The following is a 143,679-nucleotide window of genomic DNA, read 5'->3' on the forward strand; positions in this document are numbered from 1 at the left end:
GCCAGGAAACCACAGCGTCGCACACAGCAGCCATGCTTTTCACAGGTCAGTGTATGTGACGCTACAATGGACTATATTTGGTTAGTCAAACACACCGAAATATTTACTTTCTGTCTCGTTTTATAGTTTCACCCCATTACATTATGTAACGTTGCCTATGGGGCTTTTTGCACAGCGATTTTCTGCACTTTCCCCCATGCTCTAAAGTGACATTTTTGGAAAACACAATTAGCTTTAATTGCTCACAACAAATGTTGCAGAATGTACACAACAGTCAAAGCAAACAGTACGTGTCAATGCACACCAAGCACCGCAGAATTCATACCGCCAGGGAAAACACCTCGTCATGTTTCTGAATGAAGGGCAAGCACACACACAATTTGGAGCAGCACTGAAAGCTCCAGACCCAGAGAAGAGTCCAGGAGAGAATCCTACTGTGCTTTTCTAAAGCTTCTTCAACCACACTGCTCCACATCGGGGTCTTGTAATAGCCCTTCTGTTAGTCTGGTCAATGCTTCATCTTTGACCTCCACCCTGGGAGCAGCTTCCCCCCCCCCCCCACCCCCAGCCTCAGAGATATTATGCAGAACACAGCAGGCAGCTATAACTGTTGGGATATTTTTCTCACTGAGATCCAATCTCGTGAGTAGATATGACCAGCTTCATTTCAATCTACTGAAAGCACAATCAGCTGTCGGCACCTGCTGAGCCGGTAGCTGATTCGTTCCTCAGTGCGGTCAAGCTTGCATGAGCCTCAGTGCCCCAAGCAAGCGGGGCAGGTAAAATAGTCTGGAGCCCCTGGTCTTGCAGGCAGGCGGGGCTGGTAAAGCTCGGTATCCTCTGGTAATGTTCAGAGGAAGCCAAGCACTCCCGGGGTGGTTAGGGAAGGGGGGAGAGGGACACCCACCCAACTCCACTGCGTCCCAGCCCAGGGCCTTATCAGCCACTGAGTCAGCAAAGATCCAGCCGCAACACACTGACTGATTTAGCCCCCGACTCAGCCACTCTCTAGTCGGCTGTCCCTGGGCTACTTCCTCCCACCTATCCCTGGGTACCTGTGGCCAGGGGTCTCCTTCCAGGTTGCTGGGGTAGACAGGGAGATGGAGTTCCCCGAGTCCTTCACTGTTGACTGGCGGCAGATCCGGAAACTCCTCGGGGCTGTCAGCAGAGGGCAGCTCCTCCAGGTCCCAGGGGGGTCCTCCGGTACACCGGGCTCAGACAGCTCCAGTGGGTCCCCGATGTCGGGCAGCTCCTCTAGGTCAGGGCTGGCCCCCTGGGGTTTTTCCCACTCAGTGGCCTCAGGTGGCTCTTTCCAGCTACTAGGGCCTGGCAGACCTATCCATTCACTAGGGCTTGGCAGCCCTCTGCAGTTACTCAGGCCTGGCAGCCCAGGCAGGCCTTGGAGACTCCGGTCAGTGAGGCGGTGGCTCCAAACGGCCGCAGGGCCTGGGTCAGGCCCAGATCACAGTCTTTGGGAAGACACATCTGCCTCCAGCAGCAGCTTCCCCCTGACTGAGCTGCTAGGCCGGCCTTTTATACTGGCCTTTCCTGTCCTGGCTCCGCCCCTTTATGTCCGGAGTATTTGGCCTGCAGGCCCTTGTTCCATCCAGCAGGGGCGTCGCAACACTTCCTTGGGCCCAGGCTCTGAGGAAGGCCACAACGCCTTGCTACACTGCCTCTGGGAGGAAAAGTATAATTCTGCAAACAAATACCAAGTGCAGACAGGAAATGGATGTGTGCATCTCTCCTCACACGAGCCTCTGACCTCTGCTAATCCAGAGACTGAATATATCAATAGTAAAGGAAATAAAGGATGATACGTTTTTGACACCATCTCAAAGCAAGCTACCAGTCAGCCAGAGCTTGACCCAGCCTGTGGTGAGGTGGGGAATATGCACATCGTGGGGCAGTGCAGGCCCTGATTTCCATTGCCAGGAGCAAAGCTGTGTCCTGTCAACTGGGAGGGGGGGTCTTCATCTAAACATCTCAACCCCCCAAACCTAACTGAAGACACCTTTGTCTTTGTGAGGGTATCCTCTACCTCACAGTGGTCCAGGACAGTCAGGAGTGAGGTCATAGGGCTCCAAACTGGGGAGGCAAGGGTTAATGGAGTGACTCTGGCACCTTCCAGATACCCAGTTCAGTCTGGCCTCACATGTCATCCCAGGGGTGAGTTAATGATAGAAAGGTCAGAGAGGTGCCATTTGATTTGCAAAAATCTACAGAAGCATCATTTCAATGGTGTCACCCTCTGTAACGTCATCAGAAACGGGGCGAGATGGGTACCCACTGAAAGCGCTGTCTCCCATGAACACAGTGTTACAAAACAGGACATGGTGGCCCTCCACTGCCAGGGCTGTGTTACAAGTTAATGCTCACAACATGATGCTGGATTCATTTTTGTAACGTTACAGATTACTATGAATCCAAATGTGATGTCGGCCTCCAGGGGAGCTGTGCTGAGATAGTTTAAACAGGGCAAACTGCAAAGAATGGGACAGGCAAAGCACAAAATACTGGTGGTTTTTCTTCCACAAGATATACCAAGCCAGCAACAAACAGCTTCTGATCAAATAAGTAAATCAGTACATGGATCACCTGTCCAGCCCTTTGGCTAGCGCCCAGACAACCAAGTCAAATATGATGGGGCTCACTAAAAATCTTTACCCATACCCGTAAAAAAGTTCTACCATCCCCAAAAGATTGGACACATTATCAAACAGGTCAATGAATAGTTCAGATCTTACCCAAATACACACTTAAAACCAATGCTTATTAACTGAACTAACATTTATTTCAAAAAGGAAAGCGAGTGATGGTTAAAAGCTCAGTATACATACACAGAGGAAAATAAAATTCTTAGGTCTATTTCAAAGTAGAGAAGACAAATGAATTGCAAAGTTCTTAAATTACAAAGGATGGAGATTCCACCACCTCCCTAGGTAACCCATTCCAGTACTTCACCACCCTCCTAGTGAAAATTTTTTTCCTAATGTCCAACCTAGACCTCCCCCACTGCAACTTGAGACCATTGCTCCTTGTTCTGTCATCTGCCACCCCTGAGAACAGCCTAGCTCCATCCTCCCTGGAACCCCCTTTCAGGTAGTTGAAGGCCGCTATCAAATTCTCCTGCCCCCCAATTCTTCTCTTCTGTAGACTAAACAAGCCCAGATCCCTCAGCCTTTCCTCATAAGTCATGTACTCCTGCCCCTAAGCATTTTCATTCCCCTTCCCTGGACTCTCTCCAATTTGTCCACATCCTTCTTGTAGTGGGGGGCCCAAAACTGGACACAATACTCCAAATATGGCCTCACCAATGCCGAATAGAGGGGAATAATCACTTCCCTCAATCTGCTGGCAATGCTCCTACTATAGCAGCCCAATATGCCATTAGCTTTCTTGGCAATAAGACACACTGCTGACTCATATCCAGGTTCTTGGCCACTGTAACCCGCAATTTAGTGTCATCTGCAGACTTGTTGAGGGAGCAATCCACTCCATCCTCCAGATCATTAATGAAGATGTTGAACAAAATAGGCCCAACCCCTGGGGCACTCCCCTTGTTACCAGCTGCCAACTAGATATCGAGCCGTTGATCACTACCCATTGAGCGCGATGATCTAACCAGCTTTCTATCCTCCTTTCAGTCTATTCATCCAACCTATGCTTCCTTAACTTGCTGGCTGGGAGACCGTATCAAAAGCTTTGCTACAATCAAGATATATCATGTCCACCACTTTCCCCACATGCACAGAGCCACTCATCTCACCACAGAAGGAATCAGGTTGGTCAGGCATGACTTGCCCCTGGGGAATCCATGTTGACTGTTTCTGATCACCTTCCTCTCCTCCAAGTGCCTTAAAATGGATTCCTGGAGGACCTGCGCCATGATTTTTCCAGGGACTGAGGTGAGGCTGACCGGTCTGTAGTTCCCCGGATACTCCTTCTTCACTTTTTTGAAGATGGGCACTGCACTATATTTGCCTTTTTCAAAAATAATGGTCAATGGCTCTGCAATCAATCAGTCAACTCCCTCAGCACCCTCGGATGCATTGCATCTGGCCCCATGGACTTGTGCATGTCCAGCTTTTCTAAATAGTCCTCAACCTTTCTTTCAGCCCTGAGGGATGTTCACCTCCTCCCTGTTCTGTACTGTCCAGTGCAGTAGTCTGGGAGCTGACCTTGTCTGTGATGAGAGAGGCAAAAAAAGCATTGAATACCTCAGCTTTCTCCACATCCTCTGTCACTTGGTTGCCTTCCCCATTCTGTAGGGGCCCACACTTTCCCTGACCTCCTTCTTGGTGATAACATACCTGTAAGAAACCCGTCTTGTACCCTTCACATCCCTTGTTAGCTGCAACTCCATTTGTGCTTTGGCCTTCCTGATTTTACTCCTGCATGCTCGAGCAGTATTTTAGCCCTCAGGGATGTTTTCCTGTCACCTGGACTATTAAAAGCTGCTGCACTGCCAGGCTTCCGCACCCTTGCACGATGTGATGCTGCTAGAAAGACCAAATTATAAGACCATAAGTATGGCCATACTGAGCCAGAAGAGTGGTCTTACTAGCCCAGCATCCTGACAGTGACTGGTGCCAGATGCCTCCGAAGGAATGAACTGAACAAGGTAACTATCAAGTAATGAAGTCAGAGGTTATAGGGCACCTGGAACATGGGGCTGTGTCCCTGACCATCTTAGCTACTAGCCATTCATGGACCTTTGCTCCATGAACTTATCTAACTCTTTTTTTGAACCCAGGTAATTCTTTCAGCTTTCAAAACATCCCCTGGTGAAAGTTCCACAGTTCCACACTTCCCTATTCACTTTCAATGCACAATTCATGATTTTATAGACCTCTATCACATCCCCCCTTTAATCATCTCTTCGCTAAGATAAACAGTCACAGTCTTTCTAATCTCTCTCCCGATGGAAGCTTTTCCATACCCCTAATATTTTTTGTTCCCTTTCTCTGTACTTTTTCCAATTCTAATATATCCTTTTTGAAAAGGGGTGACCAGAACTGCATGCAATATTCAAGGAGTGGGCATTCCATGGACTTATACAGTGGCATTGTGCTATTTTCTGTCCTACTATCTTTCCTTTTTCTAATAGTTCCTAACATTTTGTTAGCTTTTTTGACTGCTGCTGCACACTGAGTGAATGCTTTCAGAAAACTAGCTACGATGACTCCAAGATGTCTTTGTTGTATGTTAACAGCTAATTTAGACCCCATCATTTTTTATGTATCGTTGGGATTATTTTTCCCAATGTGCATTACTTTGCATTTATAAACATAGAATTTCATCTGCCGTTTTGTTGCCCAGTCACCCAGTTTTGTGAGATCCCTTTGTAACTCTTCGCAGTCTGCTCTGGACTTTATCATGAGTAATTTTGTATCACCTGCAAACTTTGCCACCACACTTTTCCAGATCATTTATGAATATATTAAACAGCACAGATCCCAGTACAGATCTTACTGAGATGCTGTGTTTACCATTTGAAGACCAAAATTATGACACCTGCAGAGCTACATCGATGGATGTTTTCCAAGAAACAGACAAACGGAGAAAAAATTGCCACTGACATGGGATGCCAGCTATCAAGAGGACAAATTATCAGGCAATGGAATGGCTCTGGCATGATCACGCACATTCAAAACTACTCCCTCTTACCGGGCATGGATGGGTCTTGGAGGATGGATTGAACACAGCAGTTCTGTGTGAATACCCTGTGCCCCTGAATCAATCCTTCAGATAATCGAACGCTTGTGTGCAAAGCCCTAATGTTCACCACCCTGCAAATGTTTGGGGTGCCTTGTACACAGATATGCAAATGTGGCACGGCCAAGAATCAGTGTGATAACATGCCCCTCTAGATCCAGACGACACTGATGATGACTTTCATGAATAAATGTTTTCAGTCCTGCATGTCATGGCTAGCTTCCCTACGATTACCAAGGAGCAATGGCTTTTTTTATGTAAGCATCATTTTATTTTTAAACACGGCCTCGAGTACATTTGTACATAACTGTGCTAGGCTTGTCCTGTTTCGTGCCACTGTGCACAGGCGGGACAGGGCTTCCCAATGATATCCCAGCAGATCCATTTCCCATGACAGTGTGTTATCAATATTTCCACCAAATGGAGGCCCTGGAGCAGGGTGCTGGGGGCGGGGCGGAGTGAGCTCTCCCTGCCCTGCCGTAGGGGACATGCCAGTGAAATGATGATTCTGTAGATTTTTACAGGTCAAGTGACACCTCCCTTTGCGTTCGATCGCTACTGTGCAACGGAAGGAGAGTCTACTGCAACCTGCTGCCCGGCTAGCACGAAGGAGAGGAAATCAGCTGCTAGTTGTGAGTCCGTGGCTGGGCTGCTGTGGGGAAGAGGCAGAGCTCTGCACAGTTTTGTTCTGTTTCCCACGGCTCTTTGGGTCCCCTCTGGAGCAGGGAGGATTTTCTTTTCTTTTTCAGACTGCAAGGTGTTCGTTGAGTGGGCCTGGAACCTCTCCTGAGATCAGATGGGATTGTCTAATTTTGCCTGCCAGGGTTTTGATATTCCTCCACCCCCTCCCCACTCCAGGTGGGAGAAGACCCAGATTGCTTGATTATTTTTCAGCCTCTGAAGGCTTTCATCTCCTCGAAAGGAAGAGGAGCCAGAAACTCGATTGCTGCACACTTGGCTGCATTCCAGGCCTGGCAGGCAAAAGGAAGCAGTCCTGGGAGGGCAGATAGTTTGGAAGAACTACCTATAGGGCTGTGTTCCAGGGCCAGAGGCAAGACCTCCACGGAGCAGGCTAGGCAGGCGTTCCCTCATTCTCCAGCCCAAAGAACCCTGGGAAGACGACATTGTCACAGCATCCTCTCTTGGACACTCCCTGGCCTTCCTCACCGACTCCCAGCTGTGTGATGCAAACCTTCCCACTCCCTGTGATAGGGATCAGAACATTTGGCTCAGTTCACAGCACTCTGCAACCCGGAGCCGTATTGCTACACGCATCCTTGGACTGGAGCCACATCCCAGGGGGCTGAGCACAGAGATCTAAGGAAGCTCAGACAGGCTCTCGCCAGGTACCAAATCAGCAACCAGGAACTTCCCCAAACACCCAAGTGTGACCAGATTGTGGGGAGGCCAGGGGCAGCCTTGCTGGCTGTGGTGGGGGCAGTTTGGCGGAGGGGTGTTGGAGGCTGGCAGCCCAACTGAGGCAGGATTCAGCTTGTGGCGTGTTGGCTGATGGGTCTAGGAGGGGGTGTCTCTGGGGGAGATGCATTCACTTTTCTTTTCCTTGCTTTGGTGTTAGGTTTGATCTGTACAGAGCCATCGTAGCTCCCACACACTCTAGTGTTCTTGCAAACGGAGCCGGCGCAGGGCGATTCTCCAGTCGTCAGGCACCCGCTGGACGTGGCCTTGCTGAAGGACGTACTGTGTCGGGAGCTCGGACACCAGGGGCATGAGCTGCAGCCAGGCGCTAATGTCAGTGTCACCGAGCCACAGGCGCGGTGCTACGCCCCCAGCTTTAGAACAGTCTCTTGGGGGAACCACTTTGACGTATCAGATCCCAAGGGTCTCACTCTTCCCATGGGCTTGGACATGTGGCCTCACCGCCACCAGAGACTGAACCGCTGGGCTCCAGCCCTCCTACTGCCCCCCCCCCGAGCGCTGCTCAGCGAGTCCAAGTGAGACCGACCCCTGTCCTCTCGTCAGGGCCAGCGCACCTCAGCAAGTGACACTGACGCAGCCTTTTCAAACCAGCCGAGCTCATTGTGGGGCGGCCGTAGGCCAGCACGGAGAAATGGAGGTTAAAGCATCACCCACAGCCTAGTCACCGCGCAGCCCCACCCAACCTGGAGTGACCTCCGGTTTCAGGCTCTGTCTCTCTCTGACTTCCTCCCCTGGTCCGTTTTCAGGTCTGAGAGCTCCCAAGCGTCTTCTGGAGCTTGCACTTATCCCCCCATCTCACAGCCCTCTGTTCTTGACCTGGGGTATTTGCTCAGCTTCCCTCCTAGAGGCAGGGAAATCCGGGAGTCATAGCAGCTTGCGTTGTCTCTCTGGACCCCCTGGGTTGGTTTCAGCCAGTTCCTTTATGACTCTGTTCATTCTGCCTCGATAGGGAGGTGAGGCACAGGTCGCTGTTGCTTAGCCTGCCCCGAGAGCAAAGCTCATCCTTTCCCCCACTGGGTAGCTATGCAAAATATCGGGGGATTCATCAAAACATTACAAAATATTCTCACTTTGTCACAAAGGGGCAGCTCCCCGCCTTAGCCCGACCCAAAGGAGGTCTCCCGTCCCCTCTGCTCCCAGGCTGTGCTGAGCAGAGCTCCCCCCGTTGGCCCTGCCTCCCTGGGGGGCGCAGTGAGAGTCCCCCCTCCTGTTTCCATCTGCTGCCCCAGGCTGCGGCCGTGTGAGGACTGCTGCCCCTCCCTCTTGGCTTTGTTGGGCTCAGCACTGGCTGTGGGAGACCTTCGGGCAGCACAACTACACAGCGGGCTCCTGCTGAAGCCAGGTGTAAGGACACCTCGAAAGGAGAGCGGAATCGCTAGATGGGAAATTCCTCCTCCGCCACCAGGCCCCCACCTCGGCCAGCAGAACCGTACGTGCCCCACACGCCGCAGACCACTTCCTGGCATCGGCCACGTCAGCCACAGGCCAGGCCTGGAGCAGGCGCTTGGCCACCTGGGAGCTCTCTGGGGCTGTTTCCCCACCTTTGCATGGGCCGCAGCTGGGCAGTGCTGACTGGCTCCTCCACTCCCTCCGCGGAGCGGTGGCTGCTTTCTGGGCGCTCTGCCCTGTCCCATCCTGGCAGCTGCCTGCTGGACCTGCTACCTCCTCCCACCACAGCATTTTGTGATTTGTTCCCCAGGAGGTTTGGCCCCTCCCTGCTTCTGAGGGGGCACCCAGTGTGGTTCAGGGGGGAGGTCTCTTTCCGGGCCCGCCTGGCTGGCTGAATCAAACAGACCCACCTCAGGGAGCTCCACCCATCATCCTTTATAAAATGAAGTTTATAACCACATGCAAATTATTCACAAATGCAAACTAGCTCTGTGAGTGATTTGCTTGACAAAATGACAAGAGTACACAGTTTTTAGAGTCTTGTGATTTTTAGGAGTTGACTCATGGTTTTGGAACGTGTGCGGTTGGCCAGCGTGAGGCTTTGCAATTATTTTGTTGGACTATTTGGCGTAACCATCTCTGCTCTGGCTGCCGTCAAGTAGAGATCACATCTGATGAAACTTTCAGTATTACTCAGGCAGGCAGTGCAGGTCCTCTGGCCAGGATGGCGGTGCAGAAACAGCAAGTCGGGAGTGAGCAAAAATCCTTAGATAACTGCCAGCCAGGAGCCTTACCCGGGCTTCACTATATGTGTCAGCCTCTTCCAGGAATGGGGAGGATTTTAAGGGCTTGTCTTTGCTAGAGTTCTTGCTTCCAGTTAACTCACGGGAGCACACAGGTTTATGGAGACTAGTGTGGGCAGGGCAAGCATTTGTTCAGGATACAAACATCTGGAGTTTACCCTCAGCTGAGGCCCAGGGCTGTTTCCTTATTCTGCTAAAGTTCCTTGTTCAGTGTTGGAGGAAGCGTCTCTTTCTGTAGTTCCGTACCATTGGCACACAACACACTCCGATATGCAATCATCTTTAAAAATGCAACTTCAAACACAACTGACAGTGTTAACGTCCCTTCTCGCTGCTATAGGAATCTCTCCCCTATGGTTGCACTAAGTTCTGCCTGGGGCTGGGGGATAGCGGAGCTGGTATAATGCTGCCTTTCTCCTTCTCCTGCCGGGTGCAGCACCTGGTGCTGCCTGGTTGAACCTGACAACTGAGACTAAAGCTCAGAGATCTCTGTGTGTGCATGCGCACAGCCTCCCCAGAAAGGAAATGTGGCTGCAGGCTGCTGTGATACTCCCACAGTTACCTAGTTATCATGAGTTGCCAAGGCCACGCTCTAAAAATGGGTTTCTGATTCTACGGGGAGATTGGTGCTCAGGGAGGTTGTGGGATCCTGCCCTGATACCCTTAAACACCCCCCTGACTAAGAGACAGACAGCAGCTCACGCGTCTGCCGAGTCTGCGTTGTTATGGATTATTGCTGAGCCCAGGTGAGACACACATTGCTATGCCACGTACCCAGTGGAGGCAACCCCTGCTTCCAATCTACGAGACCCCACGAGAAGCCAGGATGCACTGTGGCCCCCTGTGTATTAAGGAGATTTGCTCCGGTGCAGTTCTGTTTGGGCCCATGCGTTTCACTGAGGTGATTCACTAAGTGAGCCATGGCAGGGCAGTGGGGCTACGTAAGAGTTTTGCACTGCAGTGTATAACTATATTGATGATTTGCCTTAGTGTAACTTGCCTCAGTGTAACACAGAGGCCCCTGGGTGTCAGCTGGCAAAGGGCTCACTGCTCTGGAACAGCAACTCCGGACTGGCCTGATAAACGTACTGTGCCTAGCACACGCTTTCACAGCACTGAGTCATACAAAATATCATGTGAGATCTTCAATGAAAGCCAGCCTCACTCTGCTCATTAATATTGTTGTGAAATATACATCCAGGTTTTATGGAAGGAGTTACGTGTGCATCATGAAAATATGTTTCTAAAGCCTAAATTCAGGCAGGGCTGACAAACAGGTTTCTGCCAGGCAAAGGGTGGGAAGGAGCCTTAGACAACTGAACCTTGCAAACGTTATTTATAGAGAACTTCTACATTTAGCAATACAAAGTGACCCTTCCCTGCCAAAGACAATCATGTGTCACTTGCAGACACAAAGGAAGATTTCACACTGGAGTTAGCAGAGACACAAGTGTTTACAGGACATTTAATTTGAACTTTAAATTAGGTCCCAACATTCAGGGACAATTATCTCCAGTAACACAGATGAATTGAAACCCTGTTACCAGCCTCTAAGCTTCACTGGTTCCCAGCAATGCGATGCTGTCCCTGAAATGTCCCCATGGTAGACAGAGTTTTTTCTGGAACCACCCAGTAACTTTTTATTCAGAAGAAAACAAACAAACCCTGAAGAGATGGACTCGGCGATCACAGCCACCTCTCCTGCCAACCATTCCGCTGAACTTTCTGAAAACCATCCCACGCCCGATATGTTCGTTTAGAGATCCCCTCCAGAAAGCACGTAAGCACGTGTTTAATTTTAAGCATGTGCTTCAGGCTCATCAATTCAGGACCTTACTCTACCCATTTCATTTTTCAACTCAGCACATCCAGGAGAACATCTGAATGGTTCCCTTAGTCGTGAAGCTGGGGCAGCTGTCTCATGTCACCATTAGAAAGAGCTCCATGCTTTCCTGGCTTTATATTTCAAATGTACATTGACATGATGGAGATTCAATTCATACAAATTTAGCTCTTTTTTAATTCCTAGAGTTTCCAGTTTCTAGGGTTATTCAGCACATGGCATGCAAAGAGGCTCACATGAAGTATAAAACAAACAGAAATCAGAGTTGCATCATGACTTCATGGACTAATGCTCCAATCTTTTACGTTACTGAGTCCTGGCAGAGTCCTGAACTACATGTCTCGATTAAAGCATCATGCCATGAGGTTCAGCAGTTTCTCTCTGGATCCCCTTTCCCTTGAGGGAGAAAGCAGCACAGCAATTCCCTTCTTACCAAAAACCAACTCTGCAGATAGCTCTTACTGCACTATTCACGGCAAGGTGAAATCACCAGCACCTCTGGTGCAGCACTGCCACCCAGACGGTCCATGTCTCTGGCCCCCTTTCCCTTTTAACACCGTGTTCCCTAGACAAACTGGTTTAAAGGATAAATATTGACAGCTGGTGAACAGCTGCATGAACTGGCCAACTCTAGGCAGGAGCTACCCAGGACCCAAACCAAGCACTGAACTCCCCTCTCCTTCCCCAATCTTCTAACGACCTTCTCTGAATGGCGTGTGCACCGCAGAGAACCTCACCCTCATGGGAAGGACTGAGGTCTGTCCCATCAGCAACAAACGTTCACGTTTCTCCACACACACATTTCTCCAGCAGTCAATCACTATCACTTTGCCTGTGGATGAAATCTCCCTGACTTCCACTGATGCCCAGTATCAGCTTGGTGCGGGTACACACCTGCCCAAACAGGCATCACTGTCATATCATCTAAAGAGACTGAAACTGATCTGCTAGCCTTAATCCTTCATAGCCACATGCCCATATCGTCTCTACAGTGCTGGGCAGGGCTAACAGACTCCTGGCAAATGCTGCTAGTCAGGTGAGACTTAAATTAAACTTGCTAAACATTTATCAGCTGTTCAGAGGATTGTTCAAGATAGTTAACAATATCTCTAGTATTGTTAGAGCCCTTTCTTTTTATTCCCTTCCAGGCTATAACCTGTGCAAAGCTTTTAGCAGAGAAAAGAGCAGAAGCATCCTTCACCTAGGAAGTGCTAACACACAATTCTGTTATCCGAAGCAGGAATTCAGCTATGAAATGAAAATTGCTTCCCTCTAGGTCTACACAATGAGCAAGACAGTCCCTGGGACGCTGGGCTGTGTTCGGTTTGGGTTGGCCAGTCAGCAGGCCTGGCCCAGGCTATCTGTCTTTGGCGTGGCCGTTGGTGAGACGGGCTCCGCTGCTTAGCTGCCGGGCTCCGCTATTCGGGATGCAGTTGTTGTTTGTGATGTTGCTGAAATGCATGGTCCCATTTTTCTCTTTCTCCCTCATTTGTTCTCTCTCTTCTTCAGCCTGGTCACTTTCTTCTGTATCACTTCTCAAGTCTCTTTCCATCTGCAGGAGAGAGACATTTTCAATCAGAGGCAACACATGCGATGAAGGCTGCAGACGAAGCAGTGGTGTCTGAGCCACTGGATGGGTTCCTGTAGGGGAAGGGGAGTGGAGGGATGGGGAGGTACTAGACTCGGAGGCTTTAGGGAGGCAGCCAGCCCCAGCCTGGAAGGAGGTTCTGGGGGTTCCTCCTTGCTCCTCGGACAGATCCAAGGCTCTGAGGCAGCTGCTCCAGTCCCTCTGGGTCCCAACCTCACCTCCACCCTTCCCTTGGGTGTGTGATTTACACGGGGGTGCAGTCCACCCAATACTTCCACTATGGGAGGTGCTAGCACCCTCCTGCCCCCCCGTTCTGCTGCCCCTGCATCCCAGCTGCCATTTCTGTCACTCAGCTTTAGCAAACACTTTCCCTTGTCGTCCCGGGCTGCCTGGTGGAGAGTCTCTCCCTGAAATGGGCTGACTGTCCCTCTGCACTCACCCCAGCGACAATCCCAGCTGATGCCAGGAATTGCTGCACTGGCCATGAAGCAGCCTTAGGTCGCAGAGGCGCATCAAGCTCCTGGGCTGGGGAGGTTTTACTTCCCAAACACTCCCAGCCAGGCTGGACTGGCTGAGGAGATTGAAACCATCCTGGCCTGTGCTTTTGCTTGGTCTGACCGGCTGTAAGCGGTCGTGGGGACTGTCCTAGCTAGAATCCCTGCTCTGTACAGTCTGAGAGCAGGGAGTCCCAGTGCCCAATTTTCAGAGGCACTGAGCACCCTCAACTGCCAGAGGCGCCAACGGGAGCGCCAGGCGCTCAGCCCTTCTGAAATCAGGCCACCTGCCCCCAGTTCTAGCAGGGGTGAAAATGTTGGCTGTTCAACCCATGCTGCACCAGGAGTGGTTGGATGGAAGGGGTGTGAAATGGACTGTGGGTGTGAGAGCAGTTAGTCCGAGCTGATTTAAATCACCGTCATTATTCACCAGTGTCTTTACATTGAACGTAGATTAGCTAAAAGCTTCTCAGCCATTTCACAAACCCTAGAGAAATGCCTTGGCCCCAATCCCTTGCCCAGCAGCCTGAGACAGATGAATAAGAGGCACGTGATAAAAGTCCATTAAACAATGACTGGTCTGGAGAAGGTAGACCAGGAACTTCTGTTCTCCCTGTCTCACAGCACAAGGCAGCAAGGCAGTCAACGGTGGGAACTTCAACACCCATCCAAGGGTAACTTCTCCATGCAGCTGTGGAACTCCTGGCTCAGCAGATCACTGAGGGCAGGAACTGAGCAGGATTCAGAAAAGGGGTAGATGTTTATATGGATAATTATAACAATAACAACACCCCGCTCTTAGCTAGCACTTTCCAGCTGTTAATCTCAGAGCACTTTGCAATGCAGGTCAGTATCACTATCCCCATTATACTGATGGGGAAACTGAGTCACAGAGTGGGGAAGTGACTTGCCCAAGGTCACACTGCAAGCCAATGGCAAAGCCAGAAATAGTCCCAATCTAGTGCTCTATCCAGTAGGTGTCACAGCCTTGGAAACAAGTCTCAAGTTACCAGAGTCAATGGCGATAACATTTAGGAAGAGATACTAAACCTCATGCTTCAGAACTCAAGACAACCTGTGTTGTGCTGAGGCCCGGACTGCAAGTTATCAAATTCCAGCTCAGCCTGCGATATCAGACGGGTTAGGGAGACTGAACTGGTCCAAACAAAAAGGCCCGCGGATACCATCCAAGGACTGAGTTAAGACTGTGACTGGTAAACAAGGAGACTGATACCAGAAATTGATGGACCAAAATTGGTGTGTCAGTGATTAGGCCTAATTGGAGGACAAAATAATGAGGGGACGGGCTATTCTGGCCATCACCCCTTCTGTGGGTCCTTAAAAAGAGACGTTAGCGATGGATCAAAATGTCTGCGAGACAAGTGGATGGAAAGGAGTGAGCGTCATGGCTGCCCCCCATCATCTCCTGGGATCCACTGGGACACTGTTGTACCATCAGTGTCCTGATCGTGAGAGACGTCCTCCCCTCTCGCCACCGTCTCCGGCTTGTGCTGAACCCTGAACATCTGGGAGGTGAGACTTGGGTTCCTGCTCTCATCACCTCCCGGCTGTGTTGTTTCCTGCCCCACCTTTTCTCTTCTCTCTCTCTCTCTTTCTCTCTCTCCTTTTGGTTTCTGCTTAGCGGTTTAGCCAGCCAAGACGTTCTCTTTTGCAACACAGCTGTCAGACCACGGCCAGCGAGGCAGCCTAAAGCACTGCTGTGCACAGCCCAACGCTGGAACAAACGTGCCGGGTCTCACCATGGGCCGGGCCTGTGTTCCTCCAGCAGGGAGTTTGCAAGTAAGAGTCAGTTACACTGTCTATTTTAGCTGATCTCTTCTCTGCCCTCAGGGGAAGGGGCTGTTTGTCTCAAAGAAAGCAGGGTCGGACTTTAGTAACAGCAGCAGCAGCTCCAGCCCATCTCAAATGGCCTTTTCTCTTCTCCCAAAAGGAGCTATTCCCATCTTTAATCCCCAGTCAGACGGGGTCTTCCTCATCAAAACTCTCCAGCTAAAGGGAAAGGGAGCGAGGGCTGCTGTTAAAACAGAAGCCTTCAGATTTTACATTTCAAAGGCTTTGTTGTTCTTCCCTCTTTTCTGCATCTTTAATAAAAGGTTTAAAAGATTGTTAGTGGCTGCTGATGCCACGGGACTGCCTGTTAGAGACGGGATGCTGGATGAGATGGACCACAGGCATGATCCATTCTGGCAATCCCTATGTTTCTGCCCATCCACCAGCCCCCAGGACTAGCATCTAAGTGGGGCCCCTGTCGGCATGTCTGCTTGGGACCATGTTTATAGTCTGCGACCCAGCCAATATAACCCAGCTTCTGACTCACATTTCTGTCACAGACGGACACAAGCTCACACCTGAGAGGTCTTATCATGTGCCATCCGAGGCATTTAAAACCAAATGTGGTGGTGAATTTCAGAGCAAGGAAAGTGAGGGACTGATGGGCTGTCTACTGCCAAAACCTGATTTGGGCAGGCCCTGTGCCAGCTCTGGCAGACTCTGCCCTTACAGCTTAGTCCTGAACTGCCACATCCACTGTGCATTGCACTGGTTGCTATTGACAAGTCAGCACTTGTCAACAGGCAGCACAAAGTTCCCAGAGCAGAGGAATCCAAGGCGAGAGCCTCCGATGCAGAGAGGACGGAGAACAGGTCATGGAATACATGTCTGCACCCACACCTCGAAGAACAACAGGTACATTACAGGTAAAGAACCATATTTTCTTCTTTGAGGGGTTGCAGATGTGTGTACCACTCTCACACAGTTCTGGTACGTGTTCTCAGAGTTTGCATCTGACCTAGATGCTGCGGTAACAGCGTACAATCTAGAAAAAGTATGCCTGGAAGAACCACGCAGCAGCCCTGAAAATGTCCACTACTGAAACATCGCTGAGAAATGCTATTGTCATCGCGTGGGCTCTTGTTGAATGAGCCCGTAATGTCTGTGGGGGTGTAGTGTGAGCTACTCCGTAAGCTGTGGCAATACAGAAAGTTTTCCACCTGGAGACTATCTGTGCGGAAACTGGATGACCTGGAGACAAGAAGTGGAATGCCAAGCACTGCCTCCATCTAGTGTCTGGAGATGCTGCTCATCCGCATTTGAGTGAGGCTTAGGTAAGAATACGGGCAAGTAAATAACCTGGTTAAAAGTGAAACTGCAAAACTACCTTGGACAAACCCTTTGGATGTGGCCTCAAGGACACTTTGTCTCCAAAGAATGGGGTATGTAGAGGCTCTGCCGTTAAGGCTGTAATTCACTGACTCGACTTGCAGATGTTGTAGCCACAAGAAAGGCTGTCTTCTGTGAGAGAAGAGACAACGAGCAGGATGCTATCGGCTCAGACAGAGATCCCGGAAGGTGGCCCGCACAGTACTAAGGTCCCCAAGTGGGACCATTTCCTTTACGGGAGGAAAGAGGTGGACAATACTCTTCAGATAGCTCATTGCCATGAGTTTGAGAAAACAGACTTTTCTTGCATGGGAGGATGGAACACTGAGATTGCTGCCAAGTGAACACTCCACGAGCTAAGGGGTAGACGCAAAGACTTCAAATGTAGCAGGTAGTCCAAAATGTCCTGCACATGAGCTGATATGGGCCGGATTTCCTTTGAGATTGACCAAATTGGAAGAGACTTCTGCTTTGCTAAGTAGATCTAGTAGATGGTTTTCTACTATTAAGCAAGATCCTGTGAACTGCTTCTCAGCACTGCCCTTCATCCTCATCTAACTATGTCCCAGCCACGCTGCTAAATGCCGGAAAGCTGCATCTGGTTTGCATGGTGGCGACTGCAAAGATGTCTTGGCAACCAGCTGACCTTCTGCAATGAACACCCTAGAGGATTCAGGTAACTTGTATGTGAATTTTGCTACCAACCCCAACTCCCAAAATCATATTAGAACAGTGGTTCCTAGGACAAAGTCGAGTAGATTTTTCTTCCCATGAGATCCAGTCTCTTAACCTCTTTTGTCCTGGGGCACAGATTTGTATCTGCCTTGTTGTGACCTCGCATTAGCTGCTGTTACAAGTGAGCTGGGGTAGGATGTGAATAAAAGCTCTCGAACCCCTGCACAGGAATGTAGTAACGCTTCTCTGCACGTTTTGCTGGAGACGTCAAGGAAGCTGGGGTATTCCATGAAGTCTTGGCAGGTTCTAACAGTGCTTCATTTATAGATAGCGTGACCCTCCCCAGGGCCAAGGACTGAAGAATGTCAACCAGATTGTGCATATTTTCTTGCACAAACCCAGCCTGAATACACAAGGCTGAAACCATTCGTCTGAGAAGCGCCTGATGTGCCCTAAAATCTTCATGCATGGGGACGAACACTACAGGACCATGGCGTCACCTGGGGAGGAGGACGAAGATGGAAGTGGAGCCACTGGAATCTCCTGCGGCAGTACAGGTTCCCGTATAAGTGGCTCAGTCTGAACCTGCTCTGGGGAAGCAGCCTCCCTGGGAGTCTGTACTGAGGGGGCTGAGCAGGTGGTATCACGGATTGGTTGGGTGACTGTGCCCTGGTGTGGTTCGAGGGTCGGAACTTTACTGAACACGGCACATCCCATGGAGGATAGGTATATGGCACTTCTGGCCAGTAGGAACTAGCTCAAGAACCCCGGTCTCGACTGTGGGGCCTGTGCCGATCCCGGTACCGATTGCGTTGCACAGGAATCTCAACCATCTCCTAGAACAGAATCTGGATGGTGAGGGAGAGGGGAAGGATGTCTCCAAGCTTGATCCCAGTGAACCTTCAGAGTCTTCAGAAGGTAACAGGGGAGCTACCTCAGGGGGATGAACAAACATCCAGCCTCATCCAGAACCCGAAATGCTGACCCCATGGGCACCAAGGCAGTGAAGAAGTCACCCCGAGGACTGGCAGGGGTATCACGCTCCCACTCGGCTGGACGCTGAGGATGGCACTGGGGTCGGTATCGATCCTGAAGATGTGGTCTGTATCACAGTCATGGTTGGTACCGAAGACAACAGCTGTGCAATGGAGTCCTTGGTAGCGATCCGAAGGTGACTTCGACTGTCCACTCTGAGTGCGGGCGGTGCTGAAGATAGCCCAGCTCTATCTCATGTACCTAAAGAATCCTAGTGCCAGTCTGCACTCCTCCTGGTGAAGGAGGGGGACTCTCCCCGAGCTCCGGAGTGGCTGCGGACCCTTTTGTGAATAACCAAGGGAGGAAAGTGATCTCTCTTCCTCCTGGGGAAGGCAGCAGAGTCTGGCCGAGGGACACCTGCTGATTGTGGATCCGAAGTTGTCTGAGAGGCAGGATGTTCTGTGGAGGTTCCCAGCACCTGTGCAGGCCTCATGGCCTGGTCCATACGGGGCTGCTCACATCTCACATCTCTTGCCACCTGCGTTCTTTTCTGAAGAAACTTGCAGATGGAGCCCCTTTCTTTAGTGTGCCCTTCTCCTGGACCCAATAAACACCACGTGTGGGAGTCACTACCAGGAACAGCCATGATGGACAGTGCTTGAACTGCGGTGAGGAGATCCCGCCAAGAGGACTACTTACCCTAACTAACTATGCCCAGCTAATAGTAAGGGTATTGCTACTAACTGTCAACTATTTACTGTAACATCTCAGAAGACTGAGACAGGAAAATGTGTGAGGAAAACACCACACCAAATGCTTCAACTCTAGCTGTGGGCAGTGAGAAGGGACTGAGAGAGTTGGGCTGGTGCTGCCCTTTATACAGCCATGGCAGAGGCTATGAGGACCAGAAATGCAAGCACTGCCCCTGTGGGTACCGCTAAGCAAAATTCTCCAGCATCTTGCGCGCACCTGACTGGAACACACCTCAGCAGTCACTCGAAGAACTGTGGCGGCTGTACAGTGGGGAGCATTGCATGTCAAGGTGATTGTAACAGTACCGGGTTATTGCTGTAAATGCACTTTATGGCGATTCATAGCAAAATCCATTACAGTCCGTTTCAATCCTCCAGTCTAATCCTGCATAACACAGGCCACAGAATGTCACAAAGTGATTCCTGTATCAGATCTGTAGCTTCTGCTTGAACTAGAGCAAACCTTTTAGAAAGAGACAACCAAGACTTCAAGTGACAGAGAACCCACCACAGCCATAGGTAAGTTGTTCCAATGGTTAATTACCCTCACTGATCAAAATGTGTACCTCATGCCTAGTCTCTGTTTGTCGATTGTCAGTTTCCAGTTTATTTGTGCCTTTGCACAGACCTTTCTAGTGTCAGAAATTTTCACCCCACGTAGGTGCCGACAGACTGTGATCAAATCACGTCTAGAGCTGGGGAAAAAATTGTGTGAATACTTTTTTTTGGCCGACAAATGCCAATTTGGGTCAACCATAACAAACTGTGAATTTGGGTTGATTTTGCCGGTGAATAATTTCAGTCAAAAAAATGAGAACTGCCGAAATGATTTGTTTTGGCTTTTCCAAAATGAAACTTTTAGACTTTTTGTTTTGGAAAGACATTTTGTCTCAGGATTTCCCTCAATTCTACTTTAAAAACATATAAAGACATTTTTAAAAACCTCAAAATTGAAACAAAACATTTAATTTGGGGTTAACCAAAATGTTTCAGTCGGCCCAAAATTAAACATTTTTGATGTTTTGTTTTCTGGAAAACGTGAAAGATTTTCATTTTGAGTCAACTCCAAATAATTTATTTTTTATACTTTTGGACTTACACCTGAAATGAATATTCAGTTATTAGAACAACCCTAACCACCTCTTAACCTCCTCCTGGGTAAACTAAATAGATAGAACTTCTTTAGTTTTTTACTCTAAGACAGGTTTTCCAGACCTCCAATCATTTCCATGGTTTGTTTAGTAACTCTTTCCAATTTGTTAATTTTTTTTTGAAGCGTGGACACCTGAAAGGGATACATTATCCAGTCAATGGTCTCCTAACGCCATCTGTACACAGGGCTAATATTACCTCCCTACTCTGTGCAATAGTCTCCTTCTTACACATCCAAAGGATTATTCTCCAGAGCATTTGCTGTCTTGTTTAAGCTGTATTATTGTAAACTCCTTGATTTAACTAATTCCATTGATATTGTATTATCAATATTAATTAGCGTCGTTTAAAACTTTAGGGAAGTATAAAGCTTTGTAGTTATTAGTGCTCTTGAATAACTACTTAATGTTTATTTAATAATTATTAAAAGCATTGTGAATGGCAGAATACCGGATCTTTTACTCTCAACAGTGCCACCCTGTGACGCTGCCGGTTTCCATACAGCTGAGCCTTTCTCATTTTTGCTGGGACGAAGCCACAGCTTCTCCCACACTTTTTGCCATGACAGATAGCCATTGTTAATAACGTCACTGATGCGAGTGGGGCTGCGGAAGACATGAGGAATCACACGATAAGATCTGGGGAGAGGCTGGGCCGGTTATGTCTCCTGGTTCTCTCTCTGGTCCCAGGCACAGCTTTGAGCAGCCGTTGGGCTGCCCTACACTCCAGCAGATGGGTGACAGGCCCCCCAAGGACTATACACCAGCTGGGGATTGCTGGAGTGCATTATACTTAGCCCCTCCCCACCCTGTGCGCTGGAAGGAGGCACAACAGCAGGCTCTCCCAGTTCTATACCGGTTGGGGACCTCGGATGGCAGGACTTTTGGAAAATTTCTACTTCTTTTGTGCTGCCTGAGCAGTCCAAAGGGACTGGAGCAGGGGCGTTAATCTGGCCAGGTATCTGCAGTACTGTGCCTGGTCCTGGGCATCGTAATATTATAATGATGCCAACACTCAGAGTGGGGAATCAAAATGACTAGAGAGTTGGAGAGAACAGGGAGAGAGGCTCTGAGCTGAATATGCCCATCTGGGCTAGGAGGGGTATAAACACTGAGGGGGAGGAACTGTTTGTGCTGGTTAGTGGGACTAGAACTGGGAGCAATGAGATGGAATTAGGCAAAGGAAAAATCAAGCTTCGTTTCAGGAAGAATTTGCGGAGAGTCAGAACTGCCGGGCTGCGGGGCCGTCTCCCACGGGAGGAGGTGGAAGTCCGATTGCTCCAGTCATTTAAAACTAGACAGGACCAGCGGCACAGGAGCTCTCTCAGCTGCGTGGCTGTTGGCAGGACTGCAGCAGCAGCTTCACCCCAGGGACGCCAGCTTCAGACAGCTCTGCTGAGCTCTGCCTGAGTCCTGGGGACTGCTGGGAAGCTCAGAGGGTCTGACGTTTTAGGGTGGGATTTTCCGAACCACCTATGGGAGCTGGGCGCCCAACTGCCTTTGACAGTCACTTGAAAGGACTTGTGCTCCTACATCTCATAGGTGACTTTGCAAATCCCCCCTTAGTTGCTGGGGCTGTCCCTGATACCCTGCAGAAGGCAACTGGCAGCTCCTGGGAAGCTGCTCCCCAATCCTGGGGGTTTGTTTCTGGGGCTGGTTAGAATGGTTGAGCCCCGTGAGCTGGACTGCAGGACTGGGACCGGCTCCTTGACTTGCCCTGCACTCCAAAGAATCATAGCAGATGAGGCTTAGAAGGGACCTCAGGAGGTATCTAGTCCCACCCCTGCTTGACTGGCGAAATTTTTTTCTTTGCACTCTTACGGGAGAATAAAATGGAGGAGGAAACTCAACCCACTAAAGGAGCTGGAGTCTCTGACTGACTGTGTGAATTCTCTGGCTGATTTTCTCTAAGCAGAGGAGATTATTCCACATCTTTCCTGACACTGCTTGAGCCACTCAAATTCTTTATCGTTAAAAGCAGAGTTTACCCGCCTGGGTGCAGATGCTGCACTGTTATTTCCTGCTGAGCTCTGCTGAATTTGAAAGTCTCTGAAATATATTATCGCAGGTACCACAAGGTGAAGCATTTGTAGATAGACCATGAATTTATTCTGATATAACTGAGTGTGTTTTTCCTTATGACTCATTCCTCTTTTAATAAGCCTTTTTTTCTATTCTGTTCATCTTCTTACACTGTGCCCATCACCATGATATCTGAGCACCTTCCAGAACTAGGAAACTAAATCAGCAAACTAATGTCTGTCAAATTCTGATCTTCTCCACTCTCCACCCCAGGGAAAACGATGTGTAATGTGCATGAGTTATTTTTCACTTAGTAAGTTAGGGTTGCTCTGTGTTGCTCTTCAGAAAGGCAGCTCAAAGAGCCTTGTATCTGGACTGGAACAGGACATGGTTACCGCTCAGTCTTGGGTCCTGCAGGACACAGTGTCACAATGATTTAGTCGGGGTTGGTCCTGCTATGAGCAGGGGTTGGACTAGATACCTCCTGAGGTCCCTTCCAACCCTCACCTTCTATGAGTCTATGAATCTGAGGCCAATGAAAGACAGTTTAGCTGTGAAATCAGCTCCCATCGGACCCTACGCTGGCCCTCCCTGTCATTGCTAAAGTGCATGACCCATTGCCCCTTCTTACAGCACAGCTTCTGGCAAGCTACCAATGCTAAGACTGTGCCTTCGGGAGAGCATTTCGTTCTCTGCAGCGGTTCAGTGGGACAGAATGTGCTCTAGGTGAGACTCACCGGCCCTATCAGTAACACTTAAACTGGAGAAGGCAGGACTGGAAGAGCCCTGGAAAAGATGCCCCAGGGGAGGTGACATGACAGAGTTCCCCTTCTCCAGTGGCTAGGATTCTGTGACAAATGCAGATCACGTTGGCCCCAAATTGACGGTCCTGACTCCTTCTTTATGCCAGTTTTACTCAGGCAAAGCTCCCTGTGACTCCAGCCTGGATCCCCCTGAACAGAGATGTCAGGTTGGGGCCCATTATTAACTTCCATGGAAGTTTCACCTCTGAGGCCAGCTCTGCCTGTGTCTGGCCCCAGCACTGCAAGGCGAGGAACATGAGCCCTGGGATTCTACGAGGATGGAGACAGTCCAGGGTGGACGGACAACTGAGCGCCCCAGTCCTCTAGAGGGAGGGTGCAGGGGATGACTACGTACCGTGCCGCAGAGGATGAATCTGTAGACCATGTGAATAATTAGACAGGACCAGAAGATGTGCAGCAGCTGCAGAACCATCAGGAGAGCGTTCATGAAGTAGTAGCCGAAGAACGGCTGGTACAGCTGCATGGAGTAGTAGTAGGTGTTGTGCAGCACCCTGCAGAAGAGAGAACGGCCCCGTGAGCAACTAAGCAGGAATCAAAAGCCAACCTCGCAAGGCTCAGCTACAGCCCCGGGCGAAGTCCAGGTCAGCACCTCTGTCCCTGCACAGGACACTTGGGAGACCTCAGCACCCCCAGGGATGAGCTTTCCTTTGCTGAGCGCAGGCGGCAGAAGTTCTCCCTGTCTAGGGCACACCGCAGGCCTTAGCACTGGTTCCACATCTCGTTCAGACAGACGCTGTCCTTACTGGGTTCTCTGCCAAAGCCCGGGCCTGTGATCAGCAGGGGCAGCTGCCTCTGGGGCATGGTGGCCCCACTGCTTTGCACCCCTCTGGTGGCACAGAGCAGCCACAAGCACCCTGGAGCCTGGTTGGGTGGGGGCAGTGCTTGATTTGTGCTGGGGCTGAGCCCCCGCCCCGGCTCCTCTTTCAGGATGAATTAAGCCCTGTCTCCAGGCGGTGGAAAGCCGGCTTAGCTGGCTCCTCTGCCACTTCTCCCTAGCCGTTCCCAGTGCAGGGGTCCCACTGGGTGTGGCTGGGGGCAGGGGTGATCAGCGTGCAGCGGTGCTCTCGCCATCCCTGGGGCCATTCCAGCGAATGGAGCGTAGGTGCCTTGGTGCTTTGGCTGCGGGTGGAACTGGGTGTTCAGCCTTTGGAGCACCTCAAGTCGGGCACCCAAAACAAGAGCCACATCTGCAAACGCTGGTGTCACTGTCCATGAGCAGATCTAATGGCCGGTATGTTCAGGAGGAATACAAGTAAAGAGCTGATCACACCAGGCACAGCCACAGCCTGCAGGACTCCTAGCTGCAGGAGACTCAGACTATGGCTAGAGCTTTAAAGGGCTTTGCCCATCCGGTGACATCTGCAGGCAGGGAGATGATATGTGGGAGCAGGCCTCGGGGCAGAGGGTGATCACAGAAGGGCTGTGGTCCTTGAAATCTGCCCCGTGCTCCCCTCCAGACCCACACAGCCTGTGCAATCAGCCAGGTGCACTGGGGTGCTCTGTGCTTGTCTCTCAAGCCTCTCTGGGCCATTGCTGGACACAGGGTCAGATGCTCCCTCCCTCACACGTTCCCCAGAGCCCTCTACAATCCGGTTCAGACACCCTTTCCATTCACACCTGCTTTTGTCATGGCCCCATCCTCCCCTTATTTTTCCCAAGACCCAAATTGTGGGGCTGGCTGGCTGGCACACACCCTTTGACCTCTGCCCAGCCCTCGCTCCCTGCCCAGAACTGCTTCTCCTCTTTCCAACTCTCCTGTCGTGGAGCTGAGCGAGCAGCTGCCCTGGCTCTGGGTGCTTGCTGCTGAGTGCATGAAGGGATCAGGCCTGGCCTGTCCACATGGGAAAGCAACTGGCTTCTGTGAAGCTGCTCTCTGCCCCTGCTGCATCGTTTGCACCTTCACTCTGATCTTCAGCCCCTTGGCTGGGTGCTGAGATCCTCCCAGTGCAGGCTGTACAGAGTCCTGGCTCCCCAGTTACTTCTAGGGCTCCTGCAGCGCTGCCTGCTGCCAGCTCAGAGCTAAGTGGTGTCCAAGCACATTTCTGGCTCTGAGTGAGCTACTCAATGTGTGCCTCAGTTTCTGTGTGTCCTTCGGGGACCCGCCCCCAGCTGATGGGCAGGTTGGAAGTTTAGCTGTTTGTCCAGTGCCTGTTTCTCTGGACTCATCTCCCCGTATCTGCATGAAAAGCAAAGTACAGTCTTGCCCCAGCCCAGGGTGTCACTGCACTGGAGGGAGTGGCTGGATTCCACGTTTAACTATGGCCAGGAGGCCAGGGATAAATTCAGAACTACAGACCCCGCGCGATGCAAACAATGATCCCCCTGGAGCTCCCAGGGGCTGCACAGAGACCAAGGGAAGAATCTGGCCCTTCTGCAGTAATGCCATGTTTAGTTATTATTTATTATTGGCCTGCTGTCTCACCGTCACATTCCTCCCTCCATGGGGAAATGCCCTCACATCGCCTCCATGGGGCAATCTGCTCCCCTTCAGCCACCGCGGTTCCTGCCCCTTCCTGCCTTCCTCATCCTCGCTCCCGGCCTCTGGGAGCCACCTCTGCTCCCGCTGCGTTTCTTTCGCCGCAGCTCCTCTCAGCCCTGCGGCTTCATTCACACCTGCCTCCCTCCACGGAACCCATCGATGCCGAGCAGTGACTGACGACATGATGTGTCACTGAGGGTTGATTCTCCAGTCCCAATAACGGGAGCAGGACAGTTCACCGCTCTGCGCCGTGTTTCAGTGTGTCTGGGAGACATCTGGAGAGGTGGCAGCACTCTTTGTCTCAGATGGGCGTGCTCACACTAAGGGGTAGGGAGGGACCACAGGGGTGCAGCAGTGACCAGCCATGGGGAGGCCTGCATCAGGTGAGCAGCCCAGGCGAGGTGTGGGGGGTGGAGAATGACCTCCAGAGGCCTTGTGAGATGGTAACTCGCTGACACACCCTGTGCCGGGGAATCGTTCTGGTCTGTCAGCCTCCCAGGCAGGGTTTCATTGGCCACATGGTCCCTGGAGCACGGCTGGTCCCAGACGCCCGTGCTGCAGGCTTGCTAAGGAGGAGCAGGTGCTTGGGGTGGAGGGAGCAGAGGTTGTAGCTGGCGGTTTGGGGCCAGGCCGACTGCTTCCCGTTTGAACAGCCACACTTCAGCGCAAACTCACTTGTAGGGGAAAATGAGCAGCCGGGTGGTGAGGAAAACCGCTGAGAAGATGAGGAAGAGCCCATCACAAATTCGTCTCCACTTCATGTAATTGAATATCTTGGTTGGCTGAAAAGAAAAAGAAAAGTAAAACCGAGCAGGCCCAGAGAGCGCCCCAGCTGCGAGCGCACGGCAGGGCCCGTGGGAAGAGGGGCAGGGGTAGCGCACCAGCCCATGGCTGCCCCCTCAGTAGGGCGTCTAGGGCTGTGAAGGCTGACCTCCCAGCCCACATGGGGGAAGGCATGTGTTTAGGTGTGTGATGAGCCCCCAGTTCTCTGCCCACGGGCCATCCTCTGGAGCTGCAGTGCTCTGCTTTTCCAGTCTTGGCCCCCAAACATCTCAGCCAGCACCTGTCAACTCCACTGCATTGCCGGGTGCTGTGCCAGACCAGAGCCCCACCCAGCTCCTCCCATTCAGGGCCGACTTGCAATTACCCGGCTACTGCTGCCCAGTGCGGCCCTCAGGCAGACCCTGCGCACAGTGCAGAGCTGGGATAGGGAGAAATGTCCTCTACAGACCAGTCTGAGACCACCTAGCTCTTTTCACATGTGGATTAAGCCAGACTCCAGCACAAGTCTCCACAGCTGGAGGCTTCTGCACTGACTCACTGGGCTTCCCCTGTACTCATTGGAAAAGCAAGCTCAGTTTCTCTTGGGCTGAACAGGGATTTACCCCTCCCATAGCCTGTGGTGCTCACTTCTAGGAAACAGTCCGCAGCATCATGGATCACCATCACCAAAGTCCCAATGCGGATGTAATTGGCACAGTAGGAGAAACTGATCAGGAAGATGGTAGCCGCATGGTGGACGATCTGCACATTCAAGTCCTGGTGAGAAAAGGGATCAAAGTGGACAGAAACAATAAAAACACGAGCCACCCTTTCTCCTGGGCAGAGCATGTTCTCCTCCCGACCAGGAATAAAATCTCTTCCCGCTATGAGGCAACAAGCAGCCCCTAGCCGAGCCCTCCTTCCCTCCCTCTGCAGCTCTTAGCTGGCCACATTCAAGAGCTGTGATCAGCCGAGAGACCAAGGAGACCTTAGTGAGTCACTTTGTGCACACCCCGGTGGCTGTGAAAGGGATCAGGCATGCAGAGCTCTTGGAGGACCCACAATCAGAAAAATGGGAAGAAAGAGTCAATGGTGGCAAACACAGTCTGATCCGGACAAGCCCCCTGCAAACCCACATCTCTGCAGTGAAGGAGGCAAAGAGGAACTTCCCCTCTGCCACAGAGAAGCACCGACACCCACCTCTGCTCTGTTCCCATATGCATGCCTATGTCCTCACCTCACCAACTCACTTAATGCCCGTGATGCACACACCCTCCCATCTACACATGCTTCCTGAGGCCTATGCAACCACACAGACGCCTGTGTCTCCCAGAGCCCTGGCCACTGTGGGGCAGTCAGCTGTTTCTAGTCCCGTCTCCAGCCCCAGTGTGGCATGGCAGATCCAGGGTAGAATTCACAAAAGTGTTCCCATCTTTGGGGGTTCCCAGCTCATGGCACCCAAGGCTGGACACCCTGAACAAGCTGGCACCTGTGAAAGTTTGGGCCTGTGTTCTCCACCTTCCCAGAGGGAAGGGATGCCCAGCTGTTGTGATGGGGAGCCCAGTCTAACCAGCGAGGAGAGAGCACTGCAGAACTAGACCATGGCCCAGACCAGCACGCACAGTCTGCGGGAGAACATTCGCTTCACTGTGAAGTGTAAGTGGTAGGACAACAGATATACTTTGAATGAGTAATAACTTAATTCCTCCTGGTCCTCAAAAGTGAGAAAATATCCACCTCTGTTATCCCAAAATAGGATCCACCCAGCAAGCACAGGCAGTAAGAAAATGGTTACCATCACGTGAGACACTTTTTCTAAGAATGCACAGATCAACTCCAGTTAGGAGTTCCGCCACCCAGGAAATGGTGAAATGGGATGATTGCTAACCACCGAGGCAAAACTCTCTCATCATTTGCATACGTATAAAGCCTCTTTCTCCTTCCAACCTAGCTAAAAAGAACTCCCAAAAGTTACCAGCCAAGGATAACGCCCAGCTTTCCTATGCAAAGTGGCTCAATGCACACTGAGAGTTGAACTGGGAAGCTGTGAGTTAATCAAACTAGAAATAACTTGGGGCAAACGGGGCAAACTACTTCTTACCTCAAGAAACCCAAATCACAGGTTTTCACCCCAAACGAAAACGATACATTTTTTCACCTTGTAAATCAAATATCCCACAGATAACCTGTTTTGCCTCATCAATATGTCTTTCACCCCAAATTAAAGTTGCATATTCGCTTGCCTCATGAGTCAGATCTACATCTCTCTATATGTGGACAATGTCTCTCGTTCCGTTGCAGCTCCTAAATAACACAAAATGCATATGTACTATCAAAGAATGTGTTGAAGTATGTCCATCGAGTTTGGAAGGTTATAAGAGATTTTGTTGGTTTTCATTATAAATAATTGTGGCACTCTAGAAGTAATAGGAATTGTACGGCACAAGGAAGAGATGTTACTTTGGATTACTATAAGAAACAGCTTAAAAAGGGGAAATTCCAATTAATAATGTGTGCCAATAATGAAATGCAATCCCTGAAAGCTGAGGTCACCATGTGGATGTGGACCCCAGAGTTGGCTGAACCCACAAGGAAGGTGCAGAATCCCCAGAGTGATGGATGCCCAGAGCAGTCGTGAAGAACGGATTCTCCCCCATCCCAGGGTTAACAGGATAAGAAGTGGTGAGATTTCATTTCCAAGACTCTGTTCCTTCTTCTGTTCTTTAATATGAGTGACTGTAGGTTACCTCACTAAGTCTGCACTCTCTAGTGAGGCCTCAAGTAACCATACTTTAGATTTTAACTAATGCTATACACATGCTCTCTTTATAAGTCCAAGCAACTTGGCCTCAGAGAGATTTGAACCATAACTTCAAGCAACTGCTTTTGATATTCTAACATTGTCCCTTTCAAACCAAACTGTTGAAATAGCAGGGAGCACAGTCCCGAAAGTGCCTTAAGACCAGTATATCCTTGCTCCTTGGAGCAATACTGGGATGGTGATGAATGTTTTAAGCACTAAAGAACTGATGATCATAAGTAAATGTAGCAAGAAAACGTGATCTGCACAGTTCCTTGGTGTAAGCCGCAATGCTATGCTTTGACAGTTGCTTGCTGACTGTATTCAGTACCTACCTAGAACACTGGTTCTCTCAACGCATGATAGGTGAACTGCTGACTGTACACTGATGTGGTTTTGGGTGATTGTTGACTGGTTACGGATAACCAAGTGTCCTGATTTCAGAAATACCGTTCAAATTAGAAGCTGACATGAAAAAAGCTAGCATTAAATGAGTAAGCTAATGATTCGGTAGGAAGGGGCTAGTAGATTCAATTCTAATATTGGCTGTAAGACTTACACAATTGGCAATTCTCATTTGTAAGATTTCAGCTTTAAAACCTAACTGATGTGTTGGTACAGTCACAAAAGCAACCACCTTTCATGCTTACAGATGCCCCAACCCTTGTCCCCATCGCCACGGCACCGCCACTCACCTTCCTTTTCACATCGAAGGGCAGCGTGCAGATCAGTGAGGTGTAGAAGGAGAGCTCCAGCATGTAGTACCAGAACACCGAGGACAGTAAGGGCTGCAACACCAAAAGGGAAAGCCTGGGTTATACCCCACAGACAAGCGCCAGGGGATGGGGATTGGGGTCTGCCCCATGGCAGCTTTTAGCTGGTGAGGAAGGGGCCTGGACAGCGTAAAGCGATATGAGAGCACTCAGTAGGTTTGAGGCCTGCTGACTCCAGTCCTACTGAGAAAATACATTGCCTGGAGGTGATTCTTCAGCACGGCCAGACAGATGACAGCAACTGAACGTACCCTCGGTGGTAGACACGCACCAAGACTTTTTCCACCCAGGTCTCCAATATCTTCTTCCTGACCACGGGCCTCTCTCCACCCTCCACCCGTGATACCGTGGAGCACTCCCTCATCCTCTCTGGTTCTCTACTAGGCCGTGCTTGCCATGACCAAGGACTCGCCTCATTTGCCTTCTACGTCTCTGATTGCCCACTCCTCTCTGTTGGCTCCTCCCCCCTCGCTAAAATAATCATAATTCACAGCACTGCAGAAGGGAAGGGGTTAACAAGCCTGCCAAAGCGTGACTGAAGTCTCTGGAATCAAACATAGGTCATCAGTACGTACCACCTTCACCCTGTGTCCAGCCATACAAGAAGATGGTCTGGTGTAGCCTGGGGATAGGTTTAGGATCTGGCTTCGGATTTGGGGTAAATATGGGTATGGGATTTTCATTCAGGCCCATTTCTAATGTCAGTGGCACAAGTTAAGGAGCATAACCAGGTTTTGCATATGATCCGGGGGTGATCAGTGACTTGTGATATGGATCTTCACATCTGGGTGACTCACCTGCTGTGGATACCCCACCCAGCATTCTCTATGGTCCCAAAACCAGGGCTTCTGAAAAGAAACAAAGTGTAATGTAACGATGAGAACACCAGAAATATTCCTCTCCCCGTCACCTGCCTAATGAATCGGTGTGACACTAAGCACCCTTGTATTCAGACCCTACGCTCCGTTGCAATAATCTTTGTACAGAACTTGCCTTGTCAGGTATAATTTGAAAACTAATAACTTGCTGGTCAATAAGATCATGGTGAAATATATGGAGCAACATTATATGTAAAGTTACAAAAAAAACCCTGCATGATGTTATGGCACATGTTCAAAACTACACAGCCCAAAAATTGTTAAATAGGTCTGTCCTAAACAAAGGTCTGTGTGTTCTTATATATAAGAAGTAAACAGGGTCCACAAGACAGCAGAGGCAGGAGACAAAGTGAATTTGCATTTCAACAAGCACAGGTAGGAAGAAGGGGCCTGAGCCTCTTCTCCACAAGATTTCATGTTGCCGTCTTTACTGTTTGAATAAACTTTACTTTGAGGGGTAACTTCAGAAGGATCCACCACAACGGTTCACTGGACTATAAAAGAAAGGGGCAGAGACCCCCAAGTTCTCGCTCTCTCTTTCACCTAAGACAACAAAGGAACCAGCACCTTTGGGCCTCAGGGCGAGATCCTGACCCAGGAACTGGCCAGGCACCATTTTGCTGGAAGCCTGGGTGAGAAAGGCCCATCTTAAACACAGCCTGGAACCAAAACTTGTTCAGTTAAGGTTTAGACAATTAGATGTCTGTTTTCCTTTTGTGTTTGCTGGTAGCCCTTTCTAACAGTTACTCCTGAGGAAATTCTGCAAAATTATAAAAATTCTGCAGACAATATTTTAAAATGCTGCAAAATTCTGCATATTGTAATTGTCAATAAATAAATGTGGAGGCTCCAGCATGGCAGTGGGGAGCACAGGTCACGGACTGCAGGGAGGTGGGAGATGACCCTGCAGCCTCCCCCCCGGACATGGGCTGCTCCTCCACTCCAAGACAGTGAGCAAGAGGGACAGAGTCTCACGCGCACACCCAGCCCTGGCCCCCGATCTTGGTGGAGGGTAAGCAAGCTCAGCCAGGCAGGATCCAAGTGTGGAGGGACTTAGTGTGGGGGAATCCAGGTGCAGGGTGAGAAGGTTCTATGTGGGGCAATCTGGGTGGGGGCAGCTCAGTGAGGGGTCTGAGTGTAGGGGGGGATCTGGATGCATGGGGGCTTTTTGTGGGTTCTGGGTGCAGGGGACATGGGACTCTGCAGGGGGTTCAGGTGAAGGTGGTTGGGACTCTGCGTGGGGGTGTCCAGGTGCAGCTGGATGTGGCTCAGTGAGGGGTGGTCTGGGTGCAGGAGAGGCAGTCCAGATGCAGGACCGAGGGGCTCAGCAGGGTCCAGATGCAGGGGGTGTGGGTCTCAGCAGGGTGGGGGATTCAGGTTGGGGGGCTTGGTGGGGAGTTTCTGTGTGCGGGCAGGGGGTAAGACTTGACCAGAGGATATGGGGAGGTCTGGATGCATGGGAGTTGGGTGGATGGGAGAGCAGATCCCAGTACACTGACCCCTCTCTCCATGGCTGAGGAGTGATAGGAGAAGGAGACAGGGGCAATGCAGAATTTCCTGCAGCTGGGGGAAGTTTCTGGGGATGGGTCTGGCCTGGCCTCTATAGCTCCTTACAGGGGAAGCGGAAGGCCCGTCCTCCCCCACCTCCAGCCCGGCCAGGACTAGCAGCTGAGCCCAGCGCAGGGTATGAGCCACCAGCTGGGGCACCCCCAACCCCATCCCCTGGGTTATTTACCTCTCCGCCAGCTGTTCCAGGTGCCCAAAACAACATGCCTGTGCTACTGGGGAAAGAGTGCATGACCGCTCTTGTGGTTTCCCCTTGCTTCCCCATCATTTTTTGCAGGGATGCAAAGAAATCTGCGGGGGACATGAATCCTGTTTGCGTGCAGTGGTGCAGAATTCCTCCAGGAGTAAACTGTATCTCTTATACGTGAACTCACTCAAAACCCTATCATTTGTTAATTAACTCATTTTAGTTTTTAATCTAAACCTATCCCATGTTGTGAGAGCAAGGATCCAGGAGAGAGCTGAATAGTGAAGAAAACACATTTTGGGGAAAATCTGGGACTGCGAGTGTGTTGGGGTCACCCTGCAAATAGTAACCAAGGCTGCTGGAAGCCAGAGTGTGCCTGGTGTGTTGCTGACAGGCTGGTGGGGTCAGAGCTGCTGAACCAGGGCTGCAGATACGCACAGACACGCAGGGTGTGATGTGCATGCTTGGTGGCTGTTAGTGAGAGGTCCAGGAAAGGAAATACCAGAGCAAAGCATAGAGAGGCAGCCAAGATTGCAGGGCAGGCGGTGAAACAACCCCTCACTGATCTGGATGAATGTGACAATCGGGCCTGTTCCCACTATACATTTTGTTATGTTTTATTATAGGTTGCACCATCTATAGTTAAGGTTGCCTGGCACTTCCTATTTTAAGACCTTTTTTTTCCAGTTGCTTGTAACACTGACAACTGCTAACTGTTCCAGCTGAAACGTCCCGTGCCGAGTGTCTGCCTCAGGCTGAATTTTTTGGGAAAGTTTCTGCTAAAAGAGTCCAGCCATTTCCAAGAATGAGGTGAGGGGAAAATATGTTTTTCACATGTTAAAAATGTTGTAATAACCATTTTGTTGAGAAGCTCTAGCACTTCTGTGCTTTAGAGCAGGGTCTTAAAGTTAGGCAGAGAGGGGTCGTCCTGGTGTCATGGAGGTGCCCTCTGCCGTCTCCATGAAAAAAATCACACCCGATTTGGCCAAGTAATGAGCCTCTGAAAAATCTCAGTTTGCACATCCTCCGCTGAGACGAGTTACTTTGGCAGCTAAATTCTCTGAAGAGTCTGTCTGGACCGAGCATGCTCCATCCCACAGAGTGACCGCATGCTGCATCCCAAGCGGGAGAGCTAAGCAGGACTTTCTCTGCAGTTGTTCTTCATGGCACTGGCCATGTCTCTCTTGTCATCTCGGTGACTCCCTGCGAGTGTTAATGCGGAGGAGAGGGAGAAAGCAGCTTGAGAAGGGCAAGGAGTGGGAACCAAAATAAGCTGCTGAGGGCTAGGGACTGCAGGGGTAGAGACAGCCTGGATGAAGGATAGCGGGGTGCGGGAATAAGAGCATGCGCATGTACAGGAGCAGAAAGCGACACGGACTAGAGCTATGGGGGTGAGTGGTGGGGCAGAGAGTAGGATCAGCCCCAGGCTGGGGGGAAGCAGAAGACTCTGTAAGCACTAGAGGACACTCCTCTCTAGAACCTGAAAATGAACCCAGGATTTCTGAGTCTCACCATTCCTCTGCTATCAGCAAATAACTCTGACTCCCACTGGCCAAGTGTGTGTGTATCCTCCCCTCATGTTAGTCCAAATAGAGGATGACAACCTACTACTGCTATCCTTAGCTACTCCATTAGCTTGAGTGGCAGAGGTCTGTGCTATGCATCTAAAAGTCCCAACCCTGATGATGACCCATGTGGGGATCAATATGGTTCCACATGATGGAATTTATATTTTTGCTATTTGCTGTTTTTAGAAACAGGACATTTCATCTACAAAAACTACATGAAAAGAACATTAAGGTTGCAAAGTCAAGCACTCAAAAGTTAGAAAATGCTAGTGTTAAAGTTCTCTGTGCACACCCTTCCATATCCCTAGATGATCACAGAGGGGGGTGGTTTGGGGGTTGACAATTTGTGAGGGATCCTTTCACATCCAAGGAAGTGAAGACGCTGGAGGTTCAGACCCAACCTAAGTTAATCAAGACCAAACATGTTTACTGTCTAATGGCTGATGTGCTTTGCGAAGGGGGCTAAACTCAGGTCCAAGTGGACATATGTCTGTATTACAAAATCTACCACTTCATCTGACACTAGGAGGCACTGCTTACATACTCACATCATGCAGGACAGCAAGTCCAGTGAAGAAAGAAATGAAGTAAAAGGTAAACCTCCAGCTGCAAAGAAACAAAACAAAGCACATTAGCACTCCGTCAGAGGTCAGGCTGCAGCTCTGTGCCCCACGTTAGACAGACATTCATTCAACCAGTGACATTATCAAAGCCACATGGGCTGTGTTCATACCAAATGCTCTTTCAGGTGATGATAAATTATAGTCACACTTTGCATGTCTCTAGCACTTTCAATTCAGGGATCTGAAAACACTTTACAAACAGTAATTGCCCAGCCTCATAGGAGATAGGAAAGTATCATCTCCACTGTACAGATAGGGAAACTGAGGCACAGTGAGGCTAAGCGATTTGCCCGTGATCACTCAGAAAATAAGAGATGAGAATACAACCATCTCTCCTGCATCCCAGCCCCAGGGAGAGATCCTGGCCCCAGTGAAGTCCATGGCACAACTCCAAGTGATGTCATAAGCACTAGGATTTCTACCCACCTTTTGCAGTGACACAGGTACGTTTAATTCCCTCATTCAAAATATTCAGGTGCTAAATGTTTGTCAAGCTGCCTCCATCCCAATCCCTGATCACTTCCCACAGCCCTGTCTCAGTGCTTCCTGCTTCCCTGTATGCTATCCAGTCTAACTTCTCTGGGACTGGTGGAGGGAATAAGTATGGGGGAACTGGGATATTTTTATGCCAGTTGCATCTGGCTTCTCTCAGCAGCAGTGTTCTTTGGCCAAAGCAGCCATTCGGCAGCGTGTGACCCTTGGAAGGTCAACTGGGCTCAGTGGAATGGGGCTAGCAGAGACTCTGGGGATTTCACTGGATCTGTTCCTCTATTTTCGATCCCTTATTTTTCTATTCCTCTTGCGTATGGAAATTGCAGCTTGGGATCAGCCCCTGGGTGGTGGCAAAAGTTCACCGTGTTATGTACAAGAGCATCAGCTCCCAGATCCTGCCTGCAAGAGAGGGGGCACCCTTGGGTGTAGAGTGCGTCAACCCCTGAGCAAGTACACTGAACATGTTCCAGTTGGTCACAGCGTCAGAGACGCTAGACATGGGAACAGCCCAGTAGGTCCTCTGGCCCCCCTTCCTGGGCACCAGGGCAGCGTTGTTCCCTAGCCAACGTTGCACGGAGTCGGCGATTTCCAGCGACCATTCTGATCATCTGGTCTGACCCCCCGAGCCTGTCAGCGAGTGATGCAGGCAAGGGGAGAGAAGCATCACCTGCAGGACTGCGGCTGTGACACTCCCTCTCTAGTCTCCTCCCAGTTGAAGTCAGTGGAAGTGGTGACTTTGGGAACTTGTATGTTTGCGTGCCTGGCTTTGTTGTATGAGCCTGGGCACCCGAACCTGAGCAACCCAAGGGCAGAGTCAGATTTTGCCTTGAACTTCTCGTGCCGCAGCTTTGCCATCTGTGGGGCACGGGAGATCAGAGAGGAGGGAAGCAGCCTCCTCGCTTAACTCCTTCTATCTGGCTGCCGTGGGGTGATGGGGGAGGGCTGCTGATGGAGACTGGTGGCCTCTGACTGGGTTGTAACAATATCTGTGGCCCTCGAGCCAAAAAAGTTGGGAACCCTTGGTCTAGAGTGATCACTGGGGAAGGAAATGAGCAGCACCACAGGAAAGGATTCAGCAGCAGGAGTCCGCTTAAAGGGGGCAGAGAAGATTCGGAGAAGGGGAAGCTGAGGGGCGGCAGCAGACCTGAGGGTTCTCAGGAGTGGAGGGAGGACAGCGGGCAGCGCTTGGAAGGGGAGGGTTGAGATTTGTCAGGAGAGGCCAAGGTCGAAGGCAGAGATGACGGAGCCTGTTTGAAGGTAAGGAAGGAAAGGGGAGGTAGGGATCAGAAGTCAGCTTCACCTCAGTCCCTGGAAAAATCAGGGAGCAGGGCCTCAAGGAATCCATTTTGCGGCACTTGTAGGAGAGGAAGGTGATCAGGAACAGTCAGCATGGATTCCCCAAGGGCAAGTCACGCCTGAGTAACCTGATTGCGTTCTACGAAGAGGTGACTGGCTCTGTGGATGTGGGGAAAGTGGCGGATGTGATACACCTTGACTTTAGCAAAGCTTTTCATACGGTCTCACAGAGTATCAGCAAGTTAAAGAAGTCTGGGTTGGATGAATGGACTCTAAAATGGATAGAAAGCTGGCTAGATCATCGGGCTCAACGGGTAGTGATCAACGGCTCGATGTCTAGCTGGCAACCGGTCACAAGCGGAGTGCCCCAGTGGTTGGTGCTAGCGTGGGTTTTGATCAACATCTTCATTAATGATCGGGAGGATGTGGTGGCTTGCACCCTCAGCAAGTTTGCAGATGATACCAAGCTAGGGGGAGTGGTAGATACCCTGGAAGTAGGGATAGGATACAGAGTGAGCTAGACAAATTGGAGGATTGGGCCAAAAGAAACCTGATGAGGTTCAACAAGGACAAGTGCAGAGTCCTGCACTTAGGACGGAAGAATCCCATGCACAGCTACAGACTGGGGATGGACAAACTAGGCAGCAGTTCTGCAGAAAAGGACCTGGGAGTTACAGTGGATAAGAAGCTGGAGATGAGTCAGCAGTGTGCCCTGGTTGTCAGGAAGGCTAATAGCATATTGGGCTGCATTAGTAGGAGCATTGACAGCAGATTGAGAGGGAAGTGATTATTCCCCTCTATTCAGCACTGGTGAGGCCACATCTGGAGTACTGTGTCCAGTTTTGGGCCCCCACTACAGGAAGGATGTGGACAAATTGGAAAAAGTCCAGTGGAGGGCAACAAAAATGATTAGGGGGCTGGAGCACAAGACTTATGAGGAGAGGCTGAGGGAACTAGGCTTGTTTCGTCTGCAAAAAGATTTGATAGCAGCCTTTAACTACCTGAAAGGGGGTTCCAGGGAGGATGGAGCTAGGCTGTTCTCGGTGGTAGTAGATGACAGAACAAGGAGCAATGGTCTCAAGTTGCAGTGGGGGAGGTCTAGGTTGGATATTAGGAAAAAGTTTTTCACTAGGAGGGTGGTGAAGCACTGGAATGGGTTACCTAGAGAGGTGATGGAATCTCCATCCTTAGATATTTTTAAGGTGTGGCTTGACAAAGCCCTGGCTGGGATGATTTAGTTGATTTAGTAGAGCAGGGGGCTGGACTAGATGACCTCCTGAGGTCCCTTCCAACCCTCATCTTCTATGATTCTATGAGATGGAGTGAAGAGGGCAGGGGATAGGAGGAGACATGGCCAAGGACAGAGTCTTGGGGCTGGAAGTGGAGGGGAAAAGCAAGGCCTGTGATTTAGTGACAGGGAGGCAGCAGGAGAGGGTGGGAGGGGAAGCAGAAGTGTTGCAGGATGGGCACATTCTAGCTGGGACCATAGAGGTATCTGGGAGGCTGTGCACTGACTGCAGAGCTCCAACCCTGCTGGAAGGTTTACGTGGCCCATCGCACTCACCTGGCCTCACAGAATTTTTTAGACAAGCTGGGTCTGTCCTGGTTCCGCCGGTATCGGAACCACCTCTCCACCTTTCTGGTAGCCAGGTCACACTGCTTGGATAAACTGATCAGCTGCCCCTGGAAAACAGAGAAAGCACCTGGATTCAGATTCCTAGATTCACAGATTTTAAGGTTAGAGGGTCTGCTGTGACCATCTAGTCCCATGGTTGTCAACCTGGTGTCCTCAGACTTTTTGAAGATTTCCAAAGGTGTCTGCACTGCTGTTCAAAATTGTATAGGGGTCCGCAAATGAAAGAAAGGCTGAAAACCCTGCACTCTGGCTATAGTCGAAGGACAGATGTCACCTAGCCTGAAGGGCAGAAAACCGTGGGGTGGAGGGACTCTCACCTGAGAGGAGGAGATATCTTCTGCTCAATGGTCCAAGTCGTGCGCCTGAAGGCGGCATCCTAGTCTAACCCCTGCACTAATGAAATCCACAGAACCTCTCCCTGTAACCTCGGCATCAAGCCCATACCTCTGCTCTGTCTGTGCTAAAGTGCATAGTTTAGAAATACATCCCGTCTTGGTTTAAAAGCTTCAAGTAATAAAGAATCCACCACATCCTCGGTCAGTTGTTCCAATGGTTAATTAAAAATGTATGCCTTATTTCTAGTGTGTATTTATCTACCTTCAAGTTCCAGCCTCCGGGCCATGTCATACCTTTCTTTTGTTGCGTTCTAATTCACTAATTTGTGCCAGCACCTCTTTCTAGGAGCCCTCAATCCCTGCCAGCCCTTCATCTTATACCACGACAAGCCTATCTCCAAAATCAGCTGTGGTGAGAAGTGCGGAGGAGGTAGGCTAGATTTCTCTAGTGCCCCCACAGGGAGAGGGTGGGTGCTCCTGTCTATTCGGGCAGAGCTCTTGGGCGGGGCTATTCAGAGTGTCTGCCCCCTTGCAGAGGCATAAAGTTAGGCTGACCAGACAGCAAGTGTGAACACTTTGTTTGGGGGGGGGGAGGGGAGGAGGAAGGGGATATACCTACTGATGGCAAAGGGAGTTTTGTGGCTGACCTTTGTTTCCCTTTCCTGGGTCAGAGTCTCCATGCCTCTGAGGCTCCCCTACGGCAATTTATTTTGGAACCAATTTGCCAGCATGTTCCAAAGGGCCTTTGTTATTCTGCATCTGAAATGAAACCTCAGCACTTCCCGTTGCCAGCAGGGGAAAGCTGACCTTGTGGTTAGGGGTCAGGAGTTCTGCATTCTGTTCTGGATTTTGTCGCTGACTTGCTGCATGACTTCGCCCCGGTCACTCAGCCCTCTGACTACCAGCGGCATGCTGAGGATGATGCTGGGGGCAGGGAAGCTCCTCCAGATGTGTGATGTGCTTTTTCATAGCAATAGCCAGCTTGAATCAGACCCCAGTTCTCTGTAGGTCAGTATCCTGCATCCGAGAATGGTCAGATGCTGGAGGAAGGAGGAAGAAACCCGACCCCAGGCGGATGTGGGGTAATTGCACTCTACACAGGCCTTGTGCAAATCCCTCAGAGATTGATTCAAACCCCAAAGCATGAGGTTTCATCTCCCATCCAATGCTCCACTTGAGAGCAGCGACAGGTGCCCCTGTCAGGACCTTCAGGTGCTGGGGAATCCCACACAGCAGTAGAATCCATTCCACGAGCACCAGAACTTGCCCTGCCAGGGACCGTCTCCTCATTTCCTGCAGGGAAAGCCCACAGCTCCTTATTAGGTGGGTGGTGATGCCCAGGACACTAGCATGTGGCCCCGATTCCAACTCACAGGCTTCATAGCAACACACGAAACTACTGAGCATCCTAGCTGTGGAACTGAGTCTGCAGGCTGCACCAGCTGGGCTGTAATAATGGGCAGTGTCTAAGAGAGCCTGGGATGTTTGACAGATAATGTATAAATACATACAAAGAGACCATGTTTTAAGGCAGATGACCGAGAAGACAGGAGTGGACCTCTGAACAAGACAGTTTGATTTCAGGGTGGCAGCTGCCTCGCCCTGGGGGTTTTGGCGAGAGATTGGTAAGTCTTAACTTCCTGAAGGTCCAGCGGTGGAATGCACCAGAGCAGCTGCCCCTGTGTGTGGAACTGGGAGCTGCTTCTGAAGGCACTTTGAGCGGTGCTGGGCACCCCCAGCTCTTACTGAAGTCAGAGAGACGCTCAGCACTCTGGGGACCTGGCTGAGGCTCTAAATACAGATGCAGATGCTGAACTTTATGCTCCCAAATTGGAGAACTTTGGCCAGAAAGTTTAGTTCGGTGAAATTCCAGCCTGACCGTGGTAAGGAGGAGCCCAGCACAGGGGCCTGCCCCTGGGCGCTGGCAAAGGGAAAGGAACTCACCTCCTCTGGCTCCTTGCTGTGAGTCGCGTAGAACGTTTCCAGCACAGGGTTGGGTGGCGCTTTCAATCTCACCTTGTCCCTCAAACCCAGCTTTCTGCCCAGGGGCAGGGCTATGAATCTGCAAGAGACCACAGCAGGGGTCAAGTCCAATGCTGAACAGTTATTATTGCCTTGCAGCTCCCCAGAATGGCTTCTAGCTGTCCTCTAGTCTTTAAAGCATCTACCCAAAGGCCCTGCCCCCCAAAAGTTTCCAATCCAACCAAAGCTAGTGCATGGCATGCAGATGGGGAGGAAGAACACAGGCCAGGGGCACAGGAGAAGCACTGCTCCTCATCCTCCCCAGCCCTGTTCTTTGTGCTGTCATTCACACCAGTGCAACAGTGCGTGCACACTGGGTGCAAAAGGCTGCCGCTCTGCTTCGACAGCATCCAAGCGGATACACAGAGAGACGAGGTGCCGGGCTGGGCAGGCAGCTCCCTGCGCCGTCACCGGGATGAGGTCTTGCTGCAATTTGTCTCTTTGTCATCTCACAGGACTTGGATGATTTCCACATCAGCTTTTGGGGGGCTGGACGCTTGCTGGGGTTGAAATGGTGAGAGCAGGGGAGAGGAGTGGGAAGTAACGGCAGAGGAACACTACAGCGCTGCGAGGTAGCAAGGAGACAGGAGAGAAGGAAAGGGAAGGACAGGGAGACTGCAGCTGGAAGCTGAGGGGCTGCAGCGGGCGGAGGGCGTTGGGATGGCCAAAGGTCCTATTTCTCCATGTGTTTGTTTCATTCATGGAAGAACAGGGGCCCTTTCTGGTGGCCAAAGCAATAACTGCACGTGCCGTGTATTTTAAACGGGCACTAGTCACTCACACTCCACCCCAGATCTAACAAGCTCTAAGGCTAATGGGGGGTTTCCACAATCTCCTCACAATCCCAATGGAAACAACGGTTTTTAAACAAATGCATGTTCCTCTGCCGGGTTTGAAGCACCAAGGCCTGCCAGGGAAGCTAGCTTCATTGGTTTTCATTGGCCAGTTGAGAACTGCAAAAAGCAAGTGAAAAGGAAACCAACGACCTACTGCAGAGACTGGGATGAGAGTGAACAGGCTGCTGCACCACACCACCGGCTCTCTGCACAGCCCTGATCATACTCTGTGGAAACACACCTGGAGGGACAGAGAATGGGGCTGGAGCTGGGGCCCAGAATCAGTGTGGAGGCTGTATAGGGTGAAGGAAACCCCCTGAAGGAATGACAGGCGAGGGTCACAGGGTGAGTGGGGCACACAGCAGTTGCTTGTGCTAAGGCTCACGTATTAAACGGGCACTATCAATCTGACAGCTAGGACCAAGGAGTTTTATACCCAGTCCTGGATCCCTGTGAGCATCTTTCACACCCAAACATGGGAGAGAAAAACATTTTTGTAAACAGGGAAATGTGTTTGTGACGCCACAGGCAGGGTATTGCTGTGTTTGACAATTCAATGCCCCCGTTTTTTAAAAAGCTTTTCTCTCTTTTTGCAGTTGGAAAGTCCCTCATAAACCTGGGCAAGGGATGGACTAAATGAGGGGTGCAAGACATTGACCAGACATAGACAAACTTTTTTTTAACAAGGCATTAAAAAAAAAACCCAGAGCACTCACGGAAGGGCCCCTCCCTGCCTCCCAAAGGCTGATGTTCTCCCAGATAATTAGCACAATCATACATTGGCACAGGTGCGCAAACGCCTCCTTGGGAAAAAAAAGACAGAGTCCCTGCCTGAGGGGCTTATTGTAAGTGCTGCAATATCAGGCGCTCAGGAGAACTGTATCTGCATATTTCGCGGCAGCAGGAAGTTTCTGCCCAGAGTGATAATAGCTCCTCCAGATAATAGCTCCTCCTGTCAGGTTACAGATCTGTAATCGTATTAAGCAACCAGTTACAAACCCCCGAGCAGCTGGCAGAATGGGGGGTGGTTAGAGCAGAGAGTGGCCAGGCCTGGGTTACAGAGCAAACTGTCCGGGGCTCTCATCTGGCTAACCAGGGTCTGCTTGTCCTGGATCCTCTACAGGGGGATCTTTGCACCACTTTCCTGACATGACTCAGACACTCGCTGGTGTCCTTGCTTCTTACCAAACCAGAGAAAGGACCCGAAGCACGGCTGCCCTGCAGCAGCCGGGTCTCTGAAGTATACCCGATCTTGCTGTGTTCTGCATGTCACCCTGTTCTGCCAAACCAGGTGACATTCCATGGTGGAGAAGGAAAAAGAAGCCTAACCAAATACCCGTAGTCTAGGGGACAATGCACAGAGCTTGGAAGCAGGAGCCTTGAATTCAAATCTTACCTCTGCTGGCTGTTTCTATGTCTGTGCATTTCAGAGCCTCAGACCTCTATCTTAGGAGGCAGGGAGGTATCCTACCTTCCACATCACACGTACGTTAACAGAGAGGCTGTACAAAGTCACTTCAGGAAGGCCTGGAAGTAGACTCCAGGCCTCTTACATGGCATACATAAAGCTAATCTATCCAGCCACGTTGCCTTTTGGAACGTGACCAATCTGCGCTTGCCTCTGGTCTGCAGCCACTGAACCATGCAGGATTCCTGACCTCCATAGCTCCACTGCTGGCTAGCCAATGGTTGTGTAACCCACTGGCACTTCTCCCTCTAGTGGCTGTCCCACACAGAGGTTAATCATTACTCCGTTAGCCCAGGTGGTAGAGGACTGTGCGGTGAATCTGAAACTCCAGGTACGACCCCTGCCGACTATCCACGCGAGGGGCTGGTTTTCTAGTTTCCTTTTCAACAGCCTGGGCTTCTTTAATCCATGCAGCGCGCAAGTGTCCGACCCGACAGGTTACCAACGTAGAGACAGGCAGATCCACCACCAAACCCAGGTGTTCTCCGTCCTGATCACGTGTCACACAATTATATTGCTCACGTTACACACCGGCGGGTTTGGAGGTGATGGCGAAGTCTCCACCTCCTTCGTGCAAAGCCAGCCCAAAGGGGCACAAAGCAGTCCAGGGTGGGTACTCCACGTGGGGAGCAAGGGGAGCGACTAGGACTGGGTGGACGCGGGGCAGCTGGCTGCAGGCTGAGAAGGGGGTTCTGGGCACTGCCGGGGGTGGCTGCTCCTGGCCTCAGATGAGCTACCTGGTTCCTACCTGGTCATCGGCCCAATCCCAGGCACTGCGTGGCCACTCCAGCCCCCCTGGGTCCTGCTCTTACCTCCACCCCCTCGCAGTTTACAGGGAACGTTGGTTCCCAGAACATGTAGGGGAGCGATACACGGGGTGGGGGGACAAAAGATCAGTCCCCCAATATTTCCACTCAGGGGGCACCACTTGCCCCCGCCTCATCTCTGCTGCCACTGCTGAGTGATCTTTTAATGCTTGTTTGATGTTCTGTTTCCCTCGATCTCTGGCTTGTGGGGACCATACGGTGGAATCTCGCTACCCCAGGTATCGGCTGGGACTGAAGAAAATAGATGGTAATTAAGCAAAGTTACAATGACTTTTGTTGCGGATACTTTTGAGCCCAGTCCCGCTCCCACTAACACCAGTGGGAATTCAGGCCCTGGGTTTTCTTTCTTCCTCAGGAAGGCTGTCCAGGTTGGATGTACCCTCTGAGTCACTGTTCAACTGACCATTATTCCTGTCCCCACTTTACTCCTCCTAGCGTCATTTTCTGGGCTGCCTACAACACCACCCATCCGCAGTCATGGATCCAAACCCACCAGCTCTGCGGAGGAGGAGGAAAGGAGAGGGGCTGAGGAATGAACTGGGTAGGTTCCTAAAGCAAGAGGAGACAAAGGCAATATCATCCCATCTGGCAGCAAGACAGATGCTGAGACAACTTCTCACAATTCAAACTCAAACCTGCCACCGAGCAGGAAAAAGGCAGCTGTGGCTCAGTGCTTGGCACAGACTCTGCAGGACATTGTGCACCGAGCCGGCTGGGGCTGAGCCCAAAGTCTTTCCGAAGAAGAGCTCTGACCCTTCCGCACTGAGCCTGCTGGGCTTTACAGCCATTCAGAACTGCCCGTTTGAACCCTGGGGTTTTGTCCAATGTTCCTTTGTCTCCCTTTAGCTCAATAACGGCCTGTCATGACCCCTTCACGTTTCCACAGGGTGCCATCTCCATGGAAACTCAGGCATTAGTGACATTTGAGGAAAGCTGTTTGCAATTAAGCAAAGTTGTTAGTGATTTTCGTTGTGAATAATAATCACGATGGTGTACAGTTCTGTTCCAGTGGATCTCAGTGTGAATGGACGTTTTCTCTCCCTCACTGCAGCGGAAGCCAGATTGCACATGACGGGCCAGCTTCTCCATCCCACTGAGGTGCAAACCAGTCTTAAAGCTGCCTGAGCAGATTTCTTAGCGATCCCCTGTCACAGTTCCATGTCCCTTTCCCACACAGCTCCCCGGGAACCTCAATCACTGGCTGACCCGCAACTGGCTGAGCTTCCCAGGGAGGTGGCAGACAGCATCCACCTGGCTGCACGATCTTTTCCAAAGACTGTCCCTGCACCTGACAACACTATAATGCCCTATTACATCATTTACCAAATCCGAGAACTCAGAAGAAAATGAACTGTTAAAATAATCATAAAGCGATGCAGCCGGAGAGTAGGAACACATTCATTTCAATTCAAAGAAGTCCATGTTTCATCACGACAGCCTCAACTCTGACCCAAAATAAATACCATCCTCTCACAAGTGATCTCAAAATACAAACACGTCTTTCTGAAAAAGAAACAAAAATTACACACACACACTCATTAATGATGTACTGATCTCCCTTAAATACACCTCCACATATATTCACCATTTTACAGGAAGTTGATAAACTATAGACTTTCCTATTCACGACACAGAAAACGACTGTTCCCAAGCAATACCAGCTCCAAGTATTTGCCACACAAAATTTACTGTCCGATGAATAAAATTAAATGAAAATAATTTTAAAATAAAAAATTTAAAATAAATAGTATAAAAATAATACAAAACAGCCCATCGATCAGAGTTCAGGTTGCTGTGTTGTGATGAAATATGCATTTTTTCTACTTGATAAGGAGATGCTTATTATGCAAGCAGGGTAAGATTTATGATGTCTTGAGTATGCGTTTAATGCCATTTAAGGGCCTGGGTTTTGAAAAACGTGTTAATCAATTACAATGCTGTCACTTCGTAATCATATTTTTCTTTTTTTAATGGTTTTTGTTTTTGGAATATCCGGGTAGGCTGAGCACTTTGTTTGACAGAAATCAACTCACTGGCGTATGCCCATAAGTGAGGGACAGGGATGTGCTAAGTATAGTTTTATGTAAGTTATTTTCAATATCAACCTTTGAAATGGAATTAAAAAGAAAGTAAAACAAGTGACCACTTACATCTTTGGATGCAATCTTTGTGTTCACACAATAACTTCCTTGTGCGTGATGCGTGGTAGGGAAAGCCATTCACATTCAGAAGCTATTTTAATGATTGCTATGAATAAATTGTGCTGTTGGCCTTGAACAATCAGCTCCAAAGTTCGCCTTCTTAACTTGTTCAGACTTCTCTCTTCAGGCACGGGGTGGCTGAACATAAGACTGTGCTGAGGTTATGTGGCTGGACGTGGGTACTTTAAGAGGACAACGCCCATGTCCATTGGGAGTCAGGATGAAGCACGAGTCAGATGAAAACGGCTGCTGTAGATGCTGTATTCGGTAACTTATCTCCTTAACTTTTGGTTATAACAAAGAAATGTGCTTCTTAGAAAGGAGGAAAGGCTTTGGCTAATGGAGATGGGGCCAGCCGTTGTTAAGCCGGGAGGGACGCGCACGGCTCCAAGCTACAAGAGAAAAGGAACTTTTCTTTTACACATGGTTTTCAGGCTATTTTGCAGCGAAGCTTCCCCCTAGAGCATTTGGCTTTCCACGAGTTCGGGCTCACTTTTTATTTCATAGGGTTCTCTCTCCCTCTCACTCTATAATATGCCGGGACACCCTGTTTTCATTCAGACAATGGGACTGAGTAACAAATACAGCCAGGGGAGGAAAATCAGTGCAGCCTTGAGCAGAAACTGAACTCTGAGGGATGAGAATTTGTGGGAGACAGTCACAGCACAGGGGAATGGACGCAGGAGACCGTGATCACCCTTCCCAAACAGTGCCATGAGGTGGGCTAATGTGGTCATGAGGAGAGCTGAACAAGGACAGGACATTGTCTGATCTACCCCAGAGTGCTCTGGAGGGCAGCATGTGCCCCGGGTAGCCCGGTCACACTGCTCAAGTGCAATGCAAAACTCAAGTGCTTGACTTGGCCGTTCTGAGGGGCAAACTGTTTTCAAGCAATGCAATCCTCCAGAGATGCAAGGCCACAGCGAGGTTCGGTGCTTTTCCACTGGCCCCTGCACACCGGCAGCTCTGCACAGGCCTTCCTGGTGCACAGGGGGTCTGAGAGTGAATTCAGCCACTGGCGGGGCTCCACAGGGCCAACGGGAAGACAATGCAGAGGCACCCAGCCTGTGTGATTGCTCGTGACAACACATCTCCCTGACACATGGGAGGGCCAGGATTCACCCATGGAGGGTCCCCTCTCCACACTGATCTTGGAGCTTTACTGAAGGGCAGACATCACATTCTAGTCCAGGTGGACAAAGGGGAACTGTCCTTCTGTCCTTGTGACATGCTGGATGCAGAAAACTGTTAGGACATAAGGATATAATTTAGGTTTGTGTAAGTATCTAGGCAGGCTTGTGTATCTGCCTGAGATGGTATTCTGCGCCTGCTTGGGCCTGCCTGTAAGTTAAGGTCTTTAAGATATACATGTTAGCAAAAAACAAAGACATCGTGTGTTCCTCTTGTCTACCCACAGCCAGGTGGGTTTTCTTTATTAGGGTAAGAAAGATAAGGGATGTAGTTAAAAGGTTTCAAGGTCTGGTGGGGGGTTGATATATAAATGCACAAATGAAGGAAAGCACTGACTCCTCTTCAAGAGAGACACCAGAGCAAGGCCAAGCAATCGGCTGGGAGATGCAAAGGGAGTGAAGGGAGGCGTGACAAAGAAATACTATCGGGCCATAAAGTGACCGTAGCCAAGATGTAATCTCACTCCCAGCCCCTCCCACGAGGTACAAAAGATCCAGGCCAAGACTCCCCAGACCGGAACATGACCATACACAGGAAGGTGTGGTACCAGGAGGGGGGCCTACAGGTATAATTAAGGCTACCAAGAAGGCGGGGGGAGTGGGGGTTTCGTTGGCAGCCCTAACAGAAACCCCAAGGCAGGATCCATTGAGTGGTAACGTCGGGCGGGAGCTGGGGACACAAAGCCCAACAGCTGTCCAGTGTGCTCATAACATGGCTCAGCTGCTCTGCGAGGCTGCCCCTCGGTACGGGCACGACCAGGGAGCGTGGGAAGTACGCCGAGCACTGGCTGGAGGTCAGACGTAGCAATAATGGTCCTGTCTTGCCTTAAAGCCAGGCCACAGACTCTCCACCAGCAACTGCTGCATCAACCAGAAGAACTTCAGACTGAGCTGGCGCAGATCCTTTAGAAAGATGTTCAGTCCTGACTTGGAGGCTCCAAGTGACCGAGGACCCTCAATAAGTCGTTCTAATGGTTAGTTACCCTCCCTGTTAAAACAGGCACCTTATTGTAGCTGCATCCTCCAGCCGCCGGATCGAGTCAGTCCTTGCTGGCGTCAGCTGCACCATGACAGGGAACTTCTCTGGCAACCTGGTGAAACTTCAGCTCACGTCCTGCCAATGGAGACTGCTGCTGGCAAAACCCCGTAGCATTTGGTCTGCATCACGGCTCTCTAGCTGGTGCCCAACTGTGGAAATCCCAGGTGTGGAAACCCCAGACCAAGCCCAGAGTAAGAGGGAATAAACTTGTCACTGAAAGAAAAGCCAGTCTCCCATGATTTGATCTAACAGCTCTTCCAGCCAGAGAGCTAGGCACTTGGCTTTTAGCTCCACCAAATGCTGCCCTCGTAACGTGATCGGTGTTTGTGGGCATTGTTTGTATGTAGGACACAGTCCGGTTATTTATCTCCGCATATAAAAATATCCCAGCATGTCCCTGCAGGAATCGCAGGCACCACGTGCAGAGCATAGGCACCTCAGTCTGCTGCCAAGACACCCTCTGTTCAAACATGCACAGAAGGGGAGCGCGGGGCGGGATCTGAGCCGAGAGGGATTTTATCTGCCATCTCCAGCATGCTTATCATCAGAAGCGTCCCAAGGCTCTTTATTCATTTAAAGTGATACCCGAATGGCTGTTCGCACATACAGCCTAGGGGCCAGGCCACCCCCACAGTGTTACAATTCACAGTCACGACACAACATGCCAGAGCAAGAAGTGGAGAAAGCAAACCCAGCTAAACTGCAGGGGCGTTCACACAGGGATAGTGGCCTCACCCTGGCTGGACACCCAGCAAAGACCCTGCCTCCAGGAGTGCAGGGAGGCTTAATGAACACAAGAAGCCAGGACCTCAGCTCTAAGGCCTTCCAAAGGACTGTAAAAAGTCTATCAAGCCCCTTTGCGCTAGAGCCCAGCCATGCTGGACACCGCCTCTCCCTCCTACAGCCCACTGCAACGGCACCAGGCCCTGAGGGCTGCAGCTGCCGGAACTCAGGGGCTGTGAATGCCGAGTGTGCACGAGTGCTGCTGAACGCTCGGGGTGCCAGGCCTAGCAGCACTCCTCATGGACACCACAGGGAGAACAGACACTGGAGGAAACTGCCAGCCATTGCACGGGCTGGACAGGCAGGGATCAGCGCTCCCTGCAGACCACCTGCTGCTCTCGCCGCTTAGTGCAATACATCGAGAGCAACGGAAATACACCTACAGCAGCCGCGCCCCATCAGCATGCTGGCACCCTGGTGCAGTACCACCAGGCCATTCCCGGGAGGCAGAGCGGACCCCACCTTCCCTCCAACCCCCCTGCAGCTGCTACCTGCGTGCGCCAGGAGCACTGTGAACAGCAGCTGTGTCTCTGCCCTGCCGGGGGTGCTCAGTAGCATCCCCCCTGGCTGGCTGCCATCTCTTAGGGAAGGACAGGAGGGGAGGAACAAGAGCCATGCCAGCTGCTCCCCAGCTGGGTCAGGCGAGGCAGGAGTGGGATGAGGTTGTCAGTGGGTGACTCTTTGAACGGACCAGGATCTGCTGCTGGCGGCTCAGATGAGAACTAACCCCCGTCCTCCGGGCACAGCAGGTGAGAACCAGCACCCCCCTCCCCGCCCCGCAGAACCCCTCCACACACCCCCATTTCAGAGGCGGTGGCTTTCAGGCTTTTGTGCTGCTTTTGTCTAAAATCTCCTACAATGCAAGGAGCTGCGCTGGGCATCCCTAACCCTCGGCTCCAGGGCCATCATCGCGACCCTTCCCAGCACCCCTCCGAGCCCTTTTGTTTTCCTAGCTAAGGGCCTGGCTGAGCCTGAGTGCTCAGACCAACTCCGCGGTCTCTAGTGTCCGCAGAGGGCACCCCTCCCAGCAGCGGCCCAGCCGCACGCTGTCTGCCTTGAGAGACCGCACAGGTTCGGTCACAGGGCTACAGGAAACGCACGTTCCACCTCAGGGAACTTTCTCTTGTGCCTGTTTCAGTGAGAACCCAAGTACAGGGCCTGGGTCCCCGGAGCAAAAGGAGCATTAGAGAAAGAGAACGAGTGTCTGGAACCAGAGGGCAAGCGAACGGACCCCTGCAGCCCCCTGTCTGGATGTGCCCGTTGTCAGCCTCACATTTCATTCTGCCTGCTGCACCACAGCTGGATGAGTTATTAGCCTCTGAGTGCCCTGGCATCATCGTAACTTGCTCCGCAGGGGCTGAGCGGCTCAGTGCCCCAGGGCCAGTGAGTGGGTGGACAAAAGCGGCCAGTTTATGGGTGGCCTTTTCTCTGTCAGTCCCACTTGTGCTGCCAAGTGCTGTCGACAGGACCAGTGACAGATCCCTCCCCCCTTCCTCCGCAAGGGCCGGAAAGTCCTGCCGGACAAGTGACAACCAGCTGGCTTCTCCGGCAGACAGAGGACAAGGGCAGGCAGGCTGAAGGTGAAAAGCACAAGTGAGAATACAAGCGTCCCAGCTACAAGGCCTCCACTGGCTCTGCGGAGAGGACAGCTGGAGGACGGCGGGTCAGAGGGATGTGAGTGTAACATGGAGCATTACAGCTGGGCCCCGCCCCATCTCCGAGTGCCCGTGGGCTGTGCCTGGGTGCAAGAGGCAGAGCAGGTCTCTTGGCTGAGCTCTAGTCTAATCTACGGGTTCTCATCACCCTAGTAGCTAGGCATCTTCCAGAAGTGCATTAAACAACATGGTCAACTTAGAGCATGTCTTCTTTGTTCTCCCACCTCTCCCCAGTGGGTGAAGTATGTGCAGGGGAGTGTCTTATTTTGGTAGGGTTGCTTTGTTTTGTTGTTTTTAAATATATGGTGCTGTGTATTGGTTAGGGAAGGCATGGTCAAAGAAATGTGTCTGGCCCTTACCGGGGAAGGTCCCTCGTTCCTGGGGCAGTTCATTCCGGTCTCAGACCCACCCCCCTCTGCAAACTACATAAGGAACAACGGGCTCCTTGTCGTGGGAGCATAGAGAAGTGTTGTTAGCTCTCTCAGTATCTGGTGTCTGCTTAAAGCCGCAGCTGCTGGGATCACGGTATGGACCGAGAATTTAATCTTTCCTTGGAAAATAAGGTTCTAGCCCTCGTGGCTGTAGAGAAAAGCTTAAAATGTGGCCTAAGTGTGATCTAAAGGCTCAGAAACCAGAAGACAAAGATAAAGACAAAGACCTCAATGTATTATATTTTTTAAATCTCATCATTTTGGGGTCCTGACTCATGATTTTTGAATGTGTGGGGTTGGCGAGGCTGCTATGCTGTGGTGACTAGTTTTTTCCCTTCCAATTATGCCAACTTTCCACGGTGCCTCTGCCTAGCATTAGGGGGATACAACGAATATAGGTTTGAAGACACACTATGCTGTGCTGATGGCAAACACCTCCCCTCTCCTGGCCCAGACTGTGAAGAGCGATAGTGGGTGAAATCTACCTGAGTTCCATGTGCTTCCACGGCAGGATCTGGCCATCACTCCTGAGATCAGCAACCTGAAATCTGCTTCTTTTGTGAGGCGCAGGCAGCCCCTGGTCTATGCAGGTGGTGGCTGTTCTTACATGTGCTGGCCTGCAGCAGCTGACGGGCATGCCACAGGGGGAAAGACGTAGTCTCCGTTCCCCTGAGATGAGCCAGGAATAACCAGCCCTCTTGATCTTTTCATTCTCAGCACTTTGGATTTAATTTTGCATTTCTATACTACGCACCCAAGACCTGTAGTTCTTCCAGCACCATGGGAGCTAGAGCAGCCTGAACAGGCCTCGGAGTGGGAATGAAAAGTGTAGTATAGACCTGGCTGGCAAAACGAAGAGAAAACCAGTTAGGGAATATCAGCTAGCTCCAGGACTGGGAGACTGTCTGCAAAGATGGACCGGCCCCAATTCTCCCCTGCGATCCCAGGGAAGTGAGCGGAGTTGCATGAGGTGTGAGTCCAGCAGAACATGGTCCACTTTGCTGAAGGATCTAAAGTTCCAAGGCCACTGTTTAAGCGGGGGAAGTCCAGCAATCAGCAGGGTACATCACATGGCAACAGAATGGCTTTCTGTTAAATCACTGGGCTGGGGCTCAGAGCCATTCTCTGCTATAGATTTCATTTATGATCCTGACCATCTCAGTTACCCTGACGTCACAGGTCAGTTACCCTACGTCACAGGTCTGTAGTGAGGATAAGAGCTGTAAATCACTGTCAGATCTCCCAATGGGAGGAACTATAAATATGCAAATAACTGAGACGTTGAGAGGAAAATAATGCAAGGGGCCAAACTGGAGTTCCAGATCCAAAGAGCCCCTCCCCACTCCACTTGGGGAACTTCTGATCCAGACATGGACTATAGGCTCAGGACTATAGCACACATCTAATTAGCACACATCTTGGACAATGATGACAATCCCCAGCCAAAGACCCATATGAAATGAAAATAACTCTGGGAATTACTTGGGGGAGCTAAGCATCACAGAGAAAATATTCTAGTAATTTGTAACATATTCTAGTAGTTAGTCGTCATGGCAAAACTTTCCAAACTTGGGTGCCCCAAAGTAGGCAATGGGGGGGGGGCTCCTCGAAAGTGTGGGGGGTCTAATTGTCACTAGGCTCCTTTGAACACCCATGTTGAGTCATCCCAGGAGAGGCCTGATTTCAGAACTGCCGCGCAACCATCCAAAAGCTCAGCACTTTTGAAAAATGGGACCCTGGTGGTGCCTATCTCTAGTCCTCCAAAGACCGGACCCAAGAAAATGTTCATTTTTGTGTGTTCCTCTAATGTAAAAGGGAAGGATGTTGCTCAGTCAATAGATAAAATGCGCTCAAGGATCTAGTGCACACGTTCACCAAGTCACCCTGTGGTCAAAGGGCAATGCAGGAAGCAAACATCAGATTGTGCTGGTGTGTTAACAAGCCTTACTCTGCCCCTGAGGGTTAGTACCAGTTTACAGCATAGCCCCAAGCCTTGAACACGGAGCACCTTTTGTTTCCGGTTTGTCTACAGTAACTTCCAGTAAAACCACTCTGGTTTTAGCTAAGCTGAATTAGCTCTAACGGTTACACAAGGGGTTGTAGACAGTAGCAATGCTGCCTCTTAGGGGAGGGGGTGAAAGGGGAAGTTACAGTCTGAGTTACTTCCTGCATTCGTTGTCCTACTATGAGCCACGGAGGAATCAGTCAGTATTGTCTGGGCAGAAAGAAGAGCAAAATGAGCACAGGGAGCCAGGCAATCTCACGCAAGACTTTGGCAATAATTGACAGCTCAAGTCCCAAAACAAAGTCAAAGAGGCTGGTGCCAGATCTTGGGTGTGAAGGATTAACCTTCGGCTATAGCAAGAAACATTTTTTCAGGGTTGGTCCTTCTTCACAGCTGTTAGAGCAGCAGCTTCACAGCAAATTCCCTTCCCCTCTATCACCTTCTTCCAGAAATGAAGGTAAATAATAATAAAAAAAAAAAAGAAACCCGCTTTTCCTAAATGAGGGCACTGCTCCCTGGACCAGGGGAAGCAATAGGTGCATTTATTTGAAGCTCCACTTTACAAAGAAAAGGAGGTGATTTCGTTTGAAGCTGCTGCAAGCTGGTGGGATCCTTCAAGACATCTTGGGCACAAAGGTAGCGAGAAAGGTTACCAGCTGGGCTCGTGCTAGCCTGTCCTTTCAGGCCTGCACAGGGCAGGGGCCTGCTTCCTCCCCTCCAGGAATGGCATCCCCACCCCCTCCCCACGCCTGGCTCTGCCATAGTCCAGTCCAGTCCAGTCCCTGCCCCAATATCCTTATTTCCTTCAAATGCCACCTGCCTAATACCCATCCCTTTCCCCAGACTACTGAGCATGTTCCCCCCTCGTCCTTCAATGCTCTATGTATCTATTAACTAACCACCCAGGGGCAGACTTTTGAGTGATCAGTGCCCGCAGCTGGGAGCAGCTCTTCGAAAAAGTTCAGCACCCCACATGCTCCTGGGATCAATGGCAAAACTGCCCTGGGATTCCCTGGGACCAGGGTCAGCCCCTCCCTCTATTTTAAACTCTTTGCTTATTGGATCCGCAACAGATGTTACGAGAGGCCTCTGTGAAAGAAACCTGTCCAGGTGTGGGGTCACTGCAGTAAGGATCAAACCCTGGGGGCTCACTCACAGCGTAGGGCAAATGAACAACTCCAATAACACCAGGCCAGAACTGAAACCCTAACTTTAGATGAGCAAGGAAAGCTTTGTCATATGCCACATCTTGAACCTCAAGTCTGATGTGCTGTTGATGGTAAAAAATAACTGTTACCCCGAAAGTGTCTATACTGGTTAATTCCCCTTCCTACTGTTGGGCTTCACACATATTAGCGAGGACTCTCCCCTGGATACCAAGCATCCCCTGCCCCAACCCCTCCAGCTCATGTTGCAAGCAGGCTCCCTTCTCCAACAGGTTTCCCACCATTTCACATTTAGTAACTTTGGCAAATGTGATCTTTTTAGAACACGCACTGGGCCCAGGTCTCATTTATACTAATGCCCCTTTACATCTGCAGCCTTCCAATTGCCCCTTTTCACTGCCAGAGCTGTGGAAGGGTCCTTAGAGCAAACAAGGACAAGGCACATGGGATTCAATTCTGACATTTAAAGACAGCGATCAATGGAACAGGGAGGTGGCAGACTGCACCTGGGCACTGGGTGAAATGCCTTTGGGAACCTTCTGTCTCTAATCCCATTCAAAGATGGATCCAGATACTATAATCTCAGAGTATCTCCCCATCTCAAGGAGAAAACTCCAAGTCAACTCTCAGTGCCTTTTCATTACAATTGTAAAATGCCCTTTGACCATCCCACCTGCCTGGCTCCTGCAGAATACACCCTCCCCATGTCCCTGAAGACAGCCTTCACCAAGTTCCTTTCTCAAAGGGACCATTTCTGTGCTAATCTTCATACACTGCATCATCCACTCTGCAGTCAGTGACAACTGCTTACCCGCTCTGTGGTAGAGGGAAGGAGCCTGAGGAGTGCAGGTACTGTGAGGGTATTTCTAATTAATACAGCATACTCTATATTCTCAGTGTTGGGTAAACTAAAGGCCACAAACCAGATATGGTTCGTGACCCACACTTGGGTGGCCACTCATGCAACCCCAGAATTCCTGATGTTCTGGTACTTCCAGAAGTGGCATGGGACTGCCCCCGCCTGTGTGACCCCAGTCACGCCACACAGGGGAAGTCACTTTGAAGCGTACCCACCCGTTGACGGTGTGACCTCCTGCGCACTGTGTATACGAGGTCATACCGGAAGGGGCGGGGTGGTGCGCTCTTCAGAATGGCATCTCCCATCCAATGCTGGACAAAACCATGTCTGATTTTGTGTGGCTCGGTACCAGAAGAGGGATAGATTTTAGAAAAGCAGGAATATCCAGCTTAAAACTGGACAAACGCCTGACTAGCCTACACTCTTGCCTGAAGGGAAAGTGGATCTCCTACCACTGCTTGCTCAAGCGCTATAATACAAATAATATAATTAACACACAGACTCTGATTTTAAAACCAGAAGGGACCACTATATCATGTATTCTGATCTTCTGTATATCACAGGTCATTACATTTCACCCAGTTACCCCTGTAACAACATGAGTTTGTTTAAAACATATATCTTTCAGAAAGGCGGCCAGTATGGATTTGAAGACATCAAGAGATGGAGAATCTACAATTTCCTTTGGCAGTTTTTTCCAGCGGTTGATCATCTTCCATAATACCTAGCTCTTAGAGCACTTTTCACCAAAACTAAAGGCTTCTGTCCAGCCAAAGCACATGGGGAAGGGAAAATACAGCTGTTCCAACCATTGCAGGGCCTGATATGGGGACTAGGAATTGTAGTGTGAGGACATAAACCCAAAGAGACATGCTTTAAGAAGTGAGAGAACTCCCTGACCAGGAATTTCCATGTTTATTAAGCTCCCCGCTACAACGCATTCTAGTTCTCTCGGTAACTGTGGAGGATGAGGAACTCTATAACCTTTTCACATCTCCCTTTCTTTGTAATAAAAGATTAAAACTTAAATTCTGAACCAATAAATGCCCGCAGAAATTTGTTAGTCTTTAAGGTGCTACAGGACTCTTGTTTTTTGTTTGTTTTTTAATAAATATACATATAATTCAAAATAAAGTTCAAATTCCTTAAAGCTATTGGCACTACTATGTCTCCTTATCAATTGCATTTAAGTAGTCCTCAGCAGTATTCTAAAGACCAAGCCCTTGAGAGGGCCAGATCAATCTTTCAGACCATCTTCTCACTTCTGTTGGGTTTCCATGCGGAGTTCCCTGTGGAAGTGGCTCAGCACCTGACAGAGTACCTGCAGGTCCCAGATCTTCTTTTTATTGTGTTGAGAAATATCGAAGATGAACCTGATACCTCCAGAAAAGTCCTTTTGGAGTCTCCACTAGATGGAATCTGGGTGTCTTTGCTGAGTTCTCTTGATCCACACTTAGTTCTCTGCTCTCAGTTCAGGTAGCGCTTTTGTTTTATGCCAAAAATTGAAGTTTTGTTGCTGCTGAACATTTATTTCAGCATCCTGTTCTCAAAATTCCTTTATGTTGTGCCACTTAGGTTTAAGCTGTATCGGTGCCACAGGCGAAAGCATCCTTAGTCTTCTTTCCATCAGAAGTTTTGTTGGAGATAGTCGCAATGCAAGCATTGTTGACCAATATGCCAAGAGTGCTTTAGATGGGTCCACAGATTTTTGCAGAAGTCTTTTTAAAGTCTGCACTGCTGTCTCCATCTCCTGTTGCTCTGGGAGCAATGTGAACTATAAAATTGAAGTCCCGTGCAAATGCTAGGAATGTTTCAGAGCTAAATTAAGGCCTATCATCAGATTTGAGGACTTCAGGAACTTCTTGCAAATACTGACTTCAGTTTCTGGATGACCTGTGCCAATGAAGTCTGTGTAAATATAGCCAACTCAGTATATCCGGAGAAGTAATCGACTACAATAAGGTATGCGTGTCCTTTCCAGAAAAACAAATCTGTGGTTACCCACTGCCCAGTTCTATCAGGTAGCTTTGTAGAGAGTAATGGTTCCAGTGATTGGCTTTTTCATTGTTGCATACCTCGCAGCCCTCTGCTAAGGTCTGAATTTGTCTACTCAGTCTGGGCCACCAGATGGATTGCTGTGCTCATGCCCTGCACTTGCTTATATCTGGGTGCCCCTTACTTATTTAGAGAGCATTTAGAGAGGATAAAAATGCACTGCCCTTTCAGAAGTAGGCCATCAATCATGTGAAGGTCATTCCGATCCTGCCAATGTGGTAGTAGTCTGTTAGAAGTTACTCCTTTGACCCTGCCCTTTTTGGCAGAGTTGAGTCAGTTTCTGGAACGTCTCACCCTTCATCTCTAATTTGCTGAAAGTCAGCTGACAGATGCTGGAATTGCTGCCAGAACAAGGTCAATGTAAACTTTGACATCTCTCTCTACAACCTTTTCTTCTCCTATTGGTGTCTGCTTAACTGGGGCTCTAGATAGAGTGTCTGCTGCCATGACTGCTTTCCCTGGTATGTGTTCAATGTTGGGGGAGAAAAATTGCATCAGTCAGAGTTGAAATCTCGGTATCTTAGGAGGAAGGTCATCCAGATGTCTTGTACCCAGTAATCACAATAGGGGCTTGTGGTCTGTTTTTATGTTAAATCCAAGACAACAAACAGATATTCACTGAGCGGTTCACAAGCCAAAGTGACTGCTAGAACTTCTGTTTCAACCGCAGCATACTTGGTTGCTCTGTTTCTGTAAAACTTCTTGATATGAATGCAACAGGTCTCTGGTTCCCTTCTGACTGCTTTTGTGTGAACACTGCTCCTAAACCATAGGAAGATGTGTCCATTGCTACTGTAGTTGGATGATTTATCGAGTACCAAGTCAAAACAAGTGAAGATGTCTTTTTTTTTCTCCACTGAATGTGTTTTGTTGTGGGCTACCCTAGATCCACATAGCGTGACCTTTAAGGAGATCTCTTAAGGGGTTTTGTTAGGTGAACTAAATTTGGTAAGAATTTCCCAAAATGATTTGTCATATCCAGAAATCTTGTTACAGCAGAAACATCTTGAGATTTGGGTATGGTGAGTAATGCCTTCAGTTTGTCTGATTTTTGGTGAATTCCCTGTTTGCTAATTAGGTGTCTTACAAATTTTATCTGCTGCTTTCCAAATTCACGTTTCTCATTCAGAGTGAGTCCAGCCTGTTGGAAACACCTCAAAACTGCATATAGTCACTCATTCATTTTTATTTCTGCCATATACCAACACATCATCTGCGTGTCAAGGATGCCAAGCAAACCTACTCTCTTTTGGAAGTACTATGGTGCTGAGATATGCTGACCAGAAGACGATTGAAATAGTACCTTCCAAACAGGGTGATGAATGTAGTTAATTGTATAGTCTTTAGCAATGGGGACTTGCCAAATGCGTGGTGTAGCATGTAACTTTCAGAAGACTTTGGTCTCTGATAACTGAGCTCATGTCTGGTCAATGGTGGGAAGCACACGTCTTTCTCTGCACACACTTCTATTAAGTTGTGTAAGATCAACTCAAATCTGGATTTCGCCATTGGGCTTTGGTACTACAACCATCCCCACACACTAGTCAGTGGGTTCTTCTATCTGGGAAATAACCCCCTTATCTTCCATTCTTTTTCATTCTTCTTTTACTTTTCCTAGAAGTGGCATGGGATGTGAGGGCAAAGGTAACCACTTATGGCTCCAATTTTATTTGTCTTTCCCTGACAGCTTTCCTGGCCATCTGAAGACATGTGGTTACATCTTCTGTACTTTTTGCCAATAATGCATTCCAGTTTCTCTGCTAGGTGTAGTCCTTGTATTGCTGGCAGAGGAACTGTCAGTCCATGTATTACATATATTATTTGTTGAAGAACTCCCAAGGAACTGGCCACAAACATGTCAAGAATTGGTACTAGCCTCACATATAATCTCATTTCATCTTCGAAGCGCTCCATCCTGGGATTGATTATAATCTTTTTTTGGAATTGCAGTGACTGCTGCCCCAGTATCAATTTAAATTTAAGACTGTGTATCAAGATGTTGACTTTTAATTGAGGATAGAGGCCCTAGAAGTATGGACGCATTGTCATCTGATAACAACAGTCCCTCTTGAATTGCTTCCACCACTCTTGGCAACTTGCATGCTGTTGCAAAATGTCCCATTTTGTGGCATCTCCTACATTCTGCCTCTTTTGCTGACATTGTTGCCTGCTGTGGCTTGGTGTCCTGGCATAACTGCTTCTCCAAGCTTCCTTCCTACTAATGTTCTTTGATCTCCAACTGGCTAGTTGAGTACTGTTTGTATGTTGTAAATTTGGTCTGATTGCACCTTGTGTCTTTCTCCTTTACTATGTCAATACTGTCTGATGCAGCATCCCTTATGTTGTTACCGTGTATGTCATGTTTCTTTACGGTTTCTTGCATCCTCACTTTTGCCATAGCTTTTGCTTGCGTGAAATCTGGGTCTCACTGAAGCTGTGCTGATAAACTGGTGTTTCCTGTCTCTTTTTAGTTGTTCCTTTAATGTTTCCTATTTGCAATGTTCAGCAACACTGTGATCTGCAGTAAGAAAAGTCTCAGCTGTTTCTGGCATCTCCTATTAAATTTGTCCCTTTCATAGATAATATTCTGTCTGCCTATGAAATGGGCATGAAAAGCTTCTACCACTTTGGTGTATTCCTTCTTTTTCTCATCAGTGAGAGGTAGGGTACACAGGATGTTATCAGCAGCATCGTCCATGGCAAATATCAGGGCATTTACTTGGTATTTTTGTTCTTTCTCTGTTAAAGCAGAAGCCCCATGGAATTGCTCAAGTCTCTGGATCCAGCACGGCCAGCTGTGTGACTTGCCAAAAATCAAACTTCTCTAACAGAGCCTTTTGCTATGGGGGCTCCATTACTGCACTGGGGCAGGGCTGTGCCATCTTCCTATAGTTGGTTTCACAGATTTCCTCCCTGACTGTGCTCTTTCCTCATTCACTCACTGCTCCGGCTGTCTGGGGGTCTCTCTTCTTCCCTTTTTGCCTTCTTGAGAGAGACGGATTCACACACTGCTGACACCATGTAGTGCCAGGACATAGACACACACAGCCAGGCTCAAAGCAGCCACTAGAGAACTCCCTAGCCAGGAAGTTCCCAACGCTCCCCGCTGCAGCACATCCTGGTCCCCTCTGGTGGAAGACCATAAATCGAATAACCACTCCACAGGAATGAGACAGGAGAAGGAGGCACAAGTGAGAATGAGAGGCAGTAGGAAGCTGCAGAGAGAAAGCACTGGGTTTTATTTCTGTATTTGAGATGGAGGAGAATTACCCAAGTACACATTTCACATATCCCTCAGCATCACAGGCAGGAACACATCAGCCCCATGTGGCGGGGGCTGCCCCCCCACCGACAGCACAGGTGTGGCAGAGACAGAGGGAGTCCAGCATCTTGAGAAAGCAACCCACAAATTCTGAGCTGCTGGCTGGAAACAGCCCAGCTGGGCTCTGCTCTGCAGAGGGCACCCCTAGCTCCAAGTAAAGCCCACGGCAGCTGCAGATACTCAGCGTGTCTGGCAGACAGAGGCAGGTGCTGCACGTTGGATACCCAGACTGAGGGCCCAAAGCTGCACGGTGAGTCAGCAGCTCTGGCTCCCAGCACACTCCTTTTGTGCACCACCATGGAGCAGGCAGTGGAGGGGGGGGGAGAGTGGGGAGGGGACAGCCCCTCCCACATAGGAGTGATGGATTGGCCTAACCGTTGTCTGTCTCCTCCCATCTTCCCCCTCCAGATGCTGTTTCGGTTTTGGTCTCATTCTGTTTCAGTCTCTCCTTCCTCCCCTGGAGATAGGAGTGTGGTCCCTCGGTACATGCCCAGCAGCCTCGCTCGCTAGCCCTGCTCTGTGCCACTGCTCAAGAGGATCAGAGGCAGTGTTATGGCTTTTACCAGGCCTTAAACAGATCAGGTTTATCTACTGTCACGAGGTTTTCATCCAAACAGTGCAGAGGGAGGCATCACACTCAGTGAAACAGCAACAGGGATTAGAGATCAGAATCTACTGGAAACTTTCCCACCAAATTATAAATAGTGCTTGAATTTCCTCCACTTGAATATCCTCACCCAGCTGGGGCTCCATTCATTCAAGGACTAGCTGTGGTGTCAGCAGCTGCTGGCTCTCTCACTCTTTCCTGTCCCCCATGCTAAGAAAGCAGCGTGCATTATTATTAAATCCTTATCCCTGGCACAAGAACAAAATACAGCTTTCTCCTTACACTATTGCTTTCAGGGACACTGTTCTGGTGCAGACAGACACCAGCAGGACACACAGAAAACACACAGAGACCTCTTGTTTTCTGCTTTTATGACCTATTAGATTAGAAGACATTCCAGGCCCTAATCGCCCTGCTCCAGGATGCTGCACCATCGCTAAGGCCTGCTACAGTCTCTGTTGCACCGATTTAATTAAAATCATTATTACAATTGATTTAGTGAACCCAGTGCAAAGCCCTGTTTAGTCACAAACAGATTGAACCTGGTTTATTTCCAGTCATCCTAAATCAGTTAGTAAGCGTACTCCAGATAATCCAGGTTGAAATCAATTGAAGAGTGCCCACAAAATGGTTTGCACCCAGTTAGCTAAACTGATTTTCGTTCAACTGGTGTAACTATGAAAACAGACAAGGACTGAGTCTCCCACACAAATCTGGTAACAGCTACAGTTCAAATGCCCCCCACCCCTTGTTAATGTCTCCCTTTCACATCCACTCAAATTCATCATGGAGGGATGCTGAAATTTTCCTTTTAGACTCACAAACTTTAAGGTCAGAAGGGACCATCATGATAATCTAGTCTGACCTCCTGTACAACGCAGGCCACAGAACCCCTTCTGATGTTGGTTTTGATTATGCTGCATTATCACTATTATTTATTTATACAGCCTCCAAAAGTGTGGTTGGTCCTTTTGAAACATGTATGGAAACAGCTCCCGGACTCAAAGAGTTTATAATCCAAGTAGAGAATTAACAGACAAAAGGGTGTGTGGACGGCGAAGAGAGACGGGCTGAGGAATTAGAGTGGGAATGTCACCTACAGTTTAGGTTGCATAACAGCATCCATTCACTAATTATATTCTGAAGAATTTGTCTAATAGGTTGAAACGTTTCAGCATTGATCTGTGCCTGAAGAGGGATTCTTCTGGAAAGTTTGAGCAGAAATGGTTCTGCTTTCTTTGCGTAGGAGAGAAAATAATATGCTTCCTCAAATTTAAAAAAAAAAATATTTTGCAACATTTATTTGAGCAACAATTCCTCCATCCTAGAGGGAGTGGAGGTGGAATTTGGCTTGGAGGCAGACGCCTCCCCAAAGAGGGGCACTAGCACGTTCCTGTGAAAGCTTGCTTTGATTTTACAAGCTGTGCTTTTACACTGCGCTTGTCACAGCCAGAGCTCAGAAATCAGCAGCTGAGACATGCCTGGGTCAGAATGTGCCTGGGCTGAGGCAGTGTCCCCAGCGCACAGTAAACCCTGCTTCCTAGGCGCTGGCCTCTGAGTGCAGCTACAGCAAAGAAGCCAAGAAGGACAGGACCCTGCACTTGTGTGTGTGGGAGGCACACCCAGACCAGTGTCTTTGGGTGGGGGCAGGCACTAGGCACTACAGCTGGGTGAATAACTCTCCTATCCCTTTGGAGTGCTGAGGGCAGTCAGAGTAGGAGAGAAGCACCCACACCCAGATTGGGGGCCTGGACCAGGGATATAATGTCCAAAGCAGAGCTCTCTCTTTGCCAGCTAGCGCACCGTATAAGGGGGAGAGGAAGGGAGCCAGGGTCCCACTGCACTTGGAACGGCTGGGGTAGGAGCTGAACAATACAGCAGAAGTTGCTGAACTCTACGAGGCATGGCCCTGGGCCGGGATTGCTCCTGCTTATTCCACCACCACTTTAATAGCAACTGGCTACTGTGACTGTGTGACACTGGGCTAAGGAAAGGCAGGTAATTACTACCAGCAGAGCAGAGACCTAGAGGCAGCTCACAACCTGGGCACCTCACAATGGCCTACTGCTGTCATTAAGGGATGGGGGGCCCCCATTGTGGAGATTTCTGCAATAGCACTAACCCCAAGCATTCAAAAATCAGGATAATGTGGGTTCTGTTTATTCACCTGCCAGCTCCTCAGCCTTTAGGGGTCGCGTTTCAATTTTTCTCCACACCAACGAGAGCTAGACACACTGCTTAATGAAAGCTGAGCTTCCCCCGTTAACCCAGGACTCCAGGAGCTGGGGCTTTACAAAACCCACGAAACTCATGATGAAATTGCAAGAGCTGCCAGATGTCACAGCCTGAGGGGACGGCGCTGAGATCACAGAGAGGCCGCTCAGAACCAGGCCCGCCAGTACCGTGGAGCCTTGCCCCCTTACGCCGGGGATCTGGCTGCCTCAGCTCTCTGCTCCCCCAGCCACGGAGGCAGGACACTGTTCACGGTCAGGGGCGCAGCCCCGCTGCAGCGCAGGGGATCACAGAGGGGTAGGAGATGCCCCCAACGTCCAGTGCATCTCCTTGGCCAGGGAAGGGCTGTCCGTTCCAGCACGCTGAGGCAGTTGCCGAGGGGCACTGCAAAGGGATGAGAGGCCTTCTGCCCTCCCACAGGGCTGAGCCCACTGCCCGCAGCACTGTGGGCCAGGCCGGCTCACAGAGAGGGAGCAGCAGGGCTGCAGCAGAGCAGCATGACGTGTGAACCACTCCTTTTCCTCCCAAGCCCAACGTGCCTCCTTCCTGGCCCCCAGCCAGCTGCAGCGCGCATTCCTTCCCACGGCCACCGCCAAGCATTACCAGCAGGGAGACACAACCTTCTGTGCAACTTGGCCCTCCCGAGTGGGCTTTATGGGCTCCCCCCAGCATGTGACTGGACTGCTAGCCAGGACCGGTGATGCTGACATACCGCAGCACTCCCGGATTCCCGCAGCACGCGTCACCTCAGGGCACAGCGCACGTGGCGAAGAACGAGCGCCTTGCACTGGGAAGTTGGATGTGGCAGGCTCAGACAGGAGGTGCAGAATCACAGCCAGTGAATGCGAGCAGCCCACAGTCATTATGGAGGGACGGAGGGGTACAGCTTTTGGAAAGTGCCAGTACTTTAGACAGCCCGGTGTAGTGAAATGCATGGAAGGGACAGTCCCTCACAGCAGGCACAAGGCAGACACCGGCTGGCAGGGGAAGCACGGACATGGAGAGGGAGTGACTGCGGGTCACACAGCAGGTCAGTGCCAGAGGTGGGAACAAGACCAGGTCTCCTGACTCCCAGCCCAGTGCCCTGTCCAGCAGGCCGTGCTGCCGCCAGTCCTAACTGCAGTTCCCAGCCTGTTGGGAGCAGTTGTTTTGTGGACATACTGGATGGCTTCACAAGCATCTCTGTTAACTCACTCTTCCTTTCCCTCAGCTGAGTAACCCTGCTCCAGTTAGTTAAGGGGGTGGTTGTAATAATAATAAGGCTTAGCTTTTACACAGCACTTTACATCTTCAAGAGCTTTACAAGCATCATGCCCACCTATGCCCCCACCAGTCAATCTCGGCATAAAGTCATATTTCGATCACTGTGGCAACAGGCTTTACAGCCTCCTTACTCTCTGGTTACGTGCTCAGTACTCCTGATCCGGATCCGGGGGCCTGTCAATCTCTCACGCCATTCTGGGAGTGTTTGTAACTTGGGCTTTGAAGCTAGACAGATTCTACTGCATTAAGTGTGGTAAGGCCCACCCACCCAAAAACCTGGCTAGACAACTTCCAAACTCACAGACAAGATGAACTGAGAGACCAGTGGAGGGAAGAACTTGGAGGGCTCCCCAGTACTCAGTCATTCTGTGCAGAGGGCTGGCAGCCACAGAGGCGGTCACAACTCCTCGCTTCCATTTCCTGCTCTGCCATTGACTCACTGTGTGGCCTTGGGCGAGTAACAATCTCCTGTGCCTCAGTTTCCTCACCTGTAGGATGAGGATAAGAACATACCCACCTTTGTGGAGCACAGATGGAAAGTGCTATGTATAATTATTATTCTCTGTAGTGTGTTCTCTTCCAAGCATGATCCCCCTAAATGGACCTGGAAGCACATCAGAAAAGGCAACTATACAACCCTTGACAGTTAGCCCTCTGCACATTGCTGCAGTCTCTATGTAGCCTCTAGGCTACCTCCTTTCTGTACTTCCTGTATCCAAGTTAATTGGTGCCAACACAGACTACAACCATGGGTAACTCAGCAGGACACACCACCATCTCTGTGAGAGGTAACATCCTCACTGGAGCAATGACCTGCCTGCAAGGCTCACAGATGTGCGGGTTTAACAGGAGACCAGCACAGTGACTAGATGCATGGCTATCACATCACAGGATGGGGATATGGCTGTTCTGTACACAAAGCTGTCCTGTGCATTAGAAGTCAATGGGATCTTTCCAATGACTTTACTGGGAGCTGGGCTGGGCCCTGAGTAAAACAAATGACAGGGTGTGACAGTTTATACTATTATGGTCACCCCTTTTATAAGACTATGTTAAATTTTCTACAAAGTCTGCCTTGTGAGATATCATTTGAAAACTCATAATCTGCTGAACATTATTGTCCTGGTAAAATGTGTGTATCAACATTGTATGTAAAGTTATAAGTTTCCACTGTATAACATTGCTGTAACATGCTCCAGAGGTAGAAAAGCAGGCCCTAACCAGTTCTTCAGAGACAAAGACACACAATGGCACCCCAGCCAGGTATCAACAAAGTCAAGTGGGCTACCACTTTCTCCAACAATGGGAAGGTGTGAACAAGAAATTTACATTTCATCACAGGGATGGTTCAACCCACACGTCCACAAGAGGCTACCTGTCACCAGCTCGCCAGTGTGGGATAATCCTCAAAGAGAAGAGGATGATATAAAAATGAGGGATGGGTGGCCTCTTTACCTCTCCTCCTCCCATCTCTCTGTTCATGACATCAAAACTCTCAAAGAACTGAGCTAAAAGGAAGTGGTCCCAGGCTGGAAGGAGACACTGCCTGTAAAATTTATTGCAGCGTACGGTGAAACAAAACCTTTGCTTTTAAATTCACTTAGCTTGTTCAATTAGGGATTAGCTTGTGTATTACTCTTTTATTTTCCTTTGGAACCAATCCTGACTTTTATCATCATCACTTGTAATCTGTTAAATTCTATCTTTCTGTAATTAATAAAATTATCTTGTTGTTTTATCTTAATCAGCGTGCTGGGATTAAAGTGTGTGGAGAAACTCCATTTGGGATGATAAGGCTGGAGAAGATATAATTTTCTTTGATGGAAATGATGGACTTGATGGACCATGATGGAAATGATGGACTTTCTATGAGCTTGCATTGTTCAGTAGTGTGCTGGACAGCACAAGATGCACATTTCTGGGGAAACAAGGCTGGGACTGAGAATTTGCGGATGTCGCTCTGTATGTAATTCATGAGTAACTGGACAACGTGCTTATGTATTTAGCTGGGAGTGAATCTCTGTGCTAAAGGCTGCGTGAGTGGGCCAGGTATAGCTGTTCTGACAGCAAAGCAGTGTAAAAGGCACCTGAAGCTAGAGAGGTAAGGGGACACAGCTGTTCAACAGTCCAGATTGTACCCTGGGTGATGTCACACGTAAGGTTGAAAGTGGGTACAAAGACTGAGCGTCCTGGGGATTAGCTCTGGCCAGACATTGTGCCCTCCTCTGGCAGTGTCTCTCCTGCCGTCCTCTCGTCCTGCAGACCCGTGTCTCTCCAGGAACAGCAGCCTCCTCTTCACGACTCAGCCCTCCAGCCAGGCCACTCCATGGTTTGCAGAGGGCATGTAACAAAGGCTTTCCAGAACAAATCAAGCAGTCCACTGTCCTCTGCCTGGTCGGTGCCTCATCCCCTGTGGCTGGTAGGGGAACCCAGGCATGCCTTCTACTCCAGGCTCCAGCTCAGGGGTCCTCCAGTCAGCAGCCAAGGCCTGCACTGTCCTACCTTGCTGCTTTCCCCCTGAGCCTTTCCTACTTCCCTGGCTTCCCCCTATTCTGGGTTCACCAGCCTCCCAGCTCCCTCCTCTCAGAAAGTAACCATGGCTACCCTCCATAGTCCTGAACACAGCTCCCTCCTCCAGGAGTGACTGCAGCCAGCTTCCTGGCTTGTACAGGCCCCTCCAGCTGAGCCTGCTTCCACTCAATTCCTGCTCCCTGGCTCCTCTGCCAGCTGCAGCCTGGGGAGTTAACTGGCCTGCTTGGCCATCTTAACCCCTTCCAATCCTGCGTGGGGTGCTCTGTGCTGGGATCAGTACTGACTTTTCTTCGTTTATTAACAATCCCAAGCGTGAGACTAGACAAATGGATCTGCTGGATGCTGTTTGCTACTTGTTGCCGGGAGAACCAGCCAGTGAACCAGCCAGTCATCCAAACATGTGAACACCTGGACTCTCATTCTTGCGAGGTAGGTGGAGGGAGAGCTGTGAGTGTGCAAGGAAGCCAAGAGGAGAAATCCACTACAATGTGTGAGATGCTCCTACAGTGCGGTGACAAGCACAGTGGAAAAATCCATGAGAAAATGAATCATTCCACACTGAGTGCAGGGTTTGGCTGGTGGTAATAAGTAAGACAGGGGCCACAGACTGACTGATAAGGAATACTGAACAGCTACATCATTCTCAGAGCATCATCCATCCTGTGCACTGAATACTGTGGGGGTCATGTGGAAAACACAATACGTGATCATGCAATTAAAGACTATCCCAGCAAGTAGGTAGAGTTAAGGTTGCAGAGGCATCCTTAATTCTGGCATTTCTTAACTTCTGAGTGTTTGTTTTTGCTTTAGTGTAATTTTTTCCTTCCCTACTTATATACCCAGTGCCTCTTCTGCCTTACTGTAGGCTCTATAGAAGGCAGCAGACCTAGACCAGAACCTTCCCTGTTCAATGCTGTTCTCCGCTTCTCCAAACTGCAGGATGCATCTGATAAATGATCAGTACTACTGCAGGGCTTTTCTGAGGACTGTACAAACATGAGCCATTATTCCTCACAGCCTCCACGAGGAACTAATCTCTCCATTAATCATTATCATCATTACTTGCATAACCACAGCCCCAAGGAACACTGGTCTGTGAGCAGGATCCCAGGGTGCTAGCGACTGCACACACAGAAAATAAAGATGGTGCCCGCTATTTCATCGCTGGGGCAAATGTAGAAGATAACTGATTTGCCCTAGGTTACATAGCCAGCACTAGAACCGAAGAGTTACGGCCTGATTCCCAGCTTAGGTCAAGGGTTCTCACATTAGTTCCCAGCATGGAGTATGTTTTTTGGGCCATCTTCTTTCCTTCTCATGCTCACTCACCAGCTGCTCAACTCCTGTGACTCAATCACAAACATCCTTGAGCCAATTACAGCAATATTTACATGGCAAAGTAACACTGGGAAACCAGTTTCTTTTTTTTCAATAGGATTTAGCAGCTGAAACCAGGAAAGGAAGCCAGCACCACATGAGCAGCTGATTCTCCACAAAGCTCTGCCAAGTGCTTCAGAGAGAACAGTTTAGCAACCAGGGCACACAGTCTGCTAGGCAAGAACCTCATGCTCCATGTGGTTCAGTTTTCCCACCTGGTAAAATGGGGAGAATCATAATAGTACTTTACACTTACACCACGTTGGGTGACGTGTTGGAGACTGAACTGGGGACCTTCCAAGTTCACAGCACAAGCTTTTACAGCCTGAGCTAAAGAGACAGGGCTGCTGAACTGGGGACTGTAAAACAACTCATATCCGCTGCAGACTGAGTGAGAAAGACATAATGCATTCACTGTGCAGTTACAGTAGTTTTCCATCTGCAAGTCTGAAAGTTCTTTGCAAATGTGGCTAAACGTTATTAAACCCATTCAGAGGATCAGATGTGGGTTTGCCGCGCACGTGGGGCAGGTAACCAAGAATCAGGCCTAGAGTGCTGATTTGCAGTTACACAGGGGCACCCCAGTGATGCAAAGACATCGGTTCAGCTGACTGCAGACACAGATTCTAGTCCCAGCTCTGCTGCAGGCTTCCAACATGAGCTTGGGCTTGAGCACTCTGCCTGTCAGCTCATCTGTCCAGCGGAGCTATTGACATCATCTTCTCTCAAGAGGGCGGTAAAAAAACCTCACGCAGGAAGCAAGGAGTTTGTTGAGTTCAAAGTAGTCTTAAGGCCAGCAAGCGGGAATGGTTGGCACAGAATAAGCAGCTTCCAGCCCTGAGTCACTCCCTAGGCCAAGTAGGCATTTGGATGAGAAGGAAAAGTGCCTTTTTGCCATGCGTGTCCTAGGCAGGTTGGGAGCAATTGAGGGCACTAGACATTCACCCATATAGCTAAATAGCTGCACACCGAGACACAGACATGGGGTGCACATCCTCACTTCACACTGAGCAGCATTGCTATGGCACAGTTCAGAATGCTCTACCTTTCATAATATTTGCTGAAACACAGCCAAACTTCCCTTAGACTCCGGGACTATGAACAGGAAGCCACATCTCAAGCCTAGAGAGGCATCTGGTTTTCAGATCTCTTTCCCAGATTACCCAAGGTATCTCAACAATTCTAAAAAATACCAAACGGTCTTTTTTCTCCTCTAACCTCTTTAAGCTTAAACAACAGCTACATAGTTTTTGATCAAGCTGGCTAAAAAGAATTAATTCACCTCAGGATAGAGAAAGTTTCAGCTCAAAGACAGTTTCAAAAAGTTCTGAGCATCTCAAAAGGAGACCAATTTTGCAGCCTTCATTATAGCAGACTGGATAATCTAACATTATTTCTATAGTGCTCTGGGCCCAGAAGCAAGTGATACTGTGCAAGAGAACACACACAAACACACAATATTATATCTGCATCTAATGCACAACCATAAAAACTAATCAAGGACCAACAGTGCTCATCCTACAAACACTACAAGGAAAATACCTTGAAGGTGCTTTGGAAGAGTGGGGGGGAAAGTCTGTCCACTGTTAGACCTTTGGGGCAGAGTTTGCGTTCTCTGGTTGGCGCTCCATAGATTGTGATGTGCCGGGGGCAAATAGTGATACAACTGTCTAAATATATGCCCAAAGCTAAAGTCTCTGTGGGCCACTTCTTAGCCAAGCAGAATGACTGTGGGCCACAATGGGAACTTCCATTGGCCATATGTTGACTCCCGCGGGCTATTCCAGTGGCAGGGCCCAAATTGCTAACTGTCTTCATAAAAAGGAACAGGGGAAACAGACTCACCTTTCAAAGAAGTATCGGACAATAACCAAGAGCAGGGCACAGGGGATGCTGAGCAGGAGGTCTTGAGGCTGAGGGTAATGAATGTCCTCAGTTTCCTTCATGTCTTCCCAGGTGATTCCCGGGGGAAGCCAGTACTCGTGCCACCATAACCATTCGTTCAAAGAGTGCATCATCCTGAAAGAGAAGGAGACCAGAGTCATCTTGCACATATTCTAGCAGACAGCAAACCAGTCAGCACAAGCCAGTGAAGCAGGGCAAGGATTACGTCTGAGCTGAGCACGCACCTGCCTATGAAAGGAGGAGAGGGGTGGGGACATAGCGACGCAAGAAATTTGTAATCCACTAGCACGTTTTCAGTCAGACATTTTGCAGCCACGGGTTACTGGCAAAAGGCCTAAAACTGAACAGAACAAGAGCTGTCACTATTCTCAGCGGGAAGCCCCAGCCACTTTATAGTTGAACACTGTGGCGCTTCTTCTGCATCAGTGATTCCAAACACATTTGAAGGGGATTCCCCGGCCATGGGCTGAGCGAGGTGCATCCTGCTGCAGGGCCTGCCGATATAGCTCCTTTTATCTGCACACTTCCTCCCTCCTGGGCCTTTTGATCTCTTCTTTCTTTTACACTCACACTCACACACACACAGAGGAGATGCCAGTGCCAAGACTAATTAAAGCTGCTCTGAGATTTGCACTTACAAAAAGGGGGAACAAATCTGTTTTCTATGTCATTCAATCCCCACATTTGGCACAAAGTAATTCTTCCAGGGAAGACTGAATTTTCAATACAATTGTAAAGAAAATGATTTAGGCTGCCTAACTCCAGTGCAGGCAGACCTGAGAACGGTGTCACCCTGTCGAACATCCATTTCACCACAGGTGGTACCACTAACCTGACGAGACACAATATACACCTGGTCTAAGTCTAGTCAAGTATAATACCACACAGGAGAATAGGGAAATGGGAGTGGGTTGGGAAGCAAGGTACACTCAGATGACTGGAATTACCCTGCCCAGCCATATAGCAAACACTGTTTTACAGAGACTGAGGGGATGGTGGAAGGAATCCAAGCATGAGAAATAACATTACAGGACTCGCATCCAGTAAGGCCCTGAATTCCGGCCAACTTCCTGCCAGCAGCAGTGCCGAGTAAATCAAGCAGGGAGGAGAGATTTGCTTGTGTCGGCAACTTTCACCAGGAGATGTTTCCTTCTTCGTGCGACTTTGGAAGTGTTCAGGGTCCAGCTCAGACTGCAGCTGAACACAGCCTGCTCCTCTTGGTCTCGAGATTACCACTCAGCCCACGCATGGGCCTGACCATGACTGTCAGACCAGGATCTTGTTTCTTCCCGTCACGACTGCCACGGCACAGCCCGGTGTGGACTATGAGACGGGTGGGTTATAAACAGATTAGGCTCCATCAATAAGGGCTTTCCTCGATGAGCGGGAGGATGGGACTTTTGGGAGCCACGGGTCAAAGACAAGAACCAGAGTTAAACTGCCTGATAGGCTGTGATTGTATTGGCTCTTCGCATTTGGGTACAGGAGGATCCCTTTACCCAGGTCAGGTGGCTAATGGGATAATGATGCTGACCACGGAGGAGACCCTTTCCCCTCATGCTCGTCTTCACCTCATTGCTGATAACATTATCTGAAACGCCTATTCATGCCAGGAGCCCATGTGCTCTGAGGCCACCTCAGCCATCTCTGCGCTCAGTCAGCACATTCACTGGTTTCTGGTCCTTCTTTTACTGCGCCTAGGGCTGTTCCCACAGGCCCGCCCATTGTGCGCCCCTCCCACACATTGCCTACAGATCTGCTAGAAAGATCTTGTGGCTGCTGCGGCCTGGCAGAGCCGCCATCTGATGGCTGACCCCAGAGGGGCTGGTCGGCTGTATACACACAGCGTGCTGGAAGGCAGAACTCCTGTACAAATGCTGTGTTTTACTGCCTGGCCAAGACACTCTGCCCACAGACTAACCCTGAATCTGAGGGATGTTACCCCGCTTGAGAGGGACATTTCTCTTTTTCCCTCACGGATCTGTAGTTATCTTGCTAGCACGCACAGCTCATTAACATTAGCACAGAGCTTTGGAAGTGTGACTCAAGAGGCTTAGAAGTGTGTTTCTTCCAGTAAATACCTAGGAGCTCTCTTCCTATGGCAGCAAAGCAAAAGTAGGACAATGCCCTCTGCTACCAAGATACACCCACGTAAAGTCCATGCCACACAGCGACTCAGGCCGGGCCTCAAGGGACCTGTGGCTTTTGGAGGTCTATGAATTAACAGGAGGCTACTGTTGGACTTGTCTCTATTCACAGAGGTTGGATGCCCGGGCTGGAACAAGGCAGCTATTTCCCTTCACCTTCTCGCCTAGTCTAGGGCTGTGGTGTAGTGAGTAGCCTGAGGGAGGACTGGAGCCAGCATTGAGCCTGCAGCACCAGCCAGCCAGCATTCGGTGAGGAGGCTGTGGATGATAAAAGGGCTTCCTGCACCGCTCTGACTGTGATCAGCAAGGGGGTGGGATGTGGAGGGGCTAGCACAGGACTGAACCAGGCTGGGTCTTGTGACCTGTGCTCCGGGTGGCTGCTTGGGTTGGGGATGAGGAGGACTGGCCTGGGTGCGGTGAGTTGGGGTTGATGAAGGGGACAATCCAGGTCCGCCACAGATGCCCAAGGTGACACGGCCCCAGCACTGTGCCAACAAGCAGTAAAGCTGGTGATATCTCCCTCCAGCATGGCGAGCCGAGCCAGGGCAGTGTCAGGCTGTTTGGGGACACAGGAGAGGCATAGCCTCTGGGCTGAGATTGTGATGGCTCCCAAGGCAGGGGTTAGCCCCCAAGCTGCTGTCTGGGTCGGGGCGTTAGTTTGCTGGTCCAGGGAGCACAGGCAGGGTGTCAGGCAGCAGGGGATCCCCCTGTTCAAATTCCTGCTGTGGGGAGCAGAGGGCAGCAACCTGTCACTGCTCGGCTCCACAGCCAGGTGCTCCCAGTGCCTGCAGAGACATCACAGATACCAGGACCCGACTGTCCCATTTCAATAAGTGCAATAGTGACACCACAACAGACCAACTCTGAGCTGCAGCTGCCACAGGGTTCAACTGAGAGGGCAGGGAAATGAAGCCAGGCTGCGGATGGCCCACAGGCAGCAGTGCATGGCCTTGGCCAGTTCTGCCTGATGGATAAAGGGGGCCTGAAAGGGTTGGCAAAGACAAAAACGCCAGGTTTCTCTGGCCGACTGTCTGGACACTTGGAGCATTAGGGGGAGGTTTGTGGCATCACAAGTGCCAAGGAAGTGAAAGCTGATGAACTGAGAGGAGCTGGGAATGTTATTCAGCCTGTTAAGACACTGCTAGACAGCTGGCTTTCAGCTGCAATCAAACAGCTGAACCGCAGGAGGGGAAAAGCTTTGTGTGTGAAAGATTCAACACCCAGCCCTGCAAGTAAGAGGCAAGAGAGCTCCCAGGCCACGTGTCTGGGTCCCCAGCATAACCAGGGAGGAGCAGACTTCGCCCACCCCGACAGTCCTAAGTTTAAAAAACAAGCAGAAAATAAAAGATGTTCAGGCCATCTTCATCCACCATAAACAACAACGTAGGAAATTAATCCTCTCCCACCCCCCTTTCCTTGCAGGTGATGTTTAAACTGTGTGTTTCCATGCAGGAACGTAGCAGTCTTGGTTCCCCTATATACTCTAGGTTTGCCCCCGTGATCAGCATTCTACTGTGTGTTATGCTGTACAGGCATGTCTGGCATCAGTGATGTTTGGGTGCTTTTGGGTTAAGTTATTCTGCAGGTATCAACAATAGCATTTTAAAAAACGACTCAAGAACAGGAGTAACCAAGCAGCTCTATTTTTTTGCTTGTATATCTGTTTTAAAGCCCGTGTCATTCCCGTTCCTGACAAGGAGTGAGTGAAAAAGCTGAGTGTGAATGAGGCAGCAACCGGAGGGGAGGGCAGAGAGAATGCAGTCATGATGTGTCTGTCTGTCAGAGGGCTGATACTGCTAATGCAAAACATAGATCATTCTTTGAAGATAAAAATTCAAAAAAAAAAAGTCATAGGTTTTAAGATCAGAAGGGCCCATTAGGAATGTCTATTTTGACCACCTGCATCACACTGGCAGAGAATGTCACCCAGTGATTCCAGCATCTTTGAGGCCTTCTTTATAGGACAGAAAAGTTACAAAGAAAAGCAACAGCTCTGCCGTTGGCAATTCAGCCACAACAAACCCTGGAGTTAGGGCAGTGTGGAGAGCTAAGGGTGATGGCTGTGTCTCTAACATTACCTTCCACCACCTAAAGGACATAAACTGGTCACCTTGTTCTTTAGAAAGCCCCTGACGTCTCACGGAAAGTATCCTATGATTATTATTATTTGTATTTTGGTAGCCACTAGAGGCTCCAATCAGGGATCAGGGCCTGATGGTGCTAGGTACTGTACACACATGATAAAAAAAAGACAGTCCCCAAAGAACTGATAGTCTAACAAAAATAAAATAAAGAGTTAACATTAAGGTTTCACGGTTAGGATTTAAAAGTCAGCCAGGAAATGCAAAAACTAAGGTTGCAATAGCAACATTAGCCTGGTTATCTGATGATATAAAATTATGGAGAGAGAAACTGGACTAGAAAGCATTAAAGATGCGCCACATAGCCAGGGGAGGGTGAAACCTTGCCAGCACTACCAGCTGTCTGCTGTGAGAGGCCACTCTGGGACAGCGCCTCCGCTGGTGTAAACTGGCACAGCTCCACTGCAGTCAATACAACTGGGGAGATGTACCACGGCTAAGGAGCTGGCCCCTAGAGTTCAGTGGCCCTGCCCCCTGCAACGGGCCCCGCACTGGGTAGCGAGCACTTGCAGGCTCTAGTCTCGTCTGTCTAGGTTTTGAAACCACACTCATCATCTGAGCACCTGCCGGTCATGCAGCAAGCGGTGTCCCCACACGCCTGTCACGGGGTTGTTTGTTCTCTCCTGCAGGGAGAAGCACGTCCTGTTTTGGTAGGTTGTTTGTTTTGCTTGTTCTAAAATAAATTTACCTGTTGTCTTTATGTGGCTTTCTAATTTACTTGCTCATCTTTGTGGATTAAATGCAAAAACTCCCCTAACTTCCTTCTGCAGAAAACGAAAGTGCGTGCTAACAGCCCTGCTGACTGCTCCAAGGAAAGGGAGCTGTTCCGCTGCCCAGGATGCAAGGATTTGACACACCGTGCCCTGCGGCAGAGAACAGCTCAGCTGGGCTCCCTGCATCCGGCAGCCTTGGGGTGGGACCAGTGAGCCACAATGCCATCACAGCCATGCTTATTTGCATGCGGAGTGTCAGAGGTTTCAAAGCACTGCTGTTTCTGAGGTCTCCGTGAGACAGGAAGGGTGGCAGCTAGCTAGAAAGGTTATTCTCTCTCCCAGCTCAAATGGCCAAAAGGGTTTGTCCAGACATTCCCCCCAAAATGTTACTTGTGGATGCATCCACAAGGGAACATTGCAGGAAGTTATGAGCATGATCATCTGGACATGTCCTGCTACCTTTGAGCTAACACAAGAGTGGGAATATGTGTGTGTGTGTGTATACATGTCTGCATTTAGGCACATGTGTGAGAGACAAAACAGGGAGAGGAGGATTCAGGTAGCATACCGAAGAGCTGGGCTATTGCACCGCTCACGTTGAAGGGAACTCGGCCTGGGTATTCGCAGAAACCCCGACCTCTATAGCTCCCCTCGGGCCTGTACTATCATTTCCGCTGTGTCTAGGCTAAACTTCCTCTTGAGTTCTCCCCTTGGTACCGCACTCCCCCCGCGCTCTCAATGGCACAGACCAGCTGCCAGCACGTCAACCACACTCAGTGAGCAGGGTACAACAGATGGCCGAGATTACAGCGTTCCCAGCAGTGGCAGAGCAACCACGGGAAAATTTCAGTCTTGCCAATGCCAAAAGTCCTCCCCTCCCTCCAACGAAGTGTTATTTAAAAAGGATCAGGCTGTTTTGGCTGTCTAGTGACCTCCCCGGCCAGCCCCAGCATGCGTGAGACCATCAGGGGTCCCGACTCTTCCAAGGATCTACAGCAGGGGTCCCCAAACTTTCACCTGCCAGGGCCACATCCCTCAGGCTCTCTCTTATGGTGGGCCCACGTCACGTGGGGAGGGGGAGAGGGGAAGGGGCAGGGCCGGGAGAGGGGAGCGGGCCGGTCAAAATGTGTCAGCGGGCTGGATGCGGCCCGCGGGCCGTCGTTGAGAGACCCCTGATCTACAGCGAGTGACTCTGGCCCTTAGTGCAGCACTTCCAACTTCTCCCCACACCCCAGCAGCCTAATTTATTTTAGTCGGAGTTGGTCCTGCTTTGAGCAGGGGTTGGACTAGGTGACCTCCTGAGCTCCCTTCCAACCCTCATCTTCTATGATTTTATGCCCCCCCTTCCCCCGACCTACATATGCTTGTCCCCAGCCGGCAATTAATTATGCCCTGCAGGCCCCACATCAATCCCCCGGCCGGGCACTGCAGGGAGGGAAGGGGGCAGCTACCCTGAGCCGCTGAGCAATTCCTGCTCCCTCCTCCTCCCAGCCCTCTGGTGAGGTGGAGTCAGCTGCTCCCCTCCTCCTACCCAAAAACCGCTCCGGCCGCCTCTGGCAGCACCCCTGACTGGCTGCTCTTCTTCGAGAGGCGGGGCAGTGAGGCAGGCGGCCAATCAGAGGGCATTTTCTCTCAAGAAGAGAGAAGTGATAGGGCTGCAGGCCGAAGCATTTCTTATGGCAAAATCCCGGTACCGGCCACGAGATTAGGAGAGCTGGCAGCACTGGAACAAGTGTCGTCAAGGCCTTAGTAGTCCAGATCAGACTCCCAGTGCAGCCCCTTCCCTCTGGGTGTAGTCCTGGCTGCTTCTGCTATCTTCTGCCATCAGAGACCCATGTGAAGTTCGTTTGCCGATACTGAGGGGGGTCCCCTCTCCTGACTTGTCGTCATGAACACGAACAGCATCAGCTAATTGGACAGCGATGTTACTAAAAGGAGCTGTGCATTACCTTCGCAGGACGAAAAGCAACAAAGCCCAGGGCTGATGTCTCAGCCTGACTGCAGCTCACGGCCTCATTGTTCTATGCACCAAGCTTCGTTCACTCTTTGCACACCAGGGAGAAGTAGCCAAGTCTTGTGCTCACAGCATTTTGGGAGTCAGTATTTTTCTCCCTCCGCACGTCTTGTCAAACAATGCTGGACACGGGGCTTTGTTGCTATAATAGCAGCATGCGTTTTCCATGCTCTATAAACAAATGATGCGGAAAATCACAGGTGATGCCATCAAGTCAGTAACGATGTCAAAAGCCGGGACTGAGAAATGGGCATGGCCAAGCCAGCCGGGTGCCCTCGTCTCACCAGCTTGAGGCACACAGGAGCTGGTACATGGCCTCAGGCAATATATGAGGAGGCAGATCCCCTAGGTTGCACAGTTTTGTCCACAGAAACACACCCGGCAGGAACCAGGCACCTGTCAAATCCAATCAAGTTGCCTGGCATGGCTAGATCCCTCCTTCTTGTTTCTGTTGTCCTCTCAGTCAGTGGTTCCCAACCAGGAGTACGCATACTCCTGGGGGCATGCAGAGGTCTTCCAGGGGGTACATCAACTCATCTAGATATTTGCCTAGTTTTACAACAGGCTACATAAAAAGCATTTGCAAAGTCAGTGCAAACTAAAATTTCATAGAGACAATGTCTTGTTTATACTGCTCTATATACTGTACACTGAAATGCAAGTACAATATTTATATTCCAGTTGGTTTATATTATAATTATATGTTAAATATGAGAAAGAAAGCAATTGTTCAGTAAGAGGGTGCTGTGACACTTGTATTTTTATGTCTGATTTTGTAAGCAAGTCGTTTTTAAGTGAGGTGAAACTTGGGGTACACAAGATAAATCTGATTCCTGAAAGGGGGACAGTCATCTGGAGCAGTTGAGAGCCACTCCTCTATGTTCATGATCCCGAGTGAAACCTCCGCCTGCTCCCACCTGCCACTGGACAGAGAATTAAAGAATGAAAACCACAGGTTACTGGGCTCAATAAAGGGGCAACTGAGGGAAATGTGATGGCCAGTGATATACAGGAGGTCAGACTAGATCAGTGGTTCCCAATCCTTTTGGCTCGAGGGCCACAGATATCATTTTTACAATCCTGAAGGGCCACCAGTCTCCATCAGCAGCTCCCCCACCCCCATTGCAGCCAGACAGAAGGAGTTAAGTGGGGAGGCTGCCTCCTCGCTGATTTCCCTTCCCCCCGGCTACAGCAGGGAAACAGCATGCATCCTGTAGCCCCGTGTGCTCCACCTGGGTCCCTGAGCAGTGGCTCCCTTCTGCAGCCAGGGGACAGGAGATCAGTGCTCCCCTCCCTCTGGCTCCAGCAGGGACCCCAGTGTCTATGGACCCAGGCAGAGCGCTTTGCTGTGCTCCCTGCTACAGCCGGGGGGGGGGGGGGGGCGATGATCTCTCATCCCCTTGGTGGCAGCAAGGAGCCTGCACTGGTCTTGAAGCCCTGCAGCAACACGCTCTGCCTGCTCCCTTCTGTAGCCAACGGGACGGGAGCAGCGGGCTACTTTGAAAGACCCCACGGGCCACTTCTGGCCCACGGGCCACGAACCACTGGACTAATTGATCTCATGGTCCTTTTTGGCCTTAAACTTTATGAATGTATGCAAGCTGTTCCAGCACATCCCTACAGTCCCGAGCTAATGAGGTGGACAGTGCTGGCTAGTGGTTAAAGCAAGGCACTGAGGTTCTAATCCCAGATCTGCCATGTGCTCTCTGTGTAACTCTGCAAATCATTTACACTCTGTGCTATAGTCTGCCCATCTGAAACATGGCCTTTAGAGTAACTTTCTTCCCCCAGAGAAAGGTTGAGGAGCTTAATTCCTTAAGCACCAAGCGTATCTTTGCACTGTACAATGAGACTGACTGTCAAATGTTTTGAGTCCCTCACGTGAAGGGCACCGTGCAAGCATTAAATGGCTGTAGTTAGGGTTGCCTGAGCGCTTCCCTTCTAACCCCATTTTCAGTCACTCTGTTTCTGAAATGTTCACCTGAGGGCTGTCACACTAAAAGCACGCTCTCCTCCTTGGTGTAGCCTTTTAGCAAGTGTGAATGAACACAGTTCAGCCAATTCTGAGTAGAAGGAGAAAAACATACACTTTCCCGTTTAGCTAAAAATGTTTGCAACCTTTACTTGCCTGGCTTTAGTTCTGAACCAGCTCTGCGTTGGAGGCTGAAACAGGATGTTGAGGTGCAGTGTCTTTGAGTGGTCTGGTAAAGAATGGTTTTGATCTGGCTAAGTTATGAGCTTTTGAAAGCCAAATGCAGCAGATGTCCAGCATATTCGGCATGAATATTTTTACAATCTCAAAAAGGAAAACCAGCTTTGCATTACAGACACCAACTCAGAAATGCTCTGAAACTCTGCCCAGTGAATGGAGACTTTGTTTCACTGACAGCACATCTTATAAGCTGCACAGGAATTAAAGCACAGGCTTCAGTGAACTTCATTAAATTAGTCCATAGGTTGCAACGCAAACGAGCGGTAGATTTGATTGTAATACTTGCAACTCACACAATCTGCAGGCTGCTGGAGAAATTTGCCAATAATTAGGGTAATAATATCTGAGAACGTTATGATTGTGGTCATTCAACAATTGTTTGTGGGGCAGCAATGCTGGTCAAAATATTCGCTGTGAATTCTTTGTTCAACTCCCTGATGACTAAAAGGCTAATTATTTTCTTGGTTAATTCCATGGCACTCTGGGGTTTAGGCCTTGTGTTTCACTTTTCTGTATTCAGCTGCTGGTCTCTGTTTCTCACAGCTCCTTGCTACTGAACAAAGCAGCAGCAGCACAGCAGCTTTTAGTGAGACTTTTTTCTTTATGGTCAGTTGAGCGCCAGTGAAATCTGTCAAACTGACAGCTCTGTAAAGTGAAGATCCGTGTATCCCCAGAGCATGCACAGCACGTGCAGCTGCAGAACCAGCTCCCTGCTGGAAACATGGACCAACATCCACCCCCTGTCATGGCAGGGCCTCCCTCTAGGATGGAGAGGACAGAATGGTCCCAAAGAGCCTGATGTCGCTACTGATATTGCCAACAATGGGGCTGTCACAGGGTTCACCCATGGATGGGGCACCTCCTTGTGGCCAAGTCTGGGGATTAACTCCACTCAGGTCTAACACCCCCCTTCCACTGGTTGCTCACACCACGTCCTCTCTGGCTCTCCAGGACTAGCAGTGCTCAGCCTTCTGCCCAGGGCACCGTGTAGTCCTTCCCTTCTGAGGTATCAATGTCCCATCAGATCAGCTGCCGTCATCCGCTCAGTCTTCCCCTCCAGCTCCAGGTCCTGCGCCACTTTCTAGGGGAACCCGAGCCCACCATTCCAGGTTCCAATCTAGGGACCCTATGTCCAGCATCACGGTCTGCTGGCTTCCAGACCTGTTCTTACTTCTTTGGTTTCCTTCCTACTTCTCTGCTCTATCTTCTGTCCTCCAGCTCCAGGTTTACCAGCCCAAACTACCTCCCACCAGGGAGTAACTGCAGACTACTTCCCCTGCAGCCCTCTTCTGTTCTCAGCTGCTGGCTTTCTGAAAGCTCAGCCTGCCCCGTCCAGCTGGGCTTCATCATCCCCCAGGTGCAGCCTTTCAGGTTAATTGGCCTAGATTTAACCTGCTCTGCCTCGTGTGGGCTGGACACCCCATCAGAGGGGCTGAATAGTGTGAAATGGCATGTGGATACTGCCCATGTGGAACTAGACTGAGACCAAGTCAGAAGCTCTCTGCAGCACTGATGGGGAGATTTCTTCATAGGCTGTGGGGAGGGGAGGCAGGTCCACAAAGCACAATAATGAACAAGCATTGGGAGAGCAGGGCTCAGAACTTCAATCGCTGGCACAACTGCCCGAGACACTGACGCCTCTTCCAGAGGCAAGTGCTGTCTTTGGGGCTGCACTGACTGAATGCCCAAGTGACTGGAATCACATGCTGAGGCCTAGGCATCAGACAGCAGGAACAAAGAGACAGAGCCCTCTGCTAAGAGAGCCGCCAGATAGGCATCTTCTCTGCCCATCTAGAGGGGGCGCAACTCAGGATCACCAAACCCCGTATTCAAAAACCATGAGTCAGGCCTCAAAAGTCAGTAGGTTTTTAAATTCTAAATATGGGTGAGGGTCTTTTCCCCTGGTTTCTGAGCCTTTAGATTGCTCCTGGGGCAAATGTTCAAGCTTTTCTCTGCAACCACAAGAGCTAGAAATGGAGCTTTTTGTTAAGGTGAAAGCTGAGATTCTCATGCCACTGTGTGACTGCAGGTGCTGTGCTTTTAAGGGAAGCACAAACATTGTGTCACTCGCAATAAAATTATGAGAGTTGGCAATGCCGAACACAGCTGCTGAAAATGTCCATCAGCTGAAAAACAGGACAATGCCAGTAAGTGAAGCAGCAGGTTCCTGAACTGCTAACCTTAAGTGAGAAAGTACCATGGTGAGTGAGGCAACAGGAACATGAAGGAGCAGGCGTGCATGACTTGCACTCTAAAGACACAGCAAATACATGACACAGAAATGGAAATGGGGCATCTTGACAGTAGGAGACTGATGCCTGTAAAGAGGAGGAGGAATAAGTGGAGGTCCCCTGGCATTCTGGGAAACTGCTTCCCACTGGCCTTGGATTTGCTTGCATTAAGTGAGAAAATTATTACAGACTCTGACCCAGCACATCCAAAAGATGCAGAGGGCAGCCCCTCTCAGCCAAGCATCACTGTCCTCTGTGCCGAGCAGGAAGCACAAAGGCTTTGGTAAGCTTGCACCAGCTGCCTTCTTTGAATTACAACCTCCTCGAGGGCTTTCTGGGTATTCGGCTCCAGGAACTCCCCAGGCATTTCCAAAGTTTAAAGGGACAGATGAAACCTGATGACTCAAAATATAGTGCATTTACCATTACACTTTTATTTCTAAAACTAAAAAAGTTTCCATTTTTTCCCTTTAAATTTCAGGTAATCTCCAAAATAAATATCTTGTATTGTTTGCAACCCCTAAATTTCAGTTTTGTGCTAGTGCATGATAGCCAAAAGTGAAACGGGCTAGAAATTCAGTCTAAACAAAGGAAACTGCCTGTTACATTTTCAATGTCCAAGCTGAGAAAAATGAAAAGAGCATAAATAATGAGATTGGAAAGTGAGGACTTGACTACACTGGAAACAGTACAGTGGTACAGTTTCAGTGCTTCATTGTAGACACTTCCTATGCTGATGGGAGGGGTTCTCCTGCTGGCATAGATAATTCACCTCCCTAAGAGGTGGTAGCTAGGCTGATGGAAGAGTTCTTCCATTGACCTAGCACTGTCTACATGGGGACTTCGGTTGGCTTAGCTACACGGTTCAGCGGGTGTGGGCTTTTCACAACCCCGAGTGACACCAGTAAGCTAGAGTTGTCCAGGACACAGTTAGCTTTTTTTAATTTTTCCTCGTTAATTACTGCTGTAATTTGCCATGTAAGGAAATGTATTTAAAACAACATGATTAGGATTTTGAATGTGATCATAGAACCATACCAATGTAGGACTGAAAGTATTTGAATTAATTCTTAATGAGGTAATTTAAAAATCTCTCAAAAGGATATGGCTGGGCAAAAGATTCAGCCTGCAAGCTCTCTGAGGCTCCTTTTGTTCTCTGTTTGTACAGACTCTAGCACAATGGGCTCGGGGTCCCTAGGCACTACCATAGCAGTAAATATCACCATCATTATGATCCAATATATTATTGGCACTGGGACTGTGCCTGAAAAATTCATCATTAGTCATGGTACTTATTACTGTGAACAGTCCCTGGAGTCCATAGATTCCAAGGCCGGAAGGGACCATCGTGATCACCTAGTCTGATCTCTTGTATAACAGGGCATAGAATTTCCCCAAAAAGATTCCTAGTGCCTACCTGTTAGAAAAACATCCAATACTGCTTTAAAAATAGTCAGTGATGGAGAATCTACCATACCCAGGATAAGTTGTTCCAATAGTTAATTATCCCCATTGTTAAAAGTTTACCCCTTATTTCCAGTCTACATTTTCTAGCTTCAACATCCAGCCACTGGATTGCTTTAGACCTTTCTCTGCTAGACTGCAGAGCCCATTGTTAATACCCCACGTAGATAGTTTAGGCTGTAATGAAGTCACCTCTTAACTTTCTTTTTCTTAAACTAACAGATTGAGTTTCTTGAGTCTGTCACTAGAAGGCAGGTTTTCTAATCCTTTAATCATTCCCATGGCTCTTCTCTGAACCCTCCCCAATTTACCAACACCCTTCTTGAATTGCAGGTGCCAGATCTGGACACACTATTCCCAACACCAGTGCCAAATACAGAGGTAAAATAACCTCTGCTCCTGCGCAAGATTCCCCTGTTTATGCATCCCAGGATGGCATTAGCTCTTTTGGCCACAGCGTCACTCTGGGAGCTCCTGTTCAGCTGACTATGCATCACGATCTTCAAATCTTTGTCAGAGTCCCTGTTTCCCAGGATGGAGTCCCACATCCTGTAAGTATGGCCAACACTCTCTGTTATTAGCTGTATGCATTTACATTTAGACATATTGAAATGCATAGTTTGCTTGCACCCAGCTTACCGAGTGATCCAGAATGCTCTGAATCAGTGACCTGCCCTCTTCATTATTTACCACTCCCCAATCACTGCATCATCTGCAACCTTTATTAGAGATGCTTTTTTTTTTCCTTCCAGGACATTGACAAAAACATTAAATAGCGTAGGTCCAAGAACTGATCCATACAAGTCCAGATATAAATCATCTTGCAGCCTAGCACTGCATTTCAGCTAAGATGTTGGTGAGCAGCTCTGCAGGATGCAGTGTGGGGAGGACGTATCTGCGTGTCAGACCAGCTGAACCAGGTAGTCTTTTCTGTCCCTAAACAACCAACACAGAATTCCACTGTAAGATCAGGCTCCATCTCCTGCTTTGGTCATTAGCAGCGCTGTGTTCCCTCCCTGTGATGGAGGACGCTTTTGCATCGAGTCAGTCTCTTTACCCTAGAAGTGGGGGATTATCTGCACTACGGACACCTGCAGATTGTTGCCTGAGCGCTGACCATTACACCTATAATCATTTATGGCCAGTAGAGGAGCCAACCTTGAATACAAGCCACAATGTCAGCCACAACCGTTTGGGTCTCCATGCACAAAGCTACCATCCCTCATCCACACAGCACATCCCAGATTCACACTGGCTGAGCTCAGGTTTTATTTTTAAAACACAGTTCCTGAGGCAGCTGAGGGACATTTTCTCCTCAGATCAATCTGCCGCAAACCAACGCAATTACCAGGGCAAAATAACGTTCTGAGAACACTGTGATCACATGCACAGTGATTATTTTGGGAACTCTACTTTCATTTTTATACATTGCTGTTTGGAGACAATGCTGAAGTTCCAGCTCTCTTTCCTTAAGAACATTAAACACAGCCTCTGATCCCTTTTGAAAGGGCACAGCTTTCAGATACATGGAGACAGCCAGCTGGAAGAGACAGTCAGACCGTCAAGAGGCAGTCCCAAAAGGAAAGGTTTTGCCAAGGCCCTGGCTGGGGGCGGCAGTGCTACATCGTGAGTGGAGCCAACATCCCCCTCTTTCAGAATTAGTTTTGCCATTTTTTATTCTGATTGGGTGCATTCAGACTACTTAATCTGCAAGGCACGTGCCACTCCAGTGTCTGGTCATTTCTTTACTGAGGAAGTACAATAACTCCACAAGGCAAAAGGGGAGAAGAACGTCCTAATTTTTTAGAACTATGCCTAATAAACCTACTACTCAACATTAAAAAAAAAAACCAAAAAACCCCTCATTGAAGACAAATCACTCCATTTCCTAGAAACTAAAATCACAGAACCCATTTTCTGTTTATTTCAACTAAAATAACTTATGAATAACTCAACAAAATAACTCATAGTAACTGAGCCTAAAGCTTATCAGGAGAAGTATCTTCTGGTGGTTAGGACTGGAGAATCATGACTCCTGCTTAATGAAAGAGAGGGTGGAAGCCCAGTGCACCAACACAGGCACGAATAGGACGTCAATAATCATCAGCACTCCAGGGTTCTACACTCAGCTATGTCACTGTGTGACCTTGGGTGAATTATATCTGGATTGACCCATCTGTAAACATGGCTCCATTACTTACCCATCTCACATATTTAACGACTGTTATCGGGTTCCCCCTCAGTCTACTTCAGACTAAACATGCCCAGTTTTTTAGCCTTTCCTCGCACGTCAGGTTTTCTAAATGCTATCCTCTGGACTCTCTCCATTTTGTCCACAGCTTTCTTAAAATGTAGCCCCCAGAACTGGACCCAGTAACTCAGCTGAGACCATACCACTGCTGAGAAGAGGAGAACAGTTACCTTCCATGTCTTACATATGACACTCCTGTTAATAAACCCCAGAATGGTTTTTCACAACTGCATCACATTCAATTTATGATCCATTATAACCCTCAGATCCTTTTCAGCAGTACTAGTACCACCTAGCTAGTTATTCCCCATTTTGTATTTGTGCATTTGATTTTTTCTTCCTATGTGCAATACTTTGCACTTGCCTTTATTGAATTTCATTATGTTGAGTTCAGACCAATTCTCCAATTTATTAAGGTCACTTTGAATTCTAATTCTGTCTTCCAAAGTGCTTGCAATCCTTCCCAGGTTAGCATCATCCGCAAATTTTATAAGCATACGTTCCCTCCAATTATCCATATCATTAATGAAAATGTTGAATAGTACCGGACTCAGGACTGGCCAATATGAGACCTCACTACATATGTCCTCCCAGTCTGACAGCAAACCATAGATAACTACTCTCTGAGTACAGTTCTCCAACCAGATGTGCATCCACTTTATAGTAATTTCTCTAGTTTGCCTATGAGAATGCCATGTGGCAGTGTGTCAGAAGCCTTATTAAAATCAAGATATATCATGCCTACTGCTTCCCCCATCCACTAGGGTAGTAACTATGGTAAAGAAGGAAATTAGGTTGATTTGGCATGATTTTTCTTGATAAGTCCATGTTGGCTGTTATTTATCACTCTATTAGCTTCTAGGTGCTTGCAAATTAATTGTTTAATAATCTGTTCCAGAATCTTTCCAATTATCAAAGTTAGGCTGCCTGGTCTATAATTCCTCTTGTCCTCATTGTTCTCCTTTTAAAAAATAGGTACTATGTTTGCCCCGCTCCAATCCCCTGGGACCTCACCTGTCCTCCATGTATTCTTGAAGATCATCACTGATGGTTCTGAGATTGCTCAGCTAGTTCTTTAAGTATATTAGGTTGAATTTTGTCAGGTCCTGATGACTAGAATATATCTAACTTAGCTAAATATTTTTTAACACATTATTTCCCTTTTCTGGCTTGTGATCTTTCCCCCTTATTGTTGATATTAACTGTTTTATGCATCCTGTCACAATTAACTTTCTTAGTGAAGACTGAAGCAAAATAGGCACTAAAAAGATCTCAGTCTTTTTGGTATTGTCTGTTATTAGCTCTCCTTCCCGGCTAAGTAGTGGACTTACACCTTCACCTTTCATACTTTCTTCATCTTTCTCTTGCTCCTAACGTATTTATAGAACCTCATCTTATTGCTTTTTTATATCCCTTGCAAAGTGAAACTCATTTTGTACCTTAGCCTTTCTGATTTGTCCTTATGCACTTCTGTTATTCCTTTGTGCTCCTTCTTAGGAATGTGTGCATATTTATCCTTTTTTGTAGGATTCCTTTTTGATTTTGAGGTCGTTAAAAAGCTCCTGATGCAATCATATTGGTCTTGTCCTGTCTTTCCTTCACATCAGGATAGTTCGCTGAGTCTCCCTTTCCCCTAACACAGCTCCATGCTCCATCTAGTTCAGCAGGGGTCAATGGGCCCTCAGGCTGAGGGCTTGTGTAAAGTTTTCAGAGCTTATTCTAGGTCAGACGCTCTACCCAGACAAACAAAACGTATTCACAAGATGGGATCCTTAAGGTGCTTTTAGTGATTGCGGGATTGCAGAGTCTTGCAACACCAAGTCCTTTCATGCTGCTTGTTAAATCTGCCCTGCTCCCTGCTCTGCCAAAAGGTGCAGCAGCATTGGAGCCACTAGGTCCCCTCCCGTCTCCAGCACATTTGGACCTACCTGCACATTTGTCAGTTACACTGTGTCGGGTGGGGAGACCAGTCTCAGACTTTCCTAGACCGAGTTGACGTTACAGACAGTGCGGGGCCCACTCTGTGAGGAGTGAACAGCAAGCAACGGACTCTAAAAACGTCGAAGTGTCCTGATCCGAACTGTGCCTTGATGCCTCTGCTCTGGAGGAGGGCAGTGGGGGCGGAGATGTTCCGGTGGACCTTTGCTCCTGGCGGGGTTTAAGCCAGTGGTTCCCAACTTGTGGCCAAAATGGCCACCACTCCCCTCCCGCAGGCTGCAGAAGGGAGCTGCTGCCTAGGGAGCCGGTGCCTAAGGTCCCAGAGACTACAAGACTGGCGCAGGCTCCTTGATGCAGCCAAAGGGACGGGAGATCAGCGCTCCCCTCCCCCTGGCTGAAGCAGGGAGCATGGCAAAGCGCTGCGCCTGGGTCCATGGGACTGGAGTCCCTGCAGAAAGGGCGGGAGAAGGTTCCCTTCCCCCGGCTCCAGCAGAAAGCAAAGGGCTCTGTCTGGGTCTTTAGGTGCTGAGGTCCCTGCTGGAGCCAGGACTGATCTCCCATCCCCCTGGCTGCAGAAGGGAGCCAGGTGGAGCCCACAGCGCTACAAGTCGCATGCGGGTTTCCTGCCGCAGCCAAGGGGATGGGGGTGAGGGGCTGCTGCTGGGGACTGGCGGCCCTTCAGGGTTATAAAAATGGTATCTGTGGCCCCTGAGCCAAGAAGGTTGGGAACCACTGGTTTAAGCCATTACTAAAATGCACCTACCTTATTCTTTGGGGAGGAACATGAGCAAAGTGCAGATTCTTCCTGTTTCACAGGAGATAGAGATACGAAACCTGAAATAGCTGAGCTCATGCTAAAGCAACACCAGTGGCGAACTGTGGGGCTCTGGCACCTGGGGGCCAAGCCTGCATTTGTGGCCCCCCATCTCATGCGCCCCCCCCTCGCAGGGCAGGAGGGGTCCCAATGCCACCCCACAGCTGCCCCAGACCGGCACCCAGGGGCCTGGCCCCCCTCAGTACACCACTGAGGAACACTGACTGGAGAAGCAGTTCAGAAAGGGACATTCTTGGAAGGCCTTGGCCAGCAGAGGATTTCATCAGCTGCAGAGAGCTGGGGGAAGGCGGTCCGGGTTCACAGTCGAGTGTCACACAATGATGATGCTTCCCTTTATCTTTAACATATTCCCTGGCTGCATGCCTGTGATCTGACTGCGCCTGAGGAGTCTACAGAGAAATCCCCTAAAACGGGCATATGGTAAAGTGAAATCCCTCGCTCTAGAGGAGGAAGCCAAGGACTAAATTAATTGTGAACTGCTTATATCCATGTGGTAGAGAGCTGCGGCAGACTTCAGAAAACTGGGGTGTGGCAAAAATTCTAGATGATCGACAGTTGTGTGTGTGTGTCAATGCCTATAGTGGGAAGGATATCCCAGACGCCTCCCCCAGCTGTGCGCTGAGTGCAGGTGCACCATTGGTGCCCGGCCCCTACTCAGTGCAGCACACGCTGGGGAGGACAGAAGCCCCAGCAGCGAGGTGGGGGAGCAGCTTGCCCACTGAGTCTCTTTCCTGGGGGCTGCCATCTGTGCTCCAGAATCTAAGCTTTCTTTTTAAAAGAACCAAACGAAGGCCGTCAGCACTTGAAAACAGCACTGTTCCAGCACACGCTTCCAGCGATCCCTGTAGCTAGAGCAGTACTGGCCATGGGTTAGCTGTGAGTGTGCAAACCCAGCTCAGAACCAGTGCAGCTACATGGATCGCTAGAACCGACTGCTGAACTGGTGCTGTTCCCAACACCGAGGCTCTAGTCCTTATGGCTAAGAAGGTAACCTTCCAGCTGTGAGCAAAGTCTGCCTGAGTCTGCAGGCAGCCTGGAACCATAGCTCTGAGAAAGTGTGAACTGCCCCAGCGCATCTCAACATTATCTGAAGCACCAGCATTGTTACCTATTTCACTGATGGTCCAAGAAGCAAGACAGACAATCATATTATGGAGATCTGCACCATCTCCAGCAAGAGGCATCTCCAGCGGACAGGGCCTAAAAGGACCACTACGCTTCCTTCCCCCTCCACCCCCCCACTGCAACCCTTGAGTGAAGAATAGCTAAGAGGGGAGGATTCATGGAGAGCAGTGCCTGAAAACAGCCTCGCCCTAGATCCCAGCCGTGTAAACTGATACCATCAACCAAATCCACCTCACTGGCTGCCACTACATGACAAAAACAACAATCCCCTAAAGATGCCACAGGGCTTTGCATGGCTTCCAAATCAAAGGCTGTATCACCTGACGCAACTACAGAGCCCAGACAAGCCTTTGGACAGGAGCCTGATCTGCAGCCCAATTCCCCCATTTCGGATTCAGATTTAAGAATGGGGTCATTCAGGTTAGAGGGGGAGAATGATTATTGCTCAAGGGCAAAAATGACAATCACTGTACATGGAAATCCTAGCATCAGATGAGGACTCTTTGTCCTTTCTGCTCCCCTCTCGTGTAAACGTTTTCTCCTAAGAGAAGCTGATTTGGAAAGAGATCGAAAGGTGTAAAACCTGAAATGCTAGTAAACAGGGTGGAAGGGTCCTACAGAGCAATGAAGCAAGCCTTTAACAGACTCAAAAGTGCACACGTATATGGGGAAGGGAACGGTTTCCCACTGATCTTGCTGAGGAAGCAGTAGATAACAGACACAGTGCAATAAATAGCAGAAATCTGGCAATTCCAGTAAGATCTTGTCTTCACTAGGCTCCTCCCTAGTGTTACCTCAACAGGCGAACATGTGAAAACCCCAATCTGTCTTGCCCGTGCTAGAATTTTACCCTGTGTTAGCTCAGACACTGGAGGTCTGTCTACACAGCAACCAGGCAGGAAGAGTGATTCCCAGTGCAGGCAGGCAGGCAGGCAGACACACACAAACACAAGTTCTCCTAGAGCTAGCTCCTAAAAATAGCAGAGTGGATGCAGTGGCCCAGGCTCAGGCTCGCCACCCAGGTTTGTGCCCGGAGGAGGTCGGCTGGGATTGTTCTCGGATGGCTAACCCAAGCCGCCATCTGTGCCACTGTCCACACCGCTATTTTTAGCACAGTAGCTTTGAGCAGAGTTAGCATGTCTGTGTCTACCCATGCTGGGAATCGTGCTTCCCCACTGCAGTGCAGACCTACCCTGAGTCTTGCTCCTCTGTGACCTGTGAAAACAATGTCTAGCTGAGTTTCATTCTCCCAGGCATGAGAAATGCACACCTGTTAGGATTTTAATTCCTTCGGAAATCTTTGGTTTTAAAGACAGCGAGTTCCAACACCCTGACAAGTCATCACAGTGTAAAGAGACACGCCAATCTAGCAGCTAAAGATCTGATGCTGCAAATGGAGTGATTTAGCAAAGTACAGATGTCAGAAAATGAGTTCCCTGGGGTTGGCTTAGAAGGCAGCTCTGAATTCAGCAAAGCAGATTCCCTGGTTCTGGCTACCCCAGGAGGAACAGATGCAAAACAGAGAGATGTGTTTGGATAGTGCCTACAGAGTAACCATCTGCCACTTTATTTGCTAAATAACCAATTACTAGAGTCAATTCACAAGTGGGATTTTTTTACTTTTTCAATTTGATTTTGCCTGCAAAGCAAAACGCATACAAACAGGAACTCTTGGCTCAGAGAATCACAGCAGAATGAGAAGAGAAAAGATGAACTGAAGCAGCCAGTTCACCTCCCAGACAATGCAGGGTTGTTCTCTATAAGAGTAGAGCACCAGCTCTACTATAGTCAAGGTTGAGAAACTCTTTCTGTTTAAAGGATGACTCTTCTTGGTGCTCTAAAATCTGCATGGTTATCAGATTTCTTTGAAATCTGGTGTGCCTCAGACGGGCATGGGGTCTGGGTACTGACCCAAATTTGGGGTCATACACCCTCCACCCCTGAAATAAACAGCTTTCTAAAGGGATATTCTGGTAAAGTTTTTTTTTGCTCAGACCAAGAGATTAAACCATCCCACCCTTGCACAAGAGTCTCACTCACCTGAGGGTTACCCTAGAGAGTACCTGGCACTTGCCAGCCCTTTCGGGAGCAAAACTCAGAACGTTATTAGTAAAAGAGTCCGGCTCTCCAGTTAGGCTCTTAAGTGAGCATGTGCAGAGAGTGACGCTAAAAAGATCTGAAGGTGGAAAGCGTTCTCCTCTATTACACAGCCCATAGAACTTCTCCCAAATAATTCCTTTTGAACTAGCACAGATCTTTCTAAAAAGTATCCAGTCTTGATTTTAAAATTGCCAGTGATGGAGAATCCACCATGACAGTTGGTAAATTGTTCCAACAGTTAATTACCCTCACTATTAAAAACAATTCACCCTTCTGGGCCTGTCCAGACAGCTAATGCTGTTCTGCAGGCTCCCCTCTCTCTTACCTTGGTTATTGTTACCTCCCCAACATGCACAGTGCCTCCCCTTCCACGAATGCACAGTACTGTTGCCAAGACAATATCCCTTGCTTACTGCTCTGATCAGATTACTCCACTGAACCACTCTAGTGACCTGCCCCCCTTTCTCCACTACATCAGCTGGAAGTTTTCTGTTCTCACTGTCAAGGCTTCCCACAACTCTGACCCCCATATTTAGCTAACCTCTTCTCCTTTCACACTGCCCTCCCACCCTCTCTGCTCTGCCAGCAATGCCACCTTAGATCTCCATTCATCTGCTTCTCCTACATCCACTGTGGCACTTTCTCCCAGCTCACCCACTATACATGGAGCGACCTCTCTGAGTTGATCCATAAGGCCCCAGATCTTCTTCAGTCAAGTTCCTCCCCCTCTGCCACAGGCCTACAAAACACTAGACCAATAAAACATGCCATGCGCTAGCCCTCGCTGAGTAACTGTGAACTGTCACTGCTATATCATCCCCTCCCCTACTTTCCTACCCAACTCCCTCCCTCCCTGCTGTCTGTGACTTCTTTGTCACATCATGCCCAGTTCAGTTTGTAAGGTACTCACGGGAGGGATCATCTCTTCTGTTTGTTCTGGAAGGTGCCTAGCACAGCTGTGGGCACCAAATCATAAGCAATAGCAATTTCTGAAATAATCATTCATTTTCCACTTGAAAGCAGGCGTTCAACAGCTTGTTCATGAAATTCTGCTTTAACACGGATGCCACATCAGCAAACATGTAAGCATCTGCAGATCCTTGGCTTTCTGCTCTCAAACTTCCCCATGGTCCTGGTAAATGGTCAGGAATAGAGTGAAGCCACAGTTCAGATGGTGGCAGGACAGGGTCGGGTATCATCATTCTAGCCTGACCCGCACATCCTTTGCTAGTACTCGAAAGAGGGAAAACAGGCAAAGAAATGATCAACCTGCAACTCCCCTGCTGCAGCTATGCATGGAGCTGTGAGGGAGAATCGGTCTGATGACTGGGAGGACAGGCAAAGAGATCGAGGCCCAGGGCCCTCCAATGAGACAGCTCTTGTGATCTCTCAGAGTCCAAACAAGCGCTCTTCCTTTATGCTTTTCTGATCCTAAGGTTTGTTGTGCTGTCAGAGTTTCCAGCTGTCAAAACATCCAGGTTTCTATGGCCAGTTGGGCCACATGTTCTGCCTTGGTTCTCTCTTTAGTGCTGCCTGACACAACCTGCACTGGGGGCCCATGGGTTCCTAACCTGTTCAGAACTGTGCAGACTGGGAACAGCTGTGCAGTGGGGCCTCTGACAAGCCCCACAGCCACATTACACTCTGGTCAGCAAAGATGTGCGTCTGCCTGGCTTCAATGCATCCACCTGTAATCTCTTCAGCAAGCAGATCAGACAAGACAAGGGTTTCAGAGCCACCATATGTTCCTCACCCATGGCATTAGCTCGAACCACACAACCTGCCGCAGGCACAAACTTGCTCCTCAGTTGTTTGCCTTTTTCCTTACATCCAGTGAGAACTTCCGAGTGTCTCTGTAACGGAGTGTGGCCATAGGAAAGGCAGGCAGCAGAACCAGCCCAGCTCCCAGCGGCCTTACTAAATGCCATGAGGTGACAGACAGGGCAAACAGCTCTTCCTCACACATTTGCTATCAATTCCTTTCTGGGCCCAAGGACTTCTAGGAGCTAAGGCCTGGCGACTAAGAGTCATGGAGATTCTCAGCAACAAGGACGACTCATTTTGATATTTCCAAGAAGCCTCACAGCCCTTAATAGCAGGGCTGTGGCTGTGATATTCGGTCCTGGGACCTCAGACTCGGCTTCACACCAGCTATCTTCTACACAAATTAGCTTTTCACTCAGAGAGACCTTAGGAAATAAACAAGTGTCATAATCATCGTTAAAATGCCTGGGCACACACCATTACTCTGCACTGATAACATGGCCCTTGCCAAAAGAACTGTAGGAATTTCCTGTACTTGGGAATGCAGAAGGAGACTTTGCTAAGATCTGTTTCGGCCAGAAAATCCGCTTCATAAGCCATCATTTAAATCTTTGAAGCTGTCTATGTGAATCAGCTGTGTAGCCATAAAGAGGCTTAAGGGCTTTCCATTCAAGGGACAGTGTTCCCTAGAGGACTTAGGGACTGCAAATAGAGAGCTTATCCAGCCCCCCGAGAGTTCCCATGTGGCTTCTGGGCCAATCCACTAGGCCTCGTCTCATTTCCTCCTCTCTGGCTATAGTCGTTTGTGAAGGAAGACCCCTGTCACATCGTTAGCTGAAGTCCAGCGTTAGCTCCTGACATCCACTGCGCAACTCACAGTGAGGAATTCATCTGGTCAGATCTAACACAGACACTCAGCCTCCTTGGCCTGGCAGTGGGAGGGACTGCAGAAGCCACTCAGCAATTTAACCCTGCTTGGGTGAATTTGTGCTGCCTCTAGCCACAGCAGGGTGCGTTAGGGCCTCAGACCCTCGTAGTAGCTGGATCCTGCATTCACTAGAGCACCTTCCTGCTCAGGAGTGACTATGCCAGCTGGAAACCTAGAAAACACCCCCATCTCCTCAGAATTTTCTGCCCCACGAAGCCAAGATTACCTAGCGCAGTGGTTTTCAACCTGTGGGCCACAGAGCCCCGGCGGTCCGCAGACTACGTCTAAGACCTCCTGAGGGGTCTGTACCTCCATTTGAAATTTTGTAAGGGTCCGCAAATGAAAAAGGTTGAAAACCACTGACTCGGGGCAAGGAAATGCACCCTTTGGGCAGAAGCTCATCACTCGGTAATACCTGCAGTGCCCTGGCACTGCTCATGCAATGCTGGTGCTGATCACTCAGCAGGACAGACATACAGGCACACCAGGCAAAGGAGAGGTATCTCCCTTTCAGCTGAGTTTCAGGCACACCATGCCACTCTCCCAGTTTCTACTCCAGTTCAGGACAATGCAGCACTCCCAGCAAGGGCCACACAGGTTACGTCTACACCGCAAAAAAAGAATCCAAACCCACAGTAGTGAGTTTCAGAGCCTGCATCAACTGACTCGGCTCCAGGACTAACAGCAGCAGTGTAGACCTTCAGGCCTGGGCTGAAGCCTGGGCTCGAAGGCCCTCCCCACTCACCAGGTTCCAGCCTGAGCCCCACTACTGTTCTCAGCCCTGCAGCCTGAGTCAATTGAGCAGGGCTCTGAGGCTCAGCGCCACAGGCTCTTCTTTGCAGTGTAGACACACCCACAGTGTCCACTCTCTTCCACTGAACGGGAGGTCACATGGGGCCCTGTGTCAGCAGCTTTTAAGGGTTTTCCTTCTGTTGCCGTGACTTTCCTGAACATTAAAAATGAGCCAAAGGATTCCTCTTGGTTTGTGTGTGTTCTCTCAGCGTCTGGTGGGGCAGGAGGTCGCCAGCTCCCTTTTGTATTGAACAGGCGTTCAGAGCAAACTACTCCCTTTGGAGAGACGCCTGGCTTATTGCAAGCTACCTGGGAGCTCTGGCTTCTAGGGTTGGAGGTTTTCACTGTCCAGATCCTCAGAAGTGGCTTCATGGGGCTTGGAGATTCAGTGGGGGAGGTGCAGATGTCTAAAAATTGCTTCTAGTCTTTGTGGTTATGAGGAAAACCTGTCAAACATGACCGGTACGGTGCCGCCTTTTCTTCTGTCTCTACAGACTTGGAAATGACAGCTCCAAGAAGAAAGAACTGCCCCCATTTGGCTCAACAAAGTGCTGACCCCAGAGCCTAACGGTTCAAATGTAAACAACACCATTCTAAACTATTAGAGAGAGACCGGGTGGGAGAGGGAATATCTTTTACTGGACCAACTACTCTTGGTGAGAGAGACAAACTTTCCACTTACACAGAGCTAGACCTGAACAAGAGCTCTGTGTATCTCTCACCAACAGACGTTAGTCCAGTAAAAGATATTCCTTCACACACCACATCTCTCTAATAGCCTGGGACCAACCCAGCTACAACAACATTGCATACAACATTCTGAACTGTGTCATTTGATCAGAAATCACCCTACTTGTCTTCCCAGAGCACCTCCCATCAGAGTCTCTCAGACTTTGCAAACATTAACAAATTAAACTCTACAAGAGCTCTGCAAGGCAAGGAATTACTACCCTCATTTTACAAATATGGAAACGGAGCCACCCAGAAATTAAAGGCTGCATTTTCTAATGCAGATGCCTAACATTAGGCATCTAAAGCCATATTTAAGCACATAATGAAAATAAGTAGCCTGATTTTCAGAGGTTCTGAGCATGGCAGACAAAGTTCACAAAGGAGGCCCACGTCAGAACCACGAACAGAAGCCAGATCTCCTGACCCTCAGTCACAAGACTGTCCCTCCTTCCGCAAAGGAAGCACACAGCCTGCCTAGCTATTATACATGTTTGGATATGACAAAGTCAGATAGGGACAAGAGGTCGTTCTAGTCCATCGCACATAGCCAGTGCAGGATTCATTCCTACTGCTATTCTCCAGTGCACTGTCCAGTCCAGCCCAGTCTGAAATCACTACAGAAGAAGAGTTTCCCGTGACTGCATTCCTAAACTCCCAAGTCTTTGGGTTTCTGTTAAGCTTAACCTTAACTCTGAATTTGGTGGGTTCATTATGCTTTATTTACTTTAACCCTGAAATTATCAATACATCCTTCGAGCCTTATTGCCAGCGTCACAAGTCTTTGGGCTGGGAACAGTTCTCATTGGTTGCAAGGTTCATCCTGAATTTCCCAGCCTGTATTATTCCTTTTCTTAACTTCATTTTATTTCTGTGCACAGGCTCAAAGTGAGCACTGAGGCTAGTTGGAGCAGGGGTGGGGTAGCCAGCAGGGAGCGGGCACAGGGACAGATTTTATGGTCAGAAGGTTCCATATAATTAGGGCTGCAGAGTCACCACAGACTTTTTATAAAAAATTACAGAGCAGTCCTGGGAAATATAGTAAAAGTCACAGTTTAGAGACTGCTTGATAAAAAATGCCCTCACAAATGAGGGACACCACCCAGCCCGGCGCCACAACCCTAATCCCAGCCTGAGGGGAGGAGGCTCGAGGCAGGGGGAGGCTGAAGAGGGAACCAACCTGCACTCCCCCTGGGCAGCAGGAGCCCCAGGCTTGAGAGGAAGCCTGCCCCACATGTCCATGGGGCTGGGCCTGGCCCCCCACTCTAGGCACTGCAACCTGGCATGCCAGGGCACAGCATCGCTCATGTTTGGTCCCCCTGCCCCATCATGACTGAGAGGCAGCTGGGCCAAACCTGAGTGGAGTTACAATCCCACACATCAGGTTGCAATGTCTGGAGTGGGGAATCGGGCCCAGCCCTGTGTGCCGGGAGACACAGGAGAAGCCGCTGTGGGGTGAGTCATGGACCCAAAAAGAAAAGTCACGGACAAACGAGAAAATCACACTATCCATGACTTTTTTCCTCACAGTGACAAACCAGAAGCTCTAATTATGATCACCTAGTCCGACATCCTGCATAACATGGGCCATACAACCTCACCCAATGGCTCCTGCACTGAGGCCACAATTTCTGGTTGTACTAGAGCAGCTATTTTAGAAAGAGACATCCAGTCTTGATTTCCATCTGGCTAGCTTCATCTGCCAACACCCGCTCTCACGCTGTGAGATTAAAGAGCCCTCCACAATCAGAAATCTCCTCCCCAGGTAAGTACATACAGGTCATGATCAAGGGAAAGGAGCATGAGATGCTCCATCTTTTTTGCTCACTTTGACCCCTTCCCAGAGTTCCCAGGTTTGTTTCCAGGCTCCATGTTTGCAGGTGGTAGGCTGCCTATGGCAGGCTGACCAGAGTCAACGGGTCAGACAACTCTGTGGGTCACATGGCCAGAAAGAGGGCAAGGTACTTCGGGAGCTGGGGGACCTCTGGAACTTGAGCCTTCAACTCATATGAAGGAGTCCTCCATGTTCGGGAAGCCTAGAAAAGCCACAGAAATGTGCAGTCACCTCTTTAGGGCAGGAGAAAAGCAGCCTCCAGCTTTAGGTGCACCTAGATCTGGATGAAGGTAAAGCAGAACCCTAGCACACCGCACCGCACGGGGCCTGCCGTGACCCTGCCCCCATGGAAATGCAGGTTGACCCTCTCCCATCCCAGAAAGGCAGACGTGGTGTACCGAGAGGCAGCCGGGGGGCCCTCAGGTACTGGCCTGTGCCGCCCGCCCCCTGCGCATCATGAAGGGCCAGCCCGGCACCACCCCCCGCAGACCAGGGGATGAGGCCGCCCCGTCTGAACCGGTGCTGGGCTGCGAGGCTGGAGCAGCGGGTAAGTGCGGGGTGCCAGGCCAGCCCTTCACAACAGGAGCAGGCCGCAGGAGACTGAGGGGCAGCTGCTCCCGCTCGTGAAGGGCCGGCCTGGCACACAAACCCCTCAGGCCAGGAGGTGAGGCCGCCTCCGTCTGAGCCAGCTCCAGGTTGCGGGTCTGGAGCGGGAAAGGCGACTGCCATGTGGTGGATAAGTACAGGATGGGGGGGCAGCGGAAACAAACCTGCATTTGCCCCCCCCCCCCCCCCCCCCCCCCCCCCCCCCCAGTACAGACCCCCTTCCCCAGGGCCATATTATCCATTAGGCACAATAGGCACAGTGCCTAGGGCCTACGAAACTTTCAGGGCCTACGAAAAAAATGTGTATATATAATTTTTTATTTTTATTTAAAAAATCTATTTATTAATAGCTTAAAATCAAATTAGTTATTTCAGTCAGGGGGCCTACGAAGGCAAGTGTGCCTAGGGCCTACGAAGGTCTTAAAACGGCCCTGCCCTCCCCGGGTCAGCTGGGGGGCAGTGCTGGGACCCCTCCTGCCCTGCACGAGAGGGGGAGATATGAAGCGGGGAGGTGCAAATAAAGACTTGGACCCCCGATGCTGGAGACTTTCCGTACACCACTGAGTGGCAGCAAAATAGTGGGAGCAGCAGGACGGCTCCCCTCTCACCCCAGACAGGCAGATGTGGGGCAAGAAGGCAAAGTCAGCCACAGGGAGGCCTCCAGATCTCAAACAAGCAGGTGGGGGCACCCACTGTGCTCTCCCCTTCCTGCCACACACAAAGACCTCTGCCAGGGAGGGGTTGGCAGAGCACCCACGAGCAGCGGGTCAATGAGATGCACTGGGCAACTCTGCCTCTCAGAGGAACTTGCCTCGAGCTCTCTGCAGCCTCGGGCAGGCATCGTTGCATCGGTGACACTTAAGTCACATTTTCACGGTTTTCTGTCCTACCGGAGGGGCGTGATCTGCACAGCGCACTAACGCACTGCACTCTCACCGCCCGCCTAGGCCCTGCTGGCACACTTGAAAGGCACCAACTTGGCTTTAACATTAACTCTTCCCTACAGACAAGCGCTGGGTTGCCGGCAGGAGGGCAGACCCATTCGCAGCAGAGGGAGAGCGGCAGAGAAGGCATTACAGCACAAGTGATTTCGAGGTTGGACATGAAACTAGGAGTTAATGGGATTTCGGCTGACGCGGGGTGAGAACACGGTGGGCTACGGTAACCGCTGCTCAGTCCCACACGCGCTCCAGCTTTCCGCCGAGGCAGGGTGGGGAGCGCTGCGTGGGCAGGGCTGGCCAGTGTCTCCCCTGCCCACAAAACAAAGGCAGAAAAAGGGAGTGAAAAGTAAAATCCAAGGGGCAAACATGACAAGCACCTGAACTGCGCCCGGATGGCAGGAACGCAAGGGTCTGGCAGGGTCAATCCCCCACTGGGAGCACGGCCAGCCCTGAGCCGCCCTGTCCCCAGCCCTGCCAACCATGCTCGCCCCATCCCATCTCCCCCCGAACCTGCCTGCCTCCATCAACTCCTCCCCGGGCACTGCCAGCCCCGAGCCCCCCCTCTTGGCCTCAGAGCTGCCGCGGCTCCCAGGCATCGCCAGCAACGCTGCTCGCCCATCACACCAGGGCGCGGCCAGATCCACCCCCCCCCCCCGGGGGCACTGCCCAGCCCCCCATCTCTCCCCCCCGGGGGGGCACTGCCCAGCCCCCCATCTCTCCCCCCCCCTTCCAGCCCCCCATCTCTTGCCCGCCCCCCATCTCTCTCCCCCCTGGGGGGGGCCCAGCCCCCTTCCACTTCTTCGCCCCCCCCCCGGGGGCACTGCCCAGCCCCCCATCTCGTGCCCTCCGGGGCACTGCTCCCCCACTTCTCTCCCCACGTGGCACGCCCAGCCCCTTCCCCCGGGGGCACTGCCCGCCCCCCAGCACCCTCCTCTCCCCCCCCGGCCCCCACTGTCCCGGCGGGCTGGGGCGGCTCTTCTCACCTGCTCCCCTGCGAGTCCCGCCGCCAGCGGCTCCGGCTGCCGGCTCGGCTCGACTCGGCGCGCCCAGGGCAGGCGGAGGAGGCAGCGGGGGCGGGAGTCGAGTCGAGTCGGGGCGGAGCCGGCCCGGGGGGAGGGCGGCGGCGGCGGCCTGGGCGCTGCTCTCCGGCCCGCGAGGGCGGGGCCGGGCTGGGCCGGGCCGGGCTCTCCGTGTGCTGCCCGGCGCTAGCCAGAGCAGCGCCCCGCGGGGACCGTCTGCCGCCGCCGCGGGAAGGGGCAGCCCCGGAGAGCCCCTCCTCAGCCCGCGACGGGCCCCAGCCGCCCCCGGCGACCGGAATCTGCGCCCTGGGGCGGGGGCTGGGCCCGGAGCTATGCGGGGGTGGGGAGATGAAATCGCTGCCGCACGATGCAGGCCTCGGGCTAGTAACTCAGCCCAGCCCAGCCCAGGGTGTCTGTGCCCCGCCGCCGGGCCGGGCCGGGCCGGGCCAGAAGAGAGCCTGGAGCCGCGCCCCGCTTTCCAGGTCGATGTACCGAGCGTTCCGCGGCCTTTGCTGCTGCGCCGTGACTGGGCCGGGCACGCCGGAGCCCCGCGGCACCAGAGTGCCGGGCCCGGCTGTCCTTTGGCTGCTCATGTCTTCATTTGCCAGTGCAGAGTGTAACTCGCCGCCTCATCAGCACCATGGCACTGACACTGGCTGGGCTTGTGTCGATGACACTAGGTGAAGGGTAGCAGAGAATCAGACCCCAGTGACTTGTCTTCCCGCCCTCCTTTGCTTCTGACTTGCTTCCAGCCTGAACTCAGCCTGTTTTGTCTCATCCTGCCTCTTGTCATTTACTTATCTCTAGTTCCACCCCCCACCACCACATCACCCCATTTTTCTTCCCTTCAAATCCTTGTAGCTTTCTACACCCATCATTCACACTCTCACCTGCTCTCCTAATTTCCTTCCCAAACACCCACTTTAGTACATTTTAAAAAAATCTTTTAATGGAAATAAATGTATATAGTCCTCTTCTAACACGCAAACAATGGGCAGCATCCTATGAGCACATGGCAGCCCAAAGCAGTCACAGGAGCAGATGCTCCTGTAGCGAAACCCCTGTCTGCCAGTCACACACTTCCCCCTCCATTCATCAGTCCCTGGGCTAGGTCTAACTCTGGGTTATAACTTGGCAGAATTCCTATTTTCATTTTTATCAGTTCACTGGATAATATCAGCGTTTTAAAGCATTTTTTCCATTTAAATTTTCACAAGTGTGGGAAATTATGAGGGGGGCAGACAGGAGGGGGCAGACAATCATTTTTTAATGACAGTAGACGTTGAGATCCAAAAAGTTAAAGATTGTTAAAACATAAATTGTCAACGTCACACACCAAAATATGCTGTAGTTCTCAAGCACCGTTCTTATTTGGCCTATCTGTACATTTCAATTTTTGATGGAAATATTTTTTCATCGGTTTGTGTATGCACAGTGACATCAATATTTAATGACATTTACTGATGAAAATCTAATCCAAGCCTCATTATAACAGAGGCTGTCAAGAATTTTTTATAGTGTGGACTGTATCTCCATAGAGGAATTTTCTGTTAACCTCTTCTGTCCCATTCCCATACACACAGACTACCTCCCCTGCCACTGGTAACAGGAAAACACCTCTGTGGCAATTACAGCAATTGTTTATGTGGAAAAGAAATGGTAAGTCGTATTCAGTGTCCTCTTAGCTGCTTTTAGGTGAGGCAGCAACTGAAAATGAGAAGGAACCAGCACCACGTATCTTGCCAGTTCTCCATGGACCATAGTTTGGAAACTGCTGCACTAAAAGATGCACAGATTAATGGATTTTAAGGCCAAATGGGACCATTATGATTATCTAGTCTGACTTCCTGCATTGCACAGGCCAGAAAATGCCATCCAGTGAGTCCTGCAGCCAGATCTTTAGGGTAGAGCCTATCGCTATTGTCTGTAAAAACAACGAGAGTCCTGTAGCAGTTTAAAGACTAACAAATTTAATTTCTGCAGGCATAAGCTTTTGTGGGCTGTAACCCACTTCATCGGATGTAAGGAACAGAAATCAGATAGGAGGTATATCTGCTGGAGGGACTCACCAAACTGGGGCCAGAGATCGACTCAGATGCCTTCCTGATAACCTTTTGAGCGCATCACTTCGGCCGCGGGCTGGGCCCCTGCACCGTGGGCCACCCTGTTGGCCCCCTACTTGACGGCAGTCCCGCAGGCAGCCTATCGGGCCCTCTTTGAGGAGGAGGCCACAACTACAAGGCTGTGAAAGCCGCGATTTTGGATGTCCTGGACATTAGTCCTGACACCTTTAGGCGTTGGTTTCACCCCCCTCCCCTGGGCGCCTGGCCCCACACCATGGCCCAGGAACTAAGGGACGCATGTTGGTAGTGGCTGCAGCCTGACCAACGCTCATCCTTGGAAGTTGTGGACCAGATGGCTATGGAGCAGTTCCTCCAGATCTTGCTGCCGTGAGGAAGGGCCTGGGTCATGCACCACTGCCTGGCCACGATGAGCGACATGGCATGCCTCATGGAGGACTTCTTAGCGGCCGAGAACCCCCTGGCCCTAGGGGCCCCCGTGACAGCCTGGAGACCCCCGGCACCCAAACCTCCACCTCATCCATGGCTCCCCGTCAAGCCGGGCCCAAGCTCAGGAGGTAGTCGACACTGGTCTCTGCTTCCCCTGACCCCAGCTGCCCGGTGGGGCCCACCTGGTCACAGTCCAGAAAGGGCTTCGGCGCCCTACAGCCCACCCAATCAGGCCCACGAGACCAGAGCCCGACCTGGACCCACAGAGGCCGGCTCATGTTTTGCTTGTGGCCACTACAGCCACCTCCAAAGAGATTGCCCTAGGATGGACTGCTCGTTCGGCCTGGTGTGCACCAGGGAAGGGCGAGCCTGGAGGCAACTGACACCCACAGTGACCATCCCTGTGGGACTGCCCAATCAGCAGGTGCAGGTGCTAGCCGACTCGGGGTGCAGACAGACACTGCTCTGCTGGGAGCTGATCCCACCAGGCGGATGGACCCAGGGCCAGGTCTACCTCCGATGTGTCCATGGTGATGTGAGGGAATACCCCACCTGCCCTCTCCCACTAGCCATCGCCGGGGTAACACGAGTGGTGCAAGTGGGTGTAGCCGCTAGGCTGCCCTACCTGGTCATTCTGGCCAGTCCTGGCCAAGAGTTTCCCTGGGTCCTGCAGACTGTCACGGCCGAACTGCTGAAGATCTTTGCCCAGGGAGGGCTGCCCCAAGAGATCCTCTTGGACAAGGGAACCAACTTCACCTCCCACCTACTCCAGGAGGTGTGCGGCATCCTGGGGATTAAGAAATCGCAGACCTTGGTCTACCACCCTCAAACGGATGGCCTTTTGGAGTGGTTCAACCAGACTCTGAAGGGGATGCTCCGGAAGTTCTCCCCCGACAAACTCTGCCACTGGGACCAACTTCTCCCTCCCCTACTCCCGACCAGCTGGGAAGTGCCGCAGGCCTCAACTAACTTTTCCCCCTTCGAACTATTGTATGGGTGGCAGCCATTTGGGATACTGGACCTGGTGAGAGAAACATGGGAACGGGCCCCATCCCGAGCTCAGGGGCTGCTCCAGTATGTCCTGACACTGCGGGACTGGTTGACCCAGGCCAGGGAGCTCGCCCAGGAGAATCTCCGGGAGGCCCAGAGAACCCAATCCCTAACCTACAACTGCAGAGCATGCACCAGGACATTCTGACCCAGCAATTGGGTTTTGTACTTCTCCCCACTGAGGAGTCCAAACTATTGGCCCGATGGCAAGGTCCATATGAGGTCACCCGATAGATAGACCTAATACATGACAGGGCCTATCAACCCCATCGCCAGAAGCGCAGGCTCGTCTACCATGTCAACCTGGTGAAACCCTGGCATGAATGGGAGGCTCTGATAATTGCGCCCTACCCCCCAAAACTGGAACTGGGGCTGTGACCCCCGGACCCAGAGGATCTCCAGGGGCCCCTCCTCGATAACACCCTCACCGAGAGACAGCTGAAACAGGTCTGGCACCTGCTGGAGACCTTTCCCAGAATCTTCACAGCGACGCCGGGTCGGACTACCCTAGTCCACCATCATATCCAGACTAACCCCGGGGAGGTGGTCCATGTGCTGACCTGGCTCCTTCTGTGGCACCTGCGGGAGGCCATAGATCGAGAGGTCCAGAGGATGCTGGACCTTGAGGTGACTGAGCCCTCCACTAGCGAGTGGCATAGCCCCGTGATGCCGGTCCCCCAGCCAGATGGGACCCACTGGTTCTGTATTGATTTTTGGAGTTTCAACCTGATATCCCGGTTCGATGCCTACCCCATGCCACGGGTCAACGAGCATCTCAAGTGCCTCGGGGAGGCCCAGTATATTTCAACCCTCGATTTGACCAAGGGCTACTGGAAGATCCCCATGGAACCGGACTCCAAGGAGAAGACGGTCTTTGCCACACCCAAAGGGCTCTACCAATTTACCAGCATGCCCTTTGGTCTAGATGGGGCATCCGCAACCTCCCAGCGGCTGATGGATCGACTCCTGCAGCCCCACGTGGAATATGTGGCTGCTTACCTGGATGATGTGGTTATCTACAGTCGTCACTGGGAGGACCACCTCAACCACATCGCAGCCGTCCTGCAAGCCCTTCAGGGCACGGGCCTGATGGCCAATCCGACAAAGTGCCGCATTGGGTGGCGGGAAACTACTTACCTCGGTTACACCCTGGGACGAGGAGTGGTATGACCCCTTGTCGGGGAAGGTCCAGGCGATCCAGGGAGAACCCGCCCCCGCCACAAAGCGACAGGTCAGGCAATTCCTGGGGCTCATGGGGTACTATTGGTAGTTCATCCCCGACTTCACCACCGTTGCAGCCCCCCTGATGAACCCACTGACCAAGACCCAGCCAGTGCACATACAATGGACACCTCTGTGTGTGAGGGCGTCTCGAGCCCAAAAAGACGCGCTATGTTGACAGCCCATGCTGTATAGCCTGGACTTTGATCAGGCTTCATTTTCCAGACAGACGCTTCCACCGTGGGCCTGGGCACCGTCCTATCCCTGGATATCGACGCGGAGGAGCATCCCATGCTGTACAGCCGCCGGAAGTTGTTCCCCAGGGAGCAACGGTATTCCGTGGTTGAGAAGGAGGCGCTGGCTGTGAAGTGGGCAGTGGAGGCACTCTGTTACTACCTCCTCAGAAGCCCCTTTGTGGTAGTGACTGATCACGTGGCCCTGAAGTGACTGCATCAAATGAGGGACACCAACGCTCGCCTCATGTGCTGGTATCTGGCACTCCAGCCCTTTGTCTGTACAGTAAGGCCTCGGGCTGGTTGGCAGCACACAAATGTCGATGTGCTGTCGTGCCTTGGAGAAGCAGATCAGGCCAGCCCCGAAGCCGGACTTGGAGGGGTGGGGTGTAGCCGGGAGGTGTGGCCTCCCTTGGAGATTAACCAGGAGGGAGAGCCAAACCCCTTTTGTGGGGAGGAGCCCAGGAGTACAACACCACCTGACCGGAAGAGGTGGATGGGACAAGAAGTATAAGAGGCAGGCCTTCCCGCTAACTCAGGAGAAGGCGGCCAAGGGAGAAGGATGCCTCTCCCTTGGTGCCGGTGCCAGGGCCTGGGCCTGGGCCTGCACCCAACCATTACCTGGAGAACAGGCTGCCAGAGCTGCCAACTGCCTGGGGCCTGGAGAACCTGGAGGAGCTACGGTCACGCTGACTGGATCAGGGGGGCCCTTTAGGTGTATTCAGGAGCTCTGATTACTCCCTTCTACACCAGTCTCGCGTTGGGGGTGTCACGCTGGCTGGATTGGGGGGGCATTTATTATATTATGTGACATCAGTATGTCAAAATCATAATAATTCATGTGAGATATGCCATGTCAGGTACTGTTAGAAAGGCTATAACAGGCTAAGTAAGATGATAATATTTATGTGCATGTGTTATATGTGTAATGGAAGTTATAGATATATTTGATATATCTGTATTTCAAATTGTGCTGTATGAAACACACCCTCGACAGGGTGGCGGCAGAACAATAGCCTGCTTAATGGCCCATTGAGACATCCACAGATGCAAGGGGCTCAGGGGGAAAAGCCAGGGATATACCTGATGAGCAACCAGGACTTGCTCATGTGACTCTGAACTCCATTTTGTTCCTATAAAATTCCACAAACAGCATGGGAAGGGTCAGAGGGTATATAAGGCAAAGGCGTGGGAATCCATTTTGTTCTCCAGTCGGGATTCAGCTTCAGCTACCAACCTACCTCTGGATCAGCTCATCTACAACTGAACTGAAGCTGTGAAACAAAGGACTGAGACCCATCCAAGTACTGGATGTATACTGGACTATACAAGCCTGCAAACTCCACAATTCTTTTAGAAACCTGATGTATATGGACTTTCAAATCACTTGTATGTGTCTGATTGCTTTAATATTGGAAAAAGGCAAATATAGTGCCCATCTTCAAGAAAGGGAGGAAAGAGGATCCAGGGAACTACAGACCGGTCAGCCTCACCTCAATCCCTAGAAAAATCATGGAGCAGGTCCTCAAGGAATCCATTTTAAGGCACTTAGAAGAGAGGAAGGTGATCAGGAACAGTCAACATGGATTCACCAAGGGAAAGTCATGCCTGACCAACCTGATTGCTTTTTATGAAGAGGTGACTGGCTCTGTGGATGTGGGGAAAGCAGTGGACGTGATATACCTTGACTTTAGCAAAGCTTTTGGTACGGTCTCTCACAGTATTCTTATCAGCAAGTTAAAGAAGTATGGGTTGGATGAATGGACTATAAAATGGATAGAGAGCTAGCTAGAGCATAGGGCTCAACGAGTAGTGATCAATGGCTCCATGTCTAGCTGGCAGCCAGTCACAAGTGGAGTGCCCCAAGGGTCGGTCAGCGGGGGGTGGTTCCTCCGAGGAGGGTCCAGCTGCCCACCCTCCCCAAAGGCCAGCATCCGGGGACATGGCCTACTCCCCCACGCCTCAGTACACCACTGGATTTGGATCAGTTTCAGACAGGTTTTTTTTAATGTCTCTAGTCATTCCACCAGACAGCAATGTGACACCCCCCACCCCCGCATAGTTCCAGAAGCAGTATTAACCCTTTTGCACCCATTAGGCAGAAAGGCAATGTACAGTGCAATGTGCAATGTACAGAGGGAAACTGAGGCAGGCTTACGCTTCATAACATATACTACAGAAAATTCCCATTTTGTCCCAATGAGCTATGCAGCTCATGTGTGAAAACTGCTTCCAGGTGCTCCCCACGGTGCCACCTGCACTCAGACAGTGTCCTCAGGGCTGGGCAAAAATCCAAAAGAACAAAACATCCAAGAAATTGTGGGTACATGCGTACCCAGAACATTACAGAAGGAGCCCTGTAATAGTGCACAGGCGGAGTAACCTTCTCTGTTATAGGAAAACTAATACTGGACAAGGGGGCTGAATCCCTTGATACGCTGTTAGAGGACACAGTAAAAAGCATTGACCTGAAGTTTTAAGTAACTGGTGTTCTTGGGTGCCCATCTTCAGGCCCCCTGCAGGGGTCCGAGTTTCAAGGGTGCGGAGCCCCCTCCTCTTCTGAGGTGTTTCAAGATAGAGACCCCAGAACTGAGGCACCTAAAATCACTAATCGCGTTTAGATTTAAGCCAAGTATAAGCCTGTCAGAACTTTTCAGATAAACTCTTATTTTTGGTATTTATTATTATTATTTATTTATGAATAAGCAAAAGAAAAATGCCTGCACTTAGGTATTTAAACTCAGTAATGTATCAAGCTGAAGCTTAGCCTGGGAGAAGCTTTATTTATTGTTCTCAAATGCTGAACAAATTCCATTGTTATAATGAATGGGTCAATACCTAAGATCCTGTTCCTCAACTCCAGGATAAGCTTTTTCAGTAACTGATTGCACACAGTGGAGCAGGCCAATTTAGCCAAAGCTTCCTTGTCGTGCAGTACCAGAGGCTGGCGTTCTGGACTGTCCACAACTGCATGTGTCCAGTATTACTCTACATAGAACCTTTGCCAAGGTGGCTGGTGCCCCTGGGTGGAATATCAAGGTCATCACACAGCTGGTGTTACATTTATATCATCAATCCAAAACCATAAATTACCTTATTGTGAAGGGCGCTGTTAGGAAGTAGCATAGTTACAACGTAAGTTCTATTCCAGAAATAGATGCCAAGAATGTTACGGTCACTAAAGACAAAGCACTGAACTGATGAATTCAGGTTATGTCAATAATACCTTGGTCTCCAGCTATTGGCTGTGGGTCGCTGGTGACCTGCAGAGCCCTCGCTAGTGATCCACAAAGAGCTGACTGGTTACACGGCGCTGGTGCTGTCTCCTTGTTTCCAGCAAGTGCAGAGGGAGAAGGGGAGCAGGTGACAGAAAAGCATGTGCAGGGGCGCAGAGATACTGAGAGGGGAACAGACCAGACTGGGGGGTGGAGATAAAATGAAAGGCAAAATGACAACGTTCCAAACAAGAACAAAAACACTTCTCACACGAAAGGCAGCTAAAAATACATCGATACCTTCCTAATATAAAGCTTTCATGCTTGCCACGTGTGTGATTGCAAATGGAAAAAGGGGCAGTCCCTGCAATAGCAAATGGGAGGGGAAGCGTCTCTCTGTCCAGGGGTGACTCACAGAAGGATCACTGGGTTTTGCACAGTTGTTCTAACACCAGCACAATTCGGACATCCTCTGAGACGAAGGGGACATGTGACAGTCTATATTGGGCACTCCAGTTACCACTTTAACTCTGATCCACTTGAACAGCTATTAGTAAGCACACCCACTTCTCTCTTCAAATTAAGGAAGTATCACAAATACATCTGTTCCCTAAATGTGTTAATTTTGTAACAGATGTTTATCTTTCTCAGTAACAGACAGATGGAAACTCCCCTTTGACAGAAAAAAAAAATGGAGCCTTAACTCTGTACTCCCTGCCAACACCTTCATAACAATCTTGCGTCCCAAGGGTGCCCTTCAAGATGTACTGATAAAAAGTACTCGATAAGAAATAGGCATTATTATTATTATTACTGTTATGTTTTAAGCATTCACAAATATAGGCATCTTTAAGCTCCCTAAGCCCACACTTCTCCATATAAGCAATTCAAAAAAGGATCAAGTTCCATCTACTAATTAATTCCAGAAAACGTATTGTAAAAATAGAGTCAGAGAGTAGAAAGAGATTATCTAGTCTGACCCCCTGTACACCACAAGCCACCAACTCCACCCAGCACCCGCGCTCTAACTCAACAACCAAAATTAGCCAACAGGAGACTAGCCATGTGCCACAGGCAGAGAATAGGAGGGGCCGAGGTGCCCCAGTGCCTGAGGCCCCTGCAATGGCAGGAAAATGATTAAATAAGAGATACCCAGCTAGTCCTGGCGACATACCCGCACGCTGTAGAGTTGGCAAAACCCCCCATGGTCATGGTCAGTCTGACCTGGGAGGAAATTCCTTCCTGAGCCCACACATGGTGATGAACTAGATCCTGTGTGTGTGAGCACGATCCAGCCAGCCAAGCGCCTGACAGACAAAATGCCCAGTGCCCCCTCAGCCCTGCCCCGCCCCTTCAATGTCCCCTCTCCAGCCGTGGCCATTCCTGAAGCTCCACAGGACAGAGATTAAAAAACCCCCAAATCAAAGAGAATTCACTGGCTGGCAGGGCTGCCAGACAGGGGCGCCATTTAGGGAGGGCAGGGGGGCACCTGCCCCCCCTGAGTTTTGTACCACAGTTGGATGAAGTTTGCATCAGGAGGGAAGAAGCTGCCCCTACTCCGGCCACTGCCCTGCTCCACTGCCATCTGCACCCTCCTGCCCCCCATCCTCACCATGGAGCTGCTGCTGGCCATGCTGCTCGGGACTGGGAGCCTCTGGATCTGCTGTACTGAGCCAGATGGGGGTGATGTGGGAGTGTCCCCCCCCCCCCCCAGGCAGGCAGAGTGCGGCAAACACCCCTGCCCTGCAGAGCTGCCCCCACTGTGCCAACTAGGGACTGAGCACATGGCCAGGCCCCACAGTAGTAGCACCCCCTCAAACACAGCTGCTCCTTGCGCCTTGAGCTACCCCTTCTCTACCCACAGCCGCTAGCTACGCCCTCTGCACACAGTCCCTAGTTACCTCCTGCCTGTGCCCTGAGCTACCCCCTTTCTGCAGGTTCAACAAGGACAAGTGCGGAGTCCTGCACTTAGGACAGAAGAATCCCATGCACAGCTACAGACTGGGGACCGATGAGCTAGGCAGCAGTTCTGCAGAAAAGGACCTGGGGCTGGATATGAGTCAGCAGTGTGCCCTGGTTGCCAAGAAGGCTAATAGCATATTGGGCTGCATTAGTAGGAGCATTGCCAGCAGATGGAGGGAAGTGATTATTCCTGTCTATTCGGCATTGGTGAGGCTGCATTTGGAGTATTGTGTCCAGTTTTGGGCCCCCCACTACAAAAAGGATGTGGACAAGCTGGAGAGAGTCCAGCAGAGGGCAACAAAAATGATTAGGGGGCTGGAGCACAGGACTTATGAGGAGAGGCTGAGGGAACTAGGCTTGTTTAGTCTGCAAAAGAGAAGAATGGGGGGGCATTTGAGAGCAGCCTTTAACTACCTGAAAGGGGGTTCCAGGGAGGATGGAGCTAGGCTGTTCTCAGTGGTAGCTGATGACAGAACAAGGAGCAATGGTCTCAAGTTGCAGTGTGGGAGGTCTAGGCTGGATATTAGGAAAAAGTTTTTCCCTAGGAGGGTGGTGAAGCACTGGAATGGGTTACCTAGGGAGGTGGTGGAATCTCCATCCTTAGATATTTTTAAGGTGTGGCTTGACAAAGCCCTGGCTGGGATGATTTAGCTGAGGTTAGTCCTGCTTTGAGCAGGGGGTTGGACTAGATGACCTCCTGAGGTCCCTTCCAACCCTAATCTTCTATGGTTCTATGCACACAGCCCCTAGTTACCCTGAGCTACCCCCTCTCTGCACACAGTCTGTAGCTACCGCTTGCCTGCACTCTGAGCCGTTTTCAAACTTTTTGAGCTGAGCCCCCCATATTTGAGTTATAATTTTTGGTTGTGCCCTCCCTCCCCACCCCCCGATTACCTGAAAAAAACCTAGAGTTTTCAGATGCCTAAATTGCCCCCCCCGCCCCCCCCCCCCCCAAATCTGAAATAGCGTCCCTCTTGGCAGGGCAGGGCAGGGCAGGCAGGGGTCCCTTTTTCATCTCTGCTGGTGGCCGCCTGAAAGCTTGACGCATGAGCTTTTCGGAATATGACAAAAACTGGAAGCAAGCTGCTGAGCCCTGCCCCCCACGTTCTGCAGTAATGAATTTTTTAAGAGAATGTCCTTTTTGTTGCATCTGCCTCCACTTTGCACTTTGGCTTCCCTCCTTGGTGCTCAGAGGCCTGCTGCGGCGTCAGCAATGCAAGCTTTGCTAATAATCTGATTATTATGGTAATCAGAGGTGCTGCCGTAAGTGTCTAGAGCCAAAGGCTCTGAAATGCTCACTGGGGGAGAAACTTCCTGCAAAGGTTTATATTGTTCTAATCAGATGATAGGGAAACAAGAGATTTCCCCCAGCTCTAGACTGAAAGATTAGAAAGAGAATCCAGCATTGACCAATGGAGTAAATGAAGACGTGTCCCTCAGGCACTATGGGAAGGACAATGAATCCACTGCAGCCTAAACAAAACACTCTTGGCACCAAGGCCTACAGCACCTCAGCTTTCAGGAAAAAGGGACTGAAAGGGGCACGTTAGGACTAAGCTGAGGAGGAGAAATAAAAGCTTTTAACTTGTTGTGTGTTAGTCCTAAATCCAAACTGATGTTCACAGCCACGCCGTACTGCTGTGAACTGACTCAGGGAGACCCTCTGGTGCCGCTAAAAGGGAGTTAGGTCTACGTTTCAAAAGTGGCCTTTGATTTTGTTTGCCTCAGCTTTTGTGTGCCGAACTGGAGGCATCTTAGGCCTGCTAACAGAGATGCTGAGCGCCCGTAGCTGCAGTTGGCGCTTAGAGTCTGAAAATCAGGCCTTGCCCAGTAGGTATCTGAAGTTGGACATTTAAACTAGAGGCAACCAAAATCAGGGGCCAGTTTTGAAAATGGTTTGACTGACACAAAACAGATTTTGAACTGTAGCTATTATGTATTAATATAAGAATTATCATTAACCACCGGTGGTAGAGTAGTGCCTAGAGGCCAGGCCCCAATTGTGCATGGTACAAACATAACAGAGACAATCCCTGCCCCAGAGAGCTTCCCATCTCCATGTAAGATATTAGACTACAGGTGGACACCACAAACCGAGGGGGGAGCACAAGGAAACAAGGAGACAATACTGGTCAGCCTGAAGAACAGGGGGCACAGCACACCAGCTGCCAGACATTCATTAGGAAAGGGTAGCATCCATCACCATACAAGTCACTTGGCATCCAAGTCAGAGAGCCCAGAGAAAAGCACAGCGAGGCAGCATGGCACCGACAGACACACACAAGTCAGTTGATATATGGCTTTCCTGAGGAAAAAATCTGCTGTGTGGACACAACTCAGCCAGGTGTGCTAGACTCAGGTCAGGTGAAGATTGTGTGGCCTGGTTATACAGACACTGTTGTACATGCAGCATGAAGAGGTCCTTCGAGCGAGCTTTACTTTCATCCCAGGAAGGCACAGTGGCTGGATAATAAGTACAGCCACTTTCAATTTGACCGAAGGACTTCTCAAGTAGTGCGCAGAACAGTGGGAAAGTCTGTACCACAGCTGTGGCTAGAAAGATAAGCACAGGCTTTAACGCTCAGAGCATGTGTGACTGGAGGAAAATCTTTGAAGCTAAGTCTTAGTTTCCAAAACAAAAGCAGAGCCAATGCAATGAGAAAATCCCCAAGTTAATATTAAACCTAGAAAAAGTAGGTGGCAAGGACAGAGGCCAATCAGAGCCAGCCTCCTTGCTCCTGCAAGAAGAGATATGAAGTATGGCCCCCGTGCAAGAAGGGCAAAGGCCCAGAATGACTACCCTCCTGAAAGAGCAGGAACATGATCACGTCCTCATGAGCGATGTCCGATGTGATCGGAAGGCATGGTCACAGCTCAGCGGTACAGGAGAAAATCACCCCAGGTCCCTGCCAGTGGTGTTGACCCAACATTGCTAAGCCCTTAGAGACCTACAGACAGATCACACTGCATATGTGTTCACTGTGATTGCTTTGGCTTCGGGTCACTGTTTTCATGTTGAATGTATCCTTGAAGCACTTATGCAGGTAACCTTCCCTCAGCAGTTTGTCGCAGACTCCTTTCCCATGGCAGCTCACTGCACCGGCGCAGGGATTTAAACGAGTGCTGAACACACCACGTTGAGAAATGTTCACACTTCCGACTGTCAGTCAGTATATGGAGTCACCCACTGCTAACAACGTTACCCCTGGATCTTTGACTGTAAATAGCACTGGCCATGACAAGCCGTAAGGTATCTTATCAGTGGCTCAGACTCTCTCACACCCCTCTCCCTTCAATTTATTGCAAATCTCTACAAGAGCAAAGATCGAATGTTCCTGTTGGTTACTCACACACTAGCCCAGTGACTACAATGGAGTTGTGTTGGGCACAAGGCAGCACCGAATCTGGTCTCATGCATTTAGAGATACGCAGCCATCTCCTTAATGCTGAGGGGACAAAGCACAGAGCTGTGGCGATCTGTGGGAGGGGTGAAATCTTGGCAACCAGTTTGGATGGTCTCTACACTGAGGAGAGAAGCAGCTGTGAGTGGGTGCAACCCGGGAGAGGGTACGGGTGCAGTGCCAGCTTTGTGCTCCCTCAGGACTGGAGACACTTTGTGCCGGGCTGTTCTCTTGCCATGAGTCAGAGCAGTAGTGCCCCAGCTCTGCCCCTTTTCCCCGGCCATGCCCATTACCTTGGCTGCAGTGGGGAGCATGTGAACAGTGTGGAGCCTTTAAGATTGCTCCATGCTATGCAGGGATCCCACTGTGATGGGGTGAGCTTCCTGTGGCTGGGTAGGCCAACTTGCTCACACTTCTGTGCCAATGCCACAGGGCCAGGCTGCCTTAGCTCCAGAATGAATCTGACCTGCCGCTTTGACACGCTAGGTCCTGCACTGGAAGTGCATAGCCACACATTGCCTTTGCCTGTGTTCTGCAAGTGACTTTCAGGGCCCTGTGTCAAACGGAGTGAATCCATATTAGTAGCAGCAAGCTGTTGGGACAGGTCTCCTCGGAATGCATGCTTACTACTGGTAGCTCCGACGCACTTTCTAAGTGATAGCAGGGTAGCATTGTCATACACAGATAGGGTCATCAGCATTTTTATCGTGTGAGGACAGATGGGGGCTTCTTTTTTATAAATTCCCTCTTGATTTCAGGATGTCTGGCTACTTATATTCACCGGAGAGACATGGATGGGATGACTTGTGGGAACTGAGATTCTCAGGAAGGAATCACCTTGATTATCTAGCTGTGTCCTACAACCTGCATCGAAAAAGGAATGCCTTATGCTGCTCGTTCCAGAGCCTACCTACTCTGTCCCTAAAGATGTCTGATGTCTGGTCTGTGATGGTTCCATCCTTTGCCTGGATTCAATGGCAGGAAAGTTCACTTAATATGTTCGGCTAGTGCCTAGACAGAATACACTGAGCTATCGCACCGTGCGAGTAAAGCTATCTCTGAGCCAAACTGACAGAGGTAGGCACCCAAAGATGAAGAGGGGCACCTAGTGGGATTTTCAAAAGTGCCTAGGTAAGTTAGGCACCTAACCTGCTTTTCAGGCACTTTTATCATTCTCACCAGGCACCTCGCTGTATCTTGAGTCCCTAAACACCTTTGTAAATCTGGCTCCTCTTCTCTATTCTTTTCCATTCAGATATTGAGATGGACTTTATTGTGTCCCCTTTTAAGCATCTTTTTATAGAATGGATAAGGATAGTCTAATAATAATTTAAGACTGACATTGTGATAGAGCTAGAGGTCAACCGAGTCCCCGTTGCGTGACGTGCTATATATACGTACGGAAATGAAAGTCCCTGCCCCCAAAGCCCTTCCTACATGTCCGGCACCTGAATGACAGTATGCAGTGGGTGAGGTTGAAGGCCTGGGCTTCAACATAGGCATTCAAAGCTAAAATTCACCCCGGGCAGAGGGCTAGCACAAAGCCTATGCCTCACTTAAGCATTATTTTGAAGGTTTGAATAGGGTTGAATTTCACTGGGGAGAGCACCCGCAACAAAATTTGGTAATTAACTGAGTTAATAGCTTTGCAAAAGTCACTATTTATGTATAATTAGAAAGCTCCCTGTTTTCCACTTGATAATAAATGATAATTCTCTTATATTTATATTCCCAGACAAGCCATTACGTTAAGATACAGTTAAAGTTTTAAATACAAATGGTAATTGAAGGGTTTAAAACATTAAACGGGTAATGTAATTATCCCCAAACTATCATGAAAAACCCAGAAAATTCAGAACTGTAGTTAAACCTAATGCAAACACATTAACAAGCTTAATTTTATCTGCCCGGCAGGGATGCCAGGGGGGTGAGGAAAATGTCAAAGAATTGAAAAGTCAATTTAATCTAATTCATGTCCACAAGACTAAAATGTCTTAAATGTAACTGTGTAATTATTGTATGGTGTCACTACTATAGTCTATATAATCAAAACAATTAGATACAACTGTCCCAGAGAATTTAGCCTCACACTAACTTCTTCAAATATAGTCTATGCATGAGATTTCAATGAGTTTTAATCATATGGAAAGTTTGAAGCATCTGTACTATCCCATTATTGAGATCATTTGGGACAATAAAGGTCTGACAGAGGGTGTTAAACTTCTTAAAGGACCCATTTTAAAATTAATTTTAACTCAAACTAATTAATAGATTTAAATTCTCAGAGAATCAATGCTCTGCTCAAAGAGGATGTGCTGTAATTTTGGGGCAGATGCGTCACATCCTTCATGTTTGACAGATAGGCTGAATACCTGCTTTGAGTTCAAACCCAGCTTAGCCTTCACTGTGAAGTCCTACCCTGGAGATCCCTAAGCCCATTACAAATTAAACCTGATATACAATCTACTGACAGGTGTTACTTCATCCACTGCTGATGTGCAGCCACCTCTGAGACAAAATGGAACAGCTGACTCACAGTACACTCAACACTACCCATAGTTTAAGAGGGGAAGCCAAGATACTGTATCCAAGTGAAACTGCGGGGCTGATGTAGGGGGCAGAATGCAATATCTTGAGTAGAAATTTGGCCAGGACACTAGGGCTAACATCTCTACTCTAATGCCAGGGATCTTGAAAGGCATTGGGTTACCTCTCCTCTGAAAAGCAGCACCTGTGGCTGCACTATGTCTTGTAGTGCCGTGCTGGGGCACTGAATCAATTCTGGCTCAGGGTAGAATACCAACCACTTTATTCATTATTATTGTTACTGAACTGGTTCTCAAAATCAAGGGAAGACAGAACTGGGAAGGGGATAAATGGTAGCAAAGAAACCCAGACATCTATTTGCAATAGCCACCATCAGATTTAGCAGGGGTTACAGAGGTTATGACGACACTTATTCACACACTTCTAAGAAAATAGGCCAAGTATGATTAATGACAACTAATCTCCCATTCAGATAGAAGAGATTTTTTCCCTAGCTAGCAAGATTACTCACACCAACATACTGGTCTAATACCCTAAGAGCTCTTACATTCTTTAGGTAATCTGCAAGTCCAGGCTGCTTAAAATAAACACAGGTCTCTAAACAAATTAGCTAATAGCACCATATTTAGCATTTGGCCTACATCTTGTCAAAGGAATCAACACATTCGCACTCTGAATGTGAATTCCAGTGACACTTGTGCTTTCCGGCATCTGTCTTCAGTACAAGGGCACAGCCTGAGCGGGTGTACACAGCTATAGCTCCCTATACGGCAACAGAGCAGTGACAGTTTACACCACCTGAGAATCTACCCCAGAGAGTCTAGCTCCCTTCACCGGTCAGTGCAATAGAACACAAGCCAGGCCTCCGCCTGGCACTCAACTCGCTTAGATCACATTTCTCTGAAGACCATAAGATTTTGCAAATTATTACAGCGAGGCCTTAGTTTCACCTGTAGCTGCTGGATAAACGACAAGCTGTTTGGATGTTCTGTTCGTGCAAGTGGTGATCCCTTGTGCTGTCCTGTGTAGGAACCACTGTCCCATATGTAGCATTTGTCCTCGTTACGCTGCAAACTCTTCAAGGAAGGGACGGTGCCCTAGGTTCTGGGCCCCTTTTGCAGATGCTTTAACGCAGGCAATGCAATAAATAAGTTGCTCTGCATGATCCTGCAAAGGGAACTGCTCAAACAGACCCTTACATCCAGGTGGAATCTCACTGCAGCCGGTGGAGATCTGCAGAGGCATAGGGCTCAGGAGGATCTAAGGGGCAGATTTTAAAAGGTACTTCAATGGGATTTTGGTGCCTAAATACCTTTCAGGACCTGGGCCCTAACATCTTCAGTGGGAGCTAGGCACCTGTCTGCATCTCTAGGCACCTATATACTGGCCCCAAGAACCTTCCATGCAAAATCAATAGCAATAGCAAAAGTCCTTAGTGGACTTAATGGAGTCTCTGGCACTTCTCCTATAGAGAAGTCTGGGGTAGATTTAGACTGTCAGTAAAGCACTAATGCTCTTCGGTGTTCTTAATGGTCGGAAGCCAGGGACTTTGGTTCGTATAAGTCTGATGGAGCAATATCTGAAGAGGTGGTTGTTTCACAGATTTATTTGCCAAGATGCCCACTGCCATGACTACCTCTGTGCTCCTCTAAATCTCTGCTCAGAGATTGTTGTTTCTGGATTCTTGGGGCTTGATCTAAACTCAATTGGCTTCTCAGCACATCACCTGCATCTGCCATTGCCTTACAAATAATGGTACCCAGTTTTATTCCTGCAGGTCTTTCATGTTTTGGACAGAAACCTCAATCCTCTGTTATGCAGATCTACAATGAACATTTATTAAATAAAGAACAAATTAAGCATTTTAGCAGTCTCACATCAGCACCCCTATAGCTGGGGTAGCAAAAGGGTCTCCATTCTAATCCTCCATTTTCAAACAATGATTTCTGTAACATTCACCATGTGCGTGGGGTTTTTATGCTTGGTCTTTGCCCAAGAGTTGCATTCTTGGGAGAGGTTGAGCAAAACCCCTTCAGCAGTTTTGAAGTTAAGAAAAGGTAAGACACATATGTCTCCTCTAGTATATATATATATTAAAAATGTAAGAACTATTAAAAAAGCAGCTGAATTTTGAAACTTCAAATTTCTTTGTGCCTTAATGAGCAGGCTCTATTTTATTACATTTCAAGAAAATTAGGTTTCAAATAACAAAGTTCTGAGTGTGTGAAATGTGGAGCCAGGATATGCAACGACAATGTCACTGCACTGTTAGCTGCTCACCTAGGGGGACTTGAATGTACAAAGGACCAGTACGAGACCTAGGCACAACTGGAGTCCTGTTTTGATCACAGGGGCTAATGATAACAGTCCTAATGTGGTGCAGGAAGTCTGGTGAAGGAAACTAGACCCTCCAAACTAATTACAAAAATTCTTATTAGCAAGGCATGGTTTATAGACTGAGTTAGGTATATATGACACTTGATGAATGGTACAAAAAAATAAGCAGCCAGGGGCTGAATGATCAAAAGGCTCTTAATGTCTGCTTAGGCTCCTAATTCCCATTGGTTTAAAAAAGCCCTACTTAGCATCTACTCCTTGAGATGCCACACACACCACAGAGGAAGACTATGCAAAAGCCTGGGTCAATATTGCCTCGTGCATAGACTCCCTGCTAATTACCAGGAGAGGGATTTTGCATAACCTTTGTCCCCCAAGTTTGGCCATTTCCATTCCAGTTGTGCATATTCCTGGAAAGTGCACGGAGGTCCCTGGGAGAAGCATCACCCCTAAACAGAACAGAGAAGGGCTGAACATGAGGCAGTGTTTAAAGGCGGGTTTGGTGTTAACACATTTACCAATTAACGCCTCGCTTCGCAGAACGAACATTCACCGACACCCTCCCTGAGAACTTCTGCACCTGTACATGCCAGTTCTGTATTAACTCATCTACAGCTCCCATTCCTGCAAGATCCAGACATGGAGGGCCCCTTTCTAGGCTCCCTGACACAGGTCTGATACTGGGCTGTCTCCATGGGCAGCAACACACGAGTTAATCCTGGTTTACACCAGAAGAAGAGAGATCAGAATCACGCCGTGAGAGGCATCTCTTCAGCAAGCCAGGAATGACTCAGCAGCCGGCTTAGGATTAAAGACAACTGGTGGGGAAATGACAGCTCAGCTTTGCCTCACCGTTACAGCCTAGGTGGGAGATTGCTTCTTTGACAGCTCTCTCCTGAAAGTAACCCTTCCCTTCCCATCCCCTGGCAGGCTCCGGTGAGCACTTGGCTCCAGGTCAGTTCTAATTATTCTGTTGTTTCTGATCTGCCTATGCCCAGAGGACGCTGTTCCCGGCTCAGCTCTGAAGCAGATGGTGAGGTCAAGTGCTGCAGGGAGTCGGCAGACACCAGAGGGATCACTGCATTTCGCTTACCTATTTCTGCTGCAGGCGTTCAACTCGCCGTCTCTCACAAGCCGTCACCAGTGTTTACCGGACTGCCTTTGCTGCCCTTGGGCCTTGCAGCCTTGGGAGGTGTGGGTGTGGTGGCAGAGTTCAGCAACCATGTGCCACAGCTGTGGCTTTGATTATGTCTGACACAGAAGGAGAGAAGCAAGTGACCCGAACCGGATCTGGTGCCACAGAGCTCCCGCTCCACAGGCCCTGCACTGCTACAGGGAGGCAGACGGGAGTCACCTTGTTTCTGTGTTAAGGGCAGAGTAGGGTAGCCAGGAACCATTCAATCTGCCCTGCCTAACGTGCTAGGATTTGTGTTACAAACTGCTCAGGATCAGCTGCTGGAGTGTAAGACTCCAAGGGGCGAAAGAGAGGAAACGGTGGTGAGGGAAGCGTGCTGGGGTCTCAGTCCTCTCTGGAAGGGTTTCTAAGACACGATCCGTGGGCACTTGGAGCAAGAAATGTGGGGCAGCTCCCCAGTGGTTTGGCTCTCACCGTACCCACACTGATCTCAGCCACTTTCCTGGTGGCACCATTCTGGGAGGGAGCTACCGTCCCCTTCAGCCTCGTGAGGTGCCCAGACTGTCACCTGTCACTGACTCGGCCTTCTCAGCCGTCAGGAAACGAAGAGGCCCCACAACCGGTTCCAACTGCCTGACATAAAAGCCAACTTTATTGTCACGGGCTAGAAACCCAAGAGGAAATCACCCAGTGAAAGTTCCTCAGAACACAAAGGGCTGCTCTTGCTTACAGTGGGGCTGGATCGTGGTGCAAAGCAGCGTAACGGTGGCTTTAAGTCACCCCTGACCCTTTCCCCTCCCTCAGGCCATGTTTTGAGCATAACTTGGCTGGACCTGAGGACTGGGGTTTGGGCCTTCTGTCTCCAACCCATTCCATCAGCCTGTCCTTTCCGACGGCCTCCAGAAACACAGCAGGGGCCAGAGTTCTCCTCCTTGACTTACACTTTCCTGGTTCACATCCCTGACCTCCTGTCTCATGTGGGGATTACACCACTCATCCCCTGGTCCTCCGGGATTGCCAGCCCCAGGGACTAGCCGAATACAGCCTGCTGGACCACGGGGCTGCTAGAGCCCCAGAGAACTTCATTAACACTCTGGGCACATAAATACCAGCCCGAATGATCTCTGAGAAGTTTTGTTTCACAAGCACAGTGCCTGTGGCTATTCTCACCTCAGGCCACTCAACCCCAAGCAGCTTTTTTGGGGCACTGACCCCTTGCCCTCTAATGGGAACATCCTTGAAAGCATGCTCTCCTCAGCCCTTCTCCAGCCTCCGTCACTCCCTCCCTGCTCCAGTTCTCCCAGCTCCAACAGGGGCCTTCTCTCTGCTTCCCTTCCATATGCTTTTAGCATCACTCATTGTTCTTCCTGATCTATTTCGCAGCTGGTTCCTCTTCTGCATCCTTGCCTCTGCTGCTGATATTCTCCTACAGGGCCAGTGTGAGCTCCTGGCCCGCGCCTACCAGAGAAGGCAGGTAACTGAGTGTGCTCTCTGCTGGCATCTGCTGGACAGCAGGGGGAGTTGACTGAGTGAGCCAATACCTCATTTACATATTAACCACAGATAGTTTGGGGACATTGGAGTATAAACTGACTACCTTTTGTACTTGTGGCCCACATTCTGTCGATTACCCTGTTAGGAAACACCTAGGCAATGGCAGGGTACAAGGTCGCCCTGCTGAACACTGACGTTTGCCAAGGTAAGAGTCCCTGGACAAAAATCAACTTCCAGCTTAAAAAGGCTGACTGTTTCTGAGTTGCTGCTGTAATATTTGTTTGAGCGCTAGGGAATTTGGTGGGTCTCGGATGCCACTAATTCCCTTGCGTTTGCGAGAGCTGAGCTGAGAGTTACAGTTCTGCTGGGACAGAAAGCAGGCAGCAGCGTTTCTAATCATCTGGCTAGGGGCGAGTAGAGAACACAGCCCAGCTAAGAGCGGTTGTGTGGATTACGGTAGAAGCAGAGGAATTTGTTGTGTCAGGATATACTGCCCTAAAGACCTTGGTGAGGCCTCCCTGTCCCGGCTGCTGAAATCATTGTAGCAGGACAGGTGGCAGAGCCGGAGAGCTGCCTACATAACAGTTCCCTCAATTTTCCTGGGACTCCTGGAATCACAAACTGTGAGTGGGGAAGTTGGGGACTGATGAACTTTGAGCGAAGGGCAGGGAGGCAAAAAAGCTGCATCAGCCAGTCAGGGTCCGACTGGTCGGGAATGTGACTTGTGCACCGTGACGTAGAAGGTGCAGAAATGGTTAAATTGCAAAGTGTGTTCAAGTTCACCCTGTCCAGTCTCTTTCCTTTCCCCAAGACAGATTTTTTGTTTTCTGTGGAATGTGCCTGCCAGTGGGCACAGATTTGTCTAGCAGAGTGTAAAGATTCCCTGATTAGTGGGTTGGGGCTTGAGCCAAAGCTAAGCAAGTTGTAGAGAATCCCGAAGAAAGAAGGACCCAGACCTGTTGCTGCCACCTCTGTTGGCAAAAGGGCTACACCCAGATAATGCACCGGACCTCATTTCTCCCTTTTCGCCTTCCATTAGCTTGTCCCTTTTCTCTATTGCGGGCATCTCAAATGTTTTCATACTGTGCACCTCATTTTAATACACTGTCCTGCAGGCATCTCTTCTTTCCTTCGCAAGTGCACAGACTACCACTCCTATTCACTGCCCCATGCCTGTGGCAACGACAGCATATGATAACTTGGCAAAGCAGTATTAGGAAAGTGTTCCATGTACCCTCTTTAAATGGAGCCTAGCAGTTGGAAGGTAGAAGCTGGAGCCCATTGCTGTGACTAGCCAGCTACCCATGGGCAGTAGCAAGTGCTCTGCAAAGGGTCCGTGCTCTAGTAGTATCACTTAAATATCTCTTGGAAGCCATAGGACCTGCTTTGTCACTAATTGCTCCATTGAAAACCGGGATACATCTCTAACCAGATTAGATATATGGACAGAAAGTAACAAGACAAGATTCAACCTTGAGGAATACAAGGGAATACCCTGGTGTCAGGTGAAAGCACACGGACTGATTGGGAAGAGACATCTGGAATACAGTGATGCTGAGGCCCTCTGTGGACAGCAATTAGACAGGACACAGCCCATAATCTGCTGCAGATGCGTCTGTTAATACAGCTCTGATAAGACAGCATCTGCAGTCCTGCACTGACCTCCAGTCTAGTTATAGTGTTCACTTCTGAAGCCTCTTTTTTCTGAAGATTTCGAAGTGTACAGAAGACAACGATGAATATAAGCCACCAACACCCCAAGGCAGGAAAGGAAGGATGGTCCAGTGGTGAGAGCACTCGGTATGGGCTCCTAAATTCTCAACACTTTTTGAAATTGAGATTTGGGCATTGCAGTGCTGAACACAGCAATACCTAAAGACCTGTAAAATTCGGGGCCCCTGGGCCTTCATTCCTCATCTGTAAAATGGCAACAGTGACATCCTCCTACCTCCCGGGGTTGCTGTGCGGAGAACTACATTGAACACCAGAAGGCATTCAGATACTGTGGTAATGGGGGCCCGATAGGTGCCTCAAGTAGACAGATGGATGAAGAGGCTAAAGGGACTGACAGAAAGAAAGATTCAAAGAACAGAGTATTTATTGGAGAGGGATTTCTGTGTGGTACAAGAGAAGATGCCTAGGAGACATAGAATGTAATTAGGGACACAAAGATCTAGGTTAAATATTAGTGGTGAGAACTATTAGTCCCTCACTGCCTCCCAAGGGAGAATGGTGAAAGGACAATTGCTGGAGACATTTAGAAATAGCCTCAATAAATCCCTAGAGTTAGACTTAGGGGTAGGGTCCTGCCCTGGCCTAGGACCGATGACTCTCCAGTTTCGCAGATTGGTTCTTTCTCTTATTTTCCCTTGATGCTGACACTATAGTTCCCTGCCTGACCACTGAGAGCCAGACTGTGAATGAACCTTGCACGGTGGGAAGCATGCAAGGAGACAGCTCCCTTTATGCACCCTCCCCCCCCAAAGCACATTTACAGTCCCTGCATTTGGCGCAGCTCACTGAGCCCTCACCCACATGGCATGGAGAAGCGTGGGGATAAGGTGGAGCCATGAGCTGGCATGACCAGCCACTCCCCCACCACTTCCAACAGCCCCTGGAGAAGGCCAAACACCCAGGGAAGAGTTGGTCTGCCTGGGGCGTAGTAGCTCCCCACTGCCCCCAGGGCCTTAATGACACAGTTTGTCCCATACAGATAGTCAGTAGTACAAAATGCCATATACTGCGCTTGTGGAGAGCAACAATCACAGACACATTTTCAGATCCATCAAGAAGCTATTCTTTAACTAGAGATCTTTCGTTAGCTCTGACTTCTGCATGTCGCTGTGTCGGAGTGGGCTTTTTTCAGAATATTTTGTATGACTAGTGTGTGTGCCTACTTTCCCCTATGTGCTGCATGATGAACTAGATGGGGGGAGGTGTTTTCTTTGCAGAAGAATCCAGAGATCCAGGTGGAACCTGGGCCCAGACAATGGCCCAGCGATTTGTTATCTAGAAACTGACGACCCTGGCCTTCCATGGGAAGCCAGCCCGTTTGACCATCTGGAGGACAAAGCGTGAGTCAGGAGACCAGGTGATCCTGGTTCCCTGGGAAGAGGAAAAAAAGACTGAGGTGGCGCCAGCAGGGTGGCATCATGTGGGGCCAGGGGAAGCTGGAGTCATGCTTCCGGACTGGGGGGAAAAGAGGGGACTGGAGAGAGAGGTCTGAGCCCATCAGAACTCTGGATACACCCAGCTGGACTATGCTGTAACTTTTCCGTTCTTTATGCTACCCCAGAACTTGCTACGCTGTGTTCCAGACATCTAATAGACACTCCTGCTTTTACAACGCTGGCTGAGAGTCACCCCCATCTAAAGAGGTTGGGGGTGCATTGCTCCCTTGGGGCGTGCAAGCTTTCCCCATGTGTCCGGTTCAAGTGGACTCACTGAAGGAAGCTCGTGGAGTGAGGCAGGCATGCTGAATGCTTAGAGATGTGATCCCAAGAAGCGGTGAAATCAAATGGTTTACTCCAGCGAGAAAGTGTGACCCCGAAGGAGGTTAACACTCAAAAAGGGGCCTCCCAGGGACTGTTACAGAGCCATGAAGGAGCCCCGGACCTGTGGAACCATGACAATCACCCCCTGCTACTGGTTCATGCCTCTAACATGCATGGTTTGAGCAGACACCTGCTCTGGGGATGGGTGCCTGCCCCTAAGCAAGTTCACACAAACATTCCCCGTGCTTCCTTTCCTCAGTTCAATTAGAGTCAGCAAGTGAACTCACCAACAGGTGGCATGTAGAGATTAAAATGTTAAGCAAATTTCATGCAGAAAGGGATGCTGGACGTTACCTTCTTCATTGGACTGCTCTAAAGTGACTAATTATAAAATGTTGGCATAGCTCCATGTTTAATACTATGCGGATCTAGAATGGCCTTGTGCAACCTTAAAGAAGTGACCCGAAGACCAGAGCAGCTACCAGAACTGCAGTAAGACAGTGAGAACACATGTACTAACAATAAAGCTAGGAAACTGTCAGGTCATTTTATAGGGTTGGTTTTTACAGCCAGAGGGTTGCTTACCAGTATGTAGAGACTGTTGCTGTATCTGTTGTCTGAGAAGGTGGCTCTAGGAGACCATGTTGCTGTGCAGGCTCTGTTTTTCTGCGGATGATTTATGTTAGCTCTTTGATGCTGTTCCTTCTAATTTTAACTGAAGCCTCTACACTAAGAATGTGGGTTTTGTTTTTATGCATAGAAATTAATCATGTCTGGGGGTAGAAATAAACTCAGTGCAGGACCAGGCATGAGCACCACAATCTTACACCTTGTGTTTTCATTTACTCCTGTGCAAAGCGAATGTAAAATGCTACCCTGGCATTTTGTACTCATTCACTTTGGATAAAGGATGCTGCAGCACATGAAGCAAGAAGTAGAATCAGCCTTTTTAACTTTGTTCTCATAAGCCACATTTGTACATTCACCCCGCTGTGGGAACACAGATTGACAAAGCAGAGTCACAGCCTGTGGCTGACAGGAGCTGTTCTCAAGGGATTTTTCTTTCCCTTCTGAGATTTTGCATGTTCATGGTGTTCTTTTGTTTCCCCTGTGGTTCATTGCTCCCACAGGCCCGAAACCAGCCTCCAATTATCAGTTCACTTTGGGACACATACCTCACATAGTCTGAACATTAACAAATGGAAAGTGCCCCAGCCCCCACCCCTGCGCTCCTCCTGGAGCACTGCTCCCTTTCTCTCAGGTCCCGGGCAGGAGCAGAGGTGCAGAGGGCTTTCCTCTCCATTGCCAGTGCTGGGGCAGCTCCAGAGGCTCCTCACCCTTTGCTCCTCTCCTCCTACCCAGGCCTGGAGTTACAAAGAGAGAGGAGGGGAGCAGGGAACAGACTGACTGTAAGGGACTAGTGCGGAGGCAGTCTGGCCTAGCAGTCACAGCTGGGCTAATGTCCACACCTCAGGGACGGAAGTCAGCAAGCAGGGCTTAGAGGAATTGCTAGTGCTGGGTTCAATAAGCCAGAGTCGGGGTCAGACTCAGGCTGGGGTTGGAGTCAGGAGTCAGGGTCAGCATTGGGTTGGCATTGGTGCACAGGGAGCAGGAGATGAGTGAGGTTTGGCGTCGCAGCAGGCCCACAGCCTGCAGAGTTGGACTCATAGACTCTAAGGTCAGCAGAGGCCATTACGATCATCTCCTCTGACCCCCTGCACAATGCAGGCCACAGAACTCACCCCCCACCCTAGGGCTGAGTTACTGAAGTCCTCAAATCATGGTTTAAAGACTTCAAGGTGCAGAGACTCCACCAGTAAGTAACCCGTGTCCCAGGCTGCAGAGGAAGGTGAAAACCCCCCGGTCTCCACCACGCTGCCCAGAACAAAATGCCTTCCTGACCCCACCTATGGCAATCAGCTAGACAACTTCTGGGGGTCACCTCCTGGGTTAAATAGTGCCCTTAGCCAATCAGAGAGTCCCAGTGTCCTGTCAGTCTGGGTCCCTTGGGCGGTACTTCCTGTGGCATCTATTCTCCTCTGTGCTTCCTGGCTGCACCTCTGATGGGCCTTCCTACCCCTGTCTGCACAGCCAGGGTCTAGGCCCCACCTCCTCATGCGGACCTTCTGCCCCATGGGCGGTGTGGGGAGCAGACTGACGCCTTATTTACAAAGGGGGGTGGAGCCATCCTGGGGTGCTGGGCTCTGTCTGCTCATCCCTCCTTCAACCCAAAGCCCCTCTGGAGTCCGGCGGGTGGGAGAGGCTCCGCCGACCTCCTGCAGCATCTCTTAGTGGCTGCCCTTCCCCAGGGGTAGGGTAGTGGCAAAGGCAGCCGGTCAGAGGGGGGCTTTTACCCCAGGAGGGTTGAAATTCCCAAGCGGGCTGGAGCTTCTATCTCCCAGCCCCAGGGCTCTGGCCAGCCCAGGTTGCGTGGCTGGTGTGGGGAGCTGCACGCACAATAGGTACACAGGCAGGGGCACTGTGCTCCTTTCCTGCCTGTCCCATTTCTGCAGTCCCTGCTCTCCTTGTCCTGGCCCCACAGAGTGCTAAGCACCCTCCCCTCTGAGTGAGGTCAGGAGACACTCACCGTAGGAGGCTGCCCACACCTCCCCCCATGCCGCCCCCCCCCCCCAATTGCTTTCATTATCTTCACTTCCTACATTTGGTTCCTTCCCTTGCAAGAGGCACTTTCCATCTGCACCCCTCCCCCATTGTCTATTTACCTCCCTCCCATCTATCTTCCCTCAGCTCCCTCACCCCACCTAGCGTAGCTGACTCTCCCCCCTGTGAAAGACAAAGGCTGCACTATCTGAGTTATGTCCCCGAGGTATCTGCAAGATAACACATGGACTGGATTTCGCTGGACGCAAGAGTATTCCACTGTGGGACTGAGACATACAGCGTATCTGGCCCACATCAAATCAGCAAGGGGGGTGCTTTGGATTCTTTTAATTTGCCTCTTACATAATCCCCATGGGTCCTGCCAGAATGGCTTCCAGCAGATTCCCTAGTTTAGCCATGCTCAGTCTTTCAGGGCTGGAATCTTCCTTTGTGTGGAGAGAAACGCAGGTTGTGCAGTGGGCTGTGAGCTGGACACACTAGTCTTAACTTTGGAGTTTGTTCCATGCTTCAGAGCCCAGGGGGTTGTTGACCTTTGAAGCAAGCTGCAAAGCTCACCACTTTCTTGAAGGTGGGTGGGATGAGAGTCTGGGTGTGTGCGTTGTGCGGGGGGATGGGGGGAGTGTCTTTTGAGGACAGCTGGCAGGTGCGTTGAGTAGAGGGCTTTGCTATTATGACAGATTGCTGCCCCCCATGCTGTCATTGTGTTGTGCGTTAGTCAGAGTTTCAAAAATGTAAATGGCCTGAAAGATGGCGCAGTCTCCCTAAACCCCTTGACAAAAGGCAACTGGAAAACTGCAGCCTGTTCACCTCAGCTCCAAATACAACAAGCTTCCCCCTGCAGCAACCCCAGGGGCTGAGCTGCTGTCTGCATGGAGGAAATCCCTCCTGGGTGAAGGAGAGGCCACCTAGAGAAACTCTTTGGCACAAACCCTCTCGTGTGTGTGTAAAGGATTGCATTGTCCAAAGGGGGATGGGATGTTGTGGGCAGCTGCTGGGGGTGAATCATGCCATTTAGCCCTTAGCTCGTACTGAAGGGCTAACACTGCTGCACCTGCGACGGGCTGATGGAGGTGCTAGGACTGGGGGCTTTGGCTGTCGAGGTGCCTCCCCCCCACATTTCTCAAGGAGCCGAGGCTGACTCTCCTGAAGCATCTTCTAACAAACATTCTGAACAACAAAATGTGGTGCCCGGCTGGGTCCTGTAGCAGAGAAACTCTCCGGGGCATGGCCTGTGCCTTGGCTCCCAAATGGATCTGCCCCAGACGCCGGCCATGCTCCCCCAACTTGTGCAGCTTCCTGCCACTCCTGCAGTTTTGTGCAGCGAGCAGTGGACCAGATTAATGAGCCGGGGTGCGGAGGAGCCTCTGCTGTGTTAGCAGATGGGTTTTACTCTGGTAAAACCCAGTGCAAATGCACACGAGGTGCCTCAGGCATCCTTCCTGGCCCACGCTGCCACCCCCTCCTCCCCGAGAGCCTCTCAGTGCCAGAGGGTGAAGGAACTGTGAAGGTCTCCCATGTGTTGCAGCCAGCCAGCACGAGCGGGGAGTAAGTGCATCCCCTGTTCCTGTCTATCACATCACAGCATCGGGGTGGCTTTGTGAGGGCAGCTGGGAACAGGGCTATTGCCTAGAACTTAGGCATGATCTGCTCCTGCTCCTGCCCCTGCCACCTCACCCCAACGCTCTCCTCAGTGGCCATCCTCTCTGACCTCAGTCACACGGGCCAGCCATACCCTGCTCTCACTCCCAAGCTCGAGCGGACTGGGACATTCTGGGGGTGCAGTCCACACCCATGAGGGGTTGTCACCACCTACCCTGTCACCCTGAACTGCCCTGCAGCTGTGTCTAACTGCCCAGACACCAGCAGACAAGCATGTTGTTTCCTGAGTGGCTTTGTGGTGAGTCGCTCTGGTTCAGTGCTCTGAGCCCAGCAGCCTGGGTACAACGCAATAGCCACACTCGAGTCTGTCACCCAGTGGCCTTGTGCAGAAGTGGCCCCAAACACCCTCCCAGTCCCAAGTTTCCCACAACCATCTCCGCTGAAGTGTCTAGCCCGCTCCTCGAGCGCTTCAATACATTAGTAAGAAACACCACATCAGCAGCTTACCATTTTACTGGAGTTAGAACACCGCTCTGATCAAAGCCCTGGATTAGCTGATAGTAACAAGAAAAACAAAATGTATTAAACAGGAGTCATAGGTTAAGTGGTGCCAAGCGGAAGGAGTAAAGATTAGAAAGGGTTACAAACAAACAAACAAACGTAGGAATATGCTTCTAAGGCAAAACATAATTTCAGCCAGTTACAATCTTTGCCTATGAAGGTTTCTCACCTATAATCCATTTCTAGAGACTTCAGCCCCCTTGGTTGAAGGACCCATGTTTCTGCTATCTCCAGAGCTCTGGCCTCTTAAGTTATGCAGCACTTGAGAGACTAGGGATTCTCTGCCCCTTCCCTTACAGCCCAGAAAACCTCAGAAAAGCATCTCTCTTCATTGACCCTGCTTCAGAGGCAGGAAAGCTGTCTGAGGGGGTGTAGTAGGGCACTACCAAGCCTACCCTGCTTCTGCTGTGCTCACAGTCACTCAGAGACCCTGGGGTTCTGGAACCCCTGGGGCAGGTGTCTTTACAAGTTGTGCTCCCACCACCTCATCCCATACACAGCTTGCCCCCTTCGCAGCTACACCCAAGAGGACCAAGCCCCCACTCTGCTTTCACTCCCTAGCGCCCGCCCTTTCAGCCTTTTATACAGCCCCAGGCTAATTGGGCTGGCAGCTGTCTCTGGTTCTCTAATTAGGTGCTGGTTTTCTCCAGCCAGCTCCAATTTACCTCCCTAAATGGGAGCTAACATGACAGGGGGCTGATTTAGCAGTCCTTGCCCAGCACCTGTCACAGCAGGCTGTCTCCATCCCCCATCGAGATTGTTAAGCCGTCATCTTTCCCCACTTGCCCTCCTGATGGCTTTGTTTGCCTTGCATGTAAATTTGCCTTTCCTGTCTCTGCCTGACGACCAGAAATGCACAGTCCTTTCTGATCTGGACATGCTGACTCCCCAACTATCTCACAAGCTTTGATGGTTCTGTGTATGCATGTGTGAGTGCAGTCCCACACTCTCTGGTCAAACCTGCTTCATTTGTATTCATGACCTGGGCAGACCTTTTCTCTACTTTGGTCAAATACAGATGTTAAAACATAGTATCAGAGAACAGCCATAACTCCACATATAGTATTAATACAGACATTTCACAATGATATTAATCATAAATCATTAGAAAACTAATTACAGGACACCTTTTAGATACAGACCACAACATCAGTGAGTTGGGATGTACTGGTCAAGCCAGCTGAAATGCACTGCTCGATACCAGGGAGCCCCTTGCCTTGGGATGCTGTTACTGTCACAGAGACTCTCACAAAACCTAGCTTCCCACTGTGTTTGTGCAGATTCCCAGCCCCAGCTGCTGTTATGTACATGCATGACAAGCAACTGGCTGGAGACCACTTATATGGAATCTTCCTGGCTTATGCCAGCCGAAGCCCCCGACATATCCCACAGTCAGGCAGAATTTGGCCTTTGGTTCCCATAATACCCCAAACTCACCTGCATTGTGTGTCCTGGTCAATGCTGTTAACTCTTGCTGTCTAAAGTTCAGGACTGTGAATGTGGGGTGTCAGGTGCCTTCAGAGACTGCCCCGGTGTGTTTCTAGCAGTGGTGTGCCATGACCTTTCTAGTCAGGCATGCAATTCTACACTTGCATGCAAAATGGTGTCCTCCTTGTGGCGTGACCTTGCCCACACGATGCGAGTGAGGCCACACTGTGCGGAGGATGCTCTCTTGTTCTACCTCCCGACACTTTGGAGGGACAGATGCCATCACCCTGCAGGCACAGGTGGTAGCAATCTGGCTATCTAGATGTTTTTGAATACAGCTAAATGTGAATGTATCCATCTAGGAACAATGAATATCGGCCATACTTACCAGGTGGGGTAAATCTATCCTGAGAAACTGTGACTCTGAAAAAGATTTGGACGTCATGGTGAGTAATGACCTGAATGTGAGCACCCAGTGTGACACGGACCAAAAGAGCTAAAGGGATCCTGGGATGCATAAAGAGGGGAATCTTGAGCAGGAGCAGAGAGGTTATTTTACCTCTGTATTTGGCACTGGTGTGACTGCTGCTGGAACACTGTGTCCAGTTCTGGTGCTCGCAATTCAAGAGGGATGTTGTGAAGCTGGAGAGGGGTCAGAGAAGAATCATGAGAATGACTAAAGGGTTAGAAAACCTGCCTTCTAGTGACAGACTCAAGAAGCTTGATCTACTTAGTTTGGCAAAGAGAAGGTTAAGGTGTGACTTGATTAGTCTAAGCACCCACATGATGAACAAACGTTTGACAATGAGCTCCTCCCTCTAGCAGAGAGACAGGTATAACACATCCAATGGCTGGAAGTTGAAGCTGGACAAATTCAGAGTGCAAATAAGGCATACATTTTTAACAGTGAGGGTAATTAACCACTGGAACAATTTACTACGGTCATGGTGGATTCTCCACCACTGTCCATTTTTAAATCAAAGTTGGGTTTTTTAAAATATGCTCTAGTTCAAAAGGAATTATTTGGGGGCAGTTATCTGTGTCATACAGAAGGTCAGACTAGATGATCACAGTGGTCCCTTCTAGGCTTGGGATCCATGAATCACACCCTCCGTCTAACCCTCCCGATTTGCTTTACATTTCCAGGGGGCCAAACCCAAATACATGCACGTGGAGGCTAGGTGTTGGTTATTAATGGCTACTGATGACAGGGTGCTGGGAGAAGCACTTGTAACAACTTAACCGATTAGGTGAACAGGGCCCTGTGGAAGGAGAACGGAGGCCTCAGTGGGTGTGTGGTGCCTAGTCAGGGATCAGGACCTCACTGTTGACTAGTGAGGAGAGAGACACGTCTGGGCGATCATAACCTGAGAGAAGTGTTACGTTTTCCTCCCCCTTCACACTGAAAGCCATTTGCAGAGCACAGCAGGACCAAGGGTCTCCAGTGAGAAGCAGCTTGGCTGACATGCAGAAGGGCCTTAAAGAGGTAGAGCAAGTAGAGTAGGTGATCTTGATGGGAACAGATGCGTTACTTGAGTAAAAGAAAACGGTTGCCTCCAAAGGCAGCCTGACTGGGGCAGGCGGAGGGGGAAGGGAAGGTTCTAGAACCAATGCAGAACTTGCCCCTGGGATGGACAAGGCCGGGGGCGGGGGGAGAGGAATGTATGTCCCAGGGCCATTCAGAGTTCAGCTCACATCTCTCGGACACGGCCTCTTCAAGAAGTGAGGGATTCTGGCACTCGTCGTTCAGTAACCATGAGAACTGTAGGCTAGAACGAAGCATGTCAGCTATAGAAGTCTATTCTCCGTAGTCTGGCCTGAGGAAACCAGGGAAGGCCAGAGACGCTGATCCCCCCTTCCAGGGGGAAAGGCTTCAGGAAGAGCACTTGAAAGCAGCAGGGCAAAGAACCATGTGGGAGCCCAGCATGAGAGCAGCAAACCCTGTGGAGGGCCGCCCAGGTCCTGATGGGGAGTAAGAAGTGTACCCAGGGAGCTTGGTTTTCATTTGGGACTGGTTTTGTTTTCCCCAGAATTAGTTGTTTGGTTCAGCCAAGGGCAATGCTGCTCAGCCAACAGGAAACTGAAGCACTGGTCAAAGCTGGTTTGTGCCACTTTCACAGCACCTAGATCCATGTTCAGGATCCTCAATAAAGTGTCCAGATTGCAGGAGATGCTGGACGGTGGCAGCTGCCACATGCCATAAAATCCAATGCAGAGCTTCACCTTGCTCAGGCAGTGAAATGCCATTAGCACCATGGCCAACACAGGGAGCCCATACTGGAAAGCTGCATCAAGCAACAAGCTGAAAATAAAAAGCACACATTGGAATCGATCCCTATGTCATTCCTGGCCACAATTTGCATTCTGGCATCCATTGCTGAGTGGTGAGGCCCATTGGATATCTACTTTATGGCAGTGAGCCAAGGATACTTCAATGTGAGATAAGGCTTCTGGGCCTAACAACGATATGACTTTGTCTTCTCTGGCCTTTGTTCAGAAAAGTTCTTTTGCATTATCCAAACCATTGTCCATACACTCACTCAAACACACCTGTTCAGGGACAGTATGTCAAGAATGGCCAGATAATTAGGGCACTAAGGTGACAGGTTAAATCTGAAACTGCATTACAAATCTAGGGAAATAACCTTTCCAGTGGCCTACAGTACCCTCTTCCCGCTCCTAACAGTCTAGGAAGAGTTCATATCCCACCACTTGAGGTCGTAGGTTGAACCTGAGAGGCTGTCTGTGAAATCTTAGACTTTGGCGAAAATGTAGGGAGAAGTCTGTGGAATTTACATCCAGCCATCAAAGTCGCCAGTGGTTTAGGACCATGTGTCTCAATGATAGTGTAGTGGGTGAACTCAGTTAAGTCCCTTGGTGTAATGGGGTTGGGACAGAGGAAGATGATTTCAGCGAAAGGTCCTCAAACCGGGAATGTAATTGACCCCTTGGTTCTCCAGAGCCTGAAATTACTGAAACCTACTGATCATGCTGCAAAATTCATCTTTTTGAGAAAGGACGACATGCAGATATCCACTCCAAACACATCAACAAACTCATCTATTTCATCCTCACCAAGAACAATTTTACATTCACCAACACTTTGTCCAAACCAGTGGTTCTCAACCCATAGCCCATGAGTCACTTGTGGCCCAATCAGCCCCCAGCTGTGGCCCATGTCAGATCCTCAGGGCCATACAATTAGTACATACAATGTGTGGATGTGGCCCACATAACACATAGAGAGCTGCATATGTGGCCCACAATGGTCAATAGGTTGAGAACCACTGGTCCACACCATGGGTACTAGGATGGCTCCCCAGTATGCCAACCTTTTCATGGGCTACCTTGAATTTCTGGACAAATGCACCATGAAACCAGTGATATTTTCATCCTCTGAACAAGCAAACAATCTAAACTCCCTCACAGATTTCCACCACAACTTCAAACAACCACCCCCCATCCCTTAAATTCCCTCTAGGACACTCCCATACCAGCATCAGCTTCCTGGACACCACCATCAGCTTCAGCAATGGAACCATGTGGACACTGCAAACAAGAAACCCACAGATCACCACCCCCATCTTCATAGACCCAGTAAACCCCAAGCACACCAAGAAATCTGTATCTACAGCCAAGCACTCAGACACCACAGAATAGGCTCCGAGAAGAAAGTCTGGGAAACACACAAAGCTACCTTCACTAAACAAGGACACTCCAGAGAAGTAGATCGCATCATGGAACTGGCTGCCCCAAAACCCCGAGAGAACCTGCTTCAATACAGAAATAGGTCACCTACCACCCCGCACTGAAACCCATACAGGTATCATCACAAGCTATTCTTGATGGGGACCCCATCCTGAAAGAAATTTTTCCTGAGCCCCCCCTCTTTTGTTCTTCAAACAACCCCCCAACCTCATCAAAGAAGCAAGCTCCCCACAGACCAGGACATCCCAACTCAAAGCAGCCCCAGACCCTGCCAGAACAATAAATGCAAAACCTGTAGACATATCTCCTTTCCTGCGATGACCAACCCCGCCCCCAAACACGACTTTCAAGATCCATGGACCCTATGCCTATCACCACATGTGGTGTACCTCATCCAGTGCACTAAATGCCCCGACAACAACGAGGTGGGTGAAACGAGATAATCACTGCACTCTCAAACCAACTTGGAGAAGTGATCAGAGAAAAACAGTGCATCACCTGTGGGTGAACACTTTTCACAAAGCGGTCACTCTACACCTGACCTATCAGAGTTCTGTGTGTCTCAAAAGCGTGTCTCTCTCACCAACAGAAGTTGGTCCAATAAAAGATGTTACATCACCCACCTGGGACCAACACGGCTACAACAAACACTGCATATTTTTTCCCTGGGACAGTGCCCTGAGTTGGCTTGTGCCACCTGCTGGCCGAGTCCTACCATGGGGTAAATTGAGGAGCATCTTATGTACTAGACATCGGTCCAGACTGGCACGTTTAGTAGGATAATTTTTGTATCTCAGCTGCTCATGACATTCATTCCCCCTCCCCCGCCTTTCGAATAGATAAAAACATCAGTATAAATTCCAGTACTGTCCCAAAATGCATGTCCCTTTCATACCAGTCTGTCTAGCCCCCTAAACATGACTCAGTTACAGTAATTAGCTTTATAATCAGCGCTAAGGAGCACACAGGGCAATGGACAAAGGTCATTGTCTTTATTGATCTCGATAGCACATCTGATGCAGGGTGTAATCTCCTGTAATTCAGATGGGAGATTTGGGGTCCTGATTCTGGGGCTGGACTTTGTTTTTCTTATTATCTGAATAGCAGAGAATAAAGAGAAGCCATAAAGAGTATGAAATCTGATTACATGGCAGTATGGGAGTGGCCTCTGGGAGACTCCTTCCTTGGCTCCTTGAATCTGTCTGCGATTCTTCGCAGCAGTGCTCAGCTCCTTCTGCTGGGATGCTGATAATGTTCCTTATGTGAAGACTGTCACGGGCCCTTGTCCCTTACCGTGCAGGAACCTTTCCCCTCTCCTCCTTCCCTGGCACTAAGTGACGAGAAATGTGGCTGACTCAGAGCTTTAGAGGCCACGGAGAACTCCAGGTAAGGGCCCACTCAGTTTCTGCTGAATTCAGAGTAAACACCTCTCTGACTAGAGCAGGCCAAGGGACTAGAACTCGTTATTTGTGTCCCAGCAGCAACAGAGAGCTGCCCTGGTTTTAAGGCAGCAACCAGGGAGAGCCTATTGTGCTTGGCCATGACTTGAATGACTGGCTGGAAACCACCCATGACTGCTGAGAGAAGCAGCTGGTGGGTTCCCAGGGGAAAAGCTCCCTAATCCGTCCCTGGGTGGTGAAGGGCCAAGCCCATGGAGGTGCAGAGAACCAGGCAGCAAGCGACAGGCTGGAGGGATTAATGGAGCTCAGACAGCTGGCCTAGCGAGAGGGGCACATGGCAGGGTAACAAGGCTGGTAGCCTGCTGAGTACCTGCTTGTGGCCAGGTGGGGCTGTGCACCACGCTGCCTCAGTTCTCCTTTTCTCCCAGCACTCCTCAATAACTCACCCACGTGGCCCTCCTGCGTGGGGCTGGATCAAGGTTTATGGGGGGTGCTGACGCCACTGAACCATACTGTAAACCCTGGATATAAGGGAAACCACTTCAAGTCAGTGCTCTCCTGGGGTCTAATTTATCTAATCCTTATGCAAGTGGTCCCCAGACTATGGGGACACCCCACTGGAGAGGGCACAGAGAGACATCCAGGGGGCACAGCAGGGCCCAGGCCAGCCCCCATAAGGGGGCAGAGAGGGAGCACCACCCAACCCTACTCTGCCCCCAGCCCCACATGGAGCTGTGACTCCAGTCCTGGCCCTGAGGGGTGCACACAAATACATGCTAATACTGGTAAGGGGGGCACAAAGAAAAAGTTTGGGGACCACTGCCTTATACACTGACCTTCTAGGGCCAAACTCAGTTCAGGATCTCTCTCAACTTGAGTCCAGCACCCCCAGTCCGTCCTCCTTCCCAGAGCAGGGTTCAGTTCCTTTGCTCCCTGCACTCACCTGCAGAAGCTTCCCAGGCATCTGTCCTGCAGGGGCCTCCTAGCTGATGTATTGGCACCTGCCACTTGGACTCTTTCCCAGACACACCCCAGATCTGTCCCTACCTCCTTTATCTCACCAGGCCTAGCCTGAGTTAATCACATGACCTCATTATTACCCACCTGGGAGCTGATCTGATCACAGGTGGGCTCAGGCGCCATTTCCCCTTACGGGGCCAGCCACTTTTGACACGGGGTAGCAGAGCCATGGGCCAGATCTGAGGGTGAAACTCCAAGGAGCCAGACTCAAAGAGGAACAGCACCAAGCCAAACCGGAACCAAACCCACACACACATCCATGCATACTCCTGGCCCTCTGCTCCACGCCGCCCCTAACATGTCACCGAAGCTGGCTGCCCGAGATCCAGCCAGTCTGCCTCTGAACCGAGCCCAGGGAACATCTGCATATGCTTGTGCTTCACACCATCCACTGTATCTGACCTTTCAGCCTTCGTCCTCAAAGGAAACCTGCACCACACCTTCAAAAGACGAGCCTGGGAGCTTACATTCAGAACTGCTGGGCACTAAAAATCCTGGACTGAGCAGAGACACTGGATTTATGGCTTAGTTCAACAATCTGTAACCCACCAACAATCCCCCCCTGCAGCTGCTCCCGCCCGCCACCTGCCCCCTTTCTTCCCGGTGATTGGAGGGGTGTGAATGGGCCACTTCACCTTGAATGGCCCTTTGAAATATGCGTTAACTCCTTATGCTAAACAATCTGTTCAAACCTGGTATTTAGCCATGTCACTGACTCACCATTAGGGCAGGTCTGCACTGAAAACGTGCAGTGGCACAGCGGTGCCAGTACAGCTGCACCACCGTAAGAGCCTGGGTGTAGGCACGTGATGTAGAAGGGAGTGAGCTCTCCTGCCGACATAATACAACTCCTAAACGAGCAGCAGCGGCGATGTCGGGAGAGCATCTCCTGCTGACAGCGCTGTGCACACAGGTGCTTACGCCGGTAACACTTACATCGCTCAGCGGGGTGCTTTTTCACACCCCGAAGTGACAAAAAATTTTGCCGGCAGAAGTGCTAGTGTAGACAAGGTTCCCAGACCTGAAGAAGAGCTCTGTGTAGCTCGGAAGCTTGTCTCCCTCACCAACAGAAGCTGGTCCAACAAAAGACATGACCTCACCCACCTTGTCTCTCTAGTAACAAGAGGAGACTGTTTCAGTACCATTGAGTGGGGGAAAGGCTCTCTGCTTCCATTCCCTGAGGAACCCCCCGATGGATGGGAGTGCTTTCACGAATGTTTGGATCTTGGTTCTTGAGAAACCAGCTAACGCTGCAGCAGACTGGACTTTGTGGGGAATCTACTGTCTTAGATGGGAAATGTCACCATGGAGAGGTGTTGACCCACATTTGTGTGTTAGGGTTGGGTTTGGTTTGGCAGTGTGTGCCCTGGGCATTGGATGGAGCCCAGAGAGCTGGGCAGGACCTACGGTGTTGGATGAACCTAGAGAATTGGCTGTGCCCTGGCTGTTGGGTGGGATTGGTGCGCTGAGTGTACCTGGGCATTAGATGCGGCCCCATAGCATTAGGCCGGTCCAGGACATTATGTGAACATTGGGTGGGGTATTGGATGGGCCCAGATCCTTGGTGGGAGGGGGTGTGAGGGGCAGTTCAGAGCATTAGACAGACATTGCTTGGGGCTTTGGCTGGAGCACAGAATATTGAGTATGCCCAGGATATTATAAACAACTGGATCAACAAGTAAATGTTACTGTCATTAAGCAAACTCCCCCCACCCCCCAACAACCCCCCTTCCTGTCCTGAAGCCCAGTTCTGGCACAGAATGAAGGTGGGTACAAAAGTGGGTGGGCCCTTCCCTTATCACTCAAAAGGCAGCACCATTGCGACCTCATGTTCCAGCCCCTGCCTGCCCGTCCCAGGCCATTCTTCTCTGGGTGCAGGAGTGGTTGGGCCGAGTTCCCATCTCTGGCTCAGTGTCTGGGTAATGGAACGCAGAGTCCATGCCCCCTGCTCCCAGCGCAATGCCAGAGCCAGATTCTAGGGCATCCACCGCTCTAGAAGCTCTTGTCTGGACTGTGCCTGGGTTTTGTGGCTCCCTCTGATCCCACATCAGCCTGTGGTTTTCTAATGGTGCAGAGACTGTGGCGTTTGTTTGTGACGGGAAGTAACTGGAAATGAATAAACCTAGGTGAAAATGATTCAGGCTGTAGTGGCCTGTCCTGCAGAGTGGCCCTCTGGGGGTGTGATGGAGTGAGATGGGAGAAACCCCAGGCTTTGTCGCTTGGCAGCATCCCCTTGCCAGTGGGCCTGTAGAGGTGATGTCAGCACCGGGGTTGGAGAAAACCCTGGGAGGATTGTCCTGTGCCGCCATGCCGCTGCGGGAGACCATGGGATCCAGGCAGCAGTGCCCTACCTGTTTTGCCAGAAATGTTTCCAGTCAGTAGGGAGGAGGGGAGGGGAAACCAGCCCATTGGAAAGGAACAAACAAATAAACAAAAAATCCCAGAAGCGCCCAGTAGCGTGACGCCCCGCCCACCTGGCCCTAGACCTGGCTCTGGATCCAGGAGTTCATTTCCCGTCCCCTTCTTGATGGGGAATTTGTGCCCATCACTGATCTATGCATTGCTGACGTTCTGCGTAAGGTTTATTAGGACTTGTGCTGCCCAGCTGGACAGTCTGAGTTTCACCCAGTGAATCTATATGAAAGCAGCATGTGCATCTGGGTAATATTTACTGTTGCTGCCAGTTATTACAATTAGCACTAGGGGGCGCAGTGCTGCCATGCTTGGAAAACACATGGGTGAAGTATTTTAAAAACCTTTGAGGCGTTTACCTTTCCCAAGGAGTTAATAATCAGTTCCAGCCTTTGTTCTCGTCTCAGGAAGATGATGTCATGTTCCTAGGGGCAACTTGCCTAAATCCTCCATCCGTCAGAGCAACTGGTGTGTGTGTGGGGGGGGTGTCACTGAGAACATTTCCTGGCAGTAATAGAACAATTTTCCACACTTTGGTGTTACTGGAAAGTCCACATCTGGCTCTGTGAAGGTGAAGGTGAGAATCAGCTCCAGATGTTCCCATGTCGAGAGGCACAGGCACCGAGGCTGCTGGGCTGGAATGTGATGTAATTCTCCAAACACACAGGAAGGCAGGGATGGCTAGAGTCCTGCTGCGGGAAATTCCTGGGTTGGGTCCCGCCACAACCAGGGGAAAGGCATATTCCGTGTTGCTGGCCTAGCCGTTACCCACATAGGCCAGCATGACCAGGATAACCGAAACTTGTTTGAAAACCCTGGGCCCGCTTCTGCTCCAGGGTCTCTTTTATTCACTGAGAGCTCTGATGAACACAGCTGCACTGAATTCACTGAGCATGGAGCCCCGGGGGCGGTTATTGCAGGCCTGGACAATGCCAGCCTGTTGCGAGTAACCCTCATCTCACCCCATGGGCCTTGCTGAGGTTGCAGGGGAACCTGAGCGTAGGATTTGGCCCCGTTTCCTGACGTGGAGCAAACCAGCTGTAACAATGGACTCTGCTGCCTGCCTGCTAGGCACGGGCCTTTGCCTTATACCAGCGAATCCATTTAGTTCCTGACTTAGTGCTCACAGAGGAAAGATCCCTGGGGGATCCGGTGAGCATCACGTTGAAGCCCTGCTGAGTCAGAGCCACTTCCTCCCCACCTGAGCTCAACACAGCCATCTCCTTGGCAACTGCGGCTCTAGCTGGGGATAAGCAGCATGAGCAAGTGAGGTTCATCAGGAACAAAGAAGCCCTTGTCCAGCGAATGGCCAAGTGAGGTTCATCAGGAACAAAGAAGCCCTTGTCCAGCGAATGGCCCTGTTACAGAACTGCGATGGATCGCAGTTTTAATGGCACTGTTACACTGTAAGAGAATATCACTGCAGCTCGATAGCCGCCCCATCACTGAATTATGTGTAAGGGTCTGTTAGCCCCTTACTAAAACTGAGTGGATCTTCTTGGTTGGCCATCTCTGGAGGAAGCAGGACCCTGGAACCGACAGCCCCAGGACCAGTGGAGAGAGGCCAACTCAGGTCAGCCTGATTGACAGGGCGGGCAGGCTAATGAGGGAGCCAGGAGGGTGGGGGGAGTGTGTGCAGAGTCCAGCAGCCCAGGTCAAGGCGGCAGTGTCTGGGGTGGGCAAGGGTCACACTGTGTCCAGCCAGAGTCCAGTCCTCAGCGTTATTCCCGTGCTCATGAGAAACTTGGCCAGGAAGGGTCCAGACACAGCCCCAAAGGGCTTCTGCGGACACTGTGTCCACGGACACAGGATGTGAAGTACATGGCATCCTCTGCAGCATGGGGAAGCGGATCGAAGGCCAAGCTGAGACCAGGGTGGGTGCTGCTCCTCGAGCAGATGGGGAAACAGGCACAGCAGGGACCCCGGAAATTGAAATGACGGGAAATGAGCTTCAGTTTGCTGGCAGAGACTCAGCGCGATTCCTGCACCTGGTGCCGTCCCAGACAGGAAATGCCTCCCCAGCGTTGTCACTCCAGAGACAAAGGCCCTGGGAGAGACTGGCACTGTGCCGTGCTCCCTCTGGCACGCTCGAAGCTTGGCCTTCATAGCTTAGTGGGCAACTGCCTGAAGACAAGGCCCTTCGCTGGCAACGCCCTTACAGCTCCCCTGTGTGCAGAGACAGCAAGAGCGTTCCAGCCGGTCGCAGTCCCGGGAAGCCCCTGTCTGTGGAGGGCTCTGTAAGACACCGACCTGCAATGTCCACCGGAGGTGGGTTGGGAGGCAGTGCCAGACTGACGGCTCGTATGGACTGGACCCAGCTAAATGGTAAGTGGTTCAGTTCTACACTGACGGGAGCTTCTGGGCGGCCTCTGAGAGCAACCATTGGCACAGCCATGACCGTGGCAAAGAAATTGCTACACATGGTGAGACTCGCTCTGAGGAGAGGCTGCGGTTTGGTAAAGGGATCCTGGCAGGCCCTGTTGTCCGGGAGCCTAGCAGTGGCTCCCAATACTGCAAACCACAGAGCCAGTGGCTAGCCGCCCACCCCTGGGCGAGCCCCCTGCCGGGTGCTGACAGTTCCTGCGCCGCATTCAAAGGAGCAGGCCTGACAAACAGCCCCTCCTCTCAGCCCGTCAGGCAAACGGCTTATGTTTGGTCGACACTAGAAAGTTTTATCAGCCTAACTACGTGGGCCAGGGCTGTGCCAAAGCTCTCCCCAGCTGACACAGCTGTGCGACCAACCCCCGGTGTCAGTGCCGCCGTGTGGACGGAAGAGGGCGTCTGTTTATGGGGCTCGTGTTGTCTGGGGAGGTGGTGTTCCTACCGCAACGGAGAAAACCCTTGTGCTGGCGCAGGCTGCATCTAGGCCAAAGTAGCTCTGTTACTACCGTGTCCAGAGCGTGGAGTCTGTGATCCCAGGCCAGTGAACCTGGGCTCTGTTGTAGCAGCAAGCAGCCATGGGGAGCAGGGGGGCAGGGGAAAGGCTAACCCCACGGAAGGAAGCAGCCTCCCTCTGGGCTGGAGCTGGGCAGGCTCCCGTGGCCTTTCCCAGCTCCAATGTCTATTCACTCCGGAGGAAGCCAGAGTTGCATTGGCCATTGCTATGCACGTGCCCACACACTCATGCTCACACGCACACTCACACTCAGACACACGTATCGTGGGACCTGCCCAGCAGCCTTCACGCCGGAGCCTGGAGAGCATTTTGCCGGCTTTTCCTCCACCCTGTAAGGATGTGGTGGCTTCAGCCAAAGCAAACATGTTGGAATTGCTGCTTTACAGTCCCATTTAATCCATGGAACAAGATCAAAGGCGAGGGGAAAGGTGAGGAATGTGCTGTGTGGACAAGGCTTGCTCTGTTCAAAGGGGCGGCTCTGCCACACCTGCTCCCTGGTAGATGGAGCTGAGCCAGGAGTGACACCATGGAAAGACACCGGTGGCGCTGGCCAAGTGGTACGGAGCGGCACTGTTCCTAGAGACCCTCCCTCCCTTGTCCAGTGCCCACTGAACTCCCGGCTCACCCTGTGGCGCTTGGGTCAGTGTCAGTTCTCGATCCCCGAGGCCGTGATTGTCCCCTCGCTGGCACAGTCTGACAAACACTTTCTGTTCCCACTCAGGCACTTGTATTTGGCATCAGCCAACATTTGTCTGAAGGGCCCTTTCCATAAAAACCGCCCAGCAGCCGAATGGCCGGGAGTCCCTGAGGCCCTGCCTGGCACCAGCTCTACCCAGAACCCGCCGAGTGCTCGTGCAGGCTGGGCTGACAGTTTTCTCGGTCCCTGAATCACTGGAGCCCTACAAAAAGCTCAGATCCCAGCGTCACAAATCCTGCCTATCTTGGCGATGCTGGCCGGCCACGGAGGCTCATGTGCTGCCCGTCGCTGCCATCAGGGTCCTGGCTCAGCCCTCACCATGGAGATTGTCAGCCGAGCCGCTCTCAGAGGGCAGCGCTGCCAGAACTTCCTGCTTCCGCTGCGGCCCATGGTAAGAGACCCAGGGACTTGGTTGGCGGCAGATTTCGGCTAGTGCTGAGCACTTTTGAAAACCACCCATAGCATAAAACCCCCGCGCGGAGGGTTCCTGGGCTGGTGCTGGCCTGTCTGCGCCCCCGTGTGAGCCTTCATGTCGCCGAAGCTCTGAAATAGCTGACACGAGTCTCCTCGTGACGTGGGAGTGGGGCAGTGGCCATTTTGGAAACCGATGTGAAGGGTCAGTGGAGGAGGGGCACAGAAAATGGGCACCACCAGGAGAATACGAGTGCCTCAGGCTGCGTGGCCACCGAGGGGTCACCAGTGTCCAGCTTCAAGCCTTCTCCTCAGCAGCAGACCCCGCAGCTGGCGTGAGGGTGTTACCCACACACTCTCGGGCCCCCCCCCCCGCCTTTACCCTTCCATAGACTCAAGGCGTAACGCCGTTAGTGGAGGCAGCCCCACCCTTTCCCAGTTCCTAGGGCTCCGGGCGTGATCTTCTGCAGGTCTGCAGTGCCTTTTACCAGAGAAAGAGCCTTACACAGTAATATCTTTAA

General features: G+C 50.3%; 1 protein-coding gene and 1 long non-coding RNA gene across 2 annotated transcripts; both read right to left on the reverse strand.

The window, feature by feature from the left end:
- Positions 1-10,664: 10,664 nt before the first annotated feature.
- CERS4 (ceramide synthase 4) lies at positions 10,665-100,122 on the reverse strand. The gene is made up of 11 exons (XM_067556998.1): positions 99,770-100,122; positions 69,962-70,135; positions 40,191-40,308; positions 37,840-37,958; positions 34,413-34,470; positions 30,463-30,513; positions 29,588-29,680; positions 26,741-26,869; positions 26,006-26,112; positions 23,186-23,342; positions 10,665-12,742 (listed from the first exon to the last, which is right to left on the reverse strand). The coding sequence occupies exons 2-11, from the start codon at positions 70,132-70,134 to the stop codon at positions 12,548-12,550; spliced, it is 1,200 nt and encodes a 399-aa protein (XP_067413099.1). The 5' UTR covers position 70,135; positions 99,770-100,122; the 3' UTR covers positions 10,665-12,547.
- A 29,001-nt stretch (positions 100,123-129,123) lies between these two features.
- Positions 129,124-129,721, reverse strand: LOC137156989 (uncharacterized). The gene is made up of 2 exons (XR_010920953.1): positions 129,582-129,721; positions 129,124-129,179 (listed from the first exon to the last, which is right to left on the reverse strand). It is a non-coding gene; the product is annotated as an uncharacterized lncRNA (long non-coding RNA).
- Positions 129,722-143,679: the final 13,958 nt, after the last annotated feature.

Source organism: Emydura macquarii, unplaced genomic scaffold, assembly GCF_026122565.2.
Source record: "Emydura macquarii macquarii isolate MOO-44397 ecotype Brisbane River unplaced genomic scaffold, CSIRO-AGI_Emac_v2 contig_306, whole genome shotgun sequence".
NCBI lineage: Eukaryota > Metazoa > Chordata > Testudines > Chelidae > Emydura > Emydura macquarii.

Coding starts and splice junctions, on each gene's coding strand:
- CERS4 (XM_067556998.1), bottom strand. CDS start 70,134: ATGATGCACTCTTTGAACGAATGGTTATGGTGGCACGAGTACTGGCTT. Junction 30,514..34,412: donor GACTTGCTGTCCTGCATGAT/GTGAGTATGTAA, acceptor GTTTCTTTTCAG/AAGCCCTGGTTTTGGGACCA. Junction 23,343..26,005: donor CTGCTCATTTTCCCCTACAA/GTGAGTTTGCGC, acceptor TCTCTTCTGCAG/GGTGCTGCACAACACCTACT.